Raw genomic sequence first — 144,179 nt, 5'->3', positions numbered from 1 at the left:
TGCTTGTGTGAGAGAAGCAGTAAACTTGAACGATGATCTGTTTGGAGACTTAGAATCATAGAATCATAGAGTTGGAAGAGACCACAAGGGCCATCCAGTCCAACCCCCTGCCAAGCAGGAAACACCATCAAAGCATTATTGACATATGCCTGTCAAGCCTCTGCTTAAAGACCTCCAAAGAAGGAGACTCCACCACACTCCTTGGCAGCAAATTCCACTGCTGAACAGCTCTTACTGTCATGTATGTCTTATCCACTCCCCTGCATATACTTATATACTTGTTCCCATGTACGTCTTATCCACTCCCCTGCAGGTGGAGGAAGGATTTTATTTATTTGATAAAAATTAAACCCTGCTTTTCACCATCTGGATCACAAAGTGGCTTACAAAATAAAAACATACAGTATATAAGATTTAAAACAGAGGATTGAAACACCAGAAGATTAAAATATCAGAGCAGCATTCATGGTGCAAAGACCTCATGGAACAAAACGGTATTATTATTATTATTTTAGGAAGTTCAAACTGTCCTAATTTCCAAGGTCCTGTTTTTCAAGGTCAAGCCCAGAACTCAGGTGGAGTATTGAGGAATCAAGCTAAGTAGTGATCCAGGGACCAGTTTCAAGGGGAAGGGGCCAAGAGGCAGAGACTGTGCGACCAATTAGCAGGCCAAAAACCAGAGTCTGGGAACAAGGGTGCTCAGAGACAGGGTCTTCAGTACCCTGGACAGGTCCTAAAGAAGAGACAACTTGTTCCAAAAGTGTTGGTTGCAGAATGAGTTCTTAGACTCAGATGGTCCCTCAGTCACACTGCCTCTCCCAGGCTCTGCTTCATTGCTGGTAAATAAAGAACCCTCTGGCCTGAAGACTGGCACCATGTTGCCTCTCTGCTAACTCTAATAAGACATGCTGCCTGCAGTCACACACAGTGGCACCTGAGGCTCATAGGGGAATGTATGCTGGCTTCTTGGTGGGGTACAGCTCAGAGGCTGCAGTCACTGGGGGCTCCTGGTTCAGAAGTTCCCTGGTTGTTGGACGCAGACTCAGTGGAGTCAGGGTCCAGATCTAGCAGTTCTTTCATCCAGCCATCTTTGTTTGTGGAGGCCCAGGTGCCAATTTTTCTTTACCTTGAGAGATAGGCCAATAGAATTACCTTGATGCCACAGTTGGACAACTGAGGCTAAAAGATAGTGGTTGGTTTTCAGGTAGTTAAATATGTTCTTAGCAGAAGTGATAACCCCCAAACATTTTCGGTCAACCTGCTAGCTGCTACCTACCAGTTATCCCCTCTCCTTGCTTTGACCAAATGTCAGATTCCAAAATTGTAGAATTGACAGGATAAACCACGAACGTATCATAACCATAACCCAATAATATTAGAACATTGCAATTCTATTAGTGGCATTAGCCAGACACATTGTATTGTGGAATAAATGTGTTGAGCTTTTAATATCTATCACCGCATATTATTACTACATAGTACATATCTCAATATACAAAAAAAGCATTGGGTGTTTCACTTTGCAGTTGTTCCTTATTCTTAAACATGCCTAAAGCTCTATAGGACACAGTTTGACATCCACGAATACATACATCACCTGAACATTTAAGAAACATTGGAAAAGTGCTGTGCTTTACCCCCACCCCCCAATATGGCAAAATGCACACTGTTGTAAACATAGTTAAACTTACATTTATTTAATGGTATCACTTTTCACATTTAGATTGTATACAACATACGGCTTATTTCAGAAGGGGGCCACACAACCCCGGTAAACACAACTCTCCTCACATCTTTTTCACAACATGAATTAATACTGTACTGAAAATACTTAAGAGATTCTTGACCATTCTAATCAAGGCCTGCCTTCACCACCACCCCTCTGTTGTTGTTGTTGAAAATATAAAAATCCCTCACATTGCTCATTTGAGAGATGTGCAGCATAATCCGAGCATGTCTTATATAAAATGGAGGGGATTCCTCCCCCAGCCTTCATGAATCCCCCCGCAGTGAAGAACCCTCTTAATTCTCCTTGAGCTTACATTTACTTTTACATATCGGTTTACACTGGGAGGAAAACAACATTTGGATGCTGTTTGTGTTTTCATCTGAGATTTAGGGCTTGTCATCCTCTTTTATGCAAAACATAACTCATATGGCTTAATTAGGCCTATTAAGGAGATTCAAGGCTTTCAGATTCTTGTGTGTAAACTAGGGTGGGAAGAAGGAGAGCCACACATGGGAGGAGAAAAAGGTAGCCTCCAGGGCTTTGGGAGTCATTTTGACTAAGAGCAGCAGGACTGGAATTCAGGGCAGGGCGGGGCAGGCCCAGACTATTTACTTATTTTAAAGGGTGAGAGCTATTATTATATTAGAGTCTCAAATCCATATGGAGGGAGAATCATACCTAAAATAAATTTGTGAATCTTTAAAACTGTAACTGTTGCTGCTAGACTATAGTAGAACAGTGAGTCGGGAACTCCATTTCCCATCAGGCTGTCCTGCTTGGAACTCTTCCCCTTTCCCAGCAAACCTGCCTGGATGGAAGAAAGCTTTGTCTCTCTCGGGGAAGTCTGTTGCTCTCTTCTTGGTCTCTCCAGTTAAATCTTTAAAAGTCTGAACTGTGGGAAGTTTGAAGGTAGACTTGCTACTTTTTGTAAAGGCTAAATTGTGGTGAATGGAAGCCCAGTCAGCCCATTGGGGCTACTCTACTTAACTGGCAATATAGGCGCTGCTTAATGAGCACATCAGACATAGGACAGGACTTGCCAGGGAAACCATGCTTGCTTATAGAGGAACATAGGACAGGACTTGCCCATAGGGATTATGGGTTTCCCTATAGGCAGACAGTGCCCCATGTTTTACAGTCTACCAAAAAGTTTGTGTCTTATCAGGATGTTCTCCTGCAGAAGGATCCAAGAGAAGCTTTGTTTGTTTTTTAAAAAAAGTAAAAGTAAATAATCTTCCCAATTCCCAGTTCACTAGCTGCCACTGGTTGGCAGGGGGGTATTCAGGCCAATTCTCCAGGGAAACATAGTTCAGGGCAAAGTGGGTGCCAGGAATTCAGTGCAAGCTGCTATTATTGATATTATTCTGATCCGGGCATTGAGGTGTGGTCCACAATGCCAAATGCTGAAACAGCTGCAAAATGGAAACATAAAGAATGTCAACGAGCTGTTGCAAAATACTAAGCTGACAAGTAAGTTTGCCAAGCAGTCTTCACTGCCTGCTGTTATGACAGCTATTGTCTCGATTATCAATCCCATACAGGAATTAAGAGTTACACTGCCAGGAAAAGGATACGACAAAACCTGAAAGCAGAATGGGGGGAAACCAACAACCATCAAAAAGGAAGTGAGTTATCTTGTAAAAAAAAAGCTTTCCAGAATTAGAATCTCCTGCACAGCTAAGAATAGGAAGACATGTCAGCGTGCTGCCTGTAAAATGTGTTGAGAATGTATAGATGAAGCAAAGAAGTACTTTAAGAATTAGTACTGTGTTGCCCTCACTGGGATCTGACAGACATGGTCATTTTAAAAGAATTGTGAATCACCTCAATTTGGAAGTGCATCAGCAGGCAATAGAGCTGCCCAGGAGAAAAGCGGTGATAAAAATCCATGGCTGAAAATACGGAAGACACAAAATGCAGAAAATATCAAACTCACAGTCACTTTGGCATATGGGGAGACTGTTTCTGCATATTTGTGGCCATCCTGGTCCTTGATCACTCTTGCTACCAACCGCTTAGAGTGCCTTATGAATGAGGAAAGACCTGATCGTGAAACTACCGGCATTTAATCACTGCAGAGATCTTGTTTATTACAGAGAAGTGTTGGCATGTATCAGTGCCACAGAACTAAAATGAAAATTTGATGAATGTTTGGCATTCAGTATTCTGATGGATGGCAGTGTCAGCAAACAGAAGATAACAAATGTATTAGTTGTAGAACTGCAATAACAAATGGAAAATGGAGAAATCTTTTCCTACTGATGCATCTGCCAGAGTAGAAGAGGGCTAAAGGTTTGCTTGAAGCCCGGAAATAATGTAGTTTCTGATGAACTACCTGAATGAAGCCCAGAAATAATGTAGTTCTGATGTCAAGAAACTGATGGAAATGACTACAGGTAGAGAATCAGCAAACACAGCAAAGAACTCTGGTCTTGGGAAACATTTAAGAAATCAATACATTAGAGAAAGTTTGACTTTTTGGTGCTGAGCTCACTGAACCTTGCCTCATCATCACTACCGTTCCAGAGCTGAAGATCTGGAAGGCTAGCCTATTAGCTTGGAACACCTACTTCCACGCATCAAAGAATAAAACAAATCTACTGGGTTCTGTCTTTCCTGAATCAAAACCATTTTTGCAAAATCATTTTGTATGGTTTACACAGCATCAGGCCCACCTCGTTAATAATAGTGTTGCTCAACCAGACTAGTTCCCAGAAAGTCTGGATAGATCTTAAGAAGACTGAAGATAGAAAAGAAAAAGCAGAAGCCCATGGTCTTCTGAAAACATGGAATGATAAAGCAAATTTGGCTAACAAAACAGATGGGAATAGCATAGATGTGCACCAGGTTCTACAATATTATCTGTAGTGTGATAAGAGCATCTTTCCTGCCATACTTACTTGTAGAGATTCAGCAATCAGAAAGCTACAGTTAATGAAGGAAGGTCCTTTCCCTGGAGATGTGAATCCAAATAACTTTGCTGGTCATGGTGAAAGTGAAAGAATTGCAGATTTGTTAACAGTCAAAATGCATGTGCAATTTGTTTGGAAAGTGTGCAAGCAGCTGAACAACTTTTTTAGCAGAGCATCCTCATAATGAACAGGACCCTAAGAGCTGTGTGCTATCCAAGATCTGCTATAAACATAGTTACTCACACAGCTTGTGAATACAGGGTTGATATTGTAGGCTAGAATCTTTCCAAGGAAAGGTGATGTACTTGCATAGAAGATGGAAGGGAACCAAGGGAAGTAATTTCTAAAGTGCCCCCATCTCCCACATTGGAGTGATTTAGGATGTTCGGTGTCTCCGTATCTTCGGTAGCTGTTTCCTATAAATTATAGCATGTTGCAATAATGTCTGGCAGCAATTGCAATTCTCTCACCACACTCAGTGCACACCACACCACACTCAGTGCAAACTAAAAATAATTGTGTCCCTGCATAATCTTATAGTGGATGACACACAAACACAAGGTATGGCCTAGCTCTGAATGGGCTTGGTAAAGCCTGTTGTGATCCCCAACAGGCTGTTGTCCACTTTTTTCAATCAAAGTCAGGAGACAATGCCAGCCTACTTAGGAGATTTATGCTAAATGGATTTTTTTAAAGAGAGTTCTGGACATTTTAGTTTCATTGTAAATGCCAAGTTTCTTTAAATTACAACAATTTACTATTAGAATATATGTTCCAAGACGTTTGCCTATTTAAATCAATGTGTGTTTAATTATTTCAAGTGAAGATGAAAAATGCGCTGTTGCATGATTTTTAAGTGCCCTTTTGCGTTCATTCCCCCTGCCCTCTGACACAGTGAAAATTCCTTTTAAAAAATCCCTGGATGACATCACTTTGGATTAAATAGGTTTTACTCTAAGCTAAGCGTGCTTCGAAATGCTGCCTTACTTTAGTGCAAAAAGCAAAACCATAAAAGTGTTTTCTTAAGCATGAGTGAATGTGGGCAGGTAAGATAGAACCGGGGAGTCCCTTACATCATTTTGTTATTCCGCTTTTGTTGCAGGATTGCTCATTTTAAATGGTGCAAGTAAGAATTTAGCATCCTACCAAACAAAAAGGGGGGAAAGCCTTCAGACCAATTTCTGAAAATGGCCGTGCTCTCTCTGCATATGTGCTAAGCTGTTGCACAAGTGCAAATTTACTACACTGATCTGACTCGGCTACTAGGACCGTCCCATCTATGCAGGTATTTCACAGAAAGGGGATGAGAATGCCTTATCAATGGGTGTTATGAGTCCAGAAGAGTGGAGTGGAGTCCAGAAGAGTGGAGTGTGGGACAGTGAAGACAGAGAGCTAGCTCCACTAGCTGTTTCCGTACAGTGTAAAGGACATAATGGAGGACTGGCTCATTCTAGCAATAAATAACAATAACGATAATAACCCTGACTTTCTTCCAGAACCTACATGTACCAAAAAAGTTTCCTCCCTCCGCAGTCTTCTGTACAAGGGTAACAATGGAACAGTCTGATAATCTGATGAGGACCTGGATTGCCTTCAACATTCATCTCTGAACAGTAGAAATGAAAAGGAACTCACATATTATAATGCAAGGCCCTAAAAATGACGGTGCAGGTGTGGGCAGCCCTTCTGCTCTGCATTAAACCTTGCTCACATGCTGTCAGTTTGTTCTCTGGTCACTGTCCGCCTCTCTGTGCAATTATGTACATTTGTTACTTACAGGAACAAACAAACAAAAGAAAACAAGCAGCAATGGCTACACAGATCTTGTGGCTGTTTTCAGTCTCTGTGGTGCAGCCTATACATTCTCCTCGGGGCAGGGGTGGTTGCCATTGATGAAGCTGAATACGACCATTGATTGGTTGGTGCTCTTGAGGGACGCCATCCGCATGGTGCTTCTGCTCTGGGACCTCATGAGATCGCGGGCTTTGCAACATGAAAGCTGGTGGTTAAATTGTTTCCTGAAACTTTTGCTGAGCAGGTAGAGTGCAAAGGGGTTTATGCAAGAGTTGGAAAATGCCAGGATCCGAGCACAGAGAGAAGTGATAAAGTGCAGGATGGAAGTGTCCACCTCGGAATAGTGGTACGACCGATATAAGTAGATGATGTGGTTGGGGAGCCAACAGAAAGCGAAGATGCAGACGAAAACCAGCACTGTCTTGGCTAGGCGTTTTCGCGATTCCATCTGGAAAGAACAACATGGGCTGTGTTGTCAACAACATTCAACAGAAGATGAGGAAACTATTTCAGTTTAACAGAAGACAGGGTGATTTTGTTCTGCACTGAGTTTAGCAATCTCTGAAATATAGTCATGCTTCTCCCACCCCTTCTAAAACTTCATTTTCTTTTGAAATATTACTAAAAATAATAAAAATAATTTATTGTTTGTACCCCGCCCATCTGGCTGGGTTTCCCCAGCCACTCTGGGTGGCTTTCAACAGAGCATTAAAAACAGAATAAAACTTCAAACATTAAAAACTTCCCTAAACAGGGCCTTCAGATGTCTTCTAAAAGTCAGGTAGTTGTTTATTTCTTTGACATCTGATGGGAGGGCGTTCCACAGGGCGGACACCACAATATGTTTACAGTCCAGTCCTGCCTAAGTTTGCTTGACCCTGAGTTGAATGGGACTTACTCCCATGTAAGAATGCAAAGGATTGCAGCTCCGTGGGCCTGGTTAAATGCATTTTGACACCTTGCATACATACAGCGAAGTACAGCAGTAAAGATTTGCCATTATGGAACACCATATTTCATACCAAGAGCAAAGGAACATATTGCCCTATGGTCCTAACCTTGTCCCATCATTGGTAATTTGATCAGTGTACAGATGTAAGGAGAGGGGAGCCTTGTTGCAGGGAGCAGAACTCCCATGTCATAGTTATGTGGGGAAAGTATCCTGTGGACACAAAATGCATAAACATACTTTTCAGTGGTGTTTCCAGTTCAGTTAAATACAGGAAATGGACACATCTAAGTCCCACCAAGACATCACAGCTTCCCATGCTCCCAAAAGCCACAAAAACTGAAGTATGCAAAGAGAACAAAGTGGAGATGTGAGGAAAAATCCTTCAGTAGCACCTTAAAGACCAACTAAGTTTATATTTTGGTATGAGCTTTCGTGTGCATGCACACTTCTTCAGATACCAATGGTATCTGAAGAAGTGTGCATGCACACGAAAGCTCATACCAAAATAAAAACTTAGTTGGTCTTTAAGGTGCTACTGAAGCAATTTTTTTATTTTGCTTCGACTCAGACCAACACGGCTACCTACCTGTGCCAAAAATGAGAATCTTGAAAAGCAGAGTAAATGGCAATGCTGCCCCTACAATTCCTGCTCTTTGCTAGTGAGTTGGGACAGCGGAGCAAAGGCTGGGCAGGAGCTGAAATAGTCAATATGTGTGGATAATGGAGGTACTTAGATCCTAACGTCCCTTCAAAACTGGGGCAGACACTCTTTTATATTCTGGTCCCAAGCCACAGATAGATACACGCAGAATACTGCTGCTTATGCCTCATTGCCTAGCAGATGGACAGCAATATCAACTTTGACAGTGTTCCAGTTCAGAGCATAATTCCACCTCTAGACGACCCCTAACCGGACAGCCATTTGGTTCCTCTTTACATGGCCTGGTTATAAATATTTTCAGATCTGGCCTGGGCATTTGCCTGGGCATCAGCCAGACATTCTCAGTCTCGCTAGTCATCCGGTGTGGCTGATGCAACCCAGTCATATGGGTGGGGTATTGTTGTTGTTGTTGTTGTTGTTGTTGTTGTTGTTATTAAACCACTTCTGCATCACCACGGAGGTAGTGTTGTGGGCTGGCCCCGAGCGAACTCTCGCAATGGGGGCTGAGAGCAGCCCCTTGCGAGGAGGGAGTTCCTGCCTCCGTCAGACCCAGGCCGGCCAATAGGGTCGACCGGGAGGCGGGGCTTCACATCTTTGAAACCAGCCAGAGGCGGGAACTCAGCCTTTCCTTCCCTGGCTCCCAACCCGATCGGATCACCCGCCCACCCACCCTGTAGGCTAGGCAGGTTAGGGCGACGCTGCTATGGACTTCGGTTGGTCGCCTTGGTTGGCCAGGGGGCCTGGTAGGATTTTTTCCACTTGGGCTAGCCAAGCGGGTTTTTTCGCCTACCTCATAGCAATTTGTCACAACTTGGTTTTGCGGTTAGGCATTGGAAATTTACATAAATTGAAGAGGGGGGGGCAGATTGCATCATCCTCTGCCCAGAAATTGGAGAAGCAATTCCGTTAAAGGAGTTCCGGGGGCGGTAGCTTTGTCCTGGGCCTGCGGAGGACAGGGCCTTATGGCACCCTCCAACGGTGGCCACAGGAGGTGTCTCAGTAGATGTACATCATTGGGCTCCTTTCTGGTGGTTGATTTCTCCCGGACTGTAACACACGGGTTACAGTCGGATATAGCCGGTTAGGTTCCAATGCCTAAGCCAATACCGCTCATCATTCGTAACCAATAAAGTTGTGGCCTTTTCGCCCACTTAAATTTAATCATTGTGTCTTGTGTCTTATTTCTCGTGGAGGGAGGGGCATTCCCACACAATTATTATTATCTGACACCTTACCTCCCTGTACATCTCCCAGTCTTCTACCATCCTAACCTACTTGCCCGTTCTTTTGCCTACCCATCTATATCCTTGTTCCAGCTCTTCTCAGCTCAGACCCAGCCTGCAATTGTTTCTGTTCCTGGTCATACACTCCTGTGGATTTTTTTTCAGTAGTGACATGTGGCATAGGCTGGAGTCACTCTCCGAGCACCAGCACTGCAGCTTCTTGCCTAGATGGGACTGAAGCTGGGTGGCTTTCTATTTATTTATTTATTTATTTATTTATTTATTTATTTATTTTATTTTTTTTACAATTTATTTTTTTATTTGTAATGAAATGCCACCCCCAGTTTGGCTTTGGGTAGTTATTACTTGCAAACAAAATAAGACATACCTGTTTTCTAACATGGACATTTCCTTCCACCGGTAGGTTGTAAGCACTCCGTATCAGGTTTTTGGCAATGAAATAATAGTATACTGAAATAACAGACAAGGGAATTATGTAAAAGATGAGAAAGGAAGCCACGGATTGAATTTTTGGATGCAGCTCATTGGTCAGTGGGTAGGGTGTACAACTGATGAATGTTTTGTTAGTGCCTTTGTCATAGAAAGGTCGCAGGTCTGAAAACACAGCTTCAGGAATGGCAAGCAGCATAGATAAAATCCAGATCATGATAGCTTTCAAACAAATCTTCATCAGGGCGTGGGAAGCTTGAATGTCCATTGGTCTCACTATGGCTCTATACCTAAGGACAAGAGAAATAATTATGTTACTAACCATAAGGATGAACCTACGGGGTCAAATGTGCCTTGATTAGCACCTTATTAACATGAGAAAATATGTTTGGTCATAAAAACTGGGTTAAACTCTTCCCTTGCCCCATTCCCAGTAGTAATAATAATAATAATTTTATTATTTATACCCCACCCATCTAGCTGGGTTTCCCCAGCCACTCTGGGCAGCTTCCAACACACATAAAAACAGTGGATCTGAATCTGTGATTATGAGAGTTACCAAATTCTTGCCTGCTTGACATGGCTGATGGCTAGTTTGGAAAATGTTAAACTCTTTCAGGAAACATAGTTCAGCCTGCAAAATGATTGCCCTGCCCATGACATTGATTCCTTTTCATTAATGTGGAGATTGATATATATGCTATTTCCTGGAGGGATTTCTCCTTGTGCCCAGTGTTGCTAATTCTGTACCTCTTTGTACAAATCTACCATAGACTGGACAAAAGTGCCTCCTCTGCTGTCTTGCACTTGGCATCAGGGAGAAAACCTCCTTTGGTGCAGTGAGGTTCCTAATGCAAAGAGCAGCTTCAGGTGGGAGCATAATTTTAATCTAGACCACACTGGGATGGGGTGTTAAACTTCCCCTCCTTACCTGCCCCCTGTATAGCTGCTGCTGACATTTTTATTTTTATTTTAAAGAAGGAACATGCATTTTAATTGCATTCAAACAATGAAAATCATATCTAATTTAGCCCTTGTAATTGTGGTGTCTTTTTTTGCCTTAGTTCGCTTTCCCAAAGTTAATGACTGTATCATTCAAGAAGGCCAGAACTCCTACTGAGAAAAGTCAAAATCCCTGTGCCTTCATGTTGAATTTTTTTTAAAAAAAAACTTTATTGTATATTGCAATCAATACAGTTAAAAAATAAACTATACAGTCATAACTTTGTACAGTTGTCTTTTTTGTTTCCCGCATAGTTCACCCCCCTAGTATGCCCCCACCCCTCCCCTCCCCTTGACTTCACAACCGTATCTAAACTTATCCCATTTTTCACTAATGATAGTCTGCACACCTTTATTCTTATATTACCAATAGTTTCTTAAGTACCAAATACTTCCTATTTTCCCTGTTTTAATCATTACAATACATACTTTCCCAGTGCTATTTTTTAAAAATAAAGCCTTTTATATATCGTAGATAAGACTTGGTTTCTCTAATTTACTTTGTAAATAATTTATAAATATCTTCCAATTATTTTGTAAATCCTCATTTTTTATATTATTGATTTCATCATATCCTTCATGTTGAATTAATATCCAGTGTTTCCTGCAGGACATGCTTCAGTGTTTGATACCACTTATGACGCACAAGATTTCACTGGGGGAATGTAAATCTGACTGATCTAGTTATTCAGGTGGAAGGGACAAGCATAATTGACATAAGAGAAAATATCTCAAGGGCTGTCACATGGAAGATGGAGCAAGCTTGTTTTCTCCTGCTATGGAGGGTAGGACTCGGATCAATGGATTCAAGTTACAAGAAAGTAGGTTCTCATTCTCAGAAAGAACTTTTTGACACTAAGAGCTGTTCGACAATGCAATGGACACCGTTGGGAGGTGGTAGACTCTCCTTCCTTGGAGGTTTTTAAGCAGAGGTTGGATGACCATCTGCCGTGGATGCTTTAGTTGAAATTCCTGCATTGCAGGGGGTTGGACTAGATGACCCAACTCTACAGTTCTATGATTCTATGTAAATTTCCCTGACTCTTATGTATCATTGGCTGCCGCTAGCAGGCAGTAAGCAAAGAAACACACAACACAATTATGTCACATCACAGGATATCATTCTCAGCAGAAACCTAATGTTCTCCTGCAGTCTGTAGCTTTGGCCTATGAATGAAAAACAGCAGAATCTTTGAACTGATTAATCTCCACTGTGACTAGCAGACAGTGGTGGTTGGTGAGGCAGTTTGTTAGTTGGAACTGCTGGTTTTTGCTGCGGAATCGTTAAGGTACGAAAGCTTCCTTTCCCTCCAAGTGCTTGGAGGGAGGGCCTTCCTCACTCAGCAGCACTGTGAGAATGCAGAGTTTCCGACCGGGTAGCCACTCTTTCAGTTGCCAGTAGTCTGTGCTTCTGTAGGTGCATCCATTTGCTCAGCAGCCACAGTCACACCCTGCCTCCACTACTGCCTTCTCTGTCTGGGCAAGGATTACTCCACAGCAATGGTTGCCACTTGGCAGCTCTCATTAGAGCAGGAGCGGGGCCCTTGATTCTCTCTGTTCGTTGTTGGATTACAACTCCCATTGTCCATGACTTTTGACCAAGCTGACTGAAGCTGATGTGTGTCCAGCAACATCTGCAGAACTTCAGGATCCCCATCTCTGACTAGGGAACCAGTTCATCAGCTGCTACCACCAGAAGATTCACTCACCTTTAATGGGCAGAAAGATAGCTCACATTCCACGTGCTTTGGGAATCTATTCTCTTCCCTTGGAATTTATTCTCTTCAGTATTATACCCTCCCAACCCAGGATGCAGCTCAATAAGACACTGAACAAGTGGTATTTTTCCAGTTGTTAATTAACGATGTATGGCTACACAAAATGCCATTTTTAGGGACTGCTACCATCATTCCTGCCAACCTAGCAGTTCGAAAGCACGTCAAAAAGCAAGTAGATAAATAGGAACCGCTACAGCGGGAAGGTAAACGGTGTTTCTGTGCGCTGCTCTGGTTTGCCAGAAGCGGCTTTGTCATGCTGGCCACATGACCTGGAAGCTATACGCCGGCTCCCTCGGCCAATAATGCGAGATGAGCGCGCAACCCCAGAGTCAGACACGACTGGACCTAATGGTCAGGGGTCCCTTTACCTTTACCTTACCATAAACATACATGGATATATCCACTCAGTTGGGCTCCTTTACTATTTCATGATAAAATGTGGCACTTAATTTTTTTCCAGTGCATTCCTATTCTTGTTAAAAATCAGCTAATTTATGTAAACAATTATCTGTGATGTCAAATTGCATGTGTGTGGAACAGATCTCATTTGTGTTTGCTCTAGAAGGCTGTTACTATTTGATCAAGATAAGCACATTCTTAAGAAAATTAATGTGAGTGGGAGAGTCAAGCACTCATTCAATGTCTCCCATGGGGCATAAAAGTGTTTAACTTTGGCTTGATCATACTCACTGCTGCTTAATCCAGATTTTTAATTTTAATTCAGTGGGGAGACTTCTGTTGTTTGCACACTTCCCAACTGAGCCAAAAAGGTTAAAAAGCAATTATTTTATTGCTTGGTGTGTAGTTACTGAATAGCTGCTTTTAAAAAATAAAATAGCTGTGCTTTCTGTCTTGCTGTCTCCCCCATTTAGTAGATTATTTGCTATGTGTGTGCATTTGGTATGGAAGCCTAGAATTAACAAACGTGTTCATTAACCAGGAGAAAAGAATATGATGATCTACATATAAGCACCTTCATTTGGCCCGGGACTGGTCTGTTAAGTTGAGGGGACCTGTGTGCAGCAGTTGTTGGTAAAACAGGGGTGCTTACCTGACCTCCCATCACTGCTGTCCCTGTGGTGTACCGGGAGGGCAAAGAGAAAGAGCAAGGCGGCAGCGAGGTTGGTGTGGTGCAAACACACCAGCAGAAACACTGGATTGGCTCTGCCAGTGTGTTTCCACCACACCAACCTCACCACCACTTCACTTGTCCTCCTGGTACACTATGGTCAGGTAAGCAGCAGCACCCTACCCATGGCTACTGCCTGTGTGCAAGATGAATAGTGGAAGCCCTAGTGAATCATCAAGTATCAATCATAAGCATCAAGTTTCTTCTGCCTATTTCCATACTTCTCACCAATGGGGCAAAGCCACTCAGCTCATCAATACTAACCATGAATTGTCTGAAAGACCACAGTGTATGGGTGGTTAGATTTTAACAACCTTTAATCAGTTCTCCTGAATTAGATAAGGGGTGTGTTTGTTTGTTTGTTTGTTTGTTTGTTTGTTTGTTTGTTTGTGTGCGTGTGTGTGTTGTAAATTTTTATTCCAAGTAACATTTTTACAGATCAGTTTCATTTGTTGAGACATTAGTGTTACATTAGGAGGAAAGGGGGAGAGAGGTGGAGGGGGGGGAAGGCGAGTGTTTCTATTTTACTTAATATATGTGTGGGGTTTCGTGTCAGCATCACTTGTGCAGGTTCTCTGCTATTCGCTTGTGTTCCTTTGGAGGTGAGAGAGGTTGCAGGTGTCCTAGGGTGTGGTTCTTCGTTTGTGATTGTCTGTGGTAAGCTTTGCTTTCATGTGTGAGTGGGGTGGGTGGGTGTTTTGGATCAGGTTAGCCATATTGATTTGTATGCTATTGGTGGATTCTTGTCATCTTGTTGGGCTGTGTATGTGATAAAGGGGAGCTATACCGGGGTGAAGATGTCTTCTATTTATCCCCGTGTCAGTTTCAGTTTATTGGTTAATTTTTCTACTAGGGCTGTTTCCCATACGGTTTGGTACCATTGGCCCATGCTTACTCCTGACAGGTCTCTCCAGTGTCTGGTTATGATGTTTCTGGCTGCTGAAAGTACCGTAGGTGGGTTATGAGTTCTTTGTGGTGTAAATGGGAGTTATTGTCTTGGAATATGTTTAGTAGGGCCAATTCTGGGGTGATTTCTAATACTTGCTTAGTTATTTTACAAATTGCTCATATGGCTGGTGTCCAGAATAGTTGGATTTTGGGGCATTCCTACTACATGTGGAGGTATGTGCCTGTGGCGGTGCACCCTCTCCAGCATTTAGGTGAAGTTCCTGGGCACATTAGAGCTAGTTTTCTTGGTGTTAGGTACAACCTGTTTTTGTGTGTGTTCAATGCTTTTGTACTAGTCAGACAATTGGTTCAATTACTTTAAAAAGCATTTCTCCAGAACTCCAGCTGAGATGCAAGTGGACAGTATGGGGATGACCCTTATAAGAAATATTCAGAAAGCTCTACAATAGCTATTGTTAGCTCAGAGGAAACATGAGCAAAAAGGCTGCTTTGGTAATATAATCTTACCCTGTTCCTGAGTCAATTGTGTCCTGCACCTCTTTCAGTTAATATCACATCCTAAATGCATTTTAATAGCTGCTCTTTAGTGCAGTAGTTTCAGAAATCTAGTCAGATACCTGGGAGTTAACATCAACTTAGTGAAAAGTTTGGATGTGGTCTGTTCCCATTCAAACATACAAATAACCAAATAAAACAATAATACACCTCAGGTTTTAGTCTACTACCTGATTTTGGGATAATAGAATTTTGGAGACATGCTGAATTTTTACAAAGCATCTTAAAAAAGATCCAGCAATTCATCTTCAGTTAGCCACTACCTACAAGTATGATTGTTTGTCTTGGCACTGATTTTGAAACATAGGGTGGATTTGCATGGGTGCACAGTAATATAAGCTAGTCTGAATCCACCTTCAACCATTTTCTTTCTACAAGGAAAATTATGGTTGCAGTCGCCTCAGGGTGAAAGCAACAGAGGTTGCCAAAATCAGCTTGTAGAAAAGAGAAAAATGCCCAGGTGAGTCACTCTGGAAGCTAATGGCTTAAGTGAGTACGTTCCTAGTTACCTGGACCAAGACAAAGAAGTTGCTATAGTAACTGATTTAGTTCACAGTGACATAAAGCGTAGCCAGTCAAGAATGATGATGGGCAAGTACGGAGCTGGAGAAACGTATCGTAGATAGAGAAGTGTAATTGCTGGAATCCTTGCAGAGGCTAACAAAGAACGTTCTGAGAAACCAGCAACCAAGCTCTGTACTTACAGATAAGCAGCCCAAAGTCATCTGAAATGTTTCATATGATGTGCTGTACAACCTTTGAAGCTACACTTCTGGTTCTGTTCCCTAGTTCCATGTGCAAGTTTTTTATTATTTACCATCAAAATTTATGGCAGCTTAAATCCCTGATATAGATGCATTGAGGTGGTAGCTAATTGGTGGGATTTACTTGGGAAACCATATTTGGGTACCGAAGAACCCTATTTTCCCCTGACATCCTGCTAAATAAAGCAAATTCCAACACTAGCATTCATGGGCTTCATTTTTATATAAACAATAATAATCTAAAACTTAAAACAGATTCTTTGAGTTATGAATCTCAAAGGACTCACAACCCTTAGAATATCCCAAAGAACATTAGGAACCATGAGAATCTACTAGTAAATATGATATATCATGAAACATTTATCATGAAACATTCTCCCCATGAAGAAATAGAATATCTGAAGAAAAATGCAGCAAATATCAAGCTGGGAACCAAGATATGATGCTCACTAAACATGCCTAAGATTGCCGGAAGAAGTATCAACAACCTCGGATATGCTGATGATACAACATTGCTGGCAGAAAGTGAGGAGGAATTAAAGAACCTTTTAATGAGGGTGAAAGAGGAGAGTGCAAAGTATGGTCTGAAGCTCAACATCAAAAAAACGAAGATCATGGCCACTGGTCCCATCACCTCCTGGCAAATAGAAGGGGAAGAAATGGAGGCAGTGAGATATTTTACTTTCTTGGGTTCCATGATCACTACAGATGGTGACAGCAGTCACGAAATACGCCTGCTTCTTGGGAGAAAAGCAATGACAAACCTAGACAGCATCTTAAAAAGCAGAGACATCACCTTGCCTACAAAGGTCCGAATAGTTAAAGCTATGGTTTCCCCAGTAGCGATGTATGGAAGTGAGAGCTGGACCATAAAGAAGGCTGATCGCCAAAGCATTGATGCTATTGAATTATGGTGCTGGGGGAGACTCTTGAGAGTCCCATGGACTGCAAGGAGATCAAACCTATCCATTCTGAAGGAAATCAGCCCTGAGTGCTCACTGGAAGGACAGATCCTGAAGCTGAGGCTCCAATACTTTGGCCACCTCATGAGAAGAGAAGACTCCCTGGAAAAGACCCTGATGTTGGGAAAGATTGAGGGCACAAGGAGAAGGGGATGACAGAGGATGAGATGGTTGGACAGTGTTCTTGAAGCCACCAACGTGAGTCTGACCAAACTGCGGGAGGCAGTGGAAGACAGGAGTGCCTGGCGTGCTCTGGTCCATGGGGTCACGAAGAGTCGGACACGACTAAACGACTAAACAACAAAAAAAACATGCCTCTGTCCAATGAGTGAGACCCTGCTCTCTTCCAGTGTTTTATGTGTGGACACATATCCCTAAAGGGACAGACAGAAATAGAGTAGTACTGCCAAGATTACTGCCTTGCAGCAAGAGCCTCATTTAGCAAGGCTGCTCTTCTCTCTAGCATATTTAGCAGGGTGATTAATCCAATCTCAGTTCCAAACAATGTGAGCTAATAAGTGCAGCAATTGTTCTGCACAGAACCCACAAACAAGTGACCTCTCAAAACTCACAGTCCAACATTATCAGCAATTAATATCCAGGACTCAACATCCTGCTCTTTTTAAAAGTTCAGACACAGGTTCCCTTGGAGATGGCTTGAGTTGGCTTCAATTTTTTTAAAAAAGTAATCTATTCAGTAAATCCATTAATCATATTCTTGTAGGACCTTAGCAGAAGCAGGGTGTTCATCTGCTGGTGTGCACGTTTTTGTGTGCATGTTATTTAAAGAGAGAAAGCTTGTACTACTAGAAATTCTACAGATTGGAAGTTGCTACCATGATAAATGCTTTTTTTCCAGGTTACTGTTTACCTGGAAAGGCAAGAACACAGTGGAAGACTGATGCAGGTATGCAGTTATAAACATTATGATCCAAATGTTTCCTAGAACAGGAGAGTGGGCTACAAACATTTGCATTACTGGAGAGAAATGTCATCTTGAGCGATGTCGCATATAAAAATATCCCTGCGAACGGAAAAGAACTACTTGTGACTTCATCAAGTTCCTTATTTATTTGATCGTACAGACCCTTCTCAGCTAGTACAGCCACTGCTATCGGCTGATAATAGAGGATAACCTTATAGTGAGTTTGGTCCAGATTTCCTGGTGCTTTGAAAAGTACAAGAGGTTGGAAGAATGGATGCCCTTTTTCAGAATATTTAAAGAAATATTAGAGTATGATGAATTTGTGAGCAGGATTTGAGATATGAGCAACAGAAGTAATCCTATATAATAAAGTCCCTGTGTCTCTGCGTCCAGTCCCTGTGTCTGCGCTACTGCGCATGTGCCCCACGGACACAGGGACTGGACGAAGAGACTGGACGCACACACACACACACACACACACACTCCCCTCCCCAACCCTCTGCCTACCGTTTCCCTGCGGCCACCAACCGCCAAAAATGTTTTTGCCTCACGTGTGCGTTCCTCTTCCCGCCGGACTCACGTGGACGTAGAGCGTGGCGGCTGCCTCCGCTTCTGGAGCGGGAGGCTGAGGGCGGAGCTGCATGGCGGAGGCGCCTCCGAAGAGCCTCTCTGGCGGCCGAACTGCCCGCAGGCCAGCCGGGAGCGCCGCCCTGAGCTTGCCAAGGGCGCCCATGCCGCTCCGCGCTGCTCTCAGGTCCCGGAGATCTCTTCCGCCGCCTGAGGGGTGGAGGCGACGAGGAGTCCGCCCCTAGCGATGGGGAGGCCAGGGGGCGGGAGACGCTGGGCTCAGCTGGAGCTTCTCTGGCCCAGCGTTGCTTTGCACACTAAAAATAAATTGGGGTGGGGGTGGGGGGAGGCCAAGGAGGAAATCTCCCCCCCAAAAAAACAGATGTGGGGTGGGCAGAGGCCCAGATCCTGCCCCTTCTTCCTGCTGCTCAGGCTGCCCCTGATCCCTCCAGGCTGATATTTCGCCCCTTCCTCCCCACACATCCTATATAATAATATGCAAGTTCTAGCGCCCGTTTACTTAACGGGCTGAATGACACTAGTTAAGTTATAATATTGTGGTTGTGATTTATTAGATAGATGTTTATTGTTGTTATTGTTGTTGTTTAGTTGTTTAGTCGTGTCCGACACTTCGTGACCGTGGACAAAAAAAAACGGCAGGCACTCCTGTCTTCCACTACCTCCTGCAGTTTGGTCAGGCTCATGTTAGTAGCTTCGAGAACACTGTCCAACCATCTCGTCCTCTGTTGTCCCCTTCTCCTAGTGCCCTCCATCTTTCCCAACATCAGGGTCTTTTCCAATGATTCTTCTCTTCTCATGAGGTGGCCAACGTATTGGAGCCTCAGCTTCAGGATCTGTCCTTCCAGTGAGCACTCAGGGCTGATTTCCTTCAGAATGGATAGGTTTGGGTTCCGGTTTCCGCCGGCAGGAATGGCGGACCTGTTTTCCATCCCTCTGACCTTCGTAAGGAATTTGGCGGTTGCTAGGGGAGTAAATGGCAACCCCCTACCCTCTCCGGGGGTTACGGAGAGGGGCCGCTGGCCCGCGATGCCCCCAGACCCACTCCGACTGTTTATGGAGTGGGGGGAGCTTGGGCTGAAAAGCACTTACGAGGGCCAGGACTCCCGGACGCTAATCTGCATGGCGGGGATTTCCATGGTTAAAGAAGATAATTAGGCTTAAATCTATGGACATACTTCAGAAGGAGGGGAAGAAGCGCTGTTTACTGCTGAGAAATTTATGCTGCTGAGGGAGAGGAGTCAGAGGCTGTATTTCATCTGGAAGAAGGATAGATGGGGACGGAGCGATAAGGGAAGCGAGTTTTTTTTTATTTTTCTTCATATGAGTTACTTCGTACCTTCCCAGACGCGATGTCCTGGCTTGTTTGGAGTGAAAGAGAAGCAAAAGACTGTGTGAGTTGAACTTTATAAACTGTTGTTACTGAGCATATTTTTTAAAGATGTGGAGTTGCCGATGAGAAAAGCCCCCCCCCCTAGTCGGACGGAAGGAGTCCTGGACGCGTTCGGAGGATTTATGAGCTGTGACACACTTTGAATTGGAGCAGCGACCTGAAGCTAAGTTCAGCTATAGGGCAAGGAGATCCATTAATTTACCAAGAGTTTATGGTTTGATGTTTGGGTCTTCTGCCTGGAAAAGCTGTAAATTTTATAAACATCGTTAATCTACATGGCTATGAGAGAAAACGAAAGTGATTTGAGCTTTTTAAGATGGCGCTGCTTCGACGCAACAGGGAGCTCCAGACTAAGAAGATTTATGGGGAGGCTGGACTGATTAACCCACACAGGAGAAAGAACATCTGTGAAACCTTGTTTGATATTTATCTCAGCAGCTGGGAAACAATCGGTTGAAAGTGGAAAACATCTATGTGACTGTAAGGGGAAGATCTGGATTATTATGAACTTGGAGAGACGATTTGAACTTTAGAAAAAAGACGGCAGTGGACGGTTGCGAGGAATCCCCAATTTCTTGAAGCATGGGAACCCAAAAAAAAAATTCTCTAGATGATTTGGCATAACATTCGGTTTGATTGATATATATATGTGTATAATTTGAAATAATGAATGTGATATAATTGGTTTTAATTGGAAAATTAATAAAAATATATTTTAAAAAAAAAACAGAATGGATAGGTTTGATCTTCTTGCAGTCCATGGGACTCTCAAGAGTCTCCTCCAGCACCATAATTCAAAAGCATCAATTCTTTGGCGATCAGCCTTCTTTATGGTCCAGCTCTCACTTGCATACATCACTACTGGGATAGATGATAGGGTGCAGCAAAAGGGGGGGGGCAAACAAGTCCATGGAAAATGGGCAGGAAGTCAATAAAAATAAGAGGAAAACAATGGGACAGAGCAATGGGGAAATTTCTGGAGCAACCATGGGATATCAGCTCCACTCAAGTCTCATGCTCTACCAACTGAGCTACATGCAGTAATCTAGGCAAGTGATGTTCTTTCAGTGTTTTTGAACAGTCTAATTTGATAGGGCTATGATTCCATGGACATCTTTGAATTCCCTTCACCCTTTGAAAGGTCAGCTGATATAGCCGTTCTGCCAATGACCATCCAATCACGAGTGCCCACAAACATGGCACAGGATGTGGCTTTTGGCAGACAGATGTGGACACTGTTGTGGTCAGTGGAATGTCAAAAACAGTATCTTGCAGAGGTGCTTGCCTGAAGCCCTGCCACCAGGGATGCAAAATAATTTTGTTTGGCCTGCATTTTTAAGCAAGCTGACTTAATTCACATCTCCTAGAGGTGATCTACAGAACTAGCCTGCAGGTTTTACACTTCTCTGAATTTTGAAATGCAGCTCTTGGCTCAAGAAAATGTACCCAAATGTGTAAGGCATGTATGAATTTTTGTATGGACCCCCCTATGGAAGAATGTTTTTAGTATACAAATATCAGTACAGTATAAAACAATACATAACACATAACAAAGAAACAAAAGATAAGAGTATCTATCATATTGTAGTATTGAAATATTTTGTAATAATTTTAATTTTCACCCCCTTGTTTAGTCATTGGGGCTTTTTTTCCCAGGGAAGCCTGTGTGTAGAGGGTTACAAACGGATTTTTAAGAATTATATATTTAAGTGTGCAACAATGTAGAAATGAGATGGTATCACCTTACGAAGAAACACATGCCAAGGTAGACACATCCTTATGTGTAACTGCCACATGTCAGCTGCTCATGTTTTGTAAATCCTTATTTTCACCACTCCTCATATTTCTAGCTCTCTTTGGCCAGAAATCATTAATTTCTATAATTATAGGGTTATTATTTCATAAGTGGCTCAGGGAGCACAATGTTCAACAATCTGATGTGTTTCCATTCACTCCATTAATGGGCTGCTGCAATATACCCTGTGCTATTTAAAGCCTTTTGAGAGGGATTATTTCCCTTAATGACTTAACTGCTAGTGATTTATTTTGATATGTCATTTTCTCACACAGAACATAGACAGATGTGCTGAAAAGGAAATTAGGCCTATGTTCCCAGTTCGAGCTGGAGAGAATACAAAGCACAGAAAACTGCCCACTGCTGCCATGATTGATCTAAACAAGAATCAGAGTTCAGAATGTGGTACAATTATATAGAAATGAGAGACGCTGATTCATTGAGGCATTTATGCAGAGAACTGTGTGAAACAGTATTTAGGCTTCCCTTTATTTTCCTCTGCCCTGTGATTGATCCTTCTGTTCCCAGGAACTACCAATCAGTGAGGACCAGGGATACCAACTTGAATAATCGATAATAATATTATAATAATTTATTATTTATACTCCACCCATCTGGCTGGGCTTCCCCAGCCACTCTGGGTGGCTTCCAACAAAATACAGTAATCCATCAAACATTAAAAACTTCCCTAAACAGGGCTGCCTTCAGATGTCTTCTAAAAGTCTAGTAGTTGTTGTTCTTTTTGACATTTGGTGGGAGGGCGTTCCACAGGGCGGGTGCCACTACCGAGAAGGCCCTCTGCCTGGTTTCCTGTAACTTGGTTTCTCGCAGCGAGGGAACCGCCAGAAGGCCCTTGGCGCTGGACCTCAGTGTCTGGGAAGAACGATTGGGGTGGAGATGCTCCTTCAGATATACTGTACTGAGGCCGTTTAGGGCTTTAAAGGTCAGCACCAACACTTTGACTTGTGCTTGGAAACATACTGGGAGTAATCGATCACAAGATGTGGCATGCACACACGCACACCATTTGAATAGCAATGCCCATCAGCTTGGTGGGAGAGGGTTGGTTCCCTCAAATATGTTATTAGGGGTGAGGCAAAGGGGCTTTGGTCCTTAGGAGTTGGCTCCTATGGTGAGGACCATATGATCCAGTAGTTTGGAGGTAGAGTTCAGATCCCTTCTTCCATGCCGCTAACTTAGGAGGTAATCCTAACCTCCAGTCAGCTGTGGCCTGACGGAGCAGCACAGCCAGTGTCAAATTCACAGCCCAGGTTTCATAGAATCATAGAAAAGTAGAGTTGGAAGGGATACTGAGGATCATGTAACCCAGAGATGGTCCAACTTGGCCCTCCAGCTGTTTTGGGACTACTATTCCCATCATCCCTGACCACTGATCCTGTTAGCTAGGGATAATGGGAGTTGTAGTCCCAAAAGCGCTGGAGGGCCACGTTTGGCCATCACTGATTCAAACCCAACCCCCTGCAATGCAGGAACATGCAGCTGTCCCATATGGGTATTGAACTGCAACCTTGATGTTATCAGCACCATGTTCTCTAACAGCTGAGCTGCCCAGTGGAGCAAAAAGGCCCAACGGGGACTGCTGCCGTCACATAATGGCAGCAGGGTCCACACAGGATCCAGCAGATTGTGCACCACCTTCCCCCCTTTTTGAGGGACTGTGCTGGCTGCTGCCACCAGGGTTGCTGCCAGAGATTGCTTCTACCTGGCCAGTATTTGGGCATTAGGGGGTCCTCTTGTGTGGTGGAGCTGTTTTGCCAGCGTTGAAGCTCTCCTGCTGTTGGGGGCTAAGCAGAAGAATACACACAGTGTGCCCTATGCTGCTGCACAGTGGAATCCTTCACCTATAGTACGTATAATCTACATCACAAAGTTATCCTCAAGATGCTCAAGAGCAGATGTAGAGAAGTGGCTAAAGAATCTGAGGTTTGGGGGTAAATGTAATATTAATCATGTAATAATAATAATGTAGTAGTAGGCATGTTCTATGACAACCACAGTCTTAAATTATGTCCTTTTGCACAGCCTCCTGAGCAAGCCAGTGTTGAAATAGCCAACACAGAATCCCCTTATTGCTATCCCACCACCTGCTGAAACACAGGGAGTATTGGTGAGTGATAGGACCTTCTCAGTGGTGGCACCGCATCTTTGGAAAGGCCTTTCCTCCAAGATGTCTCTGATGTTGACGTTGTTTACCTTTTGATGATGGTTAAAGACACATCTCTGTTGCCCTGGTCTTTAATATGCTTCTTTTGCTATCACTTGCTGTTTATCTGTATCTTGTTCAGTTTTAGCTGTTGTTATATATTGCCTATGTAATATTGTTGTTTGTGCACAAGGCGTTATTAATTTGCACTTTTCTACTGTTGGGTTGTTGTTCTATTTTGCATTTAAAGCTTGTTCTACTGTATGTGTATCCTGCCTCAAGACCATTTGATGAAGGGAGGAATAATTATAAATCAAATTTATAATAATATTGATGCTAATGCCACCACGCATCATCATCTTTCTCCAGCTGGTATATTTTATGACAAACAGGACAATGTGTTGCAATTCCATTCAGTACTTATATGGTGCAATGAAGCTCCAGCTCATAATCAGGATTGATAGGCCCCTACAAACAACACCCGGTGCCCATTTAATCGTACCTGTTTCTCATTCTTAAATATTCTTTTCCTTCCTAGCTAGCTGCAACCGCTGCAGCCCTTTGGCTGACCTCACCATGTGTATCTGAAGAAGTGTGCATGCACACGAAAGCTCAGACCAAAAAAAAAAAAACTTAGTTGGTCTTTAAGGTGCTGCTGGAAGGAATTTTTTTATTTTGTTTTGACTACGTCAGACCAACACGGCTACCCACCTGTAACTAGCCCTTTGCTTTGGTTGTGGATAAACGTGCTGGTCATAACAGCTCCGAGTTTGCTGCACTTGAACCCTCTGCTCTCACTCAGCAGCTCTGTGTGTTTGCACTGCATGGTGGTGATGGGCAGGGGAGCTGAAGAAATGCGCACTGTAAACAGGGATGTAATGAAGTCCTCTGCTGTATTGACAGAGTGGCAAGCAACCCAGGATGTTTAAGATTCTGTGGATTTATCCTATCTAGCTATATATACACACGAGGCACAGAGTATGATAGGCCCTATTCAGAAGCAATCTCCAGGAAACAACTTTCTAGGAGAGCAGTCCAGCTGCCTTTCTAATTATTGTGTATGCACACATAGGAGAAACTGAGGTTTGGTGTTTTGTATTGCTTCATTTTATAGGAGGGTATTTGCCCCAGAAGTTTTGTTGGCTTTTGGTAGACGTTTAATATTATTCATACCCTCCAACATTTCTCCAGTGAAATTAGGGACACCCTATCCATACCTTCCTCCGATGAAAATAGGGGTGCCCAGTGCTATTTTTCTAGAAGAAGAAGAGAAGCCAGAATTCACCAGGAACACCTTCCTCGTTCTCTTAAAATGCCAATGGCACCCACCTGGGAAGTGTCGATGTTAGGATTCTTGCCCCGTGCTTGAGTTCAGGTGAGTTCCATGTGAAAAATGTCGGGGGGGGGAGGCAACCTATTCCATACCCTCCAACATTTCTCTGATGAAAATAGGGATGTCCTAAGGAAAAGTGGGGCATTCCAGGATCAAATCAGAAACCGGGATGGCTTCTGTAACTCTGGGACTGTACCTGGAAAATAGGGAAACTTGGGGGGGGGGGTCCTGTTACTGCATGTATGTATCACCTTACATCCACTGAGCTCAGTGCAGTGTGCATGGTTCTTTTCTCCTTTTACTTTCACAACAGCCCTGTGAGGTGGGTTAAGCAGAGAGAGTGCACCTGGTCCAAGGTCAACCAATGAGCTTCACTGCCAAGTTCTGGTCTGATAGGCCAACAGTTTGAACCTTGCCAATGTACTGCACTGCCTGAGTGTAGGAGGTGTAGGGTGATGCCATGCTTTGCCTACCTGCCAAGCAGATTCCCCCACCTGAACGTATTTTCCCACATGTGCTGTATACATGCATCACATGCACAGACCAGCAGATTAGCAATGGAAACCTTTCAAAAAAAAAAAAGACAACAACAACCTGAAGGATTAATAACTCTTTTTTGTAATTCAGAAGCAGGAAGCAATCAAATTGGTATCAGCTTGAAATGGCAAACTCCTAGACATTTTTACAGCTTCACAATATTGATTCTCTGCTGTGGGTCCACTACGAAACAGGTGGTCTGTGCGTGCCATGGGCTCTTGCACCTGCTGAGAGGAGAGAGAGTGACTGAATTCACGCACCCCTGCTCCCTCCTGATCAGGTAACCACCGTTTTTCCTGTTGACACAGTACAAAGCATTTATCTGTCAGGACTCTGGGGAGATTTCTTGTGCAAAGCTGGGTGTTCAAAGCCTGGACAATGATCTCTGGGTGGGCTCTGTACCTCTTTCAGAAATCTGAATCAGCACCATTTGGGCTCTAGATATTTGCAAAATGTATTCCTTCCCTCTCCCCACATCCCGATAAATTATTGGCCTCACAGCCCTTGAAACACTTCAGATACTGGAAGTATCTGGTAGAATCCTGAAAGGGTCCTCTGTCTTGATCCTTCTAGCAGTCAGCATCATTGGATGCCCATGAGTTCGAGTGCTGTGAGGGAGAAAAGGCTCCTGCCAGGTAAATGCTGCCCATCCTTTAGTGCAACTCCCTGCCCTACTCCCAAGCCAGGCTTACAACACTGGTAAATATTGCTCCTGCAGATCCTGCTGCCACTCCTCCCATGAACCCAGCATTCCTTCTCCAGTACATCACGGGGGCTACGGATGTTTTTGATCATACATTTAGCCATTTTTGCTTCAGGTGTCGGTTGCACATCTACTTGTCTTAATTTCCCTGACTTTCCTTTAGTTCTAACAGGATATGTGGAATTTTAATGGGGAAGGGCTGTCGCTCAGTGGTAGAGCATCTGTTTTGTGCGCAAGAGGTCCCAGGTTTCACCCCCCAGCATCTCTCCCAGAGGCTGGGAGAAAACCTTCTCTGAAATCCTTGCGAATCATTGCTGGTCACTGTAGACAATTCTGAGCTAAGTGGGCTGAGGCGTTTGAGGTGTGTGTGTGTGTGTGTATGTGTGTGTGTGTGTGTGTGTGTGTGTTTGATTGATTTTAGAAATGAAGTGGTGTATAAATTTTATGAAATTGAATGAATGAATGAATGGGCCAATGGTTTGACTCAGTGAATACAGGATTTTACAGCTCCTCTCATCTTTCCCTTTACCCATTTCTTTCCTGGACTGAAAAGTTGAATCTTCTTAGATTTTTTCCTCATATGAAGTATATGCTTTGCTCATTTGCCTCTAGGATGATCCATGCACAAAAAGTGGTTTTAGCGCATGTCCTATCCTTTTGGATCATTCTTTGCATGCAGAATAAGGTACCTATAGAGGGGGGGGAAGCCCCTTTATCCACCCCTCAGATGGGGGTGGGTGGGGGGCATGCACCATTGTTGACAGTTCTCTGACAACACGGATCACCCACAGGAGAGAGGAGCTTTCTTTCCACCTCTGGCCTCAGACTACCTACCTTCTGTCAAGGCTGTGCCAAGCAACCTTGCTGAACTTTCACCAGTTAAAAACAAATATCCTAAGGGAATCTCCGTCTCCTGAAATACAAGAATCTGTTTGATTCAAAGTTGTTTTTGAGATGCAAGAGCCATGGCAGGATGTCTACAGCTCACATGCTAAGATTATGCAGAGCCCAGTTTTTAAAACAATAGAAAGACAGTAGCATTATTCTGTGGGTCTTTAGGAGGGAAGTGACTTCTGATGATAGCCCTTCAAAATATCATAGCTGAAACCCTCTCACAGCCTCCTCCCCATGCTAACTCCTGTCAATGCAGCTGCTCAACCTGTGCCCCGCTCAGAGTTTGCTGGAATACAATGCTGCCTGCTGGCCATGCTGAATGGAGCTGATGGGAGCTGGGCTCCAACACTGGAAGGGCCACAGGTTGCCCACCCCTGTCCTACAGATTTAATACACACAGCCAGACCACTGTACCACAAGCAAAAAACAGGCAGATATCCCTCCCCAAACAGATAACTCAGGATGAGTAATGGAGCAAATAAATCAAGCCACTTGCAACAGTAAAGGCAGATGAGACAGCAATAGAATCATAGACTCATAGACTTGTAGAGATGGAAGGGACCCCGAGGGTCATCTAGTCCACCCCCTGCAATGCAGGAATATGCAGCTGTCCCATATGGGGATGGAACCTGCAACCTGACCATTATCAGCACCACGCTGTAACCAACTGAGCTGTGTTCCTGTGAAGATCCCATTCTAGGGGATTCAATAATTTACAGTGCAATCCTATGCATGCCTATTCAGAAATAAGTCCTATTCAGGAATAATTTCTACAATTATAGTTTCATTGAACATACCTTTATTATTGTTGTGTAGCAAAGAGCTCACTTATTTGCCATGTTTGTGTGTATGCAGAATACCAGGTTGGTTGTGGCAGGGAATGAGAGGGGAATTCATTTTCTTTACTAGGGAAATGCTCAGTGAGGTTCATAACATAGTGTTGTTTCTGTTCATTCAGTAGAACTCATCCTGTTTGTAGAAGGACATTGCTAGCTATAGAATTGTGCAGACCTGACTATCTGCAAAGTTCTGTCATAGACAACAAGTCTGTGTAGGAAATCTCCAGTATAGATCACATGAGAGGATTTTACAGTCTGCAAAATCAATAAAGACGTTTGGCACATAAAGTCTGCTACATTTCATTTTGCAACATACATTCTGAATGCTTGTAGAAATAGGGTTTAACAATGTACTAAAGGTTTAAGCTGTTTCCTCTATGAACAGTTTTCTCATTAAGTTCCCAAAATGTAGAGGAAAGCAGTTTGCAGAACGATAGATAACTGCAACTCTATAACTTTCCACTCAACACCTGTTAACCGTAATGGATTCTAAATCAATTTATCTGGAAGGAAATAGCCCAAATGAAATGAAATAGCTGATGAAATAACATGGGTCTACTTAATAATGAAATCCCAGTTCCCTTGACCCATCTTTGTTTTTAAGAGTCAATTTTATTTTATTTTTCACTGAATTATTTTTTTTAAAAAAAAGCACATAATAAAAATAGTTTAATTATGGCTAAGCGTATTAAGAACACTGAAGGTGAAGGGCACAGCAAGTTTCCACTTTTGCAAAGGTAGCTATTTTGTCATGTCTCACCCATATAGCTTTAGGTACAGGTTTTAAGCAACCCAGTATTATTATTTCGGCTCTTTATTGTAAACTTTTCAGAGGGAGGGAAAAGACATAACTTCAACCATTCTCCTAAACCAAATTTGATCCACAAAGAGCCTTGGGTTTTTAACACACCGTACTATACTATACTATACTATACTATACTATACTATACTATACTATACTATACTATACTATACTATATGACCCTCAAGAAGACTTTTAGGCACACTGCTTACCTATCAGCAGAGAGAGCCATGAGGGTGAAGACAGACACCCCCACCGAAGTCAGCTGTATGAAAGGGATAAGTTTACATCCAACCCGACCAAACAGCCATTCAGCAGACAGGTACCTGCTGGCATCCACGGGAACACAGGTGAGCAAAAGAAGCAGATCTCCAAAAGCCAAGCTTGAAATGAACAAGTTGGGGACGTTTCTCATGGACTTGACGGTGCAGAAGATTTTGATCAGCGTAACATTGCCGACGAGTCCGATCAAGATGATGATCCCATAAATGGTCGGAATTGCATACAGGAACCGATAGTAAAACAAGTCCTCATCCAGGAGGGACAGATTTGCATGTTGAGCAGAAGAGGTGTTGCAAAGAATGAAGCCATCCAACTCCACATCTAGCATAACGCACTCCTCAGAAGACATTGTCAAGTTTTGGCGTACCAAAAAAAAAAATGCTTGCCTGATTATTATTTTTACCCCAAAAAGAAAAGAAAAAGAAAAAAAGATTCATAAATTCTTTTGAGTCGATTTTGTCCCTTAGTGGGTATTGGCAGAAATGTAATATGTGACGTGATTGATCATAGAAGGAAACACACGCACAAGAAGAAAACCCAGCCCATTCAAACAAGGAAGCATCAGCATAGCTTCTGTTTCGAAACTTTGCTCTCTCTCCTGTTCATCAGGCCTGGGAATAAGTACTTCCCCAATTTGCAAAGACTGAGCAGTGGTCTACACAAAGCTGTCCATAGTCCATTACCCACACTCCTAGTGAGATTTCAGTGTCGAAACGAAGGGGTTGCATTTTGCAAGTACTTTTGGTAGTTGCTGCTCTTTCCAGCCCTTTCAGATCCTGCACTTGCAGGCTGCGTTTGCAGCAAAGGTGAGGAGCAGCTCCTTTAAACACTCAAATCCTAGAGGCAGGGTCTCTGGAACGTCAGCTCTCTCCCTGCTTCACCATAGCAAGCTTCCTTCTGTGAGTACAGTAGATATATAGGAAAGTGCAGTCTGTTTCTGGGGGATGTCAGCCACCTGCTGGACAATTTCATCACTGCCCAATGAAATGTCTTTTGAAATATACTCTTGAATCCCTCTAATGTATTTTCGTTGGGATTGTTCTTATGTAGGAGGCACAAGTTTAAAGTCTCACACTGTTCCTTACCTCATTTGGTTTTGAGGGAGAGAGACAAAAGGCATTTGATGTCTTACCCTACAATTCAAGAGAGCTAGAATTCTGCACAAACCGTCTCAAGATACTTGAACAATTTACTCTGTTTCATCCAAGATTCTGTTGGAATCAATTATACAAATTATGTCTATTTGCCTATGGGCCGTAACTTTGTTCACACTTACTTAGGAGTCATCATTACTGGACACAATGGGATGTTCTTTCCAGTAAACATATATGGGTTTGAGTTGTGTATCTATTTAATTTGAACAGTACTGTACTGGATTCCTTTTGATTCCCAGTTGCGTGGTAGGGGTGAGGGAGATTTTCTGCAGAAATGCCAAGTATGCGTTCAGTATATGGGTGTATCTGAAATTCTCCTTATTTGAATTTCTTCCTGTGTTTCAGAAGTCTGAATTACCAGCACTTATTTCTACATAGAACAGAAACGTTAGGTATTCTCCAATGTTCTGGGATGCACAATCTGCTGTTGTGTTCCATAGGATCACAGGCAACTACCTTATATTATATTATGTTAGATCCTTGGGTCCACCTTAAGAGCTCTCCAAGGTTTCACACAGGAAGTCTATCCCAGTAACACCTAGAGATGCCAGAGATTGAACCACAGACCTTTGGCACACAAAGCAGATGGATGCTCTGCTATGGCCCTTCCATTCACTGATACCTTACACCTACTCTCACAACTAATGTTAATGTGTGCATTTATAAATTACATTTGTACTCTGCCCTTCCTCCCAAAATGGAGCTCAGGGTGACAGACACCATACAATAATACAATAAATCAGGGCTACCCAATGTGATGTTTTTGGACTACTTATCCCAGACTATTGGCCAGGCTTTCTGGGACTGTTAGAAGTTAAGACTAGCAAGGGTACCACATTGGATACGCCTTTGATAAATCATACAACTTTTGAAGACCTCATTAAAAGCACAGTAAACTCTCATACCAAACTAAACTTGAAGGCCCTCAACAAATAAATATTTTAATGTTCTGCCTGAACATAGCCAAGGTAGAGGACTACCTGATTTCGCCTGTGAGAGAGTTCCATAAATACCCCCCTCACCAAGAACCCCAATGCCTCATATTACCACCCTCTTTCCCACTCCCACTCTGGGCAGCCTGTCTCTCTGCAATTGGAGAATCTGGGTTGGATGGTTCTGTGGAAGGCGCTTCTTCAAGTACTTGGTCCTAAGTATTTCAGGGCTTTGTTCACTAGTACCAGCCCCTTGGATTGGGCCCACTAGCTCGCAGGCATCCAGTGCAGTATTTTGAGGATCAAAAGTGATGCAGTCTCCTCTTGCAGCTCGGTGCAACAGCTGAACAGTGGCATTCTGCACCAGCTGCCACTACTGGACCATTTACAAGGGTAGCCCCATGTAGAGAGCATTACAATAATACCTGTGGTTAACAGAATATTCTTTGCACAGAGTGTTTTTATTCCCGCACAAAAGGATATCTGTGCCTTGGTAAGACACTTCACCCAAAGAACCTTGATGTAATCATATGTGAAATCTAGGACTGTGAAAATTCATTTCCAAGCATTGAGAAAAAACCTAAGGAGTGTTTCTAGGGTTTCCTTCACATTCAAAATTATAAGGCCAAGAAATGTTAATTGGTTGCTGGGTTTTTATTGTGGTCATACTTTAGGTTGATAGAGCACTAGTTTGCAAGTGAGAATGCACATTCTCAAAGTCCAGGGTTATTGTCTCTCTGGTGAGAGTTTATATGTGGGCATTGGTGTGCTGTGACTGGACGTGGAGTTACTCCAAATCCTATTCTATCTCATTTTGAGGTGAGTGGAAGTAGGGGGTCCTAGGAGGGCAGTAATTGTCCCCTCTCCATTTAATCCTATGGCAGGTATTTCCCTCACACCAGTTCTGTGGTTGAAGTTGAGCTGTTGTTGTGAAACTGGGCCGGGGGAGCGGGGTCTAAAGGGGTGTAGGACAGAGCTTTCCAAACTGTGTGTCCTTATATGCTAGTGTGTTGGCTGCAGTGTGTAAGTGTGCCATGTGAACGCTCTCCATGCTCCTCCCGGGGCTGGAAAGGAGTTAGTTTAACCTCCAGTTTGCTTGTAAAACTGAATTACTGTGCCACGAAATGATGCAAAACTGAATGACTGTGTCATGAAATGATGCTTGTCTAAAAAGTGTGTCACCAACATGAAAAGCTCTGGTGTAGGATTGGGCATAAGTCCAGTACGACCCTTTGCCACTCATCCCCAACCCCTACCTCAGTTCTGGCTTGGAGCTTTATGCCAATAGAACCAATATGCTGGCATAGGGTTGCACTCGGTCTTCCCAGTTCACCAACATGACTCAAGTTCTCTCACCCTAATTCAGTTTCGCCAGGATAGCCATCATATCCTATCACTCCTCAGTGAATGTACCTCAAGTGCAGGATTGAGCCCGTAATTCATGTAATGCAACTAAACTATTTAGGCAAAACAGAAAACAGGAACTGCAGAATCATTAGAGTAAAAAAACAACAACCCAAACCCATGAAAATGTCATTGGAGAAACATTAAGCTGTGATTAATAGATAGCTATATTAATCTTGCCGTGCAGACTTAATCAAAAACCAATGGAAGAAAAGTGATTTGCAGCACAATCCAATGCACGTCTACTCAGAAGCACATCAAAATGGGATCTTGATCTTGGTTAGGTGTGCATGGGATTGCAGCCTTAGTAGTTTAATCAGCAGAGTTTCCAACTGACAGTTTGGAACAAAAATAGCTTCATCAGCAGAATTGCACTGAAGACTGGCTGCCAGACGTAGCCTAGATGCAAAGGGACTATATGCACTCAAACTATTTAAAAGTCTGCTCACATCCATCATTACCCTCCTGCTATCATAACCTCCAACTCTATTCATGCAGAGATGGTGATTATTTCTTAATGAAAGTTGCCTGTTCAATAGCAAGCTTGATGCGTAACATAGCATGCCCTATTTCTGTTCTTAATTACAATTTACAGAAGCATCAGTAGGATCCTCAAGAGGATTAAAGATCCGGAGGTGAATGGAAGCCGAACGTTGTAATTGGTTTCCTGTGTTTAAAAGGGAAAAAAATAATAACGAAGGATTAAGGATTCAATTAAGTATATAAACCACTGGGATAAAAAATAAAATCTGTAACTGCCAGCCAGACCATTACTGATACCCAAGAAATGAAAATAAAAATAAGAAATAATGTATTACAAAACCATGGCTTTAGGAGGGACATTAGATTATCCCAGAGGGAAGACTTTACCCAAATTGTTATCCAATGCTTACATTCATTTAGTCTGCAAAACTGCATGCACATACTTGGTAGTAAGCCACACTGAAGTCAGTGGGGCTTACGTCTGAGTAGACATGTAAAAGATTGTGCTGCTACTGGCTCATGCTGAAAGACGAGTGTTTTAATAGAAGCATGATACTAGTAACTCAAAATGTAAACAAATATAGAGTTTTAGGTAGTTCTGCTTTTATGGTTAGAATTAGCCTTACTTGGAAGCAACTTATATTGCTTATTTCATTTTAAGGCGTTTAAAAACCATTTAGTATTTCAGAAATTGCAGTGTACAGTCTAACACATGGGTAGGCAAACTAAGGCCTGGGGGCCGAATCTGGCCCACTCCCCTTCTAAACCCACCCCACGGACGGTCTGGAAATCAGCGTGTTTTTACATGAGTAGAATGTGTGCTTTTATTTAAAATGTATCTCTGGGTTATTTGTGGGGCATAGGAATTCGTTCATTATTATTTTTCCAAAATATAGTCCAGCCTCCCACAAGGTCTGAGGGACAGTGGACCGGCCCCCTGCTGAAAAAGTTCGCTGGCCCCTGGTCTAACAACACCAGGCACAAGTGAACCCGCTGCATCTGGTTTGGCAGCACTTGGCTAATTTGTCCACACAACCCAGAAAGCAAGTGTCATTATTAGCATTCAAGGACACATTCTAGTTAGGCAAACACACTTGATTTATGAAGGAGGACCAGGGAGGGGTGTGGTCCCTAGAGAGGGCCAGATTTGCCCCGCAGGCCTGAGGTTCCCAACTCTTGGAGAAATGAAAAAAAAAAGGCATTATGTCAAGGTAGGATGGGGAGATCACCACTTATAAATTCCACAGCAGCCACCAATTTGGAAGGAAAAGGTTGGTCCCTCTCTTTTGTCCCTGGCCCTGCAACAGTGACATGAAAGGCCACAAGTAAGCCTCTTCCTTGGATGTCTCATCCCTTCAGAAAAAAAAAAGTATAGCAAGAAGTGGAGACACACTGAGGCCTTCAACCACTGAACCCCTAAGGCTTCCGGAGTCATAGATGGCACTCCCATTGCCAAAGTAACACTACGATGTTGTTTTGAAGCTGAACGAGAAAAGCAAATACTGTTACCTGTGAAGTACCTTTTACGGGTATAACACACATTCAGACAATGAAGGAGCCATGGTACTGAGCTAAGGAGCTGGTTTATGGAGAGCTTTCTGGCTCTGTAGAAAGTTATATGTGTTGAACATGGGTCATTAAAACTGCTATGACTTGCATGTCAGTGATGAAGAATACATATATAGGAAAGAAATGTGAGCTTTCTCTATTTAGAGACTTGTTTGCCTCTTTATTGGTCGTCTTCAAACTTTGTTTATTGAAATCTGGTTCTCACAGTTACAACTCCTACCACAGTTGTGGAGGAGATGTAAACTGCAAAAGGCTATCAGAAGCACTCCATGAATCTGTGTATGCAGAAACAGCCTTCAGTTGAATTTAACTGGCCTAATCTTGAATTGTTCCTAGCTGCTGGAGACATACAGTATATCATTTCTAAAAGACACCCCTTTTAAATAACTGTTGGAGTGAGAAACCTGCAGTAGCTATTCTTCTCATCACAAAAAAATAAACCTCTTGCATAAGTTTTGCTTTCATATTAATTATTGTATAGTTTATTTGTTTTCTGTGCCCATCAATACTTACCTCAATACTTTCATTGTCACCTGCAGAGAGAGAGAGAGAGAGAGAGAGAGAGAGAGAGAGAGAGAGAGAGAGAGATTGTTATTATACCCTGAAAATAAACAAATTAATTAAAAATAAGTCCAAAAACCACATTCACACCATACATTTAAAGCACTGCAATACCGCTTTAAGCAGACATGACTCCCCCCCCAAATAATTCTGGGGCCTGTAGTTTGTTAAGGAGACCCCTATTTCGCTTCCCAAAGCTACAATTCACAAAGTGGTTTAACAATCAATCCCTCTTCACAAGGAACTCAGAATTGTAGCTCTGTGAGGGGAATGTGCTTCTTCTAACAACTGTCAGCACCCTAAACAAGCTACAGCTCCCATAATTCTTTGGGAGAAGCCATGACTGTTGAAAGTGGTATCACAGTGCTTTTAATGTATGGTGTGAATGTGGTCTAAGGTCTCTTCAGACATTCCTATGTCACACACACAGAAATGCCATGGCAGTGCACATGGGGTGGAGAAGTTGGGAGCAAGCCTGGCACGCATGACTCCCATGCCCGCATTTACTTGCACCCATGTTGCTTAGACATCTGAATAAGACATGGCCCAGGCCTTGGTGTAAATGTTAGGTGGTGAGAACTACTAAAACAATCTTCTGTCCATCTCATCTCCATTTTAGCCTCTCCCTGTTGTTGCTTTTAAAAACATAAGCTCAAACTTTGAAGAATGATTGGAAATATATCTTGAAAGCCTGCCTTGCTGAGTTAGCCCAAAGATCCATTTCAGCCACTTGGAAAGCTGCGGTGAAATATACACCCAGCAGGAGCGTGGGATGTGTTTAAGGAAGAAGCGGGCATCCTTCTCTCTGCTGTACCTTCACACTCTGAGCAATAATTCAAAGGCTCTGCTAGTCTCATTGTAGCCCCATGGTCCACTGATGAACACTGCCCCGTAGAGTTTTTTTGGGGGGGGGGTCAACAAATGCCTGTTGTTTGTAGTCCTTCTGGGACTGTACACTGAGGGCAGCGCTGGATGGCATTGTGATGGGTTTTCCCTCAAGAAGGGATATCAACAGTGTCAGTTGCCTGGGGCAACCCTGGATAGCCTTTTAAAGGTAAAGGGACCCCTGACCATTAGGTCCAGTTGTGACCGACTCTGGGGTTGCGGCGCTCATCTCGCGTTATTGGCTGAGGGAACCGGCGTACAGCTTCCAGGTCATGTGGCCAGCATGACTAAGCCGCTTCTGGCGAACCAGAGCAGCGCACAAAAACGCCGTTTACCTTCCCGCTTGGAGCGATACCTATTTATCTACTTGCACTTTGACGTGCTTTCGAACTGCTACCGGTAGGTTGGCAGGAGCTGGGACTGAGCAACGGGAGCTCACCCCATCACAGGGATTCGAATCACCGGCCTTCTGATCAGCAAGCCCCTAGGCTCTGTGGTTTAACCCACTGCGCCACCTGCGTCCTTGGATAGCTTGACAAAAGAGTGCTAATTTCCTGGCAATATGTTGCCATGGGAACGAAATAGTTAGCTAATTGCTTCTTAATGCTGAGGAATGTTCTGGGCAGCCTCATCCTGCATCAAATCTCATTCTGCAGATTAATGAGGAAACAATATTGAATAGATTTAGGAATGAACACATGTGGAAGTGACATGGACCAGGAATAGACTTATCTGTCCATCCTCTAGTTGCACGTGCTATTTATTTATTTATAATAAGCATTTTTCTGCTACACTTCAATCATTTCTCCTGGGCAGTTTTTAAGCACTTAAAGTAGTTCTGATGATGCTGGGGAGAAGGGATGTTGCTATTAGTTTGAAGGTAGCAGTGCAGTTCTAACCATGTCTACTCAAAAGTAAGTCATAAGTCATATTAAATTCAATGCAGAATAAGATGCTTATATCCACCTATGCAATCAGCAATATTCTATTAGAACTTTCCTGGCATGAAGCTCTCTCAGTGCATTTTATCTGTAGCTAATGTTTTTATCGACATATTGGTGTTAATTGTGTTTGAACTGATCTAATACCTCTCTCTAAAAGTTTCCATTCATGACTGCATGTGGAATGTAATTTCTGAGTGGGTTTAGAGTATATTTGCTCTGAACAATCGTTTGGATTACAGGCGCTATTCGATCCCGTGAGTGTAAATATCTATTAATTGCTTACGGTTTGCAATTTTCTAATCTGCTGTGTATGTTTGATGTGTGCAATGTTTAAACTGATATCTGAGTTACACAAACTTTAAAAATAGCCTTCATGATGCACCTAGTCTGATATGTCAACATTAAAAAAGCATGGATCAGAAAGTGTGAAAAATGAGGATGTTTAAACTCCTAGCACAACAGCAATGGGTAAAATAATAATAATCTGCCACTGAAACAATAGCAGAGAAGGGAAGCAATGGGTATGAACAGTCTCCAACAGCAACAAAAAGAGAGTAGTTTAAAAAGGATAATGTTTTTTGGGGGGGCAAGAAGTACTAATTTCACCATTTTTTTAAAAAAAAACAAACCCTAGAGCTGGGGAAACTCTGAGGCTTGGGTGCTTATAGGTTGGCTACCAACAGGCATGCAAACTTGAATAAAATATTTGGGGGAGCCAGGTAAGCCCAACCCTGCATACTCAATCACATGATGTGGCACGCACACCCCATTTGAATGGCAATGCCTATCAACTTTGCAGAGGCCGGGTCACCTCAAATATTTTATTGGGGGAGCCGAAGGGACCTCGGCACCTAGGAGTTGGCTGCTATGGCTACCAATAAGATATGCAATTGGTTGCCTGTGCAGCTTCTCCTCCTGGTTTGTGAGCCCACATCCATAAATAGAGAAAGATTGCACAATTGTGGCAACTTTCTGAAGAGCACATGCATCTTTTTTGCAGCTTTACTTTACTTTTACAGTATATGGATATAGACAAATATACTTGCCAGGAGCAGCAGACAAGAATGATGGAATTGGCCAGAGATCTATCTTTCCATTGTCAAACTTTTTCAATGGCTTTGATCAATTTTCTAAGAATTTCCTTCACCCTCTCCACCTGAAGTTTTAAGAGCGGGCTGCACAATGGATGTTTTTTGAGTTTGGAGTACACAGCTGCTTTCACCTTGCTTTGCCATTCAATCGCCCACTGGCAAATTTATAGCCCACATTTATGCCCAAAGGATGCAGCACTGAGTGACGGACACATTCACTTTGGAGTGAATACAAGCTGTGTTACTTTTTCCAAATCTACAGGTGCCGAGGGCTGTCTGGCACCTTAACAAATAGTAATTTTGACCTAATGCACTGTAAAAGGCACCCTTCTGATTGATTGCTAGTCAAACATGACTGGTGAAGTTGATTTCTTTACAAATGGTCCTTCCAACAGCTTTATGTATTCTCCTGCAGCAGAGAGAGCTCATGTTGAGAAGTGGGCCCGTCATCTTCAAGCACACTGTATTAGAGTTTTAGAAATGCTAGGTGTTCAACAAACGAACATGGCAGCCTATCTCCCGCAATATATTGTGTCATTACATAGGTAACATTATAATTCTACTTCTCCTTAACTGAGTCACAAGTAGCTATTTGTTGTGAAACTTCAGCCACTTGCAGTTATGTAATTTCAGATGATGTGGCTGTGTTGTCCTTTGATGCTGCTGGTGCCAATCCGTTCTTGGACGACACACAATGAGGATGATCAATGGGTAGTGATGGGGGAGAAATGTGCATCGGTTCCCTTACCTAATTCATACCTCCCCACTTTGCAAACGAAACACAGCTATCTTTCAAAGTTTGTGCTTATTTGAATTTTGCAATGCAGTTCTCCAAACAAAAAAAATGAATGTATAAAAATCCATACATTCATGGAAACAAACACACAGAAATACATGATTTTAAGGGGGCGATGCTTGCAAAAATGTGCCTATTTAGCAAAATTGCATGCAGAAACACCATGATAGGAAATATGTGCATTAATTTTTTTTCCGCAGGGTATAAAAAAGAATATGGTCCATGGGGTCACGAAGAGTCGGACCCGACTAAACAACTAAACAACAACAACAACAACAACATAAAAAAGAAAACACGAGGATGTGGAAATATGGCCAGCTAGACTAAATACTGGAGAAATGAAAATTTAGTCCGTGCCCAACATATTTTTGAAAGAACTACTTCCTCGAGGACACACTAAATATAGAAATAATACACATAGCAAATGGGATAGTGAGTATAAAATGTGGCACCTTCTCATAACACCTCATGGAACAATTATCAAGTGTGTTTTTAAAATAAAAATATGACAAACATAAAACGTATAAACAAGAAAAAATGTATTCAGCAAAAATGAATGACAAACCAAACACCTAAAAATGAAATTAAGAACTGCCAAAACAAAACAAAAGTCCTTATAAATAAGACACAAAATGTAAGTAAAGGTAAATGAGTTTTCCCTCTCTGGTTTGACTGCTGTTGGTGCTTTCTTCATATTGTGCAAGAGCAATGAGCAAGGGTGACAAAGGGCACCCCTGCGTCATATCTCACTGCATGTGAAATAGATTTAAGCCTTGTCTATTTAACCAAACCTTTGCCTGGCTATTATGATATACATCTTGTAATATTGCCATAAATTCATTACCAAAATTTATGTTGAGTACCCCTTTTTGATTAAGTGGCAAAAATTCATTGATCATAGTCAAAAACATGATTAGTTAAAGACTTTCGAGCTTGGATTCTCAATGATATTTTTTGATAACTTGTCCTTTAAGTTTTTCGTGTGTGTGTGTGTGTGTGTGAATGATCTGCTTAGAGTTTATTAATGCTCTAGCTTCTTTCTTTATATTCAGCAATTTGGTTTTAAAAGCTTTGTGTGCTAATTGTGTATAATTAACAAGTCATTATAAACATATTCCAAACTGGGAGAATATTTTTTAAATAAAAAGTTGCAGTACACTTTTTATACTGTTACTTGCTATTTCTCCTGTTCATTTTTTCCCTCCCATCTCAACCAGTGACAGCAGCAGAATAAAACATCAATGGTAGTTCTACCCAATTCATGTAGCGTAGTCCTACACACACACACACCCCAGTTACATAGGCCAATATCCTGGCATGGCTTTTACGGATTTCAGTGGAACTAATATTATTATTTATTGAATTTATATACTGCCCTATACCCAGAAGTCTCGGGGTGGTTCACAGAACAATCTTTTCTTAAGCAGAAAACCTTTGCATAGTAGACATGATGACTGAAAAGTTCAGATCTCATACTCTTAAAAAGCCTTGACACTAGCTTTAATTTCTCAAGATTATTTTAAAATTGAACTTCTCATTTCAGCCTTCTGTTTTTGAGCCAACAGTATCCCTTTCATCATTTCCCCTACTCGTTGCTTGTTTTTTTGTAGGGAGGGTAGAGTGGGAGGCAGAAGCTTTCTCTCGGAAAACGAAAGGTGAGGTTCGAAATTAGGACCTTGATTTGAATGCTAAGCACGATGAAGGGAGATGGTCTTCAACGTGATGGAAATTGGTCATTTACGCATTGGTAATACAAGTTAATTAAGCCATTCATCAAGACTGAGGGCCAAACAGGAGTTAGAAACCATAAGGATAACGGCTCTATAAAGAACAAATGAAGTGAGAGAAACTAGATTGCTTTTGAAAGAAATTACAAAATTAGAGGATGAAACAAAAACAGTCGATGAAAGACATCATAATGCTACGTAATAAGGGGCCTATGGGTTACCGAAGGAAATTATTTTGCTTAGATGTGAAGAAAGACAGCAGCAGATGAAGCCTCATAAACAGGAAAATGAAGATGGCAAAATGGAGGAAATCTCGGAACAAATTAGGTTGGGCAGAAGGTAGTTCTACTCTGCAGTGAATCAGCAAGGCTTTCTTATTGCGTCTGTAGGCCCTTTAACCACCCCCAAATAAATTTAGACAAGAATAACATTTTTGGTTTGGTTTTTGGCAGAATTTAGGCCACAACTTTATTGATTACAATCAAGTGAGTGGTTGCATAGGCTCTGGTTCGACTAGCTCCCTGCACCCTTGCAGGCAGCGCTGACCCAGGGCACACCATAGGTCAGCCTTGGGTGAATACCCGGCAAAGTGGAAGGCGGGGTCAAGCCAGTCCACCAGCCAGTTGTCCCCTGGAATCATGCTCAGGGTTGACCAACCAAAGAGTCCCTGGATTCCTTTAATGGAATACCCATCGCATAGGGACGGCCAGAGAGTTTTGCCACCCCTATCACCTGAACCAGAGCCCATCTGCAACCTTACAAGTTGTGATGATTCGCTACACGGCAGGCGAAACCCAAATGGCAACAGCCAATCAGCCAAGTGGGGAAAATTCCTGCCGTGCCCCTGTCCCAACGACAGACGACACACGACGGCATAGCAAGGTCAAACGCAAGCCCTAAATATAGGGAGAGGTGGGCGGGTGTTCCAATGCACTGGCCCAAAAGAGGAAGCTCAGGGACATGTGCATGGGCTTAAATAGAGGTCCCTCGATGGAGTTTAGCTGGCATCCCATTGGTCTAATTCAGGGGTCCCCAGACTTACCGCGCAGTGGGTCGGTGCCCGCCGCGCCGACCGCGCGGCGGGCCAGAGGGCAGGGCAGTGCGCGCGCAGCGGGCCGGAGGGCGGGGGAGTGCGCGCCCGTGCGCATGCGCACACGCGCCCGTGCGGGGAAAAAATCGCCGAAAATCGCTTGTGCGCATGCGTATGGGCCTCCCCCGACCCGGAAGTGCATCGGAAATGACCTCTTCTGGGTCGGGAGAGGCCCATACGCATGCGCACAAAGGATTTTTGGCGATTTTTTGGCGATTTTTTAGATCGTCGCCGCGCCGCACGCTGTAAGAGCGGGCAGCGGCAGCGGGCGGCGGGGGTCGTCGCGGGCCGGATTGGGAGGCCGATTGGGCCGCATCCGGCCCGGGGGCCGTAGTTTGGGGACCCCTGGTCTAATTGCACCCAGCATCGAGGGGCCTCCAGTAGGGTGTTGTGACCATCCAAACATTCCCACCCACAACACAGGGTTTGGTTGCCAGGTCACACCGCAACACATGCCCTCTTGTTAGGGAGGACCCAATTTCCAAACAGCAAGAACACATAATGAGTTTTCCCTACCTAAATTAGCCTGTTGAAATGAAGAAAGCTAACCAGGAGTGGATGTATGTTTGAATATACTTTAGCTACGTACTGTCAGGGACCATGCTGAAGGGGGCTGCACTGAGGAGGAATGGTGGGAACCTCCCCCTCCCCCTGCTCCTACCCAGGATCCTGAATCTTCCCAGGAGCAGTGGGACAGTATAGATTTGGAACAGTGGTTTGCAGAGGGACATAGTTCAGAAGACAGAAGTTGGGAAGAACTGGGTGCTGAGCAGCTAGGAGAAAAAGAACTGGGAAAGAGACAGTTAACAGACTCACTTTCGCTGGAAAGCGTCCATCCGCTTGGCCCAAGGTCAAGGAGAGCAGATAAGGTGGCAGCATAGAAAGTGCAGTGGTTGAGAGATCAGGTCGCAAGACATGGAAGTGACAGAGGAGAAAAGGAAGGAAGTGTGTGGAGTCCTTAATTGGGAGCACCTTCATCCCTAGGAAGGATTCTTTGTTCTCTCACTGTGATCATTAAAATTTCTAACTGGTAAGAGACTCCTTTCACTTTGTTCTGCTTATCTACTACCAAAGGGGGAGAGGAAGCAGAGTCCCTGAAGCCTGACATGTACATACCATACATTTAAAGCAACCCTCCCCCCAAAAAAAGAATTCTGGGAACTGTAGTTTAGTTATTTAGTTCTGACTCCTGGACTGCAGAGGATTGGGCCAGGTGACCCTGTGGATCCCTTCCAACTCTACAATTCTATGATTCTAATTCCCATGACCCTTAACAATTTACAGTTCCCAGGATTCTTTGAGGGAGAGGAAATGTGCTTTCACTGCATATGCTGCCACTGAAAACAAACTCATAGGCTCAGAATATGCTCGTGTGCATGTTGTCCTTTCTCATGAGACGGTCTTTTGTACTTAGCCCTGATTGGTAGATCTTGGAGTTTGAGTTTAAAAAGAAAAAAGTTTCAGCAACTCTGAAGTCTGCCAACCCCTGATCTAAATGATGTTAATATCTGTACAGAAATCAGAGTGTAAATAGAACTGTAACCATTCTACATCATGAATGATCTCATGTAATAGGCCTGGATGCTAAGATAAGTTAAGGAAGTTCACAAAAATAAAGTTTCCCTTTTCCTCCTCGCAGCCTAAGAGAGATGAGACACAATTTCAGACCTTAAAACAACTTGATTTAGCAATGCTGAGGGGAAAGATTTTATTCCAAATATTTACGTAAAAGCAGAGAGTGTCAATAGCACCTGATTTGCAAGCTTTTAAAGATAACTACCTCTTTGACTACTCAGCTTGCTATTGAAGAAGTTTTTGCTGTGGTCTGTCATTCCAAACATAACAATTTGTCTTCTTTTTCATTCTTGCCTTCTCCTGTGTCCCTTTAATAAGGGCCTTTATTTCTGCCAATCCTCTTCATAAATACATTTTTAAAAGAGATCCATGATGATGGTGGTTTTTTACACAGGGACATTCAATGTGCATTGGCAATCTGCATTTATGTACCTTCCTTCCTGCTATCAGTCTTTTCTTTTCTGTAAACATTATACTAATGTGGAGGATACAAACTCCAAGTAATATGATTTGAAAGTATTTGGCAGCTTTTATTGCCTTCCATATCACTTCTATAACTTCTTTTATTTTTTATATTTTTATGTTTGAAGTACATATTGGAATTAACGCAAATGTTGGCAGCAGCTCATGGTTAGAATATGTACTTTGTAGTATATGCAGATATAAGGCTCAATCTGTGGAGACTTAGTCTGCATAGTCCTAAATGAGGATAAAGATTCCAAGAGTGATACAGTGGTACAGCTTGTATCTTCCTAGCGATTGGCACTCACACCAACCAGCTATTGATGGTAAATAAATCAAAGCCAAAATAAGGAAACGAATGGGTTTATTAATCAGTCCAGTTTAAGTTATAAATTGGAACGTCAGACCAAAGTCAAAATGACTTTGACACAGCAATTGTAGACTAGATCAGTTACATGGATTATGAGCCCCGTGGTCAAGGCTGGTGATGTAAACTGGTCCTTCCTGGTCCACAGAAAAGTGAGGAACCAAAAAGCCCATCATCCGTCTGAACCGCTTCCAAGTTGCTGAAAACCCAGTGTTAGACCCTGAGTTGGCATCCAGAAGTACAATGAACACAGAGAAGAGGAAGCAGTCCATTTTGATGTCTCAGGAGCTCAACCAGGGCCGGTGCTAGGGTTTTTTGCGCCCTAGGCGAGATCACCTTCTGGCGCGCGTCCGCCCCCCGCCCCAATTAATAATAAATAAATAAATAAAAAATAGAAAAAAAGAAAATAGAAAAAAATAAAAAGTAGAAAAAATAAAAATAAAATAAAAAACAGCTGAGAGGCGCAGCGAGGTGGCCCCAGGCTCACGCTTCGCGCGGCAAAAGCAACATGGGGGGATAGAAAGGTGACTCGAGAAAAAAAGGATGCATGGATGAGGGTTCAGCAGCCCCTGCCCCAGCAGCAGCCACTCATTCCACACCAAGCTGTCCCCATGCTGCCATTTAATCTGTTCAGCACACAGGTCACACTGATGTAGTGTCTATAGTTATCCCAGCCACACCAGAGTGGAAACTGGAGACATCCAACAGGCTGGAAAAAGCAGAAACGGCTCATCAGGGATGCAGGATCAGGAGGAAGTTAGGAGGTCACGGACGGTGTATTAGTTATGGTAGACCAAGAGCAGAGAGCCAAGCTTATTACTTCCTGTTTGATATGAAACCCCCACTCTCCAAATGTACAGGATTACATTTTACACGCACAAAGCCCCCAAGAACGAACCTAAAAGCTCCAGAAAAGCATGTCTCAGATCAGAGGCCCAAGAGAAACTAGCACTACTACATCACATAAGTCATGTGGGCTTGAGATGTTTGCCTTTCACACTACTAAGTCATCAAACTTGCCCCTACTCTACAAAGAAGACTACTGTATAAAAAGCATAAATGGCTTAGAGGTAATGGAAAACTTAATGGATGCCCCAATTTCACCACTTCTTTTTCTTTTAAGGCAAGAACATCTTGCTTAGAAGCAGACTCCCAGCAAGCATCCCTATGCTACGTTGGTTGTGCAATTGGAAATGTGAAATATTGCTTCCCAAAACTCCATCGATCTTTCGGCCAGAGAGCCAAAGTGATATGAGGGGGCTGCGCACAAGAGCTCGGGCACCTTGGATGCCTCCGCTCTTCCTTGCGTCCCGCTGCGCGCAGGCGGGGGCGCACACCAAGCTCGGGAGCGGAGCACGGGACAGAAGAAACTTCTGAAGACGCCCGCGCGCAGGCAGGCGCGCAAGGGGCGCAGAGAGCCAGTGAGAGGTTCCCATCTGGGGTTGGCCCGCCCCTGCACGCGGAGCGCTTCCCGGCCGCCTGCTTTCCCCATGCAGAGAGGCTGCCTGGCGCGCTGCCTCATCTTGTCCCTGCGCAAGGCGCCCGCCCCGTCACCCGCCCACCCACCCAGTAGCAGCAGCATCCCCGGCGGGCGAGGCGGGACACCACTGCTCTCCCTGCCCCGCGGCCGCTGCGGCACAATGCCTCTCGCCCACCCGGCTGCCCCTCGCCCTTACCTGCACGGCGGGATCCGGAGCCGAGGAGCTGAGCAACCGCCCACCAGGCTCCGGCGACGCGTGTGGAGGCGCCGACGCCGCCAGCAGCACAGGCGGGCGGCAGGCGGGCAGGCGGGCGGCGGGCAGGCGGCGGGCAGGCTCGTCAGCGCCCCCTCCATTTCGGCGCCCTAGGCGATGGCCTAGTTTGCCTAAATGGAGGCACCGGCCCTGAGCTCAACATTCATATTGGAAATTACCCCAAAGTGGGGAGCAGGCTATGGGCAGAATTCTCTCAAAGTCGTGCCTGATGCTATCACTATCATGACATTGGTGTGACACCTTAGGAGCTCTCACGGCATCTGTGTGACTTTGGGGTCTGTTTTTCACTCCACCTTAGAACTAGCAGCAAACTCTGCTGCCAAAGTAATGAGATTTTCTTTCTCAGTATGCTGCCCTTTATTGATTGATTGGTTCATTTTTGTTGGCTTGGCAGCAGTCTCTCTGTCTCACACAACAGCTATTATTGCTTTCTATATCCTGAAAGATATTCCAGAGGCAGATCAATACCATATATTTGTATATCAGTTTTGTGCAGGTTTTCTCATTGTGGTTTTCCCCAAAGAATCTTGAGAAGTGTAGTTCAGTGATGCTGCTGAGATTTTTTAAAGACCCCAGATACCCTTCACAGAAGTGTTCACTGGGTTCCCTGTGGAGAGGAAATGACTGCAGGCCTTTAAATTATGGAGATATCTATTGATGTTTTATGTGTGAATCATGCTCATAAGTGGATTATAGATACTAAGTTAAGAGAGCTTTTTGAAGCGCAAGTAGCAATTTAATCAGATATCCATTCTTGGGTTTGCCCAAAGGGTGTTCCTTTGTTTCCAGCACTTTGGGTTAGTTGAGTTTCTAAGAAACTTCCTGCCCATTACTGTATTATTATTTTAAAAGACTTGGCACTATCAAAGCACTTTTCAACCAGCGAAAATTGCATCTACTGTTCCCTTGATTCCATGTACAACTGAATGTGATATTCAAATTTTTTTAGAAAATCGCATTTCATATTAAGATCACATTTAAAAGAACCTAGAGTGACAAGGTGGTACCTTCCAGATCTTGCTGAACTACAGCTCTCATTATCCCTGACCATTGACTGTGCTGGCTTGAACCCATGAGAGCTGGAGTTCCACAACATCTGCAGGGCATCTCATTGGTCATCCCTCATACAGGGCAATCCATTCATATCATTTAGCCATACTTCAGGCAGCGACAAGTGCCCCACTCCACCAAAACAGCTTAACTATTTGCCATAGATGCAAGTGACTATCACCAAAAATAATGAGCTACTTATGGTGAACTTATTCATGTTTCCTTCTGCTCCCAAGGACATTAGAAAAGCATTTTAGCCTCACAGCAATCCTGTAAAGCAAGTGTACTCCTAGTGATGCAGCAATAACACTGCTAGGCACTTTTGCGAAGCTAAGCAGGGTCAGGTATGGTTTCAAATTGGTTGGGGAACCACCGTGTTGAGATTCCTGCACTGCAGGTGTTTGGACACCCGGGGTCCCTTCCAACTCTATGATTCAATGGTCCTAAGTTAAACAAAATGTAAGCAACTTGCCTAAGGCTATCAGTAAACTTTACGGCCAAACAAGGCTATAAACCCATCAACAAGGGAACTGTGTATAAGGGTGCTTCCAGGCTGTTACTATTTTCAGGTGGGATTCAGTCACATACTGCCAGATTCAGGTTGTGCAATTAAAGCTGATCAGTGCTCTTGTGCAAGAAATAACAACAAACCACAAAGCAGACTTTTCTTTATAAATAAAGTGATGGGAAAATGCACTGGAAAGTGTGGGCTATAAGCAGGCAAAAATATCTGTTCCATCATAACAATATTCATAACAAGCAGTGCTGTTTCCATTCCGCTGCAGTTCAGATTATGACAAAAACTACATTATTCATCTCACTGCCCGCTATGGTGAAATTTTATATAATTAATTATGTTATCATTCTGTTATTCCACACCTTTCATTTCAATGCAAAGGAAGTGCAATATAAATTGCGGGGAGCAATCAGTTATGCAACGTTATCTCTAATCTGCAGACTGGAAACAACAGCAAATACTGATAGCATTTGCTGGCTTGATTTCTATTCTGGACATGAGATAAATAAATGAACATTGGCAATTTCTGCTCACATTTCACTGAAATTCTCCGGAATAATAAAAGCAAAGCAAGCACTGCTTTCTGACTCATACAAAGAAGAGGGGCAGAAACTGATAGTTCAGACACAAGAGAAATCTGGGTTAGCCCCACAAAAAGGCATGTTAACTGACTATAAAAGCTATAAAAAACACAACTATGCTATGATTTGTTTTTTCCTGATCAGTAAGACAAAAGCTGAATATCATAAAAAACAATTACTTCCCATTGACCAGCTGAGATGAGTATTTCTACTACTGTTTACTTCTACATCTGAAGCGCCATGGGATCTATCACTTTGTAAAGTGATAGCTTTGAGAGGAGAAAAATCAAACTCTGGATCGATTCAAGCTGGAGTAAATTTGAGATCTGTAAATTTGGGGATGGGGAACATGAGGAACAAGTAGATAAGAATACCTGAAATCCATAAACGTTGTGCAGACCATTAAAAATACACCACAACCAATCACTGCAATAGCAGCAGCAATCTGATTGCTTTACCTATTTTCCAAAGACTGCTTTTCTTAAAGCTTAAACTTTATTAGAGCTCAAACCTTTCCACTCTAATGTGCGTTTTTAATGCTTTCCCCAACTACCTCTGAAATGCGGGTGTAAAATGGATAAAGGGATGAAACTTTTATAACATGTGATTGCCCTAGGGCGCAATAAATTGAATAAAAATAGAATTGTAAATGTTAAAGACAATATTACATCTGAGGCTTCCCGCCCACCTTGAAATGGCAAGACATAATACACTTAGAGAAGCAAATCTGGTTTGGGTAATGGGAGCTTTTCCTTCTGAGCTTGCAATGTGTTAGCCCATAGAACAGTCCAGGTGGTGGGAATCAATAACTTATTGATGTTGTGCATTGTTTGAACTTTTCAGAGATATGATTGACTTTTACAGAAACAATAAAAAGCTTTCCAAGTAAATGTGACATAGCTATCCCCTGTTGCTTGGGTAGAAAGAGCAGGGTTTATGTGGAGTGAATCATTTCAACCTTCCATCATGTCATGGTCCTTAACAGATTGTAGTCCACATTTACAGTGCAATTCTACCCAGAAGTCCATGCGTACTCAAAGGAAAGCTCCATTGTGTTCAGCGGGTCACATTTCTAGGTAAGCAGGTATAGGATTGCAGCCTTAGATAGTTTGAAATTGCCACCATAAGTGAAGATAAGGATCCAAGTGAAAGCAATTATTAATATATATGCCGTGATATTCTTGGCTTGACTTTAAATGTGAACCAAATAATGGTCAGTTAAAGGTGGGAGACGTTTAGCTCAGTTAGCAGAGGCTTCGGTTCGTCCAAGCACATGCCTAAATTGTGTTCTCCATACTGGAATGCTGTACCCTTGTTTGCTGACAATATGTGGCATCCATCAAACCATCAAGTGATGGGCAAGTATGTGTGGCCCCCCACTATTAATCTCCCTCTTTTGGATTCTTTCCAAATTGAGAAGATTTGGACTGCAATTATCCTCCATAGAAAACTACTGAAACCTGGAGGAGTTGCTAACCGCAATCCCTGGCATTTCTAGGCAGGGTTGGGGAACGTGGGTGCTTCTGTTGGAAATTGTGGCAAACTTGTAGAAACAAGTTACAGGTAGGTAGCCGTGTCGGTCTGAGTCGAAGCAAAATTAAAAAATTCCTTCAGTAGCACCTTAAAGACCAACTAAGTTTTTATTTTGGTATATATGCACTGGTGGTCTGATTTGGTATATATGCACTGGTGGTCTGATTTGGTATATATGCACTGGTGGTCTGATTTGGTATAAGACAGCTTCCTATGTTCCTGTTCCCCTGGGATTCATATACTAAATTGAACTAAACCATTTGTCTTCTCAACATGCATGCTCGCTTCATGAAGAATCATAGGTAGACAGGTAGAAAGTAGGAAATTTTTAAGCATCGGATAGCCACTTTCTTTGTGTCTAGCCTTAGCATCTGCTGCAAGCAAAAAACCAATAAGTGATGTTTTCCCCTGGTATCTTATTACAGTGGTATCTCGGTTTATGAACACAATTGGTTCCGGAAGTCTGTTCATAAACTGAAGCGTTCATAAACTGAAGCGAACTTTCCCATTAAAAGTAATGGAAAGTGAATTAATCCGTTCCAGATGGGTCCGCGGCGTTCGTAAACCGAAAATTCATAAACCGAGGTGTTCATAAACCGAGGTTCCACTGTATTAGTATTGATATTATTTATTCAATTTGTATATTGCCCTTCATCCAAAGATCACAGCGTGATTCAAAACGTATATTGAATAAGTTTAAAGGATAAAATCAATTAATTTAAATGTTTCTATTCTGCCCTATATCATTTTCTCTCTTTTGCACAGGGATTCTGTTCCCACCCCTCACACGCTTTGGCAGGGTGCATATAAGTGTGCCCCGCCCTGTTACACACACACCCCATTACACCCCATTCTGCCCTCTTCCGGGTCCCAAAAGACCCATATGTCATTTGGAGATGCCTAAAATGGTTGCTGCCTGCATATCAGTAGGTAAATCACAACTCAACCATGCCATCAACCATGTTATCCCGGTGGCCTCCAGACTGAAGCCCAGTTCCTCCCCTCTGGCAAGATGGGCAGAAATTGCGTGGATCAGACCTACTACGTCTTCTTAAACCAGCACAGTATTGTTGGCAGCCTCATTGCACTGGCAGAGTCAGGATCACAGAGATCAAAGTGAGTGAGTGTGTGCAATTTACAGCAGTAGCCTTTGTAGTGCATTTCTGAATATCAGGTTAATGCCATTAGTCTTCTGGAAAGAAATTCTGCAAGGAGAACAAGCCTAGCCTGTGACAAAATGCACAGCCTCGGAAGATGCACCTCCTGGTTTTTCACCTTGACGTGTTGGAAAGTATGTAGAGGCAAAAGTGGGACATTTTGCCTAGGCTAGTTTCTGTGCCACAGCCATTCACCCCCTCTCTATGCTCCATGCAGGCAAGCAAGAAACATTAGCAGAGTCCAATGACACATTCCAGCCAGGCAAAAATTCTCAAGGAGGGCAATAAGTTGGGCCACAAGGAGAATGGGGGGTGGCCTGCAGAGAGTCTTGAGGTTCAGATAGAGAGGTATAGAGGGCCACATTTGGCTGCCAACCCCTTGTATAGATGAGCATCGCTCCCTCTTCTTCTTCTTCTTCTTCTTCTTCTTCTTCTTCTTCTTCTTCTTCTTCTTCTTCTTCTTCTTCTTCTTCTTCCTTTGGCGATCACTTGTAGCCGAGTAAACACAGTTTTAACAGCGGGTCCGTAAGTGACTGTGGAGGCCAATTCTGGATCCACACATCCTTCCACAGTGGAGACATTGGTTTCCAGGCAGGAGTTGATCATGGTGTGGATTACACTGTCCACAACTAGTTTCTCCCTCAGGAAGGCAAATGACGTAACATCATGCCCAGGCCTCTCCTTGTGTTATATCTGCCTGCTTTAATGGCTCGCTGTTGTTTCAGCAACACAGTTGTTGTTCTCTCTCTCTTCTCTTTCTCTTCTCTCTCTCTCTCTCTCTCTCTCTCTCTCTCTCTCTCTCTCTCTCTCTCTCTCTCTCTCTCTCTCTCTCTCTCTCTCTCTCCCTCTCTCCATGGCTGACAACTCGTGACAATCCCGTGAGTTATTTTCCTCCTCTTTCCCCTGGTATATGTTAACTGCCATGGCAATATATTGTCAGTGTGTCTACAGAAACCCTGGGGTGGTCTCTTAGTAGGGGATTTTAATCTAAGAATTCCTTCTAGTGAATAGGAAAGCCTGAATGGAAATACACTAGACAATATGAGTGTATATACAGCACCTTAGACCATCATCATCTGTCTACCAAAGTGTCAAACGTTTCCACCCTTGAGAGAACAAAAGCAAGCAGCGTGCAGGCAATAGTCATAAAAGCTGCAATTGATGTCTTTTTAGAGTCGGCTTCATAAGGTTCTCTGCGATTGTCCGAAGCCCAGTATTTGTGTGAAATCAATGCTCACAGCTTTGGGGGCACACTTAAATAGTACCATATCTTACTCAGAGAAATGCTTTGATGCATGCAAAGATTTGCCGAAGGGCAACTGTTTATGTAACAAAGGACAAGTTGGCAAATGCCAAAGCTAAAAACAAAAACCAAATAATAATAATAATAATAATAATAATAATAATAATAATAATTGAAATTGATCAGCACATGGTGATACTGATGAACTGGAAAGAGTGCAATCACATTTGCAGGGATCTTTGGGGAGTCAGTCAGTTAGTGCCAGGGGGAAGAGTGTAGAAAGGGGGTGAAACCGCCAGATAGCAGAACAGAATGCAGGAGCCAGTTTCAAATCAAAAAGCAATGGTGAATCTATCAGAAGTGACACATTTTAGGTTTGAAATGGCTCTCTTTTTTGTACAGGCATCGCAGCAAGGTTCTTTTCAGACTGGTACAGAAATACAAAGCTCTTTAGGAAAATTATGATGGGAGGTTTCCCCCTCAAGATACTGAAAAAGATTAAGTGGGAAAGAATAAGAATATATAAAGGCTAATTCCAGTTCTTTTACAGATTAGGGATGGGATGGCTAAATGAATAGAGGAGGGGTTCAATATGTAACTATGGTTTTTTGTTTTTTAAAAAAACCCACCCTGCATCTTTTCTGTATATTACTATGTCAGCTATGTCTACTTCCCCTCACCTTGGGAGGAACTAGGTAATCAAATCTTTTTTCTTCCCTAGTCTACCTGAGAAGCTCAATGTGTGATGAGGTTTGAGCTTGTTTTCCTATGCTGGGGGAAGAGGGAGGCTTTGTAAACAAACTTTTAAGGGGAATATTTTGGAAGTCACTTAGAGGGGCACATTTTTAAAGGTCTAAGAGTCTATATTTCCATGCTTCACTTTGCTGCATATTTTGTGACTCCACTAGCAGTACTCTCACCAAAGAGTACTTGCCCCAAACTTGGATCTTGGCATCCAGGAATGCATATATATACAGAGGTGGAGTTACCTGCTCCGGCACCTGGAGCGGTGTGGGGGCGGGGCTAGCCGGCCCATGGGGGCAGGGCTAGCCACTTGCACGGTGAGCATCCCTAGCCGCCGCCACCTGCACGCCAAGCGTTGGGGGAGGCGCCACTAGCTTCTTGCCAACCGTGCGACGAGCGTTGGGGGAGGGGCACTACTAGCTTCCTGCCACCCACGGCGAGCATGGGGGGTACGGCGATGTCGCCCCCCCCCCGGGATGGCACCCAGAGAAGGCAGCACCCCCTGCACCCCCTTCCTCCGTCAGTGTATATGCGCACACAAAACACAAACAGCTCTGGCATGTTCCTTAGTTATTCTTCATTTCCACTTCTAGTTTTTTCCCTCAACCTGTCTCCTGGTTTGGTCCAAAACTTAGAAATAAATGGAAGCACTTATGATGGCACTTATTTGTTAACCTGGCAACCTGGTAGTATTTGCCTGCCACATTCTTAGGCTTTCCATTCCATTCAGTTCCAAGCGTTCACTGGCTCTGAAGCACTACTTCAGTTTGCTCCTCTGGGGGGAAAAAAATTGCTAATGGGTTTACATATTTTGTTTTCAATCTAGTCGTTTGTGAATATAAAAAGCCCTTCACACAAATCATGTCCTGTTGCTGCTGCTGGTGGTGGTATTCAAGGCCATTAAAGCAAGCGTTTTCTTTGATTTATCTAACAGTGAGTTTTGTACAATAACAGCAGGCTATTCAACCTTTCCCTCCTCCTAAGTTATCACTGCTTCAGTGTGTGGGCAGAAGAGCAGAAGAATTTGTCAAAGTGATTTTTTAAAAAAAGAATTCCTCAGAACGAAACCTTCACGTGCATCAATCCAGCAAATGACTGATGAAACTGGTAACTCTAACCACTATGCGTTGTACCCAAGGGGAACCACTACGAATATTATGGGAGCCACCATGCTCTTAACTAATGCCTACTCTCGGTGGGGAGGGGTGTTATGTATTGAAGTCACTGTACTGTATATAGTTTTCCCTCAGGTCCGAGGCAGTTTTTAGGAGGGAACTTTAGGAGGGAATTTTGAATCATGTTTCGTTACATTGTTTGAGCCAGCCTCTATAAAAGCAGGCTGGCTCAGCACTTCAGTTCAGTTCTGTTCTGACTCAAATAAAGAGAATCGCTGTGTCGTCTGCTGCTTACCCACAACTTAACAGAGGGTATGATGCTGTTCTCACAGTGGCCCTGTGGGAAACCAGGGAGCAGAATCTGAGCACAAGAGCCCTCTCCCCTCCTGTGCCTTCCAGCAACTGATATTCAGAAGCACAGCAGAACCATCCCTTTTCTCATCTCTATTTTATTCCCACACTCTCAGAATACAGTTTCAAACATTTTGTCAGTTTAACATTGCTTTTCAGGCTGAAACCTTTTAAATTGTATATCATGATAGGGCAGAGCGTTACTGGAGAACTACTCGATGAAAAACATCCTGAAAAGACGGCTTGGATCCCTTGCAGTGGAGAATTATTGTTTCACACACATTTCCTAGATCTGTGTTCTCAAATGCTGCAACAGAGGGCAACTTTTAAAATGAAAAATAGTGGCCGGGGGGGGGGGGGAACCCTATAGAATTTTACTGCTAGAAGGCATCATTAGATTACTGCCATTCTTCTTGTCCTCTGTTTAAATTGTTCATCTGAGTCAGAGCTTTTGAATTGAAGATTGAAATGGCTGGAAGCTGGTCTGCCACCAGCTATTCAAAGTCATACATTACTGTGAATTTATTCTCCTGTGGTTTTGTGCATCTAGCGGTAGACCAGAACTGCAAAGACACAGTCAGAACAGTGAACAATAGTCCACAAAAGATTGCCAAGCAAATTCAGATAAAATGCAAATCCAAGCCTTATCTCATTCCTACACCAACATGGTACCATATGTTTTTCTCCATGGTCCCTTTCAGACCTAAGACTGGTGAAGGCGCTGCTTTTTCTCAGTTAACTGGAATTAAAATGGTGTTTGGGTCCAGGACTAAATATGCTGTGTTATTATTCATTACATTCATATACCACCCATCCAACCTAGTTCTCTGGATGGTTTACACACACAATAAAATATAAAAATACAGTTACATTAAAACAACAATAGCACCCTAAAGAACAATAGAAGATAAAATAACTCACAACAACAATAAACAGCCAAGCAAGCACCACAAAACAAAACTCTACTAAAATAAGCATAAAGCAGAGCACCTAAAACACAATTTAGACAATTTAAAACCAGCTTAAAACCCAGCAAAGGTATACTAGGTAGAAAAAAAAAACTTTAAGTACTTCACTCTCCCAGGACATTCTATACAAGATCTCAAAGCAGCTGTTTTATTACAGAAAAATTTCAGGAACAGACTGGAAAGAGAAGTTGCTGAATTGGAACTCATTACCAAGCTCAAAAACCATGGAGCCACCTGGGATAAACAAAGACATTGGATTCTTATCTCATTATGCATGATCAAGCTTTCTTTAGCGCCTCAGCCCTTGCTTTTTCCCCGCAGGACCAATTGCAGTCATCAGCAGTTGTTAACAGCAATCTACAGGTTTACCACTCCCATCAGCCCATCACCCATTCCCACCCACCCTCTGTATATACATAAGGGTCTGACTCTTCTGTTTCAAGTGTATCTGAAGAAGTGTGCATGCACACGAAAGCTCATACCAAAATAAAAACTTAGTTGGTCTTTAAGGTGCTACTGAAGGATTTTTTAAATTTTGCTTCGACTCAGACCAACACGGCTAGCTACCTGCTACTTAAAGGATTGTAATTAAGAAGCCTAAAAGAATACGGTCTTTAGCTGGTAATGAATGTCTGGCTGGATGCCAGATGAGCTCTTCTGAGAGCATTTCATATCCAGGGGGTCACCACTAAAAAGAACCTCTCCCTAATAGCAGTGGTGGAGCTTCATGCTCCGGCACCAGGGGACAGAGAGCACGCGAGGGCGGGGCTGGCGCGCATCCTGGGAGCATGGCGTGCTGTCCGCTGGGGTGTGGCATGCATCCTGGGGGCATAGCACGCCACCTGCAAGGGCATGGCGCCCAGCGCAGGCGGGGGGCAGCCATGATGGCACCCCACCGGGATTGCGCTGCCAGGGGCGGTGCGCTCCCCCCACACTCCCTTTCCTCCACCAGTGCATAACAGCCAACTGCTTTTTAAATTTTAATATTGTATTTTAATCTGTATTTTAATTCATTGTTTTCTTTTCTTTTATTGCAATTTTATTGGTGTTAGCCACCCTGAGCCCGGTTTTAACTGGGGAGGGCGAGGTATAAATAAAAATTTATAATAATAATAATAATTATTATTATTATTATTAGATGTGGAAAGTTGGAGAATGACCTCTGAAGAAGATCTCAAAATCTGGGGAGATAAGTTAGGGAGAATAAGAATCTCCTGGTAGCCTAGACCCAAGACATTCAGAGCTTTAAATGTTAAAACCAGCACTTTGAACTGGACCATGGAGCAGTGATATAATATGATCCTATTTACCAAATACGGTGTTATTTTATTCAGCAGTGTATTTAAATTTAAGTTAGAGCTGAGCTGAAATGCCCCTCACCCTAACTTTGCAGCTTTCACTGTTATATTCCCCTACTCTGTATGAGAGGGCTAGAGTCTTCAGTCATTGAGGAAATACAAAAATATGTCCATTCAAATTCTCCTTTCAGTATTAAGCATTTGAGTCTTGAATACAGAAATACAACATTCAAAACTGCCTGAATTCCCCATGGCTTCGGTGAAGTATAACAAAGAGGAAGAGAAGTATGTAAAAGGCAACACAAGAAACCTCTATCTTCCTCATCTCTCAAATAAGGGGAGGGTACTTACCGGTAATTGCACATCGATTGTGCCCTTGCTTAATGCAAGCCTGTGGACTAGTTTGGTGTTGTCTTCCAATGTTTTGTGAAACATAATTAGCTCTTGAAATGTGCAAACTTTTTTTAGTTGAGCAACTCCTAATTGTTTTTCATATCAGTAATGTATCCCCTAAAGGAAATTCATGGTACATTTAAGTGATTAGTGCAACTAATGAGGAATAGCTAAGGACCCCGTTAAATGATATTTTAATACTTATTATAGGGAGTGTAAAAATCCTCTAGGGAACATATTCAGTAAGTGACTGCCCCAACAGTTACAAATGCGTTTTTCAGCTTTGAACACTGGGATTCTATAAAACATCCTCCTCCTCAGAGCATATTAGATAACAAACTTAAAATATGTTGAAGGTCAAACACAATAGAGGAAACGCGAAGTTAATAATGAACAATGGAAGAGGAAGAACCGTGATTGCCAGTGATGATAACAACAACAACAACAACAACAACAACAATAATAATAATAATAATAATAATAATAATAATAATAATTTATTTATACCCCACCCATCTGGCTGGGTTTCCCCAGCCACTCTGGGCGGCTTCCAACAGAATATTAAAACAGTACAACATTAAACATTAAAAACTTCCCTAAACAGGGCCGCCTTCAGTTGTCTTCTAAAAGTAAAATAATTACTTATTGCCTTGACATCTGCTGGGAGGGCGTTCCACAGGGCGGGTGCCACTACCGAGAAGGCCCTCTGTCTGGTTCCCTGTAACCTCACTTCTCGCAATGAGGGAACCGCTAGAAGGCCCTCGGTGCTGGATCTCAGTGATGCAAAATGAAGCTTTGTCTTTGTAATGTTTGCTTCTGCAAATTTTTGTAAAATGATGTCTGAGATTTGTGGAACAAGCAACTAACTTTACTTAGTGCTACTGTAGAACTCTTATTACAAATAATATAAAAATGCCAATCTGGATTTCAGTTTGGCACTCCCCCAGAATGCTTTTCTCAATACACCCCTTACACCCCTTAAACATTTTGGTTTGCAATCATTACATTATGTTACATTTCTCCCAACTTGGGAGAAAGGCAGGATATAAATACATTAGAGGAGGAGGAGGAGATCACCTTCTAAAAGCAAATACACTTCTCTGTATCCAATAGAGTTTTGTTTTGTTTTTGTTTTTTTGGTAACTGATAGCTAGGGAACCACAATTCATAGACATATGATTTGTAATAATAGTTTTTCTTTTTCAATTATTCTGAATAATTTCTATAAAAGGGAGGAGTAATAAATGGGTTTTTTATTAAAAAAAAAAACTTTTGAAATTCAGACCTGAAATTCACTTTCCTATAAGTCTTCTTCTTCTTCTAATTCATTTACCAAAGATATTACGCAGGATCAGAGCTATCCTGCGTTTCAATGCAGTTTCCCTCAAGTCACCTTCACTCCAGCTTGAGTACTTTTTCCTTATTCAAGTTGAATTGAAACCCTGGTTTCAGAAAGCTTTCCTTTTTGTCCAGATTTCTGAGGACAGAGAAACCAACCAGCAATTCTGTCAGGAGAAGACATCACCATCCAGTCTCCGCCCACTGGGATGGACAGACAGTGAAGGATTTCAGTACACATCACCTTGTGCTGAAATTGTACATCCACTGGCCATTTCAACTTGAAACACAGCAAGACAAAACAGTCTAGCTGCATTTGAAGCTGGTAATGCATAAGGTAAATGACCCCTGGATGGTTACATCCAGTCAAAGGCAACTCATCTCGCTTCAGGCCGAGGGAGCCGGCATTTCTCCACAGACAGCTTTCCAGGTCATGTAGCCAGCATGACTAAACCGCTTCTGGCGCAACAGAACACTGTGACAGAAACCAGAACATTTACCTTCCCGCCACAGGGATACCTATTTATCTACCTGCACTGGTCTGCTTTCGAACTGCTAGGTTGACAAGAGCTGGGACAGAGCAATGGGAGCTCACTCCGTCGCAGGGATTTGAACCGCCGACCTTCTGATCAGCAAGCCCAAGAGGCTCAGTTGTTTAGACCAGTGGTCCTCAACCTTGGGCCTCCAGATGTTTTTAGCCTACAACTCCCATGATCCCTAGCTAGCAGGACCAGTGGTCAGGGATGATGGGAACTGTAGTCTCAAAACATCTGGAGGCCCAAAGTTGAGGACCACTGGTTTAGACCACAGCGCCACCCGTGTCCCAATCCACATACATACACAATCCGCATCACAATGAGTACAGAGATGGCCAAACATTGCCAGTGAACATCACCCCTCTCCTCTCAGAAGGCATATTCATTTGTGGCTGCTTGATTTGTTCCTTTATTGAAGGTGAATGAAAAGGATACAATAAAAGTCAGAGGTGGATACACTTTAGAACCACTTATGTACTTATTCTGTTCTTTTCTAAAACGGTCACATGAAAGTCAGAGGCAGATAACTTTAGAGCCATTTCTTTTACTTTGCATCCGTTCAGTGATTTCAGTAAGCGATGTACTTCTTAAAATGTCTCGTGAACTCGTGGTAAATGCCCTCACATTAATGCAACTAAGAGGATCCATTAAGCTTCGCTTTGCGAGAAGTTCAACAAAGAAAGCAGAGTCGGGAACAGGGCTCTGTTCTCCTACTTACCCAATGAGAAATATGTTGCTGGCAATCCGGCATTCATTATGTTTGATCTTAAGCCGTTTACCTGCTTTAATGCATGAACATCTGATGCAATGACTTTATACATGCAAGTCTTCCTGCCACAAACATTCTATATACTGTAGCTGTTTTTTTTTTTTTTTGCTGATCCTGATGACAGCCTTCCATATGCTGAACTATAATTGCCATAATCCCTGACCATTGGCCATGCTGCTGGGGCTGATGTGCATTGAACAGCATCTGGATGGTCTAAGGCAGTGGTTCCCAATTAGGGGTCCGGGGACCATTGGAGGTCCACAGAATGCACCCGGGGGGGGGGGTCCACCACGGCCCCACCCCTAAATTTTTGCCATTTTTGCATAGCAATATCACAGATTTTATGGTCTGTTTTAGCGCTGTATGGCTTTTCAACATATCGGCCAAAATCAGTTTTGAAATCGCACCGCGATAACAGTATTGAACTGGCAATACACAGAAATATATCGCTCCTTGCGCAAGGGAGAGCAGGACAGCTGGTCACCCTCACTTCAAGGGAACATGGCACTACCTCCCCCTGGCACTGAAGCACAGCAGCTTTTCTCAGACAGCAGGAAAGCAGCAGCCGCAGCCACAGTAGATGTGCATCTTCACTGGCTGCCATCGCTGGCTTGCTGCACCCCCATTGCCTCCCCCCTCAAACCATGCAGTGGAGGTGACTCTGCTTCCTCTCCCCTACCCATCTGATCTCCACGGCTGCTCCTTCCCTCATCTCCACGCGTGATCTCCGATTTCAGGCGTCATGATACATTGGAATATTGTGCTGTTTAGCACCTGATATATCACATTGTTGAAAACCAGATACTTCTGCACCGTAGTCTGTTTTTTAGTATACCTAAAATTCTTTGCTTACCCCACATTTTGTTCAAAAATTTGCTTTGAGGAGGTCATTACCATGGAGTTATCAAGGTTTTCAAAAGTAGGGGGTCCATGGCTGGGCTTTTGAAAAATAGAGGGTCCTCAGTAATTAGCTAATTGGGAACCACTGGTCTAAGGCTCCTCATCCCTGCCATACAGATCTCTGCATCTTGGTATCTTAGTGAGGAATTGAATACAGTGGACCCTCCGGATACGAATTAAATTTGTTCCGGGGGTCCATCTGCAACCTGAAAAATCCATAGGCAACGTGCACGGCACGTAAATATATATTCTATTATGTAAGACCACACCTAGGATTAATCATCTCACCAAGAACCAGGAATTAATCCCTTGCTTATGTTACAACAAAAATGTCCTAGAATGTTGCTCATCCTGGCCTCTACTGATTATCAAAGTCCTTTGCTTTCCTTATAGAATAGCTTTAACTTCCAGACAGCTTGGCATTACCTTTAAAATAATGAAGTTTTACCTGCTGACCAGCTTACAAATTGTTTTGTGCCTCTTGTGACATCTCTAGAGCATACTACCCAAACTCAGCAATTTCTAGGATCGTGCTCTTTGACAAGCCAAACAAGGGGCATTTTTAATAAGTTTGACATTTTCATTGAATTGTATGAATGTTTTTAGTGCAGTTAGTGTGTTTTTAAAGCTATGATTTCTTGACCTTTAGTGGATCATTTGCATTACCACTGAAGTTCTTCAGCCTAACATTTCTGCAGCAAATTAGGCATGTCGCTTTTCTAAAATAATGAGCACCACACTGAATGTATTATTTCAGCATTGCAGTTGAGAGTTAGCTGTACTTTTAATCAGCCAAAGTTGAGCATTGCTAACTGGAATAAATGAAATTCCACATTAAAGACTACTGTATTTTTAAATTCAAATTTACCTGTTGGTAAAACCAGTGGAGTAGTGGGGGAGGGGGGTCGCCACAGGGGCAGTTGCCCCGGGCAAATTGTTAGGGGCGCAAAATTCAATACCTGTTCATATAAGAGTCGGGTGAGGGGCAACATAGATTTGGTCTTCAATGACCAATCATCCTTTTATTAAGGATTTTATTTACCCTTTGTGGCAGGTGATTTTTGTTGTTGTTGTTATGTTTCTTTTTTACTTTTCTATTTCATGAAACTTATAATACATTTTCTATTGTTGAATAACTCTGAGCTTTTTTGGACCTCTTGTGGCCATTCCTTTTTATACACCTTACATTCTTCTGCTTTTATTCTGCTTTAATATCCGCCTGTAGACATGTATTTTCAAGCCAATGTGGTTCCTTTGTGCCCTTTTGGGGGCTATTTCAATGAGATCCTCTCATTTTCCTGTTTTTAATCTGGAAACCACCTGGAAGAACCTTTTGAGGGCGAAAAGCTGGAGTACAAATTTCTTTAAATAAATATGCACCAGTCTACTTTTTTTTAAAAAAAATGGTTTAATGGCTTTATTGCTCTCTTTAAATTCTCGCAGAGATTTCGTGTAAAGTAGCTTCGCTTGGACAAAAAATAAAAAATAAGAGAACATCGTTAGGGGTGTTTATGGGTTTTTTTCCCCTCCCTGTATATGTATATGTATATGTGTCTCTTTCTCTCTCTCTCTCTCTCAAGTTGAAAACGTGAGCCAAAACAAAACATGCCGTACTCATGCTGGTAAGAATCTTAGCACACATTCGTCTGTTATGGTCACTCCATTCAAAGCTGAGATTCCTCCCCTCCCCGAGAAAGCAGGGGATTTCTAATGAACTGGACCAGTGTTTCAATGTAATTGCAGCCGAGAGAGAGAGAGAGAGAGAGAGAGAGAGAGAGAGAGAGAGAGAGAGAGAGAGAGAGAGAGAGAGAAGTGTCCCTGGATTCATTGAAAAAAATCTGGCAACCTTATAATAGAGCCATAACTAAAAGCCACAAGCATCTCCCATAGGAATTTTGTTACAGTGCCTGGTGGTACAGTGCATTCCCCCCCCCTTAGCTTCGCCTGCGTCAACACAAACTGCAGAACTAAACCAACAGACTGCGAGTTTGAGTGATTTTTGTTCTCTGCAGCAGACCTGTATTTTAGGATTCTATTGCTGCTTCTGTTTTACTGTTGTTCAATGAATTGTGTTTTTATAAGTTTTCTAGTTTCCTGTAAGCTGCACTTAGAAACTTCGACACCAGGTGATGGGTCATAATAATAATCATTGAAGAATCACATAGTAGCTTTTAATGCTTTCTCATTTAAAAAAAGATCTAACTAATAATAATAATAATAATTTATATTTATTATTCCCCAGCCACTCTGGGCGGCTTTCAACAGAATATTAAAATACAATAATCTATTAAACATTAAAAGCTTCCCTAAACAGGGCTGTCTTCAGATGTCTTCTAAAATTCCGGTAGTCGTTTTTCTCTTTGACATCTGGTGGGAGGGCGTTCCACAGGGCGGGTGCCACTACCGAGAAGGCCCTCTGCCTGGTTCCCTGTAACCAAAATAACGTACCATAAGCAATGTTAGACTACAGCTATTTCCCCTAACATCCAATTTTCTATTATCAGGGAAGTTTGGGGTTATTTTTTTAAAGGAGGAACACTCAGACAAAAACATTCCCCTATCTGTTGTCAAAAGCAGTCCAATCCAGGAACAGTTTTCCCATCTTATCAGCTCCTTGCATATAATTTTAGAATTTTATGGATTAGGAAGTCTTTAAAGTCATCTGATCTTTATTAGGCTCTGATCAGTGGCTGAGAAAAGCAGCCTGCATTTTTAGCAGGCAAATTTGTGAGATATGGTAAAACCAGACATTTCCTGCAGAATATCTGCTCAGGTATAATATTCCTAGTGGCAATGAACAGCTGCCATCACAAAAGTCACATGAAAAGGAGATCAGTCGCAGCTCTCCACGCTACCTAAAGTTTTAGAGATTTTTGCCTGTGCAAGTTTCCCATGCAAGATGGTTCTGCTCCATATGCTACATGCTGCAACCATTTGTTTTTAGGATATTGTGTCCCGAAGAGTTAAAGTATTTTCAGTACAGGTCAATTATTCTATCTGCAAGCACACTCAATTATGGATTTTTACACTCCCATTGGTACTACAAGGTGCAGAGATTGCCTGGAGTGATACCATTCAGGATATGGGAAGAAAAAATCGCTCTGTATTATTTTGCTCTTCGAAACTGTCTTGATCAACAACTGTGCAGGTGCTTTGCCCAACCTGTTTCAGCAGCCTGTTTGGGAGGAAGGAAGAAAAAACCAGGAAGGAAAGGGCCAAACACATACATAAGGCATGAACAACTGTTTAAAAAAAAATGTTAAGAGTGAATGCAGAGGTTCGGAAAGTAAATTTTACACATGCAGCATCACACAACCAATGCCAGCTTCAGATTGTGAAGGGCTCTGAGTAAGATGCCCTAGGGTGACCCCCCCCCTTCCGCCACCAACTCTAGGAATGGGGAATAAATTTAGTGTGGGTTGCCTTTTAATGAGAACTTACTTGCAGTTCCTAAAACCATATGGGACAAGAAAAGCCATCTATTCTTCTGATTTGCACTTCTGTGGATTTTGCCCTGACGCAAAAAAAATGTGGACGAAATGTGTATATTATGTGAAAGTGAGCATAAAATTGCACGCGTGTGTGAAAATAACAGAGAAATGTATTATCAAGGGGGAGAATTGCTATGCCTTGTCTGCACAGGGGCCCCTGTAACACCAGTGTCCCAGGTGCAATGAACCTTGAGAACTACATTTCCCAGGGTTCCTTGGGCCCGGGACATTCCTGTTACTGCATTCTTGATACCCCAAAGGAAGGAGGGAGGGGATGGTGGGCAGTGAACTTATTGTCAGTGCCTGCAGTCTGCTAAGTTTGGATTTGGAAGAAGGGGGAATTGATGGAGAGCTTAGTCATCTAATTCACTTGCTTTTTGCAGTATTTCTAATTTGTAAAATAAGGCACCGTTGTGCTAATGACCTTACAATGTAATTTCTCTGTAAGATTAGACTTTGTGTCAGGAGACTGAGAGATGAACAATGTTACCTGCCTTTGAAACAGCACTGGAAGTGATTCTGAAATGAACAAGCCAGGACTGAGATTTTATAATGGCTGCCTAAATGATTTAATGGCGCAGCATTTTAAATTTTAAATTAGAAGATGTTCATATGTGTCTTATGTCACAAAGCATCTCAGACTTCTCCTTTTTAAAGAACTCCTTGGGTATATAAGTGGGCAAGTACCACTAGAATTAATATATGCTTCTTTTAGCAGTTATGATCTTACATATCCAGACAGCAAGAACAGCTATTGACTTGTGCCAACAATATGACTATCTAGCCACAAGGTGGCATCAGATTATCACAATGCAGGTTTTTAGCAACTTGGAAGGGAAGCGGGTTTGTTACAAAAGACTAGTAATCAGCCATCAATATTGAAATAAAACAAAGCTGGCCCTGTTGAAATTAGGCCACATTTCTTTTTAACTGCTACAATAAAAAAATTAAAAAATTAAGTTACACTGTCGGAACATTCAGCTATTGTATTTTTGAGGATTTTCAAGCTTGTTGTTGTTGTTGTTGTTTAGTCGTTTAGTTGTGTCCGACTCTTCGTGACCCCATGGACCAGAGAACGCCAGGCACTCCTGTCTTCCACTGCCTCCCGCAGTTTGGTCAAACTCATGTTCGTAGCTTCGAGAACACTGCCCAACCACCTCGTCCTTTGTCGTCCCCTTCTCCTAGTGCCCTCCATCTTTCCCAACATCAGGGTCTTTCCCAGGGAGTCTTCTCTTCTCATGAGGTGGCCAAAGTATTGGAGCCTCAGCTTCACGATCTGTCCTTCCAGTGAGCACTCAGGGCTGATTTCCTTCAGAATAGAGAGGTTTGATCTTCTTGCAGTCCATTGGACTCTCAAGAGTCTCCTACAGCACCATAATTCAAAAGCATCAATTCTTCGGCGATCAGCCTTCTTTATGGTCCAGCTCTCACTTCCATACATCACTACTGGGAAAACCATAGCTTTAACTATACGGACTTTTGTCGGCAAGGTGATGTCTCTGCTTTTTAAGATGCTGTCTAGGTTTGTCATTGCTTTTCTCCCAAGAAGCAGGCGTCTTTTAATTTCGTGACTGCTGTCACCATCTGCAGTGATCAAGGAGCCCAAGAAGGTAAAATCTCTCACTGTCTCCATTTCTTCCCCTTCTATTTGCCAGGAGGTGATGGGACCAGTGGCCATGATCTTGGTTTTTTCGATGTTGAGCTTCAGACCATATTTTGCGCTCTCTTTCACCCTCATTAAAAGGTTCTTTAATTCCTCCTCACTTTCTGCCATCAAGGTTGTGTCATCTGCATATCTGAGGTTGTTGATAGTTCTTCCGGCAATCTTAATTCCGGCTTGGGATTCATCCAGTCCATAATTAAAAGTAGTGTACAAAAATGCTCATCTATTCCTATGTCTAATTCTTATCCATGGCACAGATTCCTAAAAGCTATATTCTACATATCTGTCACATGGGGGTCAGAAAATATGTTGTTCCTATCTGTATATCAATAAAATAAATTAGCAATATATATATCCTATGTTTGTATCACAAGCTGCTGGTGCAAGATAAATATATTTGAATCTTGGGAGGGAACCAGGCCCTTTCTCCTAGCAGGTTTGGAGGCCCCAGGGGGGCCTGTCCCGTCCCCCAATGTTTGTCAAACAAATAATTAAATCAGGAAAACCTTCATTTTTTCTTTCTTAAAAGCCCCCCCCCCCCGAGGCCACACAAGCCTCCAGGCACAAAGGTAAACTGGACTGGTCTTTGTTTGCCCACTCTCTTTAAGTCAATCAAAACCATGCATTCTAAATGTGACTATTTGGTCTTTCAAGTCTGAAAACCTCAATTTCTCCCTAGCAAGCTTGCAGAGGAAAGGAGAAAGGATTCGCTTTTTATTTCAGGTTTTGTTTTGTTTTTTACCACAAGGCACAGGACAAGGGCCACAGATTTCCTTTGAGGTTTCCTTAAATATTCCTTTTAAAATCTTCTTCTTCTTCTTCTATGCTAGTCCTACTCAGAGTAAACCCATTGACATTGATGAACCTAAGTCAGTAACGTCTTTTAATTTCAATGGGTTTATACACTTAGCAGGACTAGCATAGAATACCACCCACCTAGGCCAAAAGATGTGTATATTGGCAATGACATGGAGATGGGGAGGGAGACCTCTGGAGGTTTCTGTTGAAATGCAAGGGCTGCTTGGAAAGACAGGGAGATTCATTAAGCCATTTTCTGTTGTTAGTCTCCCCAACTTCAGCATAATCAGAAGTACACTGCTTCTAAATCTGGAGTTTCATAGTTAAGCTTGTGATCTGTGAGATTTACTATTACCCTATGTTACATAGCTTAGGGGACCCAGGTGGCGCTGTGGTTAAACCACTGAGCCTAGGGCTTGCTGATCAGAAGGTCGGCGGTTCGAATCCCTGTGACGGGGTGAGCTCCCGTTGCTTGGTCCCAGCTCCTGCCAACCTAGCAGTTCGAAAGCACGTCAAAATGCAAGTAGATAAATAGGAACCGCTACAGCGGGAAGGTAAACGGTGTTTCCATGTGCTGCTCTGGTTTGCCAGAAGCGGCTTTGTCATGCTGGCCACATGACCTGGAAGCTATACACCGGCTCCCTCGGCCAATAATGCGAGATGAGCGCGCAACCCCAGAGCATAGCTGAATAGGCTTCCTCGCGAGAAAAGGGAAAACTTGGCAGCTATGCCCCAGAGTCGGTCACGACTGGACCTAATGGTCAGGGGTCCCTTTACCTTTACCTTATGTTACATAGCTAGCAATATATTCTTAGTAATTACAGGTGATTATTATGTAGAACTTATCTCTGACTAACTCATTGCTTCTACATTGCTGTTGTTGGCACCTGTCTGTCTCAGGAGACAATATTGTACTTGCTAGCTATTCCCATGTAGTAAATATGCACTCCAGCTGATTGGCACAATAATAGAAAATTAAATTAAAAATTACAGTTATACCTCATGTTACATCCATTGCGGGTTACGTCTTTCGGTCTGACTTTCTCCTCGCGGCGCCCTGCTTCATCTTGTGAAGTTTTCTATGGCACGGCCATAGAAAACTTTGTCCTCCGAGTCTGCCAAAAAATCACAAAACGTTGTCTTGCTATTTTTCTGTGCCGCGAGGCGTTCGTCTAGCGATGTACCACTGTACTTTATTCAGAAAATAGCTGAACTAATGAACTATGCATGCATTCCTTTAGTTTTTAAAATTCACAGCAGGAAGCAAATTAAGGCTGCAGTTAAAGCAGATTACGCCCTACATACCTAGAAGTAAGCTGCATTGAAATCAGTAGGATTTGCTTTGGAGTATAGTGAGATTGCAGCTTTAGCACTTATAGTCTGCCCCAGCAACAACCAACCTACAAAACAAACAACTTGCATGTCAACAAACACTTCCGAAAAAAGAAAAAAGCACCTTTCAGGACAGAAGCAAATGTACTTCAATGAATATGTAAATAGCACACATTACACAAAGCTATGTATGTATGTATGTATGTATGTATGTATGTATAATGGGCATATGTTTTTTTAAAAAACATTTTTTTGTAGAGAACTAAGATAAATATAATTCATAGCAGGAGCGGAATGGGCAGAAGGAAATCTCCCTGATAGCCCATTTGCAACCGATTTCTCTGACATTCTTACAACAAACCCAGCATGGGGTTTTTCTTTTCTCGGCAAAGAAATGTTAATTAATATGTAAGTAGCGCTCAGAGCTCTAAATTAAAGTAGGATTCTGAAAGACATTATTGCAAGATACTCATGGTTTTAATTTGTATGCCTCAAGAAAACAAGGGCCATATGAAAGCATAAATCATCTTTCAGAAAATCCTCCATCTACAGATTAAAAAGGGATATCTCAACAGAGGGAAACGCATTTTATGTGATCTGTGTGCCTATATGTAGATCAAAAGGTTCTGTTTGTCATGCTACAGTCAACGATAAAGTCAACCATCCAGCTCCAAGATACGCTGTCAAACTGAGCACCTGCCAGCACAAGACATCTGTCACTGCATTAAAAAATCATTTTCTCCTACAGCAGAGATTTAAGCCAATCATCCTATGAATATTTCTCTGTGCCCGGCCAGATTTGTGCAACGCTAATGGCAGCTGGCTGCACACAGAGATGAAAAACAGCTTCATCTGGCACGGTTTGTCAGGGTGTTTTATAACAGGTGAACAGATGGTGGGAAGTTAAGAAGTAAAGATAGCAATATTCTTGGAGTTCTGACTACCAGTTTCATTCTCATATACATATTTTATGCTGGCGGGAGTGTGCAATGTGGCAGAGCTAACAACGAAGTACTTATGATGTATTGTACATAGCTACTCTTTGAGTCTAAGGTTGCGGTTGACAAAAAAAAAAACTTCACACATCTTCACACTGGCCATAGTTTAGAAAGGTATCCAATTCAAAGGCTTGATTTTAGAAGGCGTGCCTGTCATTCCCTTTGCCCCATGCTACTGGCAAATGTGATGAGCCACATGGTGGCTTTTTACATTTAACTGTCCTAGCCAGGTAACATGGAGCAATGCACTTAATCATTCTTAAGCATCACCTTGGACTCTTAAGTCATAACAGACAGAAAAAGCAACACACTCTTTTGTGGCAGAGAGAAGAAAAGCATTTTTCCTGTTTCCAGTCTAGCATGTCAAATGGTCAAAAAATCCATCATCATCATCATGTTGCTCCACTTGCTTTATTTGCTTGCATGATATTAATTTAATTGCCATTATTGTAGATTTTGGTTTTCGCCTTATTTTATGTGTAGGCTTTGTTGTTGCTGTTGCCATCCATCTGTCTTGAGATGCAATGGAGTGTGCTCCCAGGAGTGAAGTCAAACCACTGCGTTTGCAGCTCCAGAATGACCTCCCCGGAGCACAAGCCTGGGCTGTGTATATGGAGGTCCTGGGTTTTCATTAGTGGAGACATTTATGTTTTTTATTACTTTTTAGCTTTTGTAAAAGTTGCTGATAGAAAGCATAGACAAATGCTTTAGATGTCTGTTAAGAGAATGGAGGAGAAATTGCATTATGATTCTTTGCAAGTGTTAAAGGAGTGAACCCCATTTTGTAAGCAACCGCAATCCAAGTTGTCTTAGCAGCCAACAAACAGAGTGCTTCGCCAATACACTTTCAAATGCAAAAGTTCTGGGAAGTCGACTGAAAAGGCCTTGTCCTGGCTCCCAATCAACCAAGCCTCTTGTGGCAATGAGATGTAAAACAAGGCACCTGAGATGCTTCCACTGTGTTTGGGCACTGGCAGGAATGTGAGAGAGAAGGTAGGGCTTCAAATAGCCTAATCCAGGGATGGGCAACCTTTTGAGCTTGGTGTGTCAAAATTCACCAAAAAAAACCGAGCATAACTGTCACTTCGAGAAAAAACCCATAATTTCACGATATTTGTAGTTTAAATAACAAAAATGTATAATTGTTTCCCCTTTTAAAAAAATGAAAAAGGGGAGGGCCGCGTGTCACCGAAAATGGCTATGCGTGTCAGTGCTGACACACGTGTCATAGGTTCGCCATCACTGGCCTAATCCCAAACCACTGAGTGATAACCAACAGTGTCCGTCCAGTAAACAGAATAGACATAAGGGGAATGAATTTCCCCTCCTGTATACCTTCAAAATGTGCTACTGATGGTTAGGGGCATAGCTGCCAAGTTTTCCCATTTCTCACGAGGAAGCCTATTCAGCATAAGGGAAAATCCCTTTAAAAAAGGGATAACTTGGCAGCTATGGTTAGGGGACGCTCCTGAGAAGATTTGAAGGGCATAAAAGATGCAGGGGGAAGGAAGGGAAGGAAGGAGACGCCTGCTGATGTGACAATAGATGTTTCTCACTGAAATGCTAATACTGTATATTTGAGTAAATTTGAATTTACCACATGATATAGGTAACCATTTCAAGGAATGCTAAGCTAAGACCTGATCTGTTTACCCATAACAAAGACACAAAACGATCTTCTGGGCCTTGGTTGCTGTTTTCTCTACTGCTTTATGCTGATCTGCTAAAAGGTGCATTCTAATGACATTCTTATTTTGCACAAATGGCTGGTTGTTCTTGCTTCCACGGGACTGCGATGCTTCCAGATGCTGCCAAAATAAATCAAAATCATTCATTCATGAATCTGTAATAAGGGTCTTAAGTTCAGCTCAGAAAGCTGCCAGAGAGGAAAGGAGGTCCTCGCCAAAGGACCAACCCCTGTTAATAGCCTGCTCCACAGCTCTGACGCACTCGCCTCACGTTTGACAAAACACTGGCTCCATTCCACTAATAATGAGCTGGTCAAGGTCTAGTGACACAGGGAAAATTCATGATGTTGAATAGGCAATATCGTTTCCTTAATGGGGCTTGCTAGACTACATCATTTCCTGCCAACCTAGCAGTTCGAAAGCACGTCAAAATGCAAGTAGATAAATAGGAACCGCTACAGCGGGAAGGTAAACGGCGTTCCATGTGCTGCTCTGGTTTGCCAGAAGCGGCTTTGTCATGCTGGCCACATGACCTGGAAGCTATACGCCGGCTCCCTCGGCCAATAATGCGAGATGAGCGCGCAACCCCAGAGTCGGTCACGACTGGACCTAATGGTCAGGGGTCCCTTTTAGACTACATCATAGATACAAATGATATAAAAGCCCTGGACTTGGCAAGGGGCGTGTGGGAAAATGGGAGGAACTGCTTAGTACGCTTCAGTTCTTTAAAATTTCCTAATGGCAAGGAAGTCTATATACATTATGTCTCATCAAGGTTAACTTTTTTTACTCTCAGCAAAGATGCAGATCACTTTTAGTATGTTGCATGCCTATACAAAAGAGAATAGATTTGGGTTGTATTAGATCATGGGTAGGCAAACTAAGGCCCGGGGGCCGGATCCGGCCCAATCACCTTCTAAATCTGGCCCGCGGACGGTCCGGGAATGAGCGTGTTTTTACATGAGTAGAATGTGTGCTTTTATTTAAAATGCATCTCTGGGTTATTTGTGGGGCATAGGAATTCGTTCACACACACCCCAATATAGTCTGGCCCTCCACAAGGTCTGAGGGACAGTGGACCGGCGCCTGCTGAAAAGGTTTGCTGACCCCTGTATTAGATGATAATCGCGGTCCATTCCAACTCTAAAATTATATGGTTCTATGGTTCTATTATTCTTGTGCAATGTTATAATAACTCAGGCCAGACACAACTTGGATCTGTTTGTCTTGGTAGTTTCTGTCTTCATAAAAATGACATGGGGGGGGGGGATGACATGGGTCACATGTCAGAAGCAAACACAAAGTCATATCACATGACTTTGACAAATCCAGACCAGCAATCTGCTTCCAGAAGTGACCAACTAAAGGTGCGATCATATGGTACCTGGGAGGATGGTTTAGATCTGCCTCTCAAAGGTGGAGAGAGGGGGAATTGGGAGGAGAAATTGTGAGTGGCTTTTAAAATGTACCTTCACTTGTCTGTCCCTAATCCACCAATCAGTTTCACTGGGTGACTACACAATAACCATCCTCTGGCTTCCAGACTTTGTGAATCAGCGTGGATCGTTTTGTAATTAAAATGGCACCATCCACGCACAAGAGGCAGGTATCTCTGTGTCAGAGAAACCCCAAGATGGCAGTACAAAACATCCTACATGGGGGCAAAAAACATAAGGGAAAGAAACCCTCCCCCCCAAAAAACCCATCCCAATAGGAACTGAGCATTCTCAGTCGACACAAAATGTTGACCAACTATTGATGAGGGAAAAGAAAAACTACGAAAGGGAAAAGGAATTCAGCATTTTGGAAAAGGACATGGCTGAAACTCTGGCAAAGGATACTGCAGTGTTTTGTTGCAGGATCTACTTGTTCCCAATGAAAAACAAAGCAAAAATACAAAATGCATTTTTTAAAGCAACCAAACACCCCAGCAACCACATAATGCTATTAGAAATGCCAGAGCTGGCAGCAGAATAATAGTCAAGGTGCCAGGTGTTTTGTTATTAATTGCTACTCTTACATATTAGACAACAGCCACATTTCTGTGCCAGCCTAATGCATGTAATTTCATTTTTAAACTACTGTATTAACATAAGGCAACCCTTTTGAAACAAGCCATTTTGACCTTAATGTGTGTGTTTCCTTTCACTGCTATTTCTGCTTGTATCGCAGCAGGTTCAGTCTTGCACAGGCAGAAATTCCACACCTCTTTTTCCACCCTCAAAAGTGAAGCACACATTTAGTGCTGCACCTAAGTGTTACATTATGACAAAAGGTGATTAGGAGAACAAGCGCTTAGTTTGCATTTTAATCTTTAGTGTGTCATTCGTAGACTGCTAGTCAATCTATCCATGAGGCAGAAGTCAAAGTTTGAGAAAGATCATTTCACTGCATGCAGATGGCTTCTAGTTGTTGCAGTTTCGTTAATGTAACGAGGCACATCTTTGCATCTGGATTACTTACCCGAAATCAGTATTATATGCCCCTTCATTCTGTTCTCCCAGTTCCTATAGGAAGCTTTCATAGAACTCTCTCTTTAACCAGGAGTGGCTTCCTTCAAAACCACACAGATAGATTCCAATCAGCACTCCATCTTCTGAAAGCTACTAGGCAACATGAGCAGGTCTGATCAGTTATTGACATTTTCACAGCACCAACTACAAAACAGAGCAGTTGTTTAAGTTGTTGAAATAGGACTGAAGAGAGCACAAAGATGATTCTTGATAAAGCCGTCCTTGTTATAATTTTAGATCAGCACATCTCCATTGTTGTTGCTCAAACACTTTTTGTGCGTATAAGGGTGTGGGTGTGTCCACAAGGGACAATGCTGAAATGCAGGAACAGAAAATGTTGACAGATTGATTTTCTGTCTACTGTGGAGGTGTAGAATAGATAGAATTTTAGATTATTTCTACCTAAAGCTTAATGCTAAATGGGACATTCAGTGGAATATTTCCATGTGTGCATGAGTGGCAGGAGTGGGGGTGGGGGTAGCACTCCTGCTACGTTTCATCTCAATTTTATTTCTCAGTGTTTGCTTAATTAATCTTTATGTTCCAAACAAATGCACTCCCCCCCCCTGGAATTGCAGGTTCAGGGTCTTTGATTTTCTTAATCAAACAATCGTTGAATTTGGGCAACTGCATCTGTGCATCAATACCCAGCCACAATAAACTTGATGTAGCGTGCTGAAGGGGTATGGAGTTGTGAGCCAGGGTTGTGAAGTAGCCAAGGCTCTGAGACAAGATTAGGTAAAGTGCCTGGCAGGAGGAAGCACAAATTTACCATGGCAGTAAGACTTCTTGACAGGAGAAGAGGTGGGTAAGCAACAGCCAGAAATAGCAATAATCTGAGACTTCGCCCCAGGTCAAAAGTTTGTATTTTAAAGAGGTACGAGATTCTTCAAAGGAAATCTGGAAGTGGAGCACAAACAGAGGCAGGTTACAGATTATTCTAGGCACTCTGCCTTCTTTTCTCATAAACAGCATGTTACTATTACTAGTCATACCCAAAGATTATGCCCTCCCCCTGCAAAATGCAAACAAAAAGCTAATTTAGAGCTAGAATTTGAATGGCAGACAAATGGCAAGGTGCCTCGTTGCTTGTAGAATAAACGATATTCAAATGCAAGTGTGAATGTACAGTGTTTCTGCAGAACCAAGAACATGGAGTAGTGGCATTCATAATTTGGATTGGCTGGCCCCTCGTGGTTTGCAAGAATAGGTGGTTAAATATTTGTGCGTTTCTTATTTGATCTGTTTCCTCCCCTCCCCCTTTTAATTGAGTGCAATCAGTTCTGACCACTATTGACTTGGTATGTGTTCTAATCAATGTTCATTAAATCTGCTTGTTAACAGGAAGGTGTGCTGTGCACTTCAATCATAGTCCTCCAACTATCTTTGAGTCCTAAAGTAGCAGCGAATGGGTCAATAATGCCTGCCAGTGGTGTGTGTGTGTGTGTGTGTGTGTGTGTGTGTGTGTGTGTGAAGAAATGCATATTCAACTTATTACTGTGCTTTGCAGGAGGGCACAGTTACCATCTTATCAGGACGTCTGTGCCTAACTGTGTCAGAATCAGGCTTTTGGTCTATCAGACAGGCACCATCTCTATTGTCTTTTTAAATATAAAGGACCCTGACCATTAGGTCCAGTTGTGACCGACTCTGGAGTTGCGCGCTCATCTCGCATTATTGGCCGAGGGAGCTGGCGTATAGCTTCCAGGTCATGTGGCCAGCATGACAAAGCCGCTTCTGGCAAACCAGAGCAGCACATGGAAACGTCGTTTACCTTCCCGCTGTAGCGGTTCCTATTTATCTACTTGCATTTTGACGTGCTTTCGAACTGCTAGGTTGGCAGGAGCTGGGACCAAGCAACGGGAGCTCACCCCGTCACAGGGATTTGAACCGCCGACCTTCTGATCAGCAAGCCCTAGGCTCAGTGGTTTAACCCACAGCGCCACCTGGGTCTTTTTAGCACCAATTTATCCCAATTGGTATCTTTATAAGATTTGAAATTGGGAATTGGGAAGCAGGACCAGCACAATCATATACACATCTACTCAGAAGTAAGCTCAATTATGCTTATTCCTAGATAAGGATATACGGGATTTCAGCCTCAATGGCTGATTATTCTTCCTCTAAAACCTGTTGGTGCACTCAAAACACTCCCTACTAATGGTCTGCATAGATAGGTGACAGAAATGGTATTTCTTTGTAATTAAATGTCTTAAGTCAAATTTCTATTTACCAGTGAACAATTAAAATGTAACTGTGGAAGCTTTATTGAAAATACTTCTAACACACTACTGCATGTTGATTAAGGACTGGGGGGAAACTGCATGCATTCATAAATGAGATTAAATAAGATCCTAAAAAGCACTAGAGATTTTGATTCTTATCTTCCTAAAATTATCTTGTAAAAGACTATAAATATCGAGAGATGAGTAATGTGATTAGAAAAACTGTACAAAATGAGGATGTTAAGCTTTATGGAGTATAAATTAACTAATATGTGTCTAATGTTCAAGACACTCTTGAGGATCAGATAAATAATTTCAAAAGAAATCTTGATTATAATGTTCAAATTACTAGACTGGAGCTAATTCCTTTATCCCTGATGGGAATCAAACTGAAAACGACTTCCCCTCCCTTCTCAAATTGCTCTGGTAGTAGAAATTTGATTCTCCATCCAATCCAGTTCCCAGGGCTGGCCCAAGACAGGTTGGCACCTGAGGCAAACCACAAAATCTACATCAGGAACAAGGGGAGAATAAAGATATACATTGGGAACAAGGAAGCCAGCAATGCCTCCTTTTCATCAATAGACTGTTGTAGAGGTGGCATTGGGGGTGCTGCTGGGGAGGCAGATCCAGCACCACTGTGGCAGTGGCAGCAGGCAATTGATTCCTTGGAGGCTGGATCTGCTGTCCCTTTGGATTCTGCCTCCGGAGGCAGTTGCCTCACCTTGCCCTATGTGTGGGCTGGCCCTGCCGGTACTCTTTTCCAAATGCTTTCCTTTTTTACAGTTTAGATCAGTAGTGACCAAATGTTCCCTGCTGCCATGGACCACTTGAAAATTGCTGAGGGATTTGCTTAAGCAACTTAATTATTTTTTCTGCCTGTTGTAGCAATTGTAATGCGCTGTACTAAATTCAATGTGATGAGCCTGAATAAAGCCTGTGGACCACTGGTGGTCTGCAGACCACAGTTTGGGAACCCCTGATTGGATTTATATCCTACCACATCTCCAGAGCTCATGGTAGCTGACAATATATATTTTAACACGCAACACAAAGAGAAACAGTTCTGCAACACAATGCATTCCCCCCCCCCGAGGTTGTGCATAAGATGGCACCCCTCCTCTGTCCACACTATGTACAGAAGCCAAGTGGACTTGCATTTGAATTTTACTTCAGCAGTGTTGATGGGATGGTGTTCCACTACATCTGAGGGCAACAGGATTGTGTACAGTAGCCAGGACAGACAGTGAAACATATGCAGCTGGGGGGTAGCCAAAGGGCTGCCCTTCCTGCTCCCCACCACCAGTGTCTGCTGCCCGAAGTGGTCGCTCCCCTTTACCTAATATTAGAGCCAACCCTGATTTTAACATTTCCTTTGGGCAACCTCCCATGTCAGGTTTCTTCTTTTCCTCTCATTTCCTAAACATGGAAAACCCTGTGGCATGCAGTTCCAACAACACAGGTGAAATGCTGGTCATGCACAGTGGCAGTGGAAGGTGATCACGCTTAGAGGAGAATCGCAATCAACTCACATTCCATTGATTTCAGTGGGTCAGCTCTAAGCATGGCTATGTCTGGATTCAACTCATAGTAGGTGCACAATCCTGTTCAGTTCACAATCTTCCTGACAAAGGATTGGATGAAATTTGGCTTAAAATCAGCACATTTTGGCTTGCCTGTGCTGTGGGTATGTATGGCTGGGTATCATATTGCCTATATGTTCTTCAGTACCATTAACCTTAAAATGCTATAAATAGATAATCATGGCATCACATCTGCCTCAACGAAACTCATTTCCAGAAAACTATATTGCTCTCAAAATTAAGGGCTGTCAGAGATCCTAAAACACGATGTGTTGCCATTCCTACACGTCCTTTATGGTACTTACCGTATGCTAAATTTGAGTTTTAAATCAATTACATTTATATCCAGCCCTTCCCTAACTGAGATGAAAGCATTACTTGATTCTACCTTCTGAAATTTACCCTCCTATGAAGCCGAGAATGATGGCCCCTGGTCACCCGGGAGCTTCAAGACAGAGAAAAAAATTCTGAGCCTAGGTTTCTCCAGTCTTAATCCAACAGTCTAACGCAGACTGTCCTCTGACACAATTGCATGAAAAGACATTTCCCCTCATTCTGGGGTTCCTGGAGCTTAAATAAGGCAGTTCACTTCCTTGTGTTTACTAGCGAGGCTATAGAGTTGTGCAAAGTGACGGGTGGTGAAGAAAAGGCTACACTCAGTACTGCATTACTGTATTACAAGCAACTTTTGAATCCTGGGCAGAAGAACCTACAGAACTTGAGAAAATTCTGACAGTTCACATATAACACAGAATGGAGAAAACCTGAAAGTGAAGCACTACCGGTAATTGGCTAGCTGGAATATCCTGGGACAGATAGTGCTACCACCACCACCAAATCCTGAGTGGCGTGGGACTTTTCTCCAAGTGAATTGAGTTCAGGACTGCAGCCGTTGCAGAACTGAAAATACTTCCGTGTGCGCTTTTAGGCTTGCATATTACTCTGTTGCGGGACTACTAAACCTGCCCGTTGATGCAGACGATGCTGTGGTCTGACTCAATGCAAAGCATCTTCCTATGTTCCTACATTTTACTCACACGTAAAATGGGTAATAGCTTTCTAAGAAGCTTTATAGCAACATACTCAACTAAGCAGCTAGAAGCAATGAATGCAAAAGGGATGACAAGCTGGAAGGCAATTATCGGGGTGAACGACCCTGCGCATGTGCAATCTGTGCAATTCTGTCGAGGCTTCATATACCGCCTTGTGTGCCTGGGTGGGCAAGTAGAGGGCGTCTGCGTCCCTGTCTGATTGGCTGGTCTGCTTTCTCCTTGTGCTTTTGATTGGCGAGAGGCGGGGGAAACAACAACGTTGCCTCCTATCTGGCTTTCTGATTGGTCCGTCTCGCTCCTGTCACAACCCGCCGTGTCCGGATGGCTGTTGCCTGCGCACCGGTTACTACCCGCTCCCCAACCTTCTGTCGTGCGTCTCGGCCTCAGGGATTGGCTGTCCGGGAAATCCTTCCTCCTCCTTTCACCAACCCCGCCCCGCCGCGCTCCCACGCACACCCCGCCCCTTGGGTACACACTGGTGTGTCCGCTGCGAGGGGGCGAATGAAGTTTGGTGGCTGAAGAGAAGAAGTGGGGCCACCTGCCCGCCCCCTCCCTGCGACGAGCTCCTGGCCCCGCCTCCTTGCCCCGCCACAGTTCGCACGGCCTGCTCGCCGTGAGGAGCCCCTCCCTTCCCTCGCTCTGGTGGGGAGCGTGGCGGCGGCGGTTGCTCCCTGCGTAGTTTGAGAGAGCGCCCTCCACACACGCACACTCACGCAGAGACACCGGTGCGCGCGCTTCGAACGCTCCCGACTAACGGTAAGTGATGCGGCGAGCCTGGCCTCGCGCGCGGGTGCGCGCGCCTGTTCCTCCTTATAACGGTCAGAGGCGTCCCCTCACGGAGCCCCCTTTTTTGATACGCCGACGGGTGGAAGGCGGGGAGGCTGTAAAGACCGGCTGTAAAGACTCTCCCGTTGCCTCTTGTTCTCTGCCGTCGTCGTGTGCATATATGAAATGTGCGCCCAGGTACAGGAATACACAGCGCGTGCATTTGTATACAAGCCGCGCGGGCTCTACGTGCTCACAAAAAAGAGTATTTTTCCTCGAGGTCTTGGCGGGGTAGATGCGTCGGTCGAGCTGCTGGATGGGTGTTCGTGACCCGTCTGTGTTAGGCCCTATTCTGAAGGAGATCATAGGAGTCGGAAGGGAACGCGAGGGTCATCTAGTCCGACCCCTTGCAATGCACGACTCATTTGCCCAACGCGGGGCTCGAACCCACGACCTCCATGAGATCAAGAGTCTCCTGCCTGGTTCTCGTGGCCCCTGATGGCACGCTGGCTTGGCAGGCTGGCTGCCTTCAACAAACACAAACACAACAACACCCCCTGGGGAAAAACCCTTCATTTCTTGTAGCATTTTATTGTGAACTTTGCTTCTGGTGGCTGTGGTTGTAGTTGGACCCGTGCGTGATTCCACATAAATGGGATGCTGAAAGGAAGTGGATGGTATGAGTGGGGTAACCAGCTCCTAACATGCACTTCAGCTATTTCTCTCTCTCTTCTTTGAGGAGGGGGATGTAATCCACATGCAACCTGGATGAGCAAAGGTGGCTCCCCTCTCCCCTCCATCCCTTCCCAGCATACATGCGAATTTGAAGCGCTTAAAGCCTAAAAGCACGATGGTGTTTGTCCTTAGTGTGGTCTTGCATATGTATGCTGAGAGACCCTGGGAGAAGGAGGGAGAGAGATCATTTTTTGAGCATGACTGCTTTAGCCTTCTGGACAAATATTGGGGATTGCAGGTGAGCTGCTCTCCATTCAGGAGATTAGCCACTAGAAAGGTAAGCTTTTTGCCCTATGGTATTATTGCAGTTTTGATTCTCCATACAAATCACCCGTTTAAGGACATTTCATAGATCAGATTAGATTATGCCTAATGTTCTGGGATTTGTAAAATAGAACAAATCTATACAGTATTGCTCTGAAGTTCTCTGGAAGGACTTTCTTTTGTTTGTTCCTTGTTCCTCTTCCTGTATCTCATGTGATAAAAAAATTCCTTCAGTAGCACCTTAAAGACCAACTAAGTTTTTATTTTGGTATGAGCTTTCGTGTGCATGCACACTTCTTCAGATACACACGAAAGCTCATACCAAAATAAAAACTTAGTTGGTCTTTAAGGTGCTACTGAAGGAATTTTTTTATTTTACTTCGATCCAGACCAACACGGCTACCTACCTGTAACCTCATGTGATAAAGTGAGAGATACTTCACTATTTTCAGATTGAGAAATGTGTGGTTTGTGTGGTACTAAATTTCCATATTTTAACTGTCCAGACTGCTCTGGCTCCAGAATACAAATTGCTTTTTAACTTGTATTTTTAAAGAGATGGATGCCTTTAAAGTTCAAAGTACCGTATAAGACAACTGGGCGTATAAGACGACCCCCAACTTTTCCAGTTAAAATATAGAGTTTGGGATATACTCACTGCATAAGAAATACGAAAAGGTGTATAAGACGACCTCCGACTTTTGGGAAGATTTCCCTGGGTTAAAAAGTAGTTTTATACGCAGGAATATACAGTAACTCTTGTAACTTTCACCGAGGCCTTTTACATAGTGAGAAGAGATTACAGAAAAACTTAACAACTTCTGCAAGCAAGGCTTAGTCAAAATCTTGGGCTCACAGCTACACACCTCATGAACTTGGTATTTTCATGTTCTAACTCCATTTTGAAGATAATACTCTAAGTGGGAATGGACCTGTCATGGCTGCAGCTACTTGTAAGAGGAGCAACTTTTATATTTGTGTGTGGCCAACAAGGTCTAGGACGGTAGTTACTTCAAAAAGATTTCAACTCTGAAGTTTACTTGATCTTAAGAAAGAACTGCATGCATATTTGGTGTGTGTGGATATTATTTACGGTAGTACAAATTGAAGCATCAATGTTCCTGCTTTTTCTGGGCTGACCAGGATTTCTATAGCTTTAGTAGCTACTGTAGATAGAAGGGATCATTTTGGCACATGTAAATTGTCAAATTGAGATCTACAGATGTAGGGAGGGCAGTATACAAAATTTAATAATAATAATAATGATAATAATAATAATAATTAATAATAAAATAATTGTAGTGTCAGGATGAGAAGTTGCACCTCTCTCTTCAATGCAACTATGAAAGATATAGGAGGAAGACTTAATACCACTTTTAAGATATTTTAATACCATTTAGTGTAGATGCCATCACCTCTTTGACCTGCCTCCCCACCACATATCATTCAGGCACAGTTATCAAGGTATTTTAAAGTTTATAAGTTGGTTCTTTAGTATATTTTGCTGGTTTTTAGCTGTTTCTCCCAGGTTGTTTTGTTGCATTATATGTTCTTTTCTTCTCTTTTTTTAAAATAAAAATTGGAAGCCTGGCCATAGTGAACCACAAAACAATACACATTTATCTATTATCTAAATTTGCTCACATTAAGTAAACCTGCCACAATCTGTGTGGTGGATTATATGTAATGCTTGCATAAATGTTTGCAGGATGATGTCTTTCAAGTTGTGTGTAAAATTTGTTTACAATTTCTGTATAGCTTGCTTGCAGAAAGAAGTAGACATAGATATAGGAAGAAGCCTTAGGCCAGTCTGACCAATAGCATTATATTTTCAGCACGGTTATTGTATGTCATACCTTTTGTGTACAGTCCCAGTGTCAGTGTAGACGAATTGGCTGATTTTTAATAAACTATATTGTGCACCTGCAACAGCATAAGTCGATCAGTGTTCTTTGGTCTTTGGTCCCCAGAAGTTATAGGACTACAACTTACATCATCCCTGACCATTGCATAAGTCCTAAAATGACTGAGGATGGTGGGAGTTGTAATCCAACAATGTCTGGGAACCCAGAGTTGAAGAACACTGACACAGATAACAAGAATCTTGCTACTAGAGATCTGTTTAATATGAAATTTATAGCTTTTCAGAGTTGAGAATTTCTATTGCTGTGCAATGAGTTCTAGAAATGTTTATGAAAACAGCAACAATTTTAACCTTTGTCTTCAATGGGAGGATGTTAGTATATTATGATTAACTGCTGTGAACATGTTTGCATTTAAACTTCACTTGTATACAGTTGTATACAATTTAGATGATTTCTAGATAAAACTCACTACTGTGTTTATCTTATCCAGATTTTTCAAAAGAATTATTTAAGAATACAAGCCACTGTCTATCTTTTGAGATACCTTCAAGTCATTGATGTCATTTCCAACAGGCTGTTGGAAAGCTTAATTGGAAAGAAAAATGCTGGTGATCTTAATGTTCAAAAGCTTTCTCAGATGTATACAACAAACTACGCAACGGGACTGAAGGATTGACATGAAACTGTGTTTTATTTAACTCAACAGATGCAGTTTATGTTGCTTTTTAGTCGTCAAGGGAAGCTGAGACTGCAGAAATGGTATGTCCCATTATCTGACAAAGAAAAGAAGAAAATCACAAGAGAACTTGTTCAAACAGTCTTGGCCCGTAAACCGAAAATGTGCAGTTTTCTGGAGTGGAGGGACCTGAAGATTGTCTACAAAAGGTTATTTTCCCTCCTTACACTTATAAGTTCTATCCAACAAAAGATATATTGAATAGTAGAAATAAGGATTTCTTCTCTTATATGTGAAAAACATATATTCAACTTTCCTCATGCAATTTAATAGCATTGTAGGAATTATTTATGTCTGCAGTACCTTTTCTGTGTTGTAAAAATGAGATAATTTTACACTTAATAAAATAGTTATGCACTCAGATTTTTCATTAAATGAGGCATACATATTTGAAAACTGCTTTAAAGGCTATTTAATGTACTTGAATGTTGAAATGTTACATCATTTTATTTTATATAAGCTAGGACTTGATTTTGCTCAAATATAGAAAGGTTGCACAATTACACTATCTTATTCTTCTGGCCTGTTCAAGTGTAAATTTAAGAGCTATGGAATGTTGTACTGTCTGTTTAATGCCATGAAGAAAATTGTTCTTGCTACCACAGTGAAATTATTTCAATCTTTTGTTTCAATAGGTAAACAGATCAAGTACTACCTGTGCTTCAGTGCATTCATAAATCTCTCACAGTTGGAAATGCCATGCCCTGCAAACTACTTACCACTTTATTTATTTATTTATTTATTTTCTGATTTTCTACAGATGCGAACATTCAATAAAAATTTAAAAACACTGTTAAACTGATAATACAAATGAGGACTTATTGATCGCACGCCACTGAAACAAGCCACAATGCCACACTTCAAATTAAGGGACAAAGAGAAAAGTCTTTGCCTGGCAGATGAAAACAGATAGAGGTTGTTCCAGGCATGCCTCCCTGGAGAGAGCATTCAACAAGTGGGGAGGCCCACATAAAAGTACCTAGGATGATGATTGGATTATAGAGTAGGGTAGGGAACCTTAGGGGCCCCTCTCTTAGCAAAGTCACTTAAATAACGCCGATATATCCAGAAATAAAAAAATCCTGATAACACTGTGCTGAGGAAAATGAATGAAAGCAATGTATAACTAGGCACATGCTGCTTCAGCAAACACCATTTCCTCTTTACTGGTTGCTAAGCGAAACTGTATGATCCCTGTTATAGCACTTCCAACACCCTCCAGGCCTCCATCTTCATTCAGGCCACACCCTTTGCTCTGCATCCTCCTCAAGTGATTTGCCTGGCTGTAATGTGTTCTTGAAATGTATTAATGCACCTTCCTTGCCTGGGTGGAGGATAAAAGGTGTGTGTGTGTGTGTGTGTTTAGAAACCTCTAACTTTCATTTGGTGGAATACTGTACAAAGCTAAGTATCTCATTCTTCATCTCACTCACTACTGGTATGTGGCCCTTGAGATGGAAAAGATTGCTGGGGGTAGCGCTTCCACAGCCATCTTGAAAGTTTGTTTTCATAAAAACTATAACTGCTACAGTATTATAATTTTCTTTCCTATAGCTATTGATTGAATAACTTTTGATAACACACTCAAATATGAAACTTGTCCACAAACTGCCAACTACAATGAGGTACTTGGAAAAAGCCATAATAAAGCTATTTTCAAGCCAGTTTGTAAAGTTTGTGAATTCAGGTTAATTTTGAAAGTTAATGCATTACTCTAAGGAAGTTGGCACTGTTAATTTCTGTGAAATATGTAATGGGTGTGTATAATTCTTAAAACAATAATCTGGCAGTGTTTCATAACTATAGTAACATGTTTCTTTCAGATATGCAAGTCTCTACTTTTGCTGTGCCATTGAAGATCAGGATAATGAGCTAATAACCCTGGAAATAATTCACCGTTATGTGGAATTGCTTGATAAATACTTTGGAAGTGTAAGTTATTAACTGGTTTTTCTGGTCTCTGTAGGTGACATCCAATGATGTCTGCCTATTTGGGCAGTGGAAATCCACTTGTGCAGTGGGACTTCGGGGTTCTCTTCTCCCCATGTTCTTCCTGCTGCCACACATTCCCAAAATCTGCTCCAGAATTGCCTCCCAACCTTCAGAACAGATTTGGGGGATGCATGGGGGGAGGAGAGAAAGCAGAAGCTTCACTGCCTAAGTAGATGCTCACTCAAGCCCCATTGGGTCTCATCCTATATTATGAATTTCTATAATGAAGTTTTTTTATTTATGTAATACACAAATTAATATGACTTATTTTTCCTGAAGAAGAAAAAAAGTTTAATACACATAAGAAATAACATCCAATGCTGTCTGTACATGAGTGGAACAAATTTCTGAAGAGGGCTTTCTCTTCCTCTCCTCTCCCTGCAGCCTCCAAAATTTACTCATGAGGTTTGCCAGATCTAGATTAACAATAGATTTGCCCTGGGAGCCGGGTGGGCATGCTGCACGGAGAAGGAAAGGAATAGGAAGCTTCACTGTGGAAGTTTGCTTATGTGACATTAGTTTTCACCCTCAGGGTGCTTTTGGAGAATTTTTATAGTATTCTGCCCTCTGAAAAGTGCTGTAAAAGAATAATAAATTTGGTATTTTGATTTTATATTACAGCATGTATGCATAAAAAGTTATCTATTGCATTACATAATATAGGTCTGTTTCCTTACTGGGAACTGTTAATGAAGTCTGAAAGTAAAGAATTTGTCAGATGTTGCATGTCAAATATCAATATGTAACAACCAAGAAACTAGTATTTCTCCCAGCAGCAACTTCACTGAATCATCTTTGAAGATATTCAGTAGTGTGCTGCTGCTGTTACAAATGCTATTACATAATTCAGAGAACTATGTGGTATATATGAGGCCTAGTTGATGAGCTCAGATGATACACTTACCGGTATTTAAATGCATGTTCCTTATATTTTAATGTTGCTATTTAAATCAATATTAATATTTTATCTAAGTTTGTTCCTTACCAATATCTAAATTCATGACTTGGCCTTTAGTGATCACACAGAAGATCATGACAATGTGTGTTCCTTTAAAAACCACACAATCTTAACTTGGCACCTTAAAGAAGGAAATCCATCACAACATGTGTGTTTTTTCTATGTTTTCTAGGTATGTGAACTTGATATCATCTTCAATTTTGAGAAGGCTTATTTTATTTTGGATGAATTTCTTTTGGGAGGGGAAGTACAGGAGACCTCAAAGAAAAATGTTCTTAAAGCCATTGAACAAGCAGATCTATTACAAGAGGTAAGAAAATTGTTTTTTTGTCAAAACTCCACCAGCATGCTTTACTCTTTTCTAAGAAAAGCATCTTATTTCTCCAGAAGTTGTTGAAAAAGCTTTTCAGCATGTCTAGCATGCAGCTTCTCCTTAATATTCTTCTGTAAAATATTGCTTTACCCACTTCTTATTCTGTTAGCTAGCATCACTGTATTCAGTATATAACCTATAAAGAACAGTAATACTCCTTTATTTTTTTAACGTTTCCTTTCATAATGTGTTTGGTGTTGTATGTGTTGCTAGACATGCAACTACTGTACTGTCTTCATGTGTGTGTCCTTTTGTCTAGGTGTTTCTGTTGTTTTTATTCAATTAATTTATATCCGTTTCTTTTTATTCAATTAACTGAATGATTATAACTAATTTTTGTCATACCTGATGCATGTATGCCTCTTTCATTGCTGAAATCCAGAAGCTAGACTCTCTTCTTTGAGGCGCTAAGGTATAGTTAACATTAACTGTTTTAAAAACAAGTAACAGTGCCATAGCTAACTTAAGTAGATGTACACTATGCATTTAGAAAATAGTTATAACACTAGTCTTAGAACTGTAGCAAATAAAGTAGACTTTTGGGTTGAAACTTTGCACCTCAGCTGCTAACAAAATGCATTTCCTGTATTACATCCTGTTTTTACTTCCTGAGAGAAGCCTGAAGAGACTAATAGAAAACAACTTAATTAACACAGCAACAGAATAATCAATATAACAAAGCATAGCATATATCAAAATATGACATATGTCAAAGCCATAAATCTTTGAAATACATAAGAATTAATTCAATAGTAAGGGTCCTACTTCTGGCCTTCTTGTTCCCACCCCATTTCCCTTTACCTAGCCTCATTGGTATACGGATAGCAGCTGCATAAATACCAGTATTAGTGAACTCAGTTGCCTTTAGTGCACTGATTTAGAATTAGGGTTTCAACACAGTAGTCGGAACAACTTATGTTTTGTTAAGCTAAATAAAATTCCTCAATCTTGAGGTGATAACATAGAACTGGCACTACAGGTGTTTTGAATGATGGTTCAGAGCCATGTTATAAATACAGCAAGTCTGTTTCTACATAAAGGAACATGGCATTAGCCTGCGTGCTTGTACAGTTATCCAAATGTGAACTTTTGTGGCTTTGTATTGCAAACATGGATGGTGTTTTGAGATGTGTATTTGCTTTGCTTTGATATACTGTATGTTTTGTTCAAGTCCCATCTTTCAGTCCTGTATCCACTCATTAGTGAGACTTTTAAAATAATAAATCATAAACTTATCCTGGTAATTAAGCGGCCATCCAAATATATATTAACTACTTGGGTTTTGCCACTTCAGAATATATACACGGGGACTACTTGTTTAAAAGCATTCTTCATTTAAAAATTCACTGTCCTTAAAATACTGGTATACTGAGGGGAAGGCTCAACTGAGTAGAAGTTTTCATATGGATGTTGACAGTGTAGTGATTCTGAATTCTCACAAATACTCTGGCTTGTTTATATCATATAAGAAGCTTTAGAAAATGTGTAGTGAAAAATTGCTGAAGGAGCAGGTGGCAAATAAATACTGTGATTAATACAACAGCCATCAAGACTGTTGTGATTGCATACAGTGTATTTCAGTATATATTTTTCCATTTTTTTAAAATGTGAGATTATTTATTCCTTACATGAGGTGTAACCTGCTTGTGCTTGTTTAAAGTGCATGTGTGCAGTGCATATCTGCAAAGTTGGCCATAGGGCCAACAGTCTGCATTGCTGAAGTGCCTATGAGCTGAGGTGTTGGATGCAGCAAGCCAAGCTTGTGCAAATACGGATAGTAGGGCAGATGGCAGAGGAAGGCAGAAAAAGGCAATGTGTAGGTGGGTGGGCTTTGGCTACTAAACCTCCAATCTTAATCCTTACCTGGGGGTTAAACCCTGCTGAATTAAGTAGGATTTACTCCTGAATATACATGGTTAGACTTGCAACCTCAAACACAGATGAGAATGATTTTTCTCTTTTAACCTATCCACAGGAAGAAAATGTGATATTGGAGATTAGGGAGGAAGGAATATGAATTAAAGGGGTGGAGGAATAATATATTTTTTACAGCTGCAACACTATGCACACTTTTGAGAGCAAGTTTGCATAGTGTTGTTTCTGAGTAAACACACAAAGGACAAGGCTGCAGAGAGATCTGTTTGCTATACTTGTATGATCTTACTTCATTGTTACTGTTGGTTTAGTTTGCTTTGATCTTAATAGTGCACAGTGCCTTGTAGGCTGATAGGAAATTAACAGGTTTGTTTCATAAATATGATTTTACAGAGGTTGGAGTAGGGATGTTGGCTGTTTGAATGAAAGGGATGAGAAGGAACAAAGGGCTGGTGGTGACCTTCCTTACCTCCCTCAGAAGCTTTGGCGGAGGACCCAAAAGAAGGAAGTTGAAGGGAGGAGGATTTCCCTCCCCTAACAGATTTTTAAGTATTATAAAACAGAGGAAATGAGAACAGATAGATTAGACAGGTGACAGCCCCCCTTACACACATAGCTATACATACTGCATGGGGTTCTGGGGAGAGTGTCGCCTGCTGCCAGGAAGAAGGGCAAGCGGAAAAGTGGACCCCATAAGGGTCTGGCAGGGCAGCTCTCCGAACACTCTGGGGCTGCAAGTCAGACATAGCAATGCCTCCGTGGCCAGGGTAAAAGAAAAAGAAAAAGGGCGAGTCAGGGGTGTGTGTACCTCTTCCTCCTCCTCTTGGCAATGTGTTTTTGTTGAGTTTATCCACTCTGTGAACTACAACATGCCATGGTCTCATCTAAGGATTCTTCAAAATGCTGGCTATATGTTAAAGAAAAATTAATGATACAAAGACATGTGGTAAATGTCATGTCTAGTTTGGCATTACAGTCCAGAATTTATCTGGCTGCATAGTACTAGTACGAAATATTGGCATATTCTGTTCACATAATTTTATAGTGGATTCGTTTATTAACAGAATTTTGGCTGTCCTTGCTAGGCAAGCCAAAAATAGTGGTTGCCAGGACCTTTCTTAGCCATGTGCTCCAGCGACTTGCTGTGCTTCCGTGCAGGACAGAATAGTGGGTAACTCACTGGTTTAGCTTCTCCAAGGCAAGTTGCTATTGGGCTTGAAGCAACCAATGAAGTTTTCCCAGCAAGAAAGTATGGTGAGAAGCTTGGTGAACTATGGCACCCAGGGTATCTGTCATAGTGGCAAAACACCCCCCAGCTTTGAGAAGGGACAGGATCATTACCCAGCTGCTAGAATAATTTGCAGCCAGCTCTATAGCTCCCAAGTTTGGGAGCAAGATTGGCCATTTGTTTTGCTTGCCAGAGTGCAGTGGCACACTAGCTGTTGTGAACAAAATTTTGTACGTCTGTTTTACAGAGTATTTCTAACCTGCTTTTCGATTAAAAGTGTCTGTGGTGGCTAATGAACCATAGTAAATAGAATATAAAATGCAGTTGCTTTTAGAATCTCTTCAAGAAAAAAAGTCCAAAATTAAATTGCAGAACAAAATCCATAGATTTCTCTTCCATACAAGTCCCATTAAAAATCAGAGTTTTGCAAGAACAAATCTTGTTTAAGAAATTGCAGGGGAGGGACAGCTGCCCAGCAGAAGTTGTTTAATGTGTGGCATCTAAATGTCAAAAGGAAATAAAATAATACTTTCCCCTTATCAATTTTACTTTTTCCCACCATCATTTAATTCACATAGACTTTCAGGGTTTGTATAATTGATAGTTTATCTTTTCAATAGTGTGTTAGTTATGTACTTTATCTTTTCAGAATTTGTTACTCAGTGCCTATGTTGGACTTTGTGTTTACATTTTAAGGAGCTGAGGCCTATAAAGTTACAAAAACTAAACATTTTAAAATTTTGTGGAATTTTGTGTTTCTTTTACATTGGTTAGTGTCTTTTTGGAAGTTAACCTATTTGTAACGGGTGATGTGTGTGTCATTCCGTTCCTTTGCTTTGGTTGGAATCAGTGCTGCCTTATATGTATGTAACAAGCTGTTTGATAAAACAAATGTAAAAATAATAAGTAGCTTTTCACTTGGGACTCCCTGTGCGAAAGCTAGATAAGGAAGGGCCATTTATCCTGCCTTTGTAGCTAATATCATAATTCCTTCATATCCTAACACTGAAGGATTGTTAAAAATCAGTTTGACAAGCTGAAACACAAGGACAAAAGAAGGACAATCAGTCCTTCCAGGACAGATTGCAAATGCTCTTATTCAATTGTGTATTTTTTTAGAATTACTTTATTGTCAAGCACATAGTTCATGGGGAGGGTTACATTGGTAGTTAAGGTAAGGGGACTCCTGACCAGTCGTGACCGACTCTGGGGTTGTGGCACTCATCTTGCGTTACTGGCCGAGGGAGCCGGCGTACAGCTTCCAGGTCATGTGGCCAGCATGACAAAGCCGCTTTCTGGCGAACCAGAGCAGCACACGGAAATGCCATTTACCTTCCCGCTGTAGCGGTACCTATTTATCTACTTGCACTTTGACGTACTTTCGAACTGCTAGGTTGGCAAGAGCAGGGACCGAGCAACGGGAGCTCACCCCGTCGTGGGGATTCGAACAGCCGGCCTTCTGATCGGCAAGCCCTAGGCTCTGTGGTTTAATTTCCATTAATTTGGAAATTAAGTACTCTGCTCACTCGAACTGTGATTTGTTAAATTAGTGCATCATTGCTTCAAAGTTCTGCATATCATGTTCTGTGAGTGGACACTGAGCATGTTCACTTGCAGATAACAAAAAAGATCTCACAAGAATGCACCTACTACTTAAGCTTAAGTTCTGGTGAAAGAAATACTTAAGTGATTGCAGAACTGAGCTCCATGCAACCCATTTAAATCACCTTGGATGTGGCACAAGAAGAAAATATTTTAAGACCAAGAGATGCCTAATCCAGAACAAAGTGGGAACTTGAAAACAAAGATAATCAGAGCTGAAAAGCCATGGTAGGCAGTGTGATAAGGAGTGGAAAAAAGGGAAGAAATGCTTCTCTCTTCAATTGCAAGATGCTTTTCCCTCAACCACACTTCATATGCTTGCCTCCCCAAGATTCGCAGACACATTTATTATGGCGAAAAGCAGTGAGCAATAGATGTGTTAAGCCCCACATTCCCTGTATGGCCCAGGTACTGGTAGTGACCCAGATCTGTGTCAGCTGCCAAACATTAGTTCAGCTCCTAAATACAAGGCAGTCAAGATCCTTGCAGTGATAACTTTTTTTGTTCAGAGTATTTCCATATGATTTCAAATTTGCAGTTAGGTTGCTGAAGATATGGAGAGGACTTGGGACAGTGTTTGCATCTAAAGTGTTCTCCATGTTACCTACTTGACCTGACTTATAAGAATGGCAGCAGTCCTGTAGCTCTGTCTAGAGCTGCCAGAGGAATGCAAGGCTTTAAAGTTTACATGGGAGGGTGAAGATCACATGGAGAAGTGAGGGGATGCCATTGTTAAAAAAGGAATTGTGTATTATGTGCTATATGCACATAATCATTCTGTCCCTTCTACATGATTTCTAACTTCTTGTAATATTGGAGTGACATAGGGAAATAACAAACACATTGCACGTCTAATGTAGTTACTGAGTGTTTGTAATAATACTTAGCACTGGAAGAATCAGAACCTATGCTTTGCCTCTGAGTGATGTGTGTTTCTGAACTGCTTGCATAAGTTATGAAGCAAGCACCTTTCTGTGTAGTAAAGCTGTTTAATCTCCTTTACAGAGCTTGTGCTTTGAATTAGATAACTCTCATCACCCTATTTGAATGTTTGGTACTTTGACCTCAGCACAGAAGTAGTCTTTAAAGTATTCGGTAGGGGCAGGAATATTGAATGAGAACCATGCCTTGTTCTCTATTGTCTTTTCATCGATGTCTTACATCGTAGTCCCTTGTAGCATTAGGGAATTAATGTATCTTACATAGTACTAAATAGTTTGGGAATGGCATAACTCCACTATTGAAAATTAAATGCTAACTTTAAGAAAGGCTTAACTTCAGCTTTTTAGGTTTTATGTTGTACTCTTTAGAAGAAAACTTCAAAGAGGCTAGCATTCTCTGAGATACTGTCTTTTAAAAACCCATTAAAAATAAATCCAATAGTCCAGTTACATCTTGCTAAGAGTTTTCAAACCTGTTAGTAAGGAGGATATCTGAATTAATGTGATCTATTTGGCGACCAAATCAGACATGGTGGGAACTATAATTTATGTGTCTACCCCATTGTCATATAAAGTTGAGGGTCCTTAACAATAAATGGTGTCAATGGGAGACTGACCTATTAACTGACTTTCTCATGTACCTCACCTCCCTGTATTCAGTTGCTTCAGACACTTCCCTATTTCTAGCTCCAGTACCAGAAGTGGATCAGGAATGGGGGGAAATGGTTGGCAAAATGAACTGAGAGGAAATAAGGCACAGGAGGAGGTTAAGGGTGCAGTGTTCTTGTTGCAAGACCCGAATCCCACCCCCATTTTATATGGGAATGGGGCAGACAAGTAGGAAGTATCTTCTACCATCAAATATAGCTTGACTCTTACAAATGCTCTCATTGTGTTCAGAATAACTTCCCCAACCTGGAGCTTGATTAGATGTTGAAAAAGAAACATCTTGTTGTGTTGAGTTCTCATGTTTTTTATGTGGAGTTCATTGGAGTTGTTGTCTTTGTCACATTTTCATTAGCTTTGTCCTTGATAACACTGACTTTTTAAGCAATGCAAAGAAGTTGTTTACCTGAGAGCCTTAGCAGTCCTCATATGTACAAGTGCGTGTAATAGTGGATATTTTTTCAGATAGTTTTGCTACATTAAAAATAAAATGTTTAAACTACAGACTTGCCAAATTTTCAATTGTGCTTGATTTTGTTTGTAGAGCCAGAATGAAGACTGGGGAGGTTTGTCTGAGGATATCTTATGATTAAGAGCAGTCTAAAGCCTTAGCGTTTTGATCCCATCCATACGATTGGTAACTACCAAATTTACCGTTTTGGTGGCATGGTTTACATGGGTGCTTTGCAGAGTTTTGCACGTGTAATGGAACTCTTGCCTGATAAGTAAAAAGAGGAACAGAAAATTAGCCAGTGATTAACTTAACCTTGTGCAATACTTGCATGAAAGTATTGAAATATGCTTTGGGTGCTCTTGTCTTATTTTCCTTTCATACTAACAGCATCAGTTTGAAGTGTGTGGTGTGTGGTTTTGTTCTGGTGGTGTTAATCTTTAGGTGTTAATAGAAATTGGAAGGTTCACAAAGTTTTTTGCTAGGTTGGGCCTAATTATGCATTGAAACATTACTGGAAGGGCCATGAAATTACCATAGGCCTTGCTGCAGAACCATTTCTTTATGCTTTACTAGTAAATTTCATAAGACAAGTCTAATTTAGATCTATAGTGCATTGCAACATTTTTGTTGAGTATTTTAGGGGTATATGTTACACAAAAAGGTAAGTGTATTTTAAAGAAATCCCAGTGAACATTCAAATGGATAAACTGAAAACTTTCTAGAGCTAAATTATATACAGAATAACAGAAGTAGTTTAAAAGCCTGGTATCATTTTGAAAGAAAAAGTTAATTAAATCTTCCAGTTTTTTAAAAAAGCTGAATTTATTTCAATAGAGTAATGGAATTACATGTAAAAAAACAAAAAAACAAAAAAATTCCTTCCAGTAGCACCTTAGAGTACTGAAGGACTGTTTCTGGGGGACAGGGGGCGGGTGGGTGGGGGGGACTCCCTGGTCCTGAATGGGATAAGTGTGCCCCTGAGGGACCAGGTGCACAGCCTGGGAGTCATTTTGGACTCGCAGCTCTCCAAGGAGGTGCAGGTTAATTCTGTGTCCAGGGCGGCTGTCTACCAGCTCCATCTGCTACGCAGGTTGAGACCCTACCTGCCCGCAGACTGTCTCACCAGAGTAGTGCATGCTCTGGTTATCTCCTGCTTGGACTACTGCAATACGCTCTATGTGGGGCTACCCTTGAAGGTGACCCGGAAACTGAAACTAATCCAGAATGCGGCAGCCAGACTGGTGACTGGGAGCGGCAAAGGGACGACATAACAACCGTCCTGAGATATCTACATTGGCTCCCAGTACGTTTCCGAGCACAATTCAAAGTGTTGGTGCTGACCTTTAAAGCCCTAAACGGCCTTGGTAATGTATACCTGAAGGAGCGTCTCCACCCCCATCGTTCAGCCCGGACACTGAGATCCAGCACCGAGGGCCTTCTGGCGGTTCCTTCACTGTGAGAAGCAAAGCTACAGGGAACCAGGCAGAGGGCCTTCTCGGTAGTGGCACCCGCCCTGTGGAACGCCCTCCCATCAGAGGTCAGAGAGATAAACAACTACCTGACATTTAGAAAATACCTAAAGGCAGCCCTGTTTAGGGAAGTTTTTAATCTGTGATATTTTAATGTATTTTAATGTGTGTTGGAAGCTGCCCAGAGTGGTGGTGGGGACCCGGCCAGATGGGCGGGGTATAAATAATAAATTATTATTATTATTATTATAGAGACCAACTAAGTTTGTCATTGGTATAATACCAATGACAAACTTAGTTGGTCTCTAAGGTGCTACTGGAAGGAATTTTTTAATTTTTTGTTTCAACTACGTCAGACCAACACGGTTACCTACCTGTGACATGTAAAAAAAGGTTAAACTTATCACACTTATTAATCCTGCCTGTCCTCAGTAAGCTTAAGGTAAAGGTACCCTTGACCATTAGGTCCAGTCGCAGACAACTCTGGGGTTGTGGCGCTCATCTCGCTCAGCAGGCCAAGGGAGCTGGCATTTGTCCGCAGACAGCTTCCCGGCCATGTGGCCAGCATGACTAAGCCGCTTCTGGCAAACCAGAGCAGCGCACGGAAACACTGTTTACCTTCCTGTCAGAGCGGTACCTATTTATCTACGTGCACTTGACATGCTTTCAAACTGCTAGGTGGGACAGTTTGACATGCTTTCAAACTGCAGGGACCGAACAACAGGAGCTCAAACCACTGACCTTCTGATCGGCAAGCCCTAGGCTCTGTGGTTTAGACCACAGTGCCACCCGCGTCCCAGTCTCCGTAAGCTTGGGACAGTACAAATCAGGGTGAATAAATGATCTATATTTAAATAATAATCAAAGACCCATTTAAAAACTTCTGTTTTATTTTATTTCTATTGCATTTATATCTTGCCTTTTCCTCGAAGGAGCTCAGTGTGACATATATGGTTCTCCCCTTCCTTGTTTAATTCCCAGCAGCTGTTAAAAGCAGTTTACTCAAGATACCTTTTAGCAAATTAGAACAGGTCAGTAAATGAGCATAGAAATATCCGTGACTCAGAAGCCTTCTTTAAAAAGTTTTTAACAACTCTGCAGAAGGCCATTAAAGAGGAGGCAAGATGACCCTTCATTGGGAGGGAATTCTAGAGCTTAATAAGCACAGGCACTGAGAAGACCTTGTCTCTGTTCCCAGTCATCCTTTCAAAGTTGTTGGGACACACAAGAGTGATCCATTGAAGACTCAGTCATGTGCAGGCATTTACAGAAAGGAGTCCTTCAGAAAACCCTGTCCTAAACTGAATGACTTTTAAAGGTTATCACTAGCACTTTGAATTAAGCCTGGAAATGAATTGGAAACCTGAACAGTTGTTGTGAATGGACCATAGCTTTGTGATAGAGCATCTGCTTTGTATGCAGGAGATCCCAGGTTCAATCCCTGGCATCTCCATGTAGTGTTTAGACTGACCCCTGTCTGAAACCCTGAGGAGCTGCTGCCAGTGAGTGTAGACCAGGCATCCCCAAACTTGGGCCCTCCAGATGTGTTGGACTACAATTCCTATCATGCCTGACCACTGGTCCTGTTAGCTAGGGATCATGGGAGTTGTAGGCCAAAACATCTGGAGGGCCGCAGTTTGGGGACGCCTGGTGTAGACAATACTAAGTTAAAAAGACCAATTATCTGCATTTTCCTGTGTTTAATAGAAGAGTCATATGGCCCCCAGTAATCTGCCACATTCTTGACAACTGATAGTTTTGAGACAGTTTTCAAAGGTAGCCCCGTTTACAGCACATTGCAGCAATCCAGGCATGATGTAACTAGGGGATTATGTCACCTGACCACATCTGCAGACTCCAGGAATGGATGTAGCTGGCACATAAGATTAAGGTGAACAAAAACGCACCTGGCCACAGCCAATAATGAATTGGATGTCCTAGAGTTGCTGATCTGCTTGATAGCTGGTGTGGACCCCTAATGTAGATAGCAGCTGTTGCTAGATCCCACGCCACAGGTGAAGAAACAAGAACATAGGAAGTTGCCTTATTTTGACTATTAGGAAGCTGTCTACACTGACTGGCAGTGGTACTCTGGACTTTTCAACAGGATTATCTATTGGCCCTACACAGAGATGACAGGGATTGAACCTGATTTCTGAGCTACAGCTCTTCCTAAAGATATAAGATGCTCCTTATTCTAGGATTTGGTTGTCTCTACCATCATTTATGTGTGCCACAGTGATTATATAGAATGATTGCTGCGGGCCATTCTCCCCAGAATAGACTAAAGAAAAGATGAAATTGCTTCAAGTTACAGTACATTCATCTGTTCTGTGGATCACTGTCCCTGGTTTGAGTGTGACTGTGGAGTGATTCTCCATGTAGTCATGCTGGTAGCCATAGTTGAGGTACATATCTTCAGCTCTACTTATGGAGGGTACACCATGGCTCAAATAGTCTTCCCTTCTCTATTCCACTTGGTTGCAAAGTCCCAAACTTGATGAGAAAAGAGACACTTTCCTCCTGTCAACATTACCTACAATGTGATAGAAATTTGCTTAAGACCTGAGCTGCAAAAATTGTGTGGGTAGGCTGCAGTGCAGAATATTGTCATTGGGAAGCTAATGGCTTCTTGACTCGGTGCGCCTGCCCTGCCCTAATGTTTTAATTATTTTTGTAATGTTTTGAAGCAGTTCATTTTTCACTACTTTTTATAACTAATTCACCCACCCTGTCTGAGGTTGGAAAATGTAAAAAATTAAAATGTTTTGTTAAATAATAACAGATCAGCTTACTGGTGTTTAGCTATCTCTGCCATTGCCCTACTCAAGAGTGGTTTGCTTAAGTGCTTCTGTACAAGTTGAACTTAAAAGAAAAAACATGCAAAAGCTCAATATTAATAGGTCAAACCAGACATCCACACCCTTCTGGTAAAACTTATTTCTTCCTTCTATAATATTCTGAATGCAGCAAACTCCTTTAGAAATGCTACACTATGCATGCTCACATGGGGCAAAGTAAAACAGAAGGAGCAAAATCTGATGCGGATGGGAACACTGAGTCTAGGTTATTGACTAGTTATTTTCGTATTTTTAAGAACTTGTTCAGAGGCACCGTAGGAGGGAATGCTAGCTCATTCCTAGAGGTATAAAACATGCTTGTGCCTAGTCAAGGTTGAAGCTGATATAGCTCTTGCTCTGTTGCCAGAGAAGTTAACAATTGTTTCTTTGCAATCTTATTCAGCATCATGAGTTGTGTGCAAAAATGATCTAATGAGAACAGAACATGTTTAGTAAGCATAGAATGCAGACAGTGTTGCAGGGGGGGCGGAGATTGGAAACTGGAATGGAGTGGCTGGAAACAGAAGCACTCCACATTAATTGAGAAAGTTTCTTTTCTTCTCATTAAGATATTACTAAATATAAAACTAATACGGATCTCAGTTGATATTAGAGCATAAGATGGGGGGGGCCTTTCCAGTTTAAAGTTTTTTGGAAAGCCCGTATTTTTCATACATAAACACAGTGCTATAGCAATGTCCTCAGACTATTCTTATGCCTGGTTATTGTGCATGAGAATCTGGGCATTCCTGTTTAAATGAGAATTCTCAGAAGGGTCTTTGGATTAGTCTTCTTAGAACTGGTCCTGAAGTAGTTATATGAATGGTCTGATTATACAGAAGCTCTTAGAAGTGTGAGAGAATTTAAGATCCTGTTAAATTATCCTTGGTTGGCAGGAAATCCCAAAAGCCAAGTCTCCATCTGAGTAGTTGGATTAACGGTTAGCTGGCTTGGAATGTTAATACAAGTGGTTTTAAAAATAGATTTAGACAGAATGTGGTCATAGTGCTTAGAGATAATTTGCAAAACTACACTTTTTTTGCTGGTGGGGGGGGAGGTATTTTAACGAAGCCTTAGAATTTGATGTAGTTAGATGCATTATCAGAAATTGAACAGTTTGCCTACTTTAATTTCCACACCTCTTTCTGTGCCTCCAATAAAAAGCAAAAATTTCAATTCTTTCTATTCAGCAGTACGCAGGCAAAGTTCTCCCTTCTCTACTTGAATGTAATTGTATGCAAACAAATAATGTTTGACTGTAGCCATGCATGGTACAGACGAGTCACCATGAAACATGGAAGCGTGCGCACACATACACACAAACACAGCAACATTTTTTCAACAAATGATTCATTGATGTCTAATTGCATATACAGTCATACCTCGGTTTAAGTATGCTTCGGTTTGAGTACTTTCAGTTTAAGTACTCCGCGGACCTATCTGGAACGGATTAATCCACTTTCCATTACTTTCAATGGGAAAGTTCACTTCAGGTTAAGTACGCTTCAGTTTAAGTATTCCACGGACCGTCTGGAACGGATTAATCCACTTTCCATTACTTTCAATGGGAAAGTTTGCTTCAGGTTAAGTACGCTTCAGTTTAAGTATTCCACGGACCGTCTGGAACGGATTAATCCACTTTCCATTACTTTCAATGGGAAAGTTCGCTTCAGGTTAAGTACAGACTTCCGGAACCAATTGTGTACTTAAACCGAGGTACCACTGTAGTTTTATAAACATACTACAGTGATGTGCTTTTCAAACCCTGAATAGCATGTTGTTTAATAATGCATGTGATTGAGAAGATTGGTGTAGAAATAGTGATAGCATTAAAAGTAGTGGTAAATAAAAACCATTTGCATTATTGTATGCATGCAAACTTTCGTACTATTTATAAAGAATGTGCACATTTCTTTTATAGCCACGTCATGAATACTTTAATGTCCCAGTATACTAAATGACTTCATTCACCATGCACACAGAGACGTGATAGAGCTGATTTACTCATGGCAGAATACTTATCCTCAGCTGGATGAATCCAGTCATCTTGAACAAATTAGTTTATCACATTTGTTTTGCTGTTGTATATTTCCTTTTCCTACCATTTGTGATGTCTGTTTTTTTCTTTTCATGTGTCTTGTCAGCATGCCATAACTTCCATGTTAAATCTTACCAGTAGCACTTGTCATAGCATGTAGTATTCAAGCTGGAATATGTTGAGCCCAACATTGCAGTTTAAATACGCAAATACCATGGTGACTGTATTTTTCAAACTAAGTATGAATTGGTATTTGTGCATATATTATAGAAATCCATTGATAGTGAATTATTGTTGGACCCATTAAATGTTCATTTAATGGATAATGAGAAAAACTTTGCAGGCCATAGAAAAAATGGTTTATATGAATATATTTCAGTGCACTAATGGAGCTGACCCAAACATTGCCGCAACAGGCAGAATCTGTGCCTGCAGGTAATCATTCAGAAACATCCACAGATATTCTGAGCCACGCTGCAATTTCTATTAAAAAATGTGAACATTCCAAGTGTGAGCAGTGGTAGACTAATTCTGTTTACATTGCTCAGGAGGCTGCTATAAAATAGTGATTGCAAAAGTAGGAAAGGGGCAGGATTAACCAAATGAACTATAAGTAATAGAAAATTCCAGATATACGTGTTATACTTGAACAAAAATGTCAGTTATAGTTCACAAGTAAGGGGTTTTAAAATTCTGAATCTACAACAGTCTGGGATGTATTAGTATCAAATCTTAGGATGTTTTCCCATTACAAAACTTTCCTATTTTTGTTGCATTGCTTCTGTGAATGTATATGGCAAATGCTGCTTGCATTCTCTTCATGCCTGAATCTTTAAAATGCTGTGCATGGAGTGCTAATGAGGTGCTGTGTTATGTTATAGCTTTATATGGCTGCATGCTTGTAAATTTCTGTGAATTAGTTTTCATGGCATGTCTATAATAAAGTATTGCATGCACTCCTGACGTGAATGGCTTCTTTTTTCCTCCATCTCTTTGCTGTGATATATTTCATGTTTGTGCAGTTGGCCTTTGGTAATTCTAATCTACGGGTATAAAATATGTGAAAACACGTTTGATAAATGATTCAAACTCCAAAGCATTAGCATTATTTAAATTGATTCTCAAGCATTACTCAGTTACACATTTTCAAACAGCTGTTAACATTTGTTTGATAGATATTCACAGCTACTACGGTATGTAGTTTAAATGCTCCCAGATTGCATCTGTGATGTTAACTAGCTGAGGGTGGTGCTTGCTTCATTTACTCATAAAACATTGTTAATTAAAGTACAAATTAACTTTTATTTTTTTTACCCAGTATATGAAAATACACACAGCAATGGTGTTTTTGTATTTGCATATTGCCCAGAGTTAAGCGTCCATAAGCACTACTTCCTTTAGGTCCTGTCCTGATAGGAGAATATAAACATTTCTGTGGATAGCTCCAACTGGCATGGAAGTCCAGCCTATGTTTCACATGGCTTACAGTGGCTCTAACCTACCTCACAAATCAGTGGAAGGAAGAAGGAAAATACTATCTTCCTGATCTGCAGCTGCTGATGAAACATGCCCATTCCCAAGTAGTTCTTGTGTGGCAAGGAGCTGTAGTCTACCTCACAAATGGGAAGAACGGTGCCTTTCACTGCCAATGGATCTGTTTGTCAGTAAGCAAATTCTTTAAACAGAACAGATTAGGCTAAAACTTTAAGTGCAGTGCTATCCCATATCCTGCCTTTCAGTTCCATACACTAGCATGTCTATCAATGCAGAATGGTGGCAAGTGATCATGCTGGTGATTGTATGTACCATCTATGCTAATCTAGAGGTTCTAGAAACATCCCGCCCCACTTATGAAAGTCCAGCTCTTTTATCCTTATATCCATGAATATTTAGAAGCACCGTTTAGTTCTATGATATATAAACAAATAATAAAGGTAAGTTTCTTGTGGTTTCAATCCCCTGACAATAGTCTTTTCAAAATTTCCAGTTTTAAAATCATGAAGTAGAAATTCTTTTTAATGTGTTTGTCTTTAATTTGATAATTTTATATTAAATTTATAAACTCAAAGTTTCATGGCCTATTTCTGTTCCTTTAGTTGAACATCCAGAAATTCAAAATGCATCTTTAACTATATTCTTTCACCTTTTCAATGCTGCCATTTCTGAAAATTGTTGCCTAACTCTGACTCTCTCTTTTTGGTGCTGTGCCTTGTTTAGGATGCTAAAGTAAGTGTAAGCTCTCTGTGTTTATACAAAAATTACAGGTTATGCTTTTAACAGGAAAAACAACATGGTATGCTTTTCTTAAGGTAGTCTTAGAAACATCTGATGTTCAGCTAACATTACAGTTGCTGTCAAATCATTTCCAAGAAGTCCCATACAAACTTCACATATAAAGTATAGAAATCTAACTTTTTAAAACTAGAAATGTTGATTCTAAAAAGTTTTAGTGGTATCATAGCATTCTTTTATGTCAGATAGGATGGGAATCTGGTCCTCCACTTGTTGTTGGATTACAGCTCCCATCATTCCTGACCACTGGCCATGCTAGCTGGGGTGGGTGGGAGTGGGAATTTTAACAGCAATATCACCTATCTCTGCTCTGAAAACAGAAAATAACTTGCCTCCTCTGTTTGACAAAAGAAAATAGGTGGGTGTGAAATGAATACTATTATAAAATGCCTTAAACACTAAGAGTGTTCTGCATAACTAGCGACTGCTTGGTGCATATCCTGAATTTCATCAATTCCCGATTAACAGTGCATATGGTATGGCAGGAGCACAAAATCTGTTCATTCTCTAATTTTCCCTCCACAGGAAGCGGAAACCCCTCGTAGTGTACTCGAAGAAATTGGACTGACATAAACTTCCTTCTTTGCCGATGTCTTGTGTGATGTTTTCGCATAACTAAATGTTCACTGCCTTCATTTATTGTTAGCTAATGGTGTTATGATGCTATTTGTCAGTATTACTGTTCTGCTGAGCTACATCTTTTAGGCCTACAAGAAAAAATCCATTTACTGTAAAATTTAAAAACAAGGGAATGAAAGGTTTTAAAACATTTTTCTGGGGGAAAAGGGATATTATAGTGATTTAAGCCACAGTAATTTACAAGCATTTATGAGTCATAGATGGCAATTTTAGTAATTATATTTTGTAAAATGCCATACATAATGTATCAACTACTGTACATTATGTCAGACACTGAAAAGAAACAATTCCATATGGCAACCCGTTGAAATGTGTTAATTTGGTTTTGTGTAACCAAATACTTACTATAAAGTCAGCATTTGTTATACTCAGTTTAGGTTGTTAGATTGGGGGTAAACAACTGTTTTGCAGCTGTTCATAATACCAAAGAATTCTATTTAGACCTGCAAGTCCAACATCTGTTGTGAGATGTTAGTTGCTTTATTTCTAGCAACAGGGTTGTAAACAGAACTTTATCAGAATGAAATTGTACAGTGTGAAATTCAGCCAGAAAACTGAGTTAATGTACAAAGGGAACAGCAGCTTAGGCTACATGGAATTTTCTTTGTTAAAAAAACTTATTGTTTACTAGCTTAAATGCTCTCTTGATTGCACATGTAATCCTTTCAAAAGTGTAAAGCAGTATTAAGTCAGAAGTCACTGAGATACAGTTGACATAATCTCAAAGGGAAAATGTAAGAAGAGAATGTTACAACACATCTATCTGCCTTTCTCCCAGTATATTAACTATACTTAAACCAGAACTCAAGCAGTTATTTTGATAATCTGACAATCTCTGTGTTAAATCATTGTTTTTCATTTTTCATTCTACTTTGCAGGGATAGGTTTACTCCCAATTCAAATCTGAACAACTAGAAGCAAAATTACACACAAAATCTTTAAGCCATTGGCATACCTTTCCTCAGCTAGTTTTTTAAAAGGCTGCAAAGATATGCACACTTTATTTGGCAGTAAGTAATAATTAATAATAAAATAATAATAATTTTTTATTTAAACCCTGTCCATCCGGCTGGGTTTCCCCAACCACTCTGGGCAGCTCCCAACAGATTAAAAACAGAATAAAACATTAAGTCCTATTGAACAAAGCAGGATTTACTACCATATAAACATGCATAGGATCAGGCAACATGAATTTCACAAAGTCAAACTCTATTTTACTCTGTCTTGCATTTTACTGCATGTCCTACACTTCACATAGTGCAGAACCCCAGTACAGAACACCTGCTGTTGAAAGCAGTGTGACTTCCTGCACATTGTGTTTGTGTGTGTTATTGCACGCCTTTCCAATAATATGACTATCAAGTTCCCCTCCTGTGGGTCTATTTGCTGTGATTACTGTGTTCCAAAGCATCCAAATACTTTACTTTATAAGCTGTGCCAGGCATTTGAAAGATCATGGCTTCATGCCATAATCACAAAGGAGAAGTTATGAAAATATCATGTTTGCATAAGATACCCAGGAACCCTGTTCTACATTTCACTCACAGAAAATCTGGAACGAGTTTCAAGAGACATTAGAGTGGCCCTCTGTGTGATGTTGAAGTGACAGAATTATTTGACATTTTAAAAAGTCAAAAGCAATTTTTTATGTGTATTCAAACCATGTTTAAGGTTTACAATGTTGCCTTGTATGTGCTTGGTTGGAAGCTTTGTTGTGACTGTGACGTAAGCTGTGTGGACACTGTCTTAGTATCACACCAGTTGAGTTGTAATAAATGTTCATTTTTACTCCATTGCTACGTCTGTCTGTTCAGAAACTTGCGGAAATAACTCGTTTCCTTTCACGGTTAAGAATTTTAATCTTTTTCTTGACAGTTAAATATAGCACTGTAATGTAGTAGAGGTTTTTTTTTTTTTAGCAGCAAGCATACCATGACAATATACAACAATTTTTTCTAAGAAAAAGTACTTTGTGTTCTTTGGGAGTTTTGTTGTTTTGTTTGTTTGTTTAACCAGATGTCCGTGTTTAAAAATGTAGGGATCCAGTCAGTGGAAATATTGGAACACAATTTATAGAAACAAAACTTTTTTCTGTAGCACATCTTAGTTTAGAAGGTGGTTTTCTTTTCCCTTTGTGTTGTTTTCTTTACTTACTTGCAATATATATCAGTCATAAACAATAGTTCATACACAGCTGGGGTTTTTTTTTGTTTTTGTTATTACAATCCCACCCATCACAGAAGCACCAAATATCTACTTGCTTACCTTTAACAAAAGTCATTTCAGTTTTTAAACAAAGGTATCATTCCTCAGGTCGTATCATTCCTCAGGTCACCATGTATTCTTACAGGCTTATAACAATGTTCTATATAAGATGTTTTTCCATTATTTCAGAATTAGTATTGTGGTACTCTATTGCAGAGGTAGCCATTGTGGTGCCTTCCAGATATTTTAGGACTCCCATCAGCTTCAGCCAACATGGCCAGTGGACAGGGATGATGGGAGTTGTAGTCCAGTAACATCCCAAGGGCACTATGTTGGCTACCCTGCTCTGTTGTAATTTACAGGCATCAACAATTGATCTCCTCAGTTCCATTTAGGTTTATCTCACTTGCTGAAGAAAATCAGTGTCTAGATGTTAACCTTTCCATTCAAAACAAATGTATTGACAGGCTATTATTCCTGGTTTTGTTTTCTGGCCTTTGGAAATAGACATTATCAACTGAAAGTTCATGGTAGCAGTATTAGGAACGGAGATATGAAAGCTAGCTCAATGGCACCTTATACCTAGGTTATGGGTGCAACAACAGAATGCCTAGGCACGCTTTTTATAACAAGAATACAAAACTGAAAAATGAATGAACTGCAGCTAAGATATTATGTTCCATTTTTCACATGGTCTAGTCCAGGCATCCCCAAACTTCGGCCCTCCAGATGTTTTGGACTACAATTCCCATCTTCCCCGACCACTGGTCCTGTTAGCTAGGGATCATGGGAGTTGTAGGCCAAAACATCTGGAGGGCCGCAGTTTGGGGATGCCTGGTCAAGTCCTTCCCCTGCTCACCCCACTAATATTCTTAAGAGGGTCTCTTCTCTAGTCTTCAGAGAGTGGCTGGAAGTGTGGAGGCAGAGAAAGGTCCTCCTTTCCTTCCACTCTGGTTTTGCCGTAATCTGAAATCTTAGGCACAGTGCTGCACCCAGAGCTCAGAAACTGCTCACGCTAATGAAATTCCATCACAAATGTGCCTAGAACAATGGGAATTTCAAACACCGATGGGTAGGTAGCCTGCCAAAATAACTCTCTTTAGAAATTTAGGTTTTTGTTTTGTTTTTAAAGAACTACAGGGCTTGAAGTTGACTGTGAATGTTTCACAGTGGTATATATTTACCTCCAAGGCAAAGATGTGGGTGTTTTCTAAAAACAAAGTCTAGATTGCGAGACGAGAGTAAATTATTCCACTGTGTAATTCACTTTTACTACTTTATGCAAATTGTTCACGGAGAGAGGGAGGTAAGCTGAGCAGCTTGTTGAAGCCATATCCCTAACCACAATGTCTAGTTTCTCTGTTTGTGGCAGTTCTTGGTTGCCTGCTATGGAGCAGGATTTCAGTTCCTGGCCCTGTCTATACATCTTTCATGTAGTTTGGGTGACTGCTGTATGTGAACTCTGCATACATTTATGTCTGTAACTTGCACAAATAACTTACCTTAAAGCAGCTCCCCACTGCCAAATGTGTGGTGATGGAAGGAGCAGAAGTAGGAAGCGCATTCCTGCTTTCTGCCCTTTTGGAATTGTAATGACATAAGACAGCTGAATAGGGCTTATGTAAATCCCTTTGGCAGTATGTTCCAGGCACCAGAAAACCATGAATAATGCTTCTAGGCAAACAGCTTTCAATAACTTTCACATAAGCTCCCCTCAACCTAATATTTTTTACCCCTGGCTGAACCTCTAGAAACCCGCATTCCAAAAAGAGAATGTTTGCTCGCAGCTGTTTGCTAAAGTTAGGTAAAGGTAAAGGGACCCCTGACCATTAGGTCCAGTCGTGACCGACTGGAGTTGCGCGCTCATCTCGCATTATTGGCCGAGGGAGCCGGCGTATAGCTTCCAGGTCATGTGGCCAGCATGACAAAGCCGCTTCTGGCAAATCAGAGCAGCACACGGAAACGCCGTTTACCTTCCCGCTGTAGTGGTTCCTATTTATCTACTTGCACTTTGACGTGCTTTCGAACTGCTAGGTTGCTAAAGTTAGTGCATTAGAATACCACTTGCAGTAAAACACCTGAGAGCTGTGTTTTAATCTGGATGGTGCATGACTCGGGATCGTAAAAAAGAGTCTCAGGTGGATCCTGCAAACTACAAGAAATATATGGCTAAGAATAGATGTCTGAAGCGGGGCTAAAACTGCGCAACCCATTTCCCAATTCTGATATATAAGAGGATGCACATTGGTGCTTTAGATCTGTATTCCATTATCAAAACAGCAAGCACGCCTTCAGAGGCCAGTAATACTAACTTGTCCTATACTTACAAACAAGGGAAAAAAACACAGCCTCTTGACTCCACCCACACATAGCAGCTAATTTGTTCCTAGCAATACCCCCTGAAATAAGAGCTGTATTCTACACTTTGGAGTATGTTGTGCTGATCCAGAAAGATGTGATTATGTATACATGTGTTTTATTGTGTGCTCTGGTGCTTTCCACTTTTATTCAGACCAAAACACATTAGACAAGTTGCTTGTTTTGAACTACTCCCTAAATTGGTGTACCAAAACATTTCACATGCAAACAAAGGAAGATAGCTGCAGAGTAAGAACCATGCCTTGTTTGTTTTGTCCCCACCTTAGCCCTAACAGTTCTAAATAATTCTTAAAAAGGGCTTTTTGTATCCTATCCACCAAAAAGTTATTTTGCCATTTTAAGAAACAAAATCACACACTGAATTTATTTACAAATCTCTAAACAGAAAGATAGATAGAACCTTGGCACAATTGCTTAACTATGGTACACTTTTTACATTAGAATGAGTGGGGGATTTATAAAGAACACCAGACTTCCATGACAGAATAGCAAATAATTGGGTAAACAAGTTTTGAAGATTGTGAGATGTATTCTCACCCTTAAATAATCATTGCAAAAAATATAGCCCACATGAGCTTTATTTCTAGGGCACAGGCAGGTCTCTAGTATGCAACAGCTCTGGTAAGCACCAAATTTTTATATCCACAAGTATCTTTAAAAGTAGTTCAGCAACAAATTCAACTATTTCTACCTCTGCTGCTGGATCGTTTTCTACCTCTACTTCTCGACCGAGAGGAACTTCTGCTACGGCTACGTGTCGGGCTCCTATTACGACTCCGGCCTCTTTTCTTCTTACTACGTGACCGTCGCCTTCCACGACTTCGTGACCTCTCAGGAAATTGTCTTTTCTTATGTTTGTGATAACTCTTTTCCCTTTCAGAGTCTCCGTTTCTTTTGCTGTAAGCGTGATCTGGACTTAGACTACTTCTTCTTCTTGACCTCCTATAATAGTTTTCATGGTATCCCGCTCTGTTTCTCCTTTCTGAATATTTACTTGGCTCTTTGGTCCATTCCGAGGTATTGTAAATATCTCTGTTGGCCTCCCAGAACTCATTGTTTGGATTTCTGAACACATGAAGAAAGTTGCAATGCTTCCCTCTTGGACACTTTTGCCTTTCAAACAAACCTGAAAACCAATTTTGAAACTCATTATCAAAGTCTGAAGACAACCGTAATTATAACCTTTGAAAGCTAAACAGACTCAGTGGACACTTCTATGTCTATTTTTATCTGCATGATTTTTCTTATCACAGATGTATGGGTGAAAGGGGTGGGTCATGTCTCGTTTTAATAACTCTAGGAAATCAATGTTGCGTTTGAAGAGACCCAGTTGGATTCTGTTCCCGTTGCAGATTTTAAGGTGGTGCAGGAGAGGAAGAGCAAACCCCATTTGTCTGTTGCCTAAGCTGGAAGTCACAGCTAGATATTGCCCCTTATCTTGATATCACATGGATAAAAAGCAAGTGTTTTGAGTAAAGGCAATTTGCCCAACATATAGGCAAGTTTGAATCAGAGTCATGTATGATCTTGTTCACTTTTAGGTGTATACTAGCAACTGCAATATCTGTTTCTTTCTAACCACATGGCAGTCAAGCGGAAGGCACATCAACTTGTATCAGACAGCTCAGTGTGGCCCAGGCATCCCTACCAGAGGTATCACTGAACCATATTCAGGGCTCAGAAGCCAGTAGCTCTAGCAAATGCACCGACTCAGAAATAGCTGCTACTGCTGGGCCCTGGCATCATCTCTCATAGGTGCTATCTTGTGTCTTGTGTGGTGTATATTAGGGTGATGACTTTTTTACAACCTCATTTTCCTGTATCATAATTTGATGAGCTTTCGTTAAATATTAGATAAAATCTTACTTTCAAAGAGATTTGATTAAAAAAACCTCACACACAAAGTGATTTAAAAAAATTATCAGTTTTTTGACCATTTTTGAAGTCACTGTAAGCAGATATAAAATTAAACCCAAGCTTTAGAGTCACATATATACAACATTATATAGGGTCATCAAACACACAAGGAAGCTTTTTTTTAGCTGCAGTAACAGTATAGACACCTCTAGAGGACGATGTTTTGCTACCTCTCCTGTAGGTTCTTTTCCCAGCATGCCCGGCAGGGTCTGCTGGCTGAGTTTTGAGGTCCCAAAAGGGGGCTTTTACTTTGCACAGGTGTGACATTTGTATACCCTATGTTGCTAAGAACACTCCCCATTGTGGAATGTGGTGTTGTGTCCAAATTTGATACGAAATATATATATATATATATATATATATATATATATATATATATATATATATATATAGAATTGTTAATACAATTTTATGAAATGGTAAAATGGCATACAAAAAAATTAAAAACTGTTTGTGCGTAACCTTTTTAAATATTTCAATGGAATATACCTCATTTTAGTCATTAATAGGCAAAAGTTCATCCATTTGTGCTACAGGAAATAATTTTTGAGGGGAAAAAAGAAAAAGTCATCACCCTAGTGTATATACCGTGCTTCCCCCCTTTTAAGACGTCATTTTATAAGCCGTAGTTGGATTTTTACACATTTGCGGGATATAAGCCATACCCCGAAAATAAGCCATACACCGAGCCAGCGGAACCCAGCATGCTGGCCACGGCAGGAGGAGGAAGAGGACTGCCGGGTTGGTGCCCGGAACTGGCTACTGCTGCTGCTGCAGCGCCACACAGAACGAGACCACCAAGCGCCCCAGCCAGCGGGACCCAGCAGCAGGACCTTGCGCCGACAAACAGCTGGGGCCTGGGGGGGGGTAGAAAGGCAGCCGTAGCAGCGCTGCATGGAGCACCCCGAGCCATGGCAGGAGGAGGAGGCGGCTTGCCAGGTCTGCGCCCGGCAGCGCCGCGCTGAGAGTCCCGAGCCTCTGGGACACAGCAGTGTTCTGTAGCACTTTGAATCCTCCTCCTCCTGCCATGGCTCGGCGCCTGGAAACGGCTGCTGCTGCTGCTGAAGCACAGACAAAGCACCCAGCAGCACCGTGTGGAGCGCCCCAAGCCACGGCAGGAGGAGGAGGATTCAAAGTGCTACAGAACACTGCTGCGTCCCAGAGGCTCGGGACTCTCCACGCGGCGCTGCCAGGCACCGACCCGGGAAGCCTCCTCCTCCTGCCTCGGCTCCTCTTCCTCCTGACGCGGCTCCTCCTGCTGCTGCGGCTCCTCGCGAGCGCGCAACTCTGAGGAGGCTTTACGCTCCTCTCCCTTCTTTCGTACTCTTCTTTCTCTCCCCTCTTTCCTTCCTCTCTCCCTCCTGCTCCCTCTTTTCCTTCCTTCCTTCCTTCCTTCCTTCCTTCCTTCTGTCCTTCCCAGCTTTCTTCCTCTCCCTCATTCTTATTCTTTCTTTCCCTCTCCTTCCTTCTTTCTCCCTTTCTGTCTTCTCTCAATCTTTCTTTTTCTTTCCTTCTTTATTCCCTTCCTTCTTTCCTACTCTTCTTTCTCTCCCCTCTTTCCTTCCTCTCTCCCTCCTGCTCCCTCTTTTCTTCTTTCCTTCCTTCCTTCCTCCCTCCTTCTCTCTCCTCAGAAACATAGGGTGCTGCTTTATACTTCTGGCCCTTAAACCCTGGAACCAGGAGAGCAGCTCCAGTGAGTCAACCTCAGCCAGTCCCTTTGGTGAAGGGTGGTGGCTCACTGGCAGAACATCTGTCCTGCATGCAGAAGGACCCCAGCATCTCCAGGTACCAGTAGCTCTGCGAAGGTCCTGCATGAAACCCTAGCGAGCCTCCACCACCCAGTGCAGTCAATCCTCAGCAAGATGGATCAGAGTTATTATCTGGTACCATATGAGGCCACGTTCTTGAGTCCTTCTTACAGTGCCACCCTCTCTCCTGTTCAGTTGCCTCCCACAGTGCTGGATAGGCTTAAGATGCCCCGTTCCTGTTGCCTCCTCAGCCCCTCCTGCGTGCTCAGGGGGCCAGCGAATCAGCGACAGGCACAGGGGGAAATGTGCCTCTCAGCTGAGTTCTCCACCGCCTGTTCAGCACGCAAATTGCTGTACCATACCATACTGACGCAATAAAAATAAGACATCCCACTGAAAATAAGCCACCCTGTGGTTTTTTGAGGAAAAAAGTTATAAGACAGTGTCTTAAAAAAGGGGAAACACGGTATATATGCACAAATCCCTGTTTCACAATTGTCTTTTTGAATATAGGAAATGCTTGATCCTGTGATGCCAAGATGTAGCATGGTGGGTTCGAATACTTTAAGCACTCAAAGGTGTGGAAATTTATTTATTACTTGATGCAGAACAGGGTCTTTCAAATAAGATACTATCAGTTGCATTCACTTTAAAATTATAATTTATGTATAATTCAGTAACATGAAAGATGTTTAGATTGAAAGACACCAGCTATTAGAGCTGGAGGTTTTCACTGACTTACCACAAATAGCTGTTTTCCACCTTGTTACTGGAGAAAATTCACATTGAAGCTGCCGACCTGCATACCACCGACCATTGAATAAAGCAAAAGCTTGCTGGCATTCTTGTTCTCTTTAAAAGTAAAAAAATATATATTATTAGAACCTCATAAAAGCAATACAAGTCAATCAAGTGATATTGCATCAACATGGGAGAATTAGCCATTTTTACTGGGAAAGAGCTTTACCAGTACAGTGGTACCTCTACTTACGAATAACTCTACTTACGAATGGAGCTCCGTCCGCCATCTTGGATGCGGTTTAGATAGGGTTGCGTCTACTTACGAATTTTTTCTCCCAATGCATTCCTATGGGATTCGACTTACAATTTTTTTCGACTTACAAATGTGCGTTCGGAACGCATTAAATTCGTAAGTAGAGGTACCACTGTATACCCACCCATACCACATAAGCCTTCCTTATGATTTCTCATTCAGTTTACCAACTGCTAAATTTTAAATACTTACGTTTGGTACTGAACATAAACATTTCCTCGAAGATGAGGTTCAAAGTTGCAGCTGACCTATATCAAAAGCAGGTTAAAACTTAATTCAGGCAGGATATGGAGCATTAATTTAAGGTAACATTTCTAATTTAAATTTGGAAGCACAGTTTATTTGTATCCTTACACAGCTGCTTTAGTTGAATGGTTTACAAGATACCTTATTTAATCACAGCACACAAAATGCACTTTCTTTCATGGTTTGGTGGCCTTTTATTTCATGTATTAATAACAATCACAGGACAGTCAGATTATCACCCATCCTATGACAGATGGCCATCATAACATTGATATATGAACATCAAATCGCATCATGGCAGCAAGCTGATGGATCTTTATCTCCACTGGAGTGGGTAAACAAAACACCCGAACTCCTTCTGATTATTCCAAGTTGCACAACGAAACAAAACTGATAAGCACAATAATTCTTAATGGATTTGTAATCTAACTATACCACTGAGGGCTAGGGAGGTAGGAGAGCAGAGAATATGGTGTTTTTTGTTGTTGTTATGTCTTACTTGTTTTAGTTTCATTAAAAAAAACCCGCACACAAGTGCAATCTCTTTTATTCTATCAAAAACTGATACCTAGCTCTTCTGTCTAACCAACACACACTTCAGGATTCAGCTAAATTTTTGACATAAATAACTGGCACACAGTGTGGCTAAGCCACACTGCATTAGGCCCATCTTCCTGAAGAACAATGTGCTGTGTAAGTGAAATTCATGAACTACGATTGCTATAAATATTTAACACTGCCTGTGATTCATCAACTGCACATTCCAAAACAGCTCTCGCATAACGCAAAGGAAGAAGTGTTACTGTTCGAGTCTTGAAAGTACTATTCCAAACCAGCAACCTATATGAACATTCCTATAAAGCAGGGGTCCCCAGACTTACCGCGCAGTGGGCCGGTGCCCGCCGCGCCGACTGCGTGGCGGGCCGGAGGGCAGGGGAGTGCGCGCGCAGCGGGCCGGAGGGCGGGGGAGTGCGTGCCCATGCGCATGCGCACACGCGCCCGTGCGGGGGAAAAAATCGCCGAAAATCGCTTGTGCGCATGCGTATTGGCCTCCCCCGACCCGGAAGTGCATCGGAAATGACCTCTTCTGGGTCGGGAGAGGCCCATACGCATGCGCACAAAGGATTTTCGGCGATTTTTTGCCGATTTTTTAGATCGTCGCCGCGCCGCAAGAGCGGGCGGCGGCAGCGGGCGTCGTCGCGGGCCGGATTGGGAGGCCGATTGGGCCGCATCCGGCCCGGGGGCCGTAGTTTGGGGACCCCTGCTATAAAGCCTTGTTCTACATCCCCACCTTCACCGTCCTTCCTATTAAACTAACTCCCTCTGGATGAAAACAGAGCTTTTTCTTTAATGGGTTATACTGTCATGGGAAAAAGAAAAGTACACCCTCTTTGAATGCAATCTCGGATTAATAACAACACATGACATATTACACCATGTCACGATTTATTTAACAACAATGAAGCCAAAATGGAAAAGCCATGTGTGAAAAACTAAGGAATTAAGAGGCTAAGTAGCAGGGACTTATTCTGACCCCACCCCCACTGAACACACAAACACACCAAGTATTTCATGGTAGAGATCCTGATCTAACTGCTTCCTCCCTATTTTTTTACTCTCCACATCTGCATATGAAGGGAAATTAGGAATGCCTAGGATGATATCCAAATGTGGCAGCCCATTCACACAACAATCATTCTCCTAGCATAAGCCTTGTTCTGGTGTAGCACAAGAGTTACAGTGAGTGTCTTGTGCTTGCAAAAGCTGTTGTGTGACCCCAAGCACGACCACTATGATACTTGGTGATACCTCAAGCTTGCGGGTTACCACTTGCCCAACATCAGCTCGCAAATTTCTTGCATTAACATATTACATTGGATCTTAACCTGCAATTAGGGAATAGCAAAACAATATTTTGCGTTTTACCTTGAACTGAATAACCTTTCCCACATTCCTGAATTCAGGAAGTACATCTTCATAGAAATCTAGGAACTGTTGGTGCATTTCTTCCTCACTGTACTCCAGGCTTGCATCTGTGTCATAGTCATCTCTTTTACACTGCTCCATCCCAAAAGTAAAAAACATACCCCTAATAAGGAGTGTCTGACTAGAGGTTGGATGGTTATGCCTCCGCGAACATCTTAAATTTAAAGAAAGAAAGAAAAAGAAAGATAGCAAAGAATTCAGTACAAAGCTGGATAAGTTGTAGACAAATTCACTGACACTAGCTTGCAGTTTTCTGTTTTGATGTCTCAGTTGTGACTTGTGAAAGTAACATCCCGCCCAGGTCTAGTTAGCTAGCATGGGGATCAGGTGTCTGGTCCTGCAGTGAGCATTTGGGCTTTCTGGAATCACCATTTCTGCCAGAGGCATACTTTGGTCTGAATTACCTAGGTGGATAGACCTCCCTTTTGCCAAAATCTCAATCTGGCCTTGAATGCAGATTCTCAATTTCAGAATCTAGGTTGCATTTGCAGTGAAGCTAAAAACACAAGCACCAACATAGCTTTTAGTTCTCCAACAGCTATAATTAACTTCAGACATTTAGGAGGTTCAGTTCTGTCCCATCCATCATTTATTCTTTTAGCTATGCCGGTCCTTCTTTCCTAATTTTTATGGGCCTAATATGCAGTGGGAGGAAATTAAAAACTAGAACTTTAATACAAGCAGCAGTAGCAGTTATTTAGATCTTTCGTTTAAAATGGAACAGTTCAAGAAACAGCAACTTAGATCCTACATTTTCCCCTTCATTCACAGGCTTTTGAACATGAAAAAGCAGAAATCTCCCTTTCAGAGTGTGAAAATGAGAGCTAAACTGATGTATTGAAACAGTAATGCATCTGTAGATTCCCTGCCCCCAGCAAAATAAAATGCAAGCCATATTTTTAAAAGGTCCATATAGAATTGAATTACCTGTCTCCAAATTTGCAAGCTCCAGTTTTTATATAGAACGGGCAATTGGCACAATCTTTCTCACGTCCCATATTCTCTGGGGGCTCTGGATTATGCCAGGTGGTTCCATTTTCTACCTGGATTTTTTTATAGAAAACAAGAACATTATATATGTTAACAAACTGAAGACTGGTCATGAATAAATTCAATTTTTCTATGAAAATAGGAGTGATTATAATTGCAAGATGGTGGGGAGAAACAATTTTACCACTGAAATGTAATGCCACTGAACAGTTTAGGGAAATACTAAAGTCTACTTTAAATATTGAAAACTAGACCAAAGAAAAGACTGGAGAGGTTTAAACCCTAAAAACATACACTTTGCCTTAGAAGTGTGAAACTTTGCATACTTGTACACTGAATATACTGAACAATTTTTGTTATGCATCCCAGTAAGCTTCAACAGGCCTTGTACATCCCACTAAATTCAACAGGACTTGCTCCCAGGAAATCAAGCATAGAATTGTAGCCCAAGTGTAAGTCCTGTTGAGTGTATGCAGAGTGCTAAAATACTTCTGGGCACTGCACTAATACACTGCAGAAGGCAATTCTCTTTCCAAAGAGAATGACACCTTTTCTGTACCGTTAGAACCTGTAGAATCCCTGTCCTCTGACCTTCAGGGAGGCTTTAAAGCACAGGAATCTAATTCAGTCACATCAGCAAATTTATGAGCATCTTCATGGTCCATCAGCTTAAAAAAATTATATATCAGGAGTGCATTGAATCTCTGAATGACTGATACTGAACAGCTCCATGTTGATTTTGAGCACATATTCTTAAGAAAATAAGCATCTTTTTGAAACAGGATGAGGTCCACACAGTCTAGTTCTTCTTGGCAAAATTCATAGCAAGCTGCAGGGATCCTATCTCAGGAATAGTTTTGTGAGGGACAGGGGATACCGGGAGGTCCCTCCCATCTTGAGCTCCAGCCCATCCCCGAGCGCTGGGGAAAGCAGGGAGAGTTCCGCCTCAAGTGGAGAAGCAGGAAGTGGTGTCCGAGGCTCAGGCAAGGTAGCGGAGCCACTGCCCAAGGTGGGACAGGAAGGGGGGAGCAAGGGGGGAAGGCCGATCCCGCCCACCCCGGAATTGCGCAAGAAACGTCATGGGAAGAGGCTGGGTCTCCCCAAGCTTCTTTGCTGGAGAAAAACGCGCCAACCTCCATTCGGAGGTACTGAGGAAGACTGACAACATGTCACACTATCTGTAAATAACATTGCCTTGAGTACTGTAAATACACAGCACCAATAAAAGGATAAAATGCAGAGCTGTGTAGAGTCGTTACTCTGAAGTATCCCACCCAGGCCACTGTGACAAGTTTGCTCCGTTAAAGAGAGATGTATGGTGCGATCCAAGCTAATTACATAACCCATATGAAAGAACAAGCTGCCATTGTTCTCCAGAAAGAAGAGCAGCTCAGAATTCTAGTTTCGGTGATCCATTTTCAACAGCTCTAAACATACCTGACTTTCAGCCTGGTCCAACATCTTCTGCACAGCTTCCTATAAATGGTGCAAACATAGGACTAGTGAAAACCCTGAATGGAGACATCATCTGGTTTCTTCAGTCAAGACCATAATATTCATGTTTTATATTATGTTCTGTTTGTTTTGTCAAATAAAACTGGAAAAAGCTTCCATGTTATGAAGAATGCCCAAAGAAAAATGTAGAAAACATTCTAGTTACATTTAAATAATTCCTCCAATTACTTGACACAATTCCCAAATTTTGACACAAAATGCTTAAAGAGCAAACAGAACTGAAGGTTAAAATATATTACCATATTGGTACAATTTTCAAGTATCTGCAAGGCAAATAAAGACAGCAGCCCAGTCCTGCAAGTGATTTAGCACAACCATACATCTTTTGAAGACTTTTCTCAACTTCTATTTGAGCTGAGTGGCCCAGATTCACCATCCAATTCTTATCACAAGGAATTTTCTCCTGAAGGATTTCATGCCAAAGACTGCTGTGAAGATTGTGCCTAGAAACTGGTTTTGAAACAGTTTTCTCAGTGATGTCCAGAAGGTCAAACATACCCAGGTCCACCTGCTGCCACCAATGCAGTGGTGTCTTTGAGAGGGACAGAGTCCCTATGATATCTGTGTAACCAGAGTTCAGTGCCCCAGTATGTATTCAAGCTGGGTACCAGCGTACTGAAACCAGTTCAGCCTGCAAAAAGGAAGTTTCCAATAGAGTAAGGAGAATTATTAACCAGCTTTGGGTTTTCTATTGGACTACAGAAAGGAGTGCCTTAGGAACCCAGTTGCCCAAGTTTAGCAATCATACCTTTCCCCTGACATACATGCACTTGTTTTGGCTTAATTTTCAGCTTGCACTGATTTCCAGTGTACATCATCCCCCTTGGTTTCTCAATGTCTAGATGCTGTAATGGGCTGGATAAGGGCTAATGAACCGAAGCTGAATTCTCACAAAGAGAAGGTACAATAGACTTGTGGTTTCTGAGTTCACAGATTTGGTAGGTGGCCTGTTCTGGATGGAGTTGCATTCCATCTGAAAGGTCAGGATCACTGACAGGGTGTACTCCTGGATTCTAATTTGTCTGGAAGTAGTTTCAGTGGCACAGAGTGCCTATATTCCTCAACAGGGGTAGTCTGGTTACTGTGATTCAAGCTCCAATGGCCTCCCATTTAGACTACTGCAACACACTCAACTTGGTGCAGCCCTGAAAGATGGTTCAGAAGATATAGCTAGTGCAAAATGCAGCCACCAGAGTCTTGTTGGGTATGCTGCCTAGGGACCATAGAATATCATTTGAAGATCGGCATTGCCTACCAATTAACTGCCAAGCCCAATTCAAGGTTCCAGTCTTGCTGTAGAAAGCCCTAAACAGCTTGGCACCCAGTTATCTAAGGCAGCACCTTTCCCCATATCAAAGAAAGTTTGGGGGCTGATGAATCAGTAAATGAACATCTTTAGAAATAGCACCCCAGCTACAGAACATGCTCCTCCTAGGACTTTGGTGGCAACATTGTTCAGCAACAGGCACCAACTGAAGACGTCCTTTTTGCCAGTTTTTTCTATGTAGAGGAACACCTAGATTTTTAAGAAACTGATGGATGGTTTCTAGTTCTTGGTACTGCCTATATGTATATATCTATAACATGTTTGTCATTTATGTAGTGACATTAATGACAGGGGTCTTAGGAGGAAGAGTGGGATATAAGTTTTGAAAATCAAATAAAATTATTACTTCCATCAAAGCTAAAAGTGGCAAATTCCCTCAACATCATACTTTTGCTGTAGTAGTAAGGAATGGACAGTTTCCCACAATTTCATCTACTTTCAAAAGATACTAGGAGGAGTACTCAGTCAAGGTTGCTATCTATATATTACACAAACTGCTGGTCAACTAAAACAGTTTCATAATCTCATTTGCTATTGTTCTGGACCAGTTAAATCCCAACATAATAAGAGGCAAAGCATGGGCCTGGATAGCTCCGTTGGTTACAGCGTGGTGCTGATAATGCCAAGGTTGCAGGTTTGATCCCTATGTGGGGCAGCTGCATATTCTTGCATTGCAAGGGGTTGGACTAGATGATCCTCAGGGTGCCTTTGAACTGTACAATTCCATGATTAAGATCACCATTTGCTCTCTATATGCTGAGCAAGGCATTCAACAAATTAACCTACAAGAAGCCGAAAGCATTATATTATGTTCCTTCCCACACCCAGCAAGCTATAGAAAAAGATACATCTTGATGAATGAGTCAGGTAAAGATGAGCTGTAACATCTTTGAGTGGAAAAAATGGTTAAGGAATCGCAGCAGTAAAATTACTTGTGAAGTTAAGTTCTTAAACAGTTAGTATACGTATACTTGCTACAGTTTCTTAGAGAGATTACACTACAGTTAAACATAAGAATTCATAGCTTGTGCCCAGAACCTCCCAACAATAATTCTGTGTGTGAGGACTGGCCCAACAGTCACAAGAAACCATTCTCTCTGCCAGTTGCAGAACTGTAGGGGAGGATAGCCTGGCGGCAGCTACCGACAAATGTATTGATAGCTGCTGAGAGTTTGTGTCCCTTCTCCCTCATGAAGTGTAATCACAATTGCCAGCTGCAGTGAAGCAGGCTGCCAAAGGGCACAAAATATTTGGGAGCATTCATGGAACATTTCAGGGGAGATTCTATTTTGTCCTTCTGTTTGCTGTGCCTTTTAAAAACAATGAAAAATAACAAGCATTTGCCCGGAGCCTTGGGAATAAGGCAAGATACTGCAGCAATAATATTAGCAACTTATATACTGCCCTGAATAACGAAGGGTGCACCTACAATTACAGTGCTTTCTTATACATGTCTACTCAGAAGTAAATCCTTTTGAATTCAATGAGGTTTACTCCCAGTAAGCAGGTATAGCATTGCAGCCTCACTTATTCATAGCATGTTCAATTTACAACATTATACAGAAGCACAGAAAGAAAAACTTTTCAACCCTCGTGTCCCAACACTATGTCATTTTGTTCTTTTTTTTAGTCCTATTATTACTGTAAGAGGATATGCACTGTGTTTTATCCTCCTAGAGCAGGAATCACCTCTCTCTCTCTCTTCACTTGTTTTTTCCGGTCCTCCTCCTCTTGTTCTTTCCTTTGCTGTTCCTCCCATTCTTCTTTTATTCTTTGCTTTAAAAAACAAACACAGACTGGCATTATGCTAAATATCTCCAGGAAGGCTGAACAGATAAAATTTGGTTTAACCAATAAGTGAACTATATGTAAACTAATTTGCCATTTACTTCTTCTGAGATACTGAAGAAAGCAACATAGGTCATTAGATGTGTGTAAACTTCCTTTTTTCCCCTTCATTGCAGATTACAGTTAACACAGAACTGAACTAGCCTTAAAAGTCCAACTTTTTGCCCTCATCCTTTAAAATCAGCCTCCCAACAATCAATGAAAACTTTTCCAGAAATAAGCCAACCGTAACCACTATACTTTAGTGCTGTGTTTTCCAAAATTAGTCAAAGGTAAAATGAAGGTGTGAAATCTAACACTGTCCATCTCCCAGGGAAAAGTCACCTCTGACAGAATTGGTTCTCACCCCCCCCCCACCCCCAGCAGTTCCTCCAGCAACCCTGCTCCAGCAGGTTGCAGGGTTTTCCAGAGCAGAGACAGATGGAGGTGGTGGGTGGCTGGAGAGAGAAGTCCTCTCATACAACCATTGCTTTTTGGTGTGTGTGTGTGTTTTTAATAAAGACCTCAGTAATTATTTTTATGTTTAGAATGTCTGCTCCAAAAGGGTAGTCAAAGCATATACTGCACCTCTTCCTCTTCTTGACGTTTTCTTGCTGCCTCTTCTTTTGCTTTCCTGATCTTAAAAGCTTCTTGTGCCCTTTCTTCTCGCAGCAACCACTCCTCATGAAGCCTCTGCCTGCAAATAGAATTCGATGAATGCTGGGTTATCACTGAATATCATCTTACTATTTTTTATTTCTAAAAAAAAAAAATTCCATCTTTCTATTTAAAATAGTAATATTAAAATTACCGGTAAGTACTGTTTAAAGAAGCAAAAGCACAGCAGTAAAGTAGCAGTAGTATGGCTAAACCATATAAGCAAATTACTAATAAGAGTGGAGGCACCCAGGGGGAAACATTGCCTGGTGTCTAAAAGGTAATAATGATGGTGTCAGACTAAGCAACCTGGGGATAGAATTCCAGAGATTTCTCTTGTGTAGTTGCTCACCTAATCTTCAAAGACGGACATCTAAAGAAAGGCCTCAGAAGAGCTAGGGGGCACAGGCTCCAATTCATACAGTGCTAACTTATACATGTTTACTTGCCATTTAAAGCACTATGTTCAATGGAGATTAACCCTAGATAGCTATGCATAGGGTTGCAGCCTCAAGACTATTTAGCAGAGTAATTCCTCAAACTTTTGGACTATGACCTAAAACAGGCAATTAAACACTGCAACTTTACATTTCACTTGCACAACAGCAGTGGGCTGGAAGGGGAGGATGGAATTGGCAAAAGTCACCCCACCTCTGCCAACAAGACGGTGGAAGTAAAGTCTGGATCCAGCCCACCACCTTTGCATTTGGTTTGCTGAGTTAGCTAAGCAATGTTAATATATCATAGGGGCATCCTCTTGTTCCATCACATTTCATTGAATATCAGCCACTGGAACTTTATTCTAAGTAGGCCTAAATACGCATAGAGTAGAGCTGCCAATTATATATAATTTTAATTTACCTTTCCTCTTCGAGTTGTTTTTCTTCATCATCTAGGTCGTCATCTTCTAGCTTTTCAGAAACCTGTTCATCTTTCTCTCCTTTTTCTGAAGAGAAAAAAGTGTACCTCTTTTTAAATATATAAGATAGCTTACCCTTGCCATGAGGCAAGCCACTGCATTCTACACAATCTAAGGTCCAAGACAGTAATCGGTGCATGCATAGAGCCTATGTTCTCAAGATTGCCACAGTCATGAATTACACTTTCCAACCTATAATCAGATGAAGAGGCTGCAGCATTGTCGACAAGTAATGAAAAACAATTACTTATTATTTTCAATCTAAAACATTTTTAAACACTTCTGAATACCAATGGCAACCATCTTCTGAGAGCTGAAATTTACCTCATATTTCACAAGTAATCTGTACCATTCATCAACTTAACTTTTACCTGAATCTCTCAATCTTGCTAGTGCTTGTCTCTTTTTCTTCCGTTTCTCTTTCTTCAAAAGTGCTCTGTACTTTTTGTGGCTGAAAATGGAAAAAAGATTCTTCTTTGTTTTTGTAGTAATTGGCCAGCTAACAGTCAACTAGGATTTCCTAAATGCTGAACATACAAACATTTATAACAATGTTTTCATATTGGATTAAAACAACAAACAAATGTCATTTTTTCCGATAGTATTGTCATGGAATTCTACTCAATATGATCCAGAGCAGAACTCCGATGTATAGTTAGCAGAGTAAAAACTTAAACATGTTGCAGGATTCCCCCAAAATAGACCAGAAGCAATTATTTCATCCAGCAGAGCTTTACTGCTACTGAAGACAAATGAGCATAACGGTCACAAATCCAATACATTCAGGATTGGATGTAGTCCATAAGAAATGCAGTTGCAGCAGACTTAACTTAAACTTACAATAACTTATAAGTCTAAACCTTAACACTAAACATACTATGTACAGAACACCACACCAGAAGGAAAAGAGATAGAAAGAGAAAATGAAACCCAGGCTCCTTCTGGACTATTTTTGTAATCAGCATGACCTCGACAGAAGAGATAAGAATTTATGTCAACTGTACTCAGCTTCTCTGAAGGAAAAACCCAAACATCATGAACCACCTGCTTTTTTCTTTCACACAGAGACGCCCCAAGAACCCTCTTGAATTAATTAGAATAGGAAAGATCTCTACACATCAGATCAATACTTTCTGCACTAAGAAATGCAAACTGACAAGTATATCACAACAAACCCAGTGGGACTTTGGTGAAGACATGTGTGAGATTGCCCTGTAAACTGGTTCTTTTATGGTAAAATCCTATGCATATTTATTCAAAGGTCAAAGGCTGACAGGTTTGCAGCCATTAATGTTAAGCTGAATTGCAACCACTTAAATTTACTTGTTTTAATATTTTGCTACAAAACATTTTTTGGAAAAAAGAAAGAATGCAAGCTTATTATTCCAACCAAGAAATAAAGGAAAATACTAAACGAATAATGAACAAAAGAAAGAAAAACTGGGCACAGATTGTCAGTTCTGTAAAATTTCTAGTTCAAAATGTATACAAATGATCAAGTCTAAGAAATGTTTCAACAGCAATTCCCCAACCAACTATAGAAGTACAATGACTTTGTTTTAAAGTGCACTGTACCAAACTTCCCAGTACCAATCCTTAAGAAGACATTACTCCTTTAACAATTATTTACTATTCAGTTTGCAACAGTTGGCATAGTCTCAGGGGTCTTTTTAATTGCATACCAAAGGCCTAAAAGGCATCCACACATAAAAGGGGAAATTTATTTTTCTCACTTTCTTGTATCACATCGGTGACCCTTTCTCTATACAGGCTTAACGATTTTGCAATTTCATTAAGCATTAAGGGTTTTGTATTCGCTTCAAGCCACAGCGATGCTTCAAAGCTCACCACTTACCTATACGTTCCCCGCGGGGGCCCCCTCCTTCCTTCGCATCACAACAAATGACATCTGCCTGCCTCATGGCTTTCCCCCAGGTGCCCTTTAATCCCACCCATTCGGAGCTAAGCAGCACCCGAGGCACGCGCAGCCTGTCAGGCTTCCCAGCTGCCCCTGCAGAAACCTTCCCGCCCTTATGAAGCCCAGCTCAACCTTCCACTACCAGAGGCAGGAGCAGCCCCTAAAGCAGCGCAGCTTACGCTTGGGTCGTTAGGGTTGTGTGGCGCGCTGCCTCCTCACCGAAAGCGCCACGTGTGGGAACCAGGAGCTGAGGCGAGCGGAAGAGCGAGCGAGCGCCACCTCCGGACCCCCCTCCGTGCGGAAAGCTCCCCATAAGGGGGACCAGACCCTCCGCAGAGCTCTCCTTACCTCACTTTCGCCGGCCCTTCTTCCGCCACCAACGGCGGAGACACGGGCGCCGCCATGTTCCACAGTTTCTAAGGCAATCACGTGACGAGGAACCACCGGACGTGACATCCGCTCACTTCCGGGTTTGCTGCCGGAGCTGAATGGTCTGAACAGCTAAGAGACGTAGAAAGCGTCGGCTTATACAGCGCCACATTTACTGTCAATTCCTACTGCTCTGGGGTTGGAACGGGCTTCCTGTACTCACTTCCAGTGCACAGTGCAAAAGCGGGGTTTGAATTATGAGAGAGGCAAGGCATAGGGAAGTGGACCATCTCCTGTTTTTTGCTTGCAAACTCCTTTTTCTTTTTTACACTCTTCTCCCCGGGGTGGAACTAGAATTGTCTATAGAAATCAATGGGGGATCTTGGGCGAATCACTATGTCTCAGCCAAACCTACTTCACAGGGTGGGTGGGAGAAGCAAGCATACTGCCTTGAGCTCATAGGGGGAAGGGTAGAATTAAAATGGGAGTAAATAAAGAATAAATAACTAGCCCCCAACATGCAAAAGAGATCTAATCCCAAAGAAATGTGTTACAGGGTTGTTCTAAACCACTTCCAACTGGGAATATTAATTTATTTATGGTTTTTATGAATCCAGAGGAGCTCAGGGTCATATATAAGAAGCAGTAAGGCAAAATACATTTAAAATGAATAAAAAACACACAAGCTAAAAATGAAATAATAATTCTAACCCCATTTGTCTATTCAATTCAATATGGCTTCTGAGTAGACTTTGTTAGGATTGCTAATCATCAAAACACTAACTTCTACAACTAAGGATTAAACATCTCAATGTCTAGATAAATAAATAAAAAATTCAGCTGATGTAAATCTCGGGTAAGATCATTCCAAAGCTGTGTTTCCACCACAGAGAAGGCCTTTCTGCACCCTCTCACTATAAATCCTGGCAGGGATCAGAAGCAGAGTCCTCTGCCTCTCTCATCACCCCCAGTTTTAAAGAGGAGGCAATCCTGCAGATATTTGGACCTTGAGTCTTTTAGGGCTCTACAAACAGTTGCCAACACCTTGAAACCCAGTAGTACAGAGGCAGCCAATGCAGAACTTTTAAGGTCAGAGATGCCAGATCACATATCACTGCCCTATTTAATAACTTGGCAGACACATTCTGCACTAGTTGTAGCTTCCAGTTTGTTTCCGAGTGCAGCCCCACATAGGCAGACTATAATAATCCAAATGAGATCATCAGAACCCAGGTAACTGATACGGTAGCAGGTTGTCTTGTTCTTTGAAGGGTCATAGCTGGGAAGAGATGCTCTTTGCTACCACAATCACCTGAACCTCCACCAACAACAGTGAACCAAGGAGAAACCCCATGCTAAGTAGCTGCTCCTTCAGCGGGGGTGCTACACAATGTCTTCCCGTTTCCTGGACATGAGAGGTATGTGTCCCTAGTACCTTCATCTTATCAAGGTTCAGTCATAGTTTATTGGCCCTTGTTCAGTCTGTCACTGCCCACAGTACATCTACTGCCTCTCCTGATTAAGATGGCAAGAAAAGTGGCAGTGCTTCCCCTCATTACCCTGGATGTCTGCGCCTAGCAGTTTCATAGCATGGGAGAGAAGATAGATTCACAATTAAGGATCATATATCTCTTTTCACATTTGAAATTGGCTGCAACTGTCTTGTCTTTTCAGTTTACTAGTAGGAAGGGTCAAGCAATTACCAGACAAGTCTTCCAAAATCTTCCAGGACTGTAATATATTTACATACTTGGCCAAGGGAAGTTAATTTTTAGTGCAAAACAGTAGTGATTAACTCCCCCAGAATTTGACACAGTTGGGGGTCTGTGCATAGCTATTAATTAACTTCTATGAACGTCTAGTAAAATTTTGACTGTCCTGGGCATTTAAAGGGAACTAGAGAAAGATGAGTTTTTGCCACATTGTCCTTATTTCTCCTTTTTGGTCCCTTAGACCTAAACAAAGATGAAGAGAATAAAGAGGCATGAGGTAATTTAAAGAGGAAAAAACTAACCAATTTGGCATAATCCAGCAAGGGAGAACCCGTGGCCCCCCAAATGTTGCTGGGTTCCAGCTGCTGTCATCTCCAACCATTGCCCAGGCTCACTGGGACTGATGGAGACTGAAGTGTAAATATTTGACGGACCACAGGTTCCCCATCTCTGGCATAAGTGGTGCAGCAGCTGTCTCAGCTCAGTTTGGGTGTCCCAGCAGCAAATTTACTCCTGCTGGTGTGCCTGAACTGCCCCAGCCTTCCTGCTGTCTTACCACCACCACCACCACCCCCAGTATGCATCAGAGATGCTTCTGCCAGGACGTTGGGTCTGTGGCCCCTCAGATTTGCACAAAACCAGAAAAGTGCACTATTAGTTTGGTTGTGTAGGTTTCTGGTTTTGTGCGCATCTGAGGTATCAATAGGAGGGAAATGCTCAGTTCAAGGGTGCTAGGAATAGTTAGCAGCACTGCTGGAAATGAAAGCAATTGTGTTTTCTCAGTGCACACTTTTCAGATTAACTTGCTGTGCTGTGCTGTATAATGCAGTATCTGGTGCAGGAATTCTTAATGTGGTTTTCTAGTGCAGTTTTCTTCCTTGTACAAATCTGAGGGATCAGAGGGGGGGAAATGTAGTTCAGGGGCCACAGGAAACAATTATAAGCACAGCCAGGAAAGAAATGAAAACATTGAGGAAGTAGGAGGCATGGAAACAGAATGTATGATGACTCATCCACCCACCGATCCAACTACTGAAACAAATTTTCTGTGACTGCATTTTCCCCAGTCAGATTATCCCTATATCAGATAATCCCCATATCTGGTACACCTGAATTTGCTTGGGGAAAGCATCAAGATTGTTGTTTGAGGGTAATGTCATGTGAACTACGCAAACAGCTGCAAACACAGTGTGGATGAGCCCCTGCTAGGTGTAAATAAACTGTGTTCATTTACTTTGCAGTAGCCTGTCCTGCACTGACATTTGAGGCAGGCCGCATGAGTAACCACAACACTTGTTGCTGTTTTGGTTTTTAAAGCATAAGAATATTAGACAGAATGTTTAATCTCCTAGCAAATCTCTATATTTATTAGAAAGCAGCTGTGACTCAGATGCATTCAACAACATTTACTACCTGGTTAAGAAGCTGTAAGGAATGAGTGAAAAGGAAATTGTACCACCTATACAATTTATCATGGAAGCTGGTAGGTATAAAGATGGATTAAAAAACAACTCAACTTTTTTAGAGTGGAGTTCCGGAATAAAGCTTTTCTTCAGTTATAAACTGTGAAGCCCGGAAACCCAAAGTTCAGCTAATCCTGAGATTAGCTGCTAGCCACAACATGTTTACTTTGGTGATGGGAGAAGGGGGGAGAAGTCAACAACTACAAATCTCGGGAAACTATTGACATTGTTTTTACCAGCACTCCACCCTTCTTAATACTGTGAAACTGATCAAGGTGTGTGTGTGTGTGTTTTAAGAACATTGTTAAATTGCCATTTTGTCTGGTGTCGTCTCCAGAAGCCCCTAATTTCACATAACTAGTGTCTGGTGACCTAGGGCAAATGGTTAGGAGGAACTCATTCGAATGCTCCTTCACACATCCAGCTGATTATTCTGCACACAAGGAAGTGGTGAGTAAATCTATTCACCTCCTGTGCTGAATCATGATCTGGGGCCAAGTACACCTCTCCCTGTTGGTTACTGGATGACTTACAAGTGAATGTGGCCACCACTGAAGAGTACAGTGGTGTGAGTTGTCTGCAGTATTTGATCTGCAGAGGCTATTTCACACATGAATTCATTCCTTGAGGTTGGAGTCACTGAGTGATGAGCATGTACGTGAGGCTTCAGCTCCAAAACCAAAACATTAAACTACTGCTTCATTATACTGCACTGTGGAATGTACATTTGCATACCCTCCAACATTTCTCCAGTGAAAAATAGGGACATCCTATTCCATGATGATGATGATGATGATATATCCCACCCATCTGACTGGGTTGCCACCCTACACTCAGCTCTCACCTGTAGCTCCTACGGTAGAAGCTGACAGCAGCCACACCCCAGGAACGGCTTTGACTGGCTGCCTAAACCAGGTGAGGGTAGCTGGTGGGTCTCAAACCCTCAGTGAGGAAGGGTCTTCCCCTGAATAGGAAGACAGGTTCTAGCAGATTGAGCGGATGTGACCAATAGTGGCTCCAATGGTCAAGAAGGTGGTTTCTGCATTATAGAAGGAAGTGAGGGGCAGATGAGGCTCAACAATGTGGGAAGATAGCCCATCTAGGAAAAGGAAGACTCTGATCCTAAACCTCTACTGCCTTGTGGGATATCTTCGGAAAAAGAAAAAGCTAAAGAGTAAACCCTACACAAATCCAGAAAGGATCCCTAAGACGGTTGGAATGCACCTCCTTCCAGCAACTCCTGCAGCCAAATTGGTGCCAAAAGTTGAGAGGCGGGTCTTGTTGTCTGGGCAGCCCAGTACCTCCATACACACTGTCCTGGCATGTGCCCAGGGGCGGTCACTTCAGTGCTGCAAACACAGCAGTTTGACTCTCAAGACAGATGGATGCCAACAGTACACGAAGGAGGAAAGGGAGAGTGACAAGAATGGTGTAAAAAAATCCCAGCAATATTGTTCCAGAGATAGTTTCACCATGCAAAACAAAAGCAGGTAAAATTGAGCCTCAGCTGAAGTTATTTTGGTATATATGCTACAAGCGTTGGCATAAACAATAAATGCTCCAAGCTTTCACAGAGTAGAATTCCAAGTATATGTTAATTAGTCTGTGATTGCTACCCAAGATGATGCTAGGCACACACAATTTTGCATTACAGAGAAGTCCCAGTGATTTACTTGGAACTTGGTGTTTTTCCCATACAACTACACATAAAGCCAGCTAGACAGAGCCAAAGAACTAGTACACACATGAGTTTCAAGCACTTTCCAGAATTAATACATAAATTATTGTTTGTATTATTTGTTTATTTAATTTGTATACCATTCATCCTCCAAGGATCACATAGCAGTTTACAGTTTATAAAAATACCAACATAAATAACATAAGAACAAACAAAGCAATAACACCCTCCACACACACAGTTTACATGGCCATAGATTGTTTAATTTGCCAAATGCCTGAGAGAAGAATAATGTTTTTGCCTGACACCTAAAGATAGGCAATGAAGGCACCATGCGAGTGTCCCTGGGGAGAGCATTCCACAAATGGGGAGCCACTGCAGAAAAGGCCTGTTCTCATCTTGACACCCTCCGGACCTCTCACGGAGGAGGTACACAAAGGGCCTCAGATGATGATCACGGGGTCTGAGTATGTTTCCGTGGGGAGAGGTGGTCCTTGAGATATTGCGGTCACATGGTGTATTTGAAAGTCATGCCTTTGAAAGTCATTAATTCTTATGCCCTCCAGCCAGCTGGTTGTGTGTGTCTTGTTGGTGATTGTGTGTATCTGGCTGAGTACAGTAGCCACAGGTTCAAATGGAGCTGGCAGACAGCATCTTTTCCCTTGATATGTCCTCACATAAAAATGACTGTTCAGGTAGCCTTTACTGTAATGCACAGCTTGGGACTGAGATCATCAATATTCTAAAGCAGACATACTTTCTGCTTCTTCTGAAGCAGCAGATGACATCCAGCAGGCAAAAAGAACGTGTTGGCCTCTAAAAGTTGATGGACTCCAGCTTCTATTAATCCCTCCCAGACAGCGTGACTAGTGACCAGGGATGGTAAGAATTTCAAATCACAGCATCTTGAGGTCACAGGCTCACCACCTGTGCTCCCACAGACTGCTGAATTGTCAAGTTTTACAATGCAAAACGGATTGTTTTTTCTCTCTCTCATATCCCGTGGTCTCCAGGAGGTCCTGTTATGTCACTGCAGTGGAATGCTGAAGAATGCCAACAACAATCCAAAACCCTTTGAAAAATATTTACAACTAACAAACATAAAATCAGGGCGAAAGTTTTGTATGGCCATTTAGCTGGGGACAAGATGAGAGGTCGAAGAGTACAATTCTCTAGTGTTGCTTTCCGGTTGTTTTGTTTACTTCCATCCAAGGCTATTTGTCTACGTGACATATTCTTTTGGCAGGTAACTTCCTTCACAATTTATGACCGTGTGTGTCAGTATAGTATAAAATTCACTAAAACAGTTTTAAAAACCCAGCATTTAAATAAGGTGGTGTGTGTGTGTGGTGTTTATGACTAAGAGGACAAAGTGTTTCAGCTGTTGGATATTTATTGTATGAAATGTTTTGAGAAAGAAAATTAACTACGTACTTCTTACCTGCTTTATTCAGGTGCACCTAAAAAGATAAAAGGATGAAAACGGATGCTTCCCCAACTGTTTTTGCTAAGATAAAGGGGGTTAATTATTAAACTTTCTACTTCATCATTTCCTAGTTCTGCTGATGCTTTAATCCTGGGTCATTGGAAGTTTAAGGCTGCATTACAGTCTTTTTTGTTTTTCCCTGAAGTTTCCAAGTCTGGAAGGATGTTAGGGGGATTGCTGCTTGCATCTGCCTGGGTTGCTGTTGCATATCCTGAGCTTTGCAAACCAGGTAAGATTCCATTTTATGTCTTAGCCTTCAGTCGCTGTTGCTTTGACGAACTGGCACATTGAAAACCTAGGACTGTAGTTCTATGTATACTTTGAAGTTAGCCTTAGAAGTGGGACTAATTTCCGAAGAACCATTTCTGAATACAAAATGATACTGGGTTGTCTTGCAATCGGGAATGTGTTTATTAGGGTTAAAATAACTTTGAGAATCCTGATGGGGCAACTCACAGAAGCTTTCCAATAATATCCTCTTTGTCACCAATTGTTCAACACTGGTTGGCAGGTCTTTGAAAAATAATGACAAATCTGTGTAAGTGGTCCATGATTTCTCCACAATGTGTTGGTGGGTGGGTGGCATTCAAATGTGCAGATTTTCTTCTTTTATGTCTGAATCCTAAGCAAAGTTATCTGGAAATTCCCTCCCCTCCCCCCTCCCCGACACCAGTAGAACGTTCCAAGTAATTGTATTTGGGGGTCTCTTATTTCCTGAAATATGTTCAGAACATATTTATTTGAAATATCTCTGACCTGCACTTCACCGCGTTGTGATACAAGGGTGGGGTATTTTTGCTCAACGTAACAGGGATAATAATACAAATTAAAACCAACCTATAGAACTACAACATAAAAATATAAGGAGGAGATAAAATAAGAATATGAGCAATAATAATAATTATAATAATGCTCTGATGCACAAGAACACAAATGAATAACAAAGCTCCATTGATTGATTTATACATGCATGAATATACATTTTACTTTTATCCCTTTCCTTTGTAACAGATGCAGAGAATGCTTTCAAAGTGCGGATTAGTATCAAAAGAGCTCTAGGAGATAATGCAGTAAGTGAAATATTTACATCCACTTTTTCTGGTGAAAGTTTTTACAAGAGGCCAATTAGTCTTAACTTTGTCATAAAAAAGATATAAGCTTGCCTATGAATGTTATTAAATTACCCATCCAGTAAATTTTCGTTCTTTGAGATTCTGAGCAACGCTGCTTGAGGAGATACAATGCTTTTCATCCATTTTAAACACACACACCCTCTCTTTCCACAGCAGACTTCCAGACTGTCATTCTTTTCTAAACTATTTCAAGTACTTACGCTTAGTATGAAACACACAGTTTATAAGGCTGTCAAACCCTTCTGGAATCATTATTTTGGTTGTCAGCTGCATAGATCGAGACGATTGAAGGATTAAATGAATGTTATCAAATACTGTGATCGTGTAACTCTCTCTGTTGGAGTAAGTGTATTTTGTGTCAGCCTCTGGCTGCTTCAGACATCTCTTCTAGAGAAGGAAACAATGGCTTTTGTTCAGTTGCATGTATACCATATGGTGCCACTTGAAAGGATAACCAGCTGTCCTCTACCCTGATAAGACAAACCTGATAAGACAAACCTGCCCCTCTACAAGCCCCAGTGCGCTGCTCCTGGATCTACCAAGGCAGCTCTGTCAGCTACACCAGTTATTTTTATTAACAACATTGATCCAAAGATCTCAGAGAGGTTCACAAGATAAAAATACATATAAAGAATAACTTTATTATTTATACCCCGCCCATCTGGCTGGGTTTCCACAGCCACTCTGGGTGGCTCCCAACAGAACACCAATAACAACAACAACAACAATAATAAAGCAACATCAAACATTAAAAACTTCCCTAAACAGGGCTGCCTTCAGATGTCTTCTAAAAGTCAGATAGTTGTTTATTTCCTTGACATCTGATGGGAGGGTGGGTGCCACTACCAAGGAGGCCTTGTAGCTTCAGTTCTTGCAGTGAGGGAACCCCCAGAAGGCCTTTAGTGCTGGATCTCAGAATAAAAGCACAAATAAACAGTTGGAACAAGGACAAAACAATAACTCCCCCTCCCACAAACACATGTAAGGTTGTAGAATGTTAGTTTATATGAGGAGAGGCTCTCCTTGAGGTATTGCGGTCCTTAGCCATTTAAGGCTTTATAGGTCAAACCAGCACTTTGAATTGGGCCCAGAAACTAATTGGCAGCCAGGATGAGTGCTGAATTCTGCTCCAGCTGAAGTATAATGCATGGCAGCAATCCAGCCTAGAGGTTACCAGAGCATAGACAGCCAAAGTTAGGCATGGGCCATATGCCAAAGCTGATGGAAGGCACTCCGTGCCACCGAGGCCACCTGAGCCTCGAGCCACAGCAAAGGACCCAGGAATACCCCCAAGCGATGGACCTGCTCCTTCAAAGGGAGTGTAACCCCAGCAATAGCAGGCAACTTCCCATCCATCCAGTCTAGGGAACCACCCACTAACAGTGCCTCAGTCTTATTAGACTGAGTTTGTTGGCTGTCATCCAGTCCATTGCCGAGGCAAGGCAACGGTCCACCACATCCGCTGCCTCACCTGCAGATGTAAAGGAGAAGCAGAGCTGTGTGCCATCAGCATACCCACAAACTCTGATGGCCCCACTCAGCAGTTTCATGTAGATTTTAAACAGCCTGAGGGGTAAAATTGAGCCCTAAGGAACTCCACACTGAAGGCTCCATGGGGCTTAAGAACACTCTCCAAGCATCACCCTTTGGAAATGACCATCCAAATTGGAGCAGAACTACTGCAAAGCGGTGCCACCCATCCCTAACTTGGACAGCTGCTCTAGAAGAATACCATGGTTGATGGTATTGAAAGCCACTAAGACAGGGTGGTCCAAATTTTCATACCAAGTGGGTTGCAAGATTGCTGCCTTATCATGTGGGGGCAGGGAGTGAGGTCGAAATTTGGTGCCCCCCTCCCAGATTTAAATTCATGGAACTGTGACATAATAATTGTGAAATATTTTATTTGTATTATATTGTATTTAAGGATGAGAAATTCATTAAAATACCAATTCACCAGATGTGCAAACCTTTTGTATGTCTAGTGAATCAGCATTCATAGCTACGGGTACATTCGTCTACTGTATCTACTTTACTGGAACACAAAAGGAATATTTTGAAATTCTAGGAAATTACAAATCATTCTTCCTAACTAAAGAGACAAGGAACAGATAAAAAAATTACATTGGCTATAAAGATACATTAAGTTCAAACTGCATTTAATTACAAATGAACTGATCTGAATTATTGCACAATTAAATGTGGATGCTTTGATGATTTCTAGGTAACATGTTCAAACATAAATCATTTTTGCATTCACTGTTTTGCTCTTTGTTGTTCTTTTCATAGTAGAGATTGGCAACTGGTGATATCCTGGCCAAATCCAGACCCCTAACAGTTGTTGTCTGCTCCCTCTCCCTGGCCCAGTTTCCATTCTAGAAGAATAGAATAGAATATGTAGCTGTGATCACGGGATTCAGGATCAAACTACATGTTCTACCTCTGCTGCATGTCTTCAAACCAAGCCTGGCTGCTTATTCTTCTTTGCTAAGGACTTTGTAGGCCAAAAGGGCACTTGGAATTGTGCCTGGAACATAACCACCAGCTCTTTAAACAGTTCTCATGTACAAGTGACAGGCAACTGCTGGCTAAAGTTTCCAGATTTTATCTTTGTAATGAGAGCACCTTTTGATAGAAAGGCCGGATACAAACTTAACTAATTTAACAAATACATTTAACTAATTTAACTAATAAATACACAGCTCATTGTAGTTACCTAGCCTGAGTTTCTCATGAGCACGTTAGCTGAAAAGCAATAAAATCTTCTCCCTCTGCCTCACTATCCATAACAGTGTATGTGCGTGTTTTTACAGTATACTTGGGATGCTAATGAAGAATACCTATTTAAAGCAATGGTGGCTTTTGCCATGAGAAGATATTTCAGCCAAGAAACCACCCAGTGAGTATGCCTAATTTTCCTGTCAGTCAGCCTTCCCCAATCTGGCGCCCTCGAGATGCTTTGGATTAAAACTCCCACCAGGCCCAGCCAGGTGTAATTCAGAGCACCCACACTCCAGAATGATGCACAGCAAAAGACTTGAAACACAGAGGACTTGCTAAAGTAATTTGGGATAAAGCCCAAGGCCCTGCTGTTCCAAAAAAGGAGCCAGCAATCCCAAGTGGTCCAGTCAACTAAACATTCAATTGAACATGCCTAAAGTAACTGTTGGATCCCAGCCCAGAAGGGGAAAGCTTGTTTCCTGGAAACTGGAAGAAGAATAGCAGCAGCTCCTTTTGTATTATCTCTTTGTCATCACTATCTAGCTTGATGGAGGCTCTCCTGCATCAGATATTCTGAGCAGGTTTACATTTGTTTATAAGCATATTTGCTTTTTGCTGGACCAAGCAGAAACAGTCCCAATGTCAATGCAAATTTTGCACATCCATATTAAGAAATAATAACATTTTTGACAAATAGCTCCCCCCCCCAGCGGTGATTTAACCATCCTTTGTGTCTTACTTAACAGACCTGTCAAATTATTTGTGCAATTCCTAAAGGACAATACATGAGGCATTGATCATTCTATGTTAAAACCTACTCACTGTAGCCTTTGTGAGGGGCTTGTTATTTCGGTTTCTGTAATCTGTGACTTGTTTAAAATGCTGAATAGATGCTTAGTGTGTCAGGGAAGTTATACTTTAGAACAGCCAATAAGTAAGAATACTTACTTTCATTCAGATGAGTTATGTTAAATCCTTGAGTGCAACTGGGTTGAGCCCAGACCAGTGCCTGAACTACAGAACTTTCCATAGGGGACAAAAGTCTGCCCTGTTGCCCCCTCTCACTGCAGGTTTGTGTCCCCCTGCTCACATGAGAAGGAAGCCTTCGTTCTCTTCCTCCATAGAGATTGGAGTCGGCACCCACCAATGTTGGGTGGCTCAAGACATTTTGCTGCCTGAGGCGAAGGACAGGATAGCACCTTCTCCCAAGAAGCCAATTTGACTGGTAGTTGAATCTTACTCCAATACTGGTGAAAGGACAGTATCTTCCGCTGCACTTGAGGGTATAAGGCTAGCAGGGCAGGTCACATGGCATTCACAGTTCTGTCCCCTCCCTGCACCTCAGCATCTGCTGCCTGAGGCATCTGCTTCACCCTGCCTCATTGTCAGGCTGGTCCTGTTTCTTCTCTTTGTCAGACTCCCACCACTGCCACCACCAAGAAAGGTCTTTCTCCCCTACACTGTGTGTGTGTGTGTGTGTGTGTGTGTGTGTGTGTGTGAGAGAGAGAGAGAGAGAGAGAGAGAGAGAGAGAGAGAGAGAGAGAGAGACCTCCTCCAGTTGTGATTTTAATTTGTTTTAAGTTGTTTTAATGCTGTATTTTATAGTTTACCAATAAGTAGTGGTGGTGGTGGTAAATATGCCTTCATTTTTGTATGTATCATGATGGATGACTCCACACTAATTCCATTAATAAAACTAGCAGCAGATGCAACCAAATTACCACAATATGTTATAAAATCTGTAACTTAACATGTAATATATAACATAAAACATCAAAAATATGTAACAGAAATAGTGTTACAGTGCTGTTAAGCAGCCAGAAGATGTCACCATTGAACAGAGGTAAAATCCTGTGCCGTTTTTTTACCTCAGGATACTTTTTTTTTAAAGAGCCATATTGCGGATGGAACAAGGTCAGAAGGGCCACCAACATTGGCTCTACACACTGGTCATCTCCTGCCCTAGCCAAGAAGTGGGTTGGACTTTTTAAAGCCCCTCCTTTCCAGTGTGAGCAGCAGAGATGGTGGCAGAACCTCAGCTGCTGGCTTCCATTTTCCTGCTTTGACCACATGGATGGGTAAAAGCAACGAAAGTGCTTTTGTTGCTAGAGGGGAAAAGAAGTATGGGCTATCATGAGAGACAGGTAGGAAGCCCTCAGATATTGAGCCTTCAGGCCACTAGCTGCCTATTCCATTTCCTCACAGACTTGGACTAATTTCTGTGAGGCAATGAAGTGCATATCAGAAATGCAGGTTTGCAGTGCTTTGACACTCTAACACAAGCATTTTTGTAATGGGCTTTTTTCAGTTAGGAAAGTAATGGGGAAATGCTCTGGAAAGTGTGGGGTGAACACATGATTAATGGGAAGATGTATAAATACCCCACAAGCAAATTGGGCTGAAGGCTCGATAAACAGGCCTAAGCTGTAAGGAAGAACGATGAAAGAGCAACCTAAAAGATTTGGCTCAGTGGTCAATCATTGCCTTCCAGACTCCACTGTGTGGCTGGTCTTCTCTCAGCGCTCCATATCCTGTTTTCCATACCACATCTTGAAATGGGGATGTAATAATAAAGAAGAGCACCTCCTTAATGAAGGGGCTTGATTTCCAGATAATCTTGAACCTGCCCCCTGTCTTTTGACTACTTAGGACTTGGTTGTCATTATTCCCTGTTTGTTGAAAATCCCTTTCTTCTTCTTCTTCTTTGTCCTAAACCATTCACAGAATTTCCAACGTACTGCTCTGCAACATAACAGATCGGGTATCATTTTGGTTTGTGGTCACAGATTCATCCACAAATGCAACAACTATTCCTAGGAGTGATGTGGAAGCTGCCATAAGGTACTCCATCAGCCATTCATATCTTCTTACAATGTTGCTATAACCAAACGTATTGTCTGTTAGTAAGCATTTGCATTGCATTGCTGGTCAGAATTGCTTAGAGTTGCATTTATAGCTCTCCAGTAATTCAATATAGTAGGCTAGATTCCAAGAGAGTGGCGTGTTCAAATCTACACAGTGGGCTTCATACTAGAACAGGGTTTTAAACCTGTGTTCCCTGACTCCATGCCCAAGACTCATTTTTTCCACATAAATTTCCTGTTATCAATGCTTTTAATCACATCCCTTTCATTTTCTTTCTGCTTTTATAAAGCACAGTGGAAATGTACTTTCCCCTCACTTTCTCATTTTAAAAAAATCACATTTAAACTGGGAAGGGTGGAGCTTATTTGAGGGGAGAAGAGTAGCCCATTTTGGGACCTCCATTGTATGTTAGGAATTCGTTAATGATAGTGCCTGTAAATGGGGATTCCAGGAAGGTTTCAGTGGAGAATAGTTGTTATGGGTGTTTTTAACTTGCTGTTGAAATTAGGCTGTGTTTTTTTTTAATCATGTTATCTTTTAGACGTGTAATGCCTCTGGTTTGAATAAATGCGAATGTGGCAATGAATGAGGCTGCATTCTTTGAGAAAGATTAACTTTTAAGCTTATGAGCAGATTAAACTGTTTTCTACAGAGAAACTCAAAACCAACTTCACTGCAATTGTGTGTGTCTCGGGTGGGGAGGAGATTACTGATTTGTTGGACCATGGTAAGAATAGTGGAATGCACTTAGTTTTGGCTGCTCTTTGAAGCATTTACACTCTGCATAAGCAGATTTACCGTAAGTCTCTTTCTTCATCCACGACATGCAGTTCTAGCACCTTGGACTTAAAAACGTTGGCCATCATGATAGGAGATGTTCTTGAAATGTTTGTTCTGGTGCCATCAGCCCCTATTGCTAAAGGACAGTTAAAAGGTAATGGGACCCCTGACCATTAGGTCCAGTCGTGACCGACTCTGGGGTTGCGGCGCTCATCTTGCATTAGTGGCCAAGGGAGCCGGCGTACCGCTTCCAGGTCATGTGGCCAGCATGACAAAGCCGCCACCGTTTACCTTCCCACTGTACTTATTTATCTACTTGCACTTTGACATGCTTTCGAACTGCTAGGAGCTGGAACCGAGCAACGAGAGCTCACCCCGTCGTGGGGATTCGAACCGCTGACCTTCTGATCAGCAAGCCCTAGGCTCTGTGGTTTAACCCACAGTGCCACCCGCGTCCCTTTTAAAGGACAGTTAAGAACTAATAAAAATGCTGCCCAGTGCTGAATTCAGGGGGAGAGGGAGAGAATAGGGTTTTAATGAAATCCACAAGCCCCACACCCCAATTTTAACCAAGCCATGGTCTCCCAGAACATTGTAAAACCAGTAAGAACTCAACATGTGGTCTGGTAAGAAGGACAAAGTCCTTGTAATTCAAGCACTGCTCTTTTTATACGGCACCACAGCAGCCCAAAGCAGACTGGAGGGCTGAAGTGAAGAGGAGAGGAAGGGGAAATCCCATTCCATCCAGTGGTATGATGTTGGATCTTGCCCAAAACATTTACGGGTATAACAGTTGTGATAAAATGCATCACTATTTGTGCAATCGCCAACATTTATAATGTGAAAACAAAACAATTAATGAAAGGGGGAAATGAACAAGACGTCCTACTTCATATCTCTCTTTAAGGAGGAACAAAAACCGAATCAACAGTGCCTTTTTACTGAATGATGATGCGCTGCAGTTTCTGGAAATCTCGTCCACTTTAGCACCACCAGTTGAAGGCTCTGTGCCGACGTGGCTGATTGTGTTTGGTGTTGTCCTTTGCATCATTACGGTTGGAATTGCTTACCTTATAATATCCGGAATCCATCAACGCAAGAGGTGAACGCTGCATGTTTTTATGTTTTTGCATTGGGCTTTAAAGGAACTGTAGGTTTTGGGGGTGAGCGGTTGCTTAAAATGTCTTTCCATCCCTTCACTGAGACTTCAAGGGACCTTTCAATTTTTAAAAGTTCAAAAATGTTCAAAAACAGAACTTCCAAATTTATGGATTTTTCCCAAAAGTCAATAATACATTCACGAACTAGCCACATCATAAAAACGCCAGGAGAAAACAGTTTCATTTATTAGCACTTAGCACCTGAATACTGTGAGGCAGGGGGTCAGCCAGATCTACTGAGGCAGTGGGTTCCATAGCCTAGGTACCATAATGGAGAAGAGCTCTCCCTTATACAAACCAGCTATTCCTTTGAAGGTGATGGGACACAGAATCGGATCACCGACCTGAGCTGGAGAGCAAGATATACGGGAGGAGGCTGGTCAAATTTGTTGGTCAAATTCATAACAAAAAGGGAAAAGTCATATTTAACCACCAGTTTCTATCTGGGGGACATTTACAGAGAGTGTGGCCTTGCTCCTGCTTCTTGATCCCTCTGCAACTTTCAATACCTGGCCCCTGGCAGTTAAGTTATAGGGTGCCACAGGGTGTTATTTTCCTATTTAATAGCCATATGAAGTTGCTGGGGCGTTTGGAGCAAGGTGTGAGTACAGTGATTCAAGAGAGGCCATGCTGGATCAGTGCCTGGATGCAGTGGTGGGGTGGATGAGAGAAAATAAGCCGAGCATGAATCCTGGCAAGGAGGCGGCAGTGTAGGCGAGTGGTTCCAGTGTCTGATCAATTGGTCCATTGCCTGCTCTGAATGGGGTTGCACCTCCCCTGAAGGAGCAGGTATGCAGTCTGGCAGCGCTTCTGGATCCAACTTTGTCATGGGAAGCCCAAGCAGTCTGCGTGGCTAGAAGTATCTTTTACCAGCAGCAAATGGCTGTTCCTAGACAGGGAGAGCTTGGCCTCAGTAGCTCAGGCATTGGTGACTGCAGGGTTGGATTTAAGTCTCTGCTCTCTGACCCAAAGTCTACAGTTAGTGCTGTCAACATGCAACATCTCTGCACACAGATCTGCACTGACTGCCAATCTGTTACCGGGCCCAGTTCAAGGTGTTACTACAAAAGCCTGTGAAGTAAACTGGAACCAGTTTACTTGTGGGTCCACCTTATTCCATATATGCCACCTGACATTGCATGAGACGCCTCACCAGAGACTGCAGAGAATGTGGATGTGGCATCAATGAGTATGAAGAGCTTTGGGCCATTTGAGGGAGACGTGAAAGTGAAGGCAGTTAAGTGAAGGCAGTCATGTTGCAATCAAGGAAGGCACCTTCCATTTATTTTTAGCAAACCTAACCACCCAAGGATTTGCAGCAGAACTATATACTTTTATGGCAGTTAGTATTACTGATATACAAGTCCTGACTGAGCATGTATTATGGAGCTGAAGTAATGCTATGGCTGACCTTTGAGTTTGTTATCTCCCTTAAGCAGCTGATGCTTCATCATATATGGCAGGGGAGGGTCTTTCCCTGTGAATCAGTGGTCGGCAAGGTCAGAAATCAATCTGGAAATAACCCAAGAAGAGATTGCTAAAATGTTCCTTCTAGTCAAGATGAAAATAACCAGGGAAATGTTGGTAGGACAGTCATTGCTTTTATCGCAATTATATCGGAGGTGGGGTAATCTAGAAAATAAATTGTGTGAAAGGCAGAATAAACAGATGAAAAATTGGTTGTGACAGAAGCTGTAGGGAAATTTCTAACTGTAAATGAAGTTCATTTTTGTTGATGATGAGAGGTTGATGAATGTGTTAGCATCTCAGTTGTTAAAACAGTTATTTGCCAAGCTAGTGCCTTCCAGCATGTTGGATTGGGTTGGCAAAGGCCATCTTAAACACAGACAATGTCTTGCTGCTGGATTGCACCACCCGTCCACCAAATCCAGTATCCTGTTTCTCACAGTGGTCAGTCTAATCCTTCTGGAAGTTCACAAGTGGGCTTTGAATGCAACAGCTTCTTGTTTGTCTTGTAGTACTCAGAGATCTCCTAAGATTGCCTTTAGCCAAGAGCTGTGTCAACTTGCATTAGTAAAGAAAAGGCACAAGAAATATGCTTTTCTCCCGTGCAGCCCTCACAGGGCAGACTGAAGACCTGCATTTATCGGGGGGTGGGGCTTTGCATCTTTTGGGGTTGTGGGAAGAGGGCTTACTTACACAGCCAGTAACACTCTAGGCTGGCTTGCCCAGATGCTACCAATCCACTGTACTAAAATGGGTTTAGGTACGTTGAAATTATGTTTCCCAAGTCATGCTTCTGGAGGACAATAACTTTCTCCTCTGCTCTTTTCAGACGTAATAAGGCACCTGAAGAAATAGAAGGTTTAGAAGATAAATGTGAAGCAACCGTAACAATGGAAAATGGAATTCCCTGCGATAGCTTGGATTTAAAAGCTGGCCGTATTAATGGAGTCTATTCAGCAGCAGATGACGAGCGGTTCACGCCCTTATGAAGTGTCTTGGTTTCTCTCATGCCCAGAAGGGACTCTGCCCTCGTTTTATCTAGCAAGGAAGATTATCGGAGAACAAGAAGAGAAAAAAACTTGTGTACTTTGCCTTGTTTTCATTCGGCGATTCCTTTTATATAAGCATGTTCATACATACACACCCAAATTCAGTTCTCATCGAAAGGTTCATGGAAAGAGCAAATATCACTCCCAATGCTTAATGTTCTTTGGACCTATCAGAGATTTGAGGACAAAGGCCATTTCCCTGCAGGAACAGTATTCATAGGGATAGATGGATCACTCTGTTCCTGATCCCTATAACTTTTGCATATTTAATCCATAAGTTTGTTCCACCCTGCATTCAATTAAAAGGGGGGGGGGGCAAATGCCTGCACTTTTAAAAATTTAAATATTTTTGAACGTATTTCTGCAAAAAAAAATCTTCCAAAATACACATTTCAAAATGAGTATTTCTGGGATCCAGGAGCCACGATATGCATTTCTCACAGGACCCTTGTGTAGCATTTAAAAATGCATTTTTGTATGTTTTGAGCCAAAAGCGACATCACAAGGTCCAGAGAAGCATGAAAGCTAAAGAATAACTGCGTAAGGATCTCTATATATTAATGAGGGAGGTTCAGATCACCAAAATCAAACTCTTCAAGCATCTTGACTTGTTACTAGTATTTAAATGTTTAGTTACCCGTTGCCTTTTACTTTCCGATTGAGGGGAAAGAGTAAATTGCTTTGATCCAATATACTAACCAACACATGCACTTCATTGAGGCCCATGAGAACAGAGGAGGGGGGAAATGGATGAGAAAGGAACATTTGCTGCCCTTAGGGGTTTACGGATGATCACTTTTCAAAGACATGTTGTCTCTGAACATTTGCTGCTCTTAGGGGTTTACGGATGATCACTTTTCAGAGACATTTGCTCTTGTCACTGTCATTGTGCCTTTGAAGCAAGTTCATGATCTCTTCTGGAATGGCTTTTGAAGATTTCTGCAGGGCTTTAAGAACTAAAGGTGTGGGCTTCCTCCTCCATCACTGCTGCCAATAGATGTGCATAGTTTGGTATAACTGTTATGACCACCTCTGGGGTAACACTCAGAGGTTGAACAGAGGGAAGAAGATTAAGAGGCACTCATAGGTTGAAACGCAAGGAGCAAGAGGAAGCAACAATAGTGCATGTACTGATGTTCAGAGGGAGGAAGCATGCTCAATAGCAGGCCTGTACATCTCAAACAACTTGCATGCGTCTCTGACCCTTTATACAAACTGTGCTTACTGTCTTTTCCAGCTGTGAACCCCATTGAGCAAGGGGGTGCATGTCTTTTCCATACATGCTGTGGTGTACTTTTTTAGACAATAAAATACACTATTACTGAAAGCATCTCAGTCTTTTGAGTTCAAGAACTGTAAAGCAGGTACGGATCTCTCTACACGAGAGTTTCATTGCAGGGGTTCTGTCATGAACCAGTGACCTTGCACGCGTCTTACACTCAGAACTGTTATGGGATGTCTTTTTCAGATAGGCAAGATGAGACATTGCTCTGGCTGTTTAATTCTAGTAGCTGCCAACACTACTCAAGCAGAGAAGGGGTACTGGGTATCCACTAACAAGAGTTTGCTAATATTTGGGTGTCTCTGCACTTTCCTTTCTACATACATGGAGAAATGGCCACCATACCAAAGGTACGGTAACGTGTTAAATTAGGCACGGGCGTATTCAGGAGTTAAGGCAGTGGAGATGTTACTCTAAACTTGTAAGAGCTCATCCAAGCCTTTAAGTATTTCTGAAATCAAAAACACTTGGTTCACTCTTATTAGAAAGGCAGCATTAACTAGGGAAAGGCACAGAAATACCCGCTGAACACAAATACAGCTCCGTTTTTCTTGGACTAAGTTATCCAGCATGTGGAAATAGACCTGCCTTGGGCACATGCTGGGGTCAAAGAAAAGTTGCTTTCATGTCCTGAATGGGCTCAGAATCAGAATCTGCCCAGTGCCTTTCTCATCTTCCATAGGAGGTGTGAACGATACCCACCTGCCATTGCAGAACTCTCATGAACTCTAGGATGACTTCTGGTCCAAGTCTTGCAGGGCAGAAATGTTTAGATTGTCACTGGATGAAGAGTTCCAGGTCTAACTCTGCAAATGCACAGCCCCTTCCCTACCCCTGGCTCTCATTCTTTGTAATAGGATGTAGGCCTTCTTGACAGTCAGGCAAGACTTGGACTTGGGGAAAATCATATGAGTCTAGGTCAAGGTGCCATACTTGTCCTCCAGATATAAACATGATAGTAAATCCTATGGATTTAAGTGGGACCTCCAAGTTGATTTGCTTACAACAGTAGCCTTACAGCACAATTCTATGTACGTCTACTCAGAGGACTATTGACTTCAATGGGGCTTCCATAGAACTACAGCATGGGTGGTTCCCTCCATTTAGTGGTGAACTACAGCTCCTTGTCTTTTCTGACCATTTGTGTTGGTTGATGGGAGTTGTAGTCCAACACCATCTGGAGGACACCACATTGATTGACTCTTAGATTACAGCTTTAAAACCATAGAGAATCCATTTGGTCTTCAGCCATTGGTCTCTAACATGTGAGTGGGCCCATTAGTGAGCTGCAGCCTAAAATAAGAATCATAGACTCATAGAATTGTAGAGAAGGAAGGAACTGTGAGGGTCATCTAGTCCAACCCCCTGCAATGCAGGAATCCACATTTTGCCCAATGCTGGGCTTGAACAGACCTTGAGATTGTCTCGTGCTCTACCGATGTTATTATTATAAGCAGAATGACTGTTCTGCCTTACTTGGCAAAAATCGGTACAATTAAATGAGGCACCCACAAAGCCCTTGAGTCAGACAGGACCCCTGTCTTATTAAGAGACAACTTCTTTTAAAGATCACAGTGATGTAACAACCGCTCACCGAAAAATCATCTCAACATTTATATCTCATACATTTCCAGGAAACAGGTTGCAGCAATGGAATGAGTAAATAGAGCTTTCCTGGTTTTCTGTCCAGGAGGCAGACAGACAATTGATGTATCACGGAGACACCAGGCTGAAAAGAGATAAGGTTGTTAGCACATATTCAGGACAAAGAAGAGATGAGATGCTTGATACAAGCCTAATTCTTTGCAGTTTTAAAGGAAAGAGGTTAACATATTTTAACACAGAGAATACCCCCTTTCAGATCCAGAAGTTAATTGGCAATTTACATTTTTAAATTGCCAGCTGAGTAGCTTTGTAGTAAGATTTTTGCAAATTAAGTTTAGCTAAACCATTCAAACCTTAGAAATATACGTTTATTGTTACTGAGCTATCTTCAGTGATGTTAATAGATATATACTGTAGTACAGCACAATAATCGTACGGTACTATTACGTACCGTTATAGATATTGAAATGTTAAATGTTTATATTAAGACTCTGGGTGGGTGGGTGTGCCATAAACAATATTCCCAGTTTAAAGATTTCTGTGAGTGTAAATTACTGTGTTAATCTGCCGAGATGCACTATTGCCACTTTATAATGATCCTAATTCACAAAACTCCTAGAACATATGCGAAATGGGTCAACTGAGAATGCTTGCTAACATGTTTGAGAGGTAAGGTATTACGTTTGGGGGGAGAATAACCAATGTGGTTGATTGTTAAAAATCGGTCCATCACATTCCACCAAATGTCTGACAGTAGAGGAATTACATTTTCAGCTGGCACCAGAAATATGGCAATGTCTGTGAACAGCAGGCTTTCCTAAGGAAGGCATTCCACAGAAGGGATGATGGAGGCTATAATCTAGCAATATCTGGAGGGCCACAGGTTTCCCATCCCTGCACCAGCAGCGGAGCATAAGCCCACGCTGCCCAGGGTGGGCGGGTGCCCTCCCAGGCGCAGAATAGCCGCTCAGGTGCCCAGAGCGGCACGCACGCTCTGCAGCCAGGGGTAGAGCAAGCCCCCCATGGTGGCCATTCAGCGCACCGCCCGCTCGTGACTCCCAAACCTCCCCCAAGCTGTCAAAATGAAGGGGCAATGCCACTGGCAAAGTGGGACAGCTCCCCCTCTTACCCCAATAGCTCGACATAGGCTTGGGAGTCACGGGCAGATCACACGCTGAATGTCACCCCCCTCAGTGAGGGCACTCGGGCGGTCCGCCCCCACCACAACCCTTCCTACACCCCTGCTCTGCACTGGAGGTGATGATAAAGCACAAGTAGTGTGCAGCT

The 144,179-nt window shown here is 42.1% G+C and overlaps 4 protein-coding genes and 1 long non-coding RNA gene across 16 annotated transcripts; 2 read left to right on the top strand and 3 right to left on the bottom strand.

The window, feature by feature from the left end:
* Positions 1–5,135: 5,135 nt before the first annotated feature.
* Positions 5,136–30,037, bottom strand: GRPR (gastrin releasing peptide receptor). Its single transcript, XM_035115768.3, has 3 exons — positions 29,003–30,037; positions 9,660–10,011; positions 5,136–6,883 (listed from the first exon to the last, which is right to left on the bottom strand). The coding sequence occupies exons 1-3, from the start codon at positions 29,419–29,421 to the stop codon at positions 6,497–6,499; spliced, it is 1,158 nt and encodes a 385-aa protein (XP_034971659.1). The 5' UTR covers positions 29,422–30,037; the 3' UTR covers positions 5,136–6,496.
* Positions 30,038–61,776: 31,739 nt separating this feature from the next.
* LOC148685907 (uncharacterized) lies at positions 61,777–73,027 on the bottom strand. Of its 2 annotated transcripts, none has more exons than XR_015949525.1 (3): positions 72,793–73,027; positions 67,311–67,426; positions 61,777–62,787 (listed from the first exon to the last, which is right to left on the bottom strand). It is a non-coding gene; the product is annotated as an uncharacterized LOC148685907 (long non-coding RNA). The 2 variants fall into 2 exon arrangements; XR_015949526.1 differs by lacking the exon at positions 72,793–73,027 and adding an exon at positions 67,617–67,699.
* A 5,145-nt stretch (positions 73,028–78,172) lies between these two features.
* On the top strand, positions 78,173–103,227 carry AP1S2 (adaptor related protein complex 1 subunit sigma 2). 8 transcript variants are annotated; one of them, XM_035115299.3, is made up of 6 exons: positions 78,173–78,458; positions 82,038–82,216; positions 83,891–83,999; positions 85,190–85,327; positions 92,247–92,339; positions 101,321–103,227. In XM_035115299.3, exons 2-5 carry the CDS (start codon positions 82,038–82,040, stop codon positions 92,289–92,291), a joined length of 471 nt encoding a protein of 156 aa, XP_034971190.3. In that variant the 5' UTR covers positions 78,173–78,458; the 3' UTR covers positions 92,292–92,339; positions 101,321–103,227. The 8 variants fall into 8 exon arrangements, with proteins under 8 accessions (XP_034971190.3, XP_034971191.3, XP_088523890.1 ...); XM_035115300.3 differs by lacking the exon at positions 101,321–103,227 and adding an exon at positions 98,387–99,459; XM_088667764.1 differs by having other exon boundaries at positions 78,445–78,665.
* Positions 103,228–106,353: 3,126 nt separating this feature from the next.
* On the bottom strand, positions 106,354–122,548 carry ZRSR2 (zinc finger CCCH-type, RNA binding motif and serine/arginine rich 2). The gene is made up of 11 exons (XM_035115987.3): positions 122,471–122,548; positions 120,576–120,655; positions 120,147–120,231; positions 119,217–119,325; positions 118,491–118,577; positions 115,397–115,435; positions 113,897–114,012; positions 112,910–113,123; positions 110,930–110,985; positions 110,426–110,535; positions 106,354–107,144 (listed from the first exon to the last, which is right to left on the bottom strand). Exons 1-11 carry the CDS (start codon positions 122,524–122,526, stop codon positions 106,696–106,698), a joined length of 1,401 nt encoding a protein of 466 aa, XP_034971878.1. The 5' UTR covers positions 122,527–122,548; the 3' UTR covers positions 106,354–106,695.
* Positions 122,549–123,779: 1,231 nt separating this feature from the next.
* CLTRN (collectrin, amino acid transport regulator) lies at positions 123,780–141,332 on the top strand. Of its 4 annotated transcripts, XM_088667758.1 has the most exons (9): positions 123,788–123,909; positions 124,445–124,480; positions 125,576–125,686; positions 128,976–129,059; positions 129,842–129,900; positions 132,777–132,862; positions 135,409–135,525; positions 137,237–137,431; positions 139,786–141,332. In XM_088667758.1, exons 3-9 carry the CDS (start codon positions 125,638–125,640, stop codon positions 139,943–139,945), a joined length of 750 nt encoding a protein of 249 aa, XP_088523884.1. In that variant the 5' UTR covers positions 123,788–123,909; positions 124,445–124,480; positions 125,576–125,637; the 3' UTR covers positions 139,946–141,332. The 4 variants fall into 4 exon arrangements, with proteins under 4 accessions (XP_088523883.1, XP_088523884.1, XP_088523885.1 ...); XM_088667757.1 differs by lacking the exon at positions 124,445–124,480 and having other exon boundaries at positions 123,780–123,909; XM_088667759.1 differs by lacking the exons at positions 123,788–123,909; positions 124,445–124,480; positions 125,576–125,686 and adding an exon at positions 128,358–128,590.
* The last annotated feature ends 2,847 nt before the right edge of the window (positions 141,333–144,179 follow it).

This window comes from Zootoca vivipara, chromosome 4 (genome assembly GCF_965207765.1).
Source record: "Zootoca vivipara chromosome 4, rZooViv2.hap1.1, whole genome shotgun sequence".
Classification (NCBI taxonomy): domain Eukaryota; kingdom Metazoa; phylum Chordata; class Lepidosauria; order Squamata; family Lacertidae; genus Zootoca; species Zootoca vivipara.
This window is presented reverse-complemented; position numbering and strand designations above follow the sequence as displayed.

Coding starts and splice junctions, on each gene's coding strand:
- CLTRN (XM_088667757.1), top strand. CDS start 125,638: ATGAGTGAAAAGGAAATTGTACCACCTATACAATTTATCATGGAAGCT. Junction 129,060..129,841: donor TCCTGAGCTTTGCAAACCAG/GTAAGATTCCAT, acceptor CCTTTGTAACAG/ATGCAGAGAATGCTTTCAAA. Junction 137,432..139,785: donor GGAATCCATCAACGCAAGAG/GTGAACGCTGCA, acceptor TGCTCTTTTCAG/ACGTAATAAGGCACCTGAAG.
- GRPR (XM_035115768.3), bottom strand. CDS start 29,421: ATGTCTTCTGAGGAGTGCGTTATGCTAGATGTGGAGTTGGATGGCTTC. Junction 10,012..29,002: donor ATGGCTCTCTCTGCTGATAG/GTAAGCAGTGTG, acceptor TCTTGTCCTTAG/GTATAGAGCCATAGTGAGAC. Junction 6,884..9,659: donor ATGTCCATGTTAGAAAACAG/GTATGTCTTATT, acceptor TGTTCTTTCCAG/ATGGAATCGCGAAAACGCCT.
- ZRSR2 (XM_035115987.3), bottom strand. CDS start 122,526: ATGGCGGCGCCCGTGTCTCCGCCGTTGGTGGCGGAAGAAGGGCCGGCG. Junction 120,656..122,470: donor GAAGGGCCGGCGAAAGTGAG/GTAAGGAGAGCT, acceptor TTCCATTTTCAG/CCACAAAAAGTACAGAGCAC. Junction 114,013..115,396: donor TGGACCAGGCTGAAAGTCAG/GTATGTTTAGAG, acceptor AAAAAAATCCAG/GTAGAAAATGGAACCACCTG.
- AP1S2 (XM_088667760.1), top strand. CDS start 79,318: ATGGTGTTTGTCCTTAGTGTGGTCTTGCATATGTATGCTGAGAGACCC. Junction 84,000..85,189: donor TTGATAAATACTTTGGAAGT/GTAAGTTATTAA, acceptor TATGTTTTCTAG/GTATGTGAACTTGATATCAT. Junction 85,328..101,320: donor AAGCAGATCTATTACAAGAG/GTAAGAAAATTG, acceptor TTCCCTCCACAG/GAAGCGGAAACCCCTCGTAG.